The sequence below is a fragment of the Ambystoma mexicanum genome, chromosome 14 (assembly GCF_040938575.1).
Source record: "Ambystoma mexicanum isolate Mex_15411 chromosome 14, UKY_AmexF1_1, whole genome shotgun sequence".
Taxonomy (NCBI): Eukaryota; Metazoa; Chordata; class Amphibia; order Caudata; family Ambystomatidae; genus Ambystoma; species Ambystoma mexicanum.
Window position 1 is genome coordinate 589,173,547 of NC_090940.1, and position 144,179 is coordinate 589,317,725.

The window sequence follows — 144,179 nt, forward strand, 5'->3', positions numbered from 1 at the left end:
AGCTAATTCAAAGCATTTGGAATCTTCATTGTCTTTTATTTTGTATGTTATGTCTATAGTTTTTGTGTTCCTTTTGTAAATTGTTCTGCGGCAACACACACACACATGGTTTAGTACGTCAGCCGATGTACTTTTAAATTTTAGTATTTCTTTTTTGTATGTGTGTAATAGAAGGATCCTATGTGCAGAATTGTTGCTAGTCTGTTCTAAAACTTTTGCATTTTGTAAGTGGCTTTCACTTCCAAAATATTTTCTCTGGATACGGTCGATTTCCTCTTGTAAGTATTTGGGTGTACCATGTAGAAGAGTGCTATTTAAATTGGCCAATTCTAAAGTTGGACTTTTAGCATAGTACAGTGTGTACACTAGATATCTTTTACAGTTGAATGATGTATTGATATTCCTTTGATATCATGGAAGGTTCTTTTGCAAATAGGTCCTGAAATGCAGGCTAATGAATGTCCTTATAGTTCTGTGTATTTACGCACTGGACGTATATCCATATTTTGCAGCACTTTAATTTTGATTTTGTCTTTACCTTTCACATACTGATTGAGGAACTGACGTAAAGATTTGAAAGATTTGTTAGGAATGTTACACATTGACATGCACGGCCATTTGTATACTGCACGGTCTGGTTCTGTTGAATGGAGAGGTAATTCTGAGTTTTCAGGGGATACTTTTGTAAGCAGTGTTTCTTGTTCCATGATGGTATTGTTGATTTTTTCATACCCTCGTCCACTGCTATGGATGGTAATTGTGTTTGTTTGATTTTGTTTGTATGCTTCTTCATTAAAATATGGTTCTGTGGTCTTTGTGTGACTCCATTCACCTCCACAAATAGTTAAGAAGTTATTTTTGTTGACATTCCGTTTGTTGAGAAGTTTCTTTTGTAGTTTAGTACTTAGTTTTGTTAGTGGTCTTATCCTATTTAACATTAAAATAAATAACTTCCTTTTGAGAAGGATTGCACTGTCTACGAGAGCTTGTAAGATTCATTTTCTACGGTAGGTCTTAAGGGTTGAGGATGATTTCACTCCTCTTATTAGATTCTGAAGGACTTTGGGGTGAAACATTTTTGCTAAAATACGTTTTTTTACTATGGGTTCTTGTTACCATATCAGGATTCATAGGAGCATTGTTAGCAGTACTTGTAGCCGATTTTTTTAAAAGCGTTTTCTGTTTTGTGCCACATTTTGATAGAAGAGCCAAAGTTTCGGTAGTTGAAGCTTCCTTTGTTTCGTTCAATGACTGTATGAGCTGTTTTGTTCCAACTTTCTCTACAAACTCTGCTAGAGAAGGATGCTTACTTTGAACACTTTTATTTTCATTTGCTCTATTTCTGCATTCCTTTCTACGGACTTTCTTTTTGGTTGGCATTCTTTGAGGTCTGTTGCAAAAAAAGAAGGCATGGTTTGGTCTGTTGTACAATGTATGTGTGCTGTGTACATGCGTGCATGAGTTTGATTGGGAAGCTGTTTGTGGTGGTGTGTGAATGTGCATTGGGTAGTTACAATGAGTTGGGAAGGCTATTTTTCTAGATAGTTGAAAGTGAGCTAGTGGTGAGGAGAAGCATTAATAGTAAACGTTATGGTATAACATTAAAACAGCTATTTCTTTTGTAGTACTAACATTATAAGGCTTCTGTATTTTATTTATGTTCTAAAAACACAGGGATTTGTGTGGCATTCCGCCTGTTATTCTTTGTTTAATAAATGGGGATTTGTGGGTAGAATGGTTCAGAAATGGTTCAGAAATCAATCTTTTTTTGGTGCGCAAATTACATAAATAACCCACATAAATAACCCACACAGTCTCTTTGAGGAACAGTAAGAATATAAAGGTAGTACTTGCGGAATTACCAGGTTTCTTGGGATATGTTGTTTGCAGTGTAGATGCTGTTGATTTTCAGGAGAGTAGTCTTCACTGCAATTGTAAAAGGAAGAAGTTAGTAACTTTGTGTGTTGAAAGCAGTGATATTAATGTACACGTTCATTTTGCATTTTTCGTCGGAGTATTCTCCTTTGATATCTCTACACAGTGCATGTGTGCATTTTATTTCACTATGTGCGGCCTTTATATGTTATTTGCAGTATGTTAGTTGAACCTTCTTCGCAAATGAGGACAGTTTTCAGTTCATGAAATCCCCTTGTTTTTTTTTAAGCTGTGTTGTCTATAGCAGAGAGGTTTGTAAGTGATAGGTCATTATAGTAGATGGGAAACATTTGACTACTTTCATATTATAAGTACGAATACGAAAAATCGGGAGAACCTCAGAGGAAGATGTCAGCACAGCAATCGGGAAAGTTTTTTTTTCTCATACGATCGCATTGGAAGTAGCATTAATTTAGGCAGTAGACAGTAAAAAATGGTGACATTTTCTAATGGAAAATCGAGTTTCGCGCCTAAATCGGGAGGGTTGTTACATATGTATAGGTTATGTGGGAGACAGTAAGAAGTAGTTCACTCTGCTGGGTCATACTCAGGCAACTAATCATTCAGAAGGGCATTCGGGCAGTCAGGCATCCAATCAGGCGTGCAATGCATTCAGGTCATTCTTCTCTATCCAGGCATTCACAACACAGAATGTGGATTCGGAAATGTACTCTGCCATTCAGCACTACACACTGCATTCATACCAGTTTCTGGCAGGACTGTCTCAGTCATTGTGTCAAACACCAGATCTTAAACACCCATAACAATGAATGCGTATTTGTCACACACTCCATTCACCCAGGTGCCACCCCACGTGCGTACCCACAACATACAGTCATTGATTAGGCTCCAGCCAGTCTGGCCTGGACTTCCCCACACTACCATATATGGAATTTCCACCCAACAGCCAGTCAGGGAGAAAGGACAGAGTCAGGGCTTTCCAGGACTTTGGGAAAAGTAAGGTAACAGGCAATAGAAAGCAAGAGGCCACAGGTGCCCTCTTGTTTCCTATCAGGAACCCACTGATTCCAATGACAGGGCCTGGGCATCCCAAAATGGAGGATGCGTAGGGCACTTGTCAATTCAGCACGGAGCTGCCACCAGCCCGTACCCTGCTCTGTGGGCCACACACAGGTGCCTGAAAACATACACTAGGATTTCACGGTCGTACTCCCACCCATAGGTCCCATAAGGATATCCCAAGGGTCTGTTCACCAAACCAAATACAGGAAGAGCTGCACCGCCAAGAGCCCCACATGAACTCCTGCGCAGAAAACAAGACAGAACACATGATAAAAAGCAATAAAAGACAAGGATTTGGAGGTCCTGTCCCTCCAATGCATTTTCAGAATCACAACCCCTATATGGAAAAGCCACTTAAAACACCACGAAGAAGCTTGTGTTTGAATTGCAAAGAACTGTTATATGATTTGAAGTCAAGGAACTGAACTACATATGTGAATTGGTGGAAGGAAACCACACCAGAAGAGATGGGAAGTGTCCCAAGGAATTGTGTTGTTTTGGAAAAGCTGAAAGAACTGAACTCCCTGTGACTTGTGAAATATCTTAAACTTGGGCAAGGAAAAGCTGGTTACAAGCCAGAAGCTGGAAGAAGCTCTGAACATTTGTTTGAACACTACTTATTTTGATGCTGATATCCCTACCCATTGTATACAGTTGGACATGAGGGCAAGTATAGATTTTGGACACAGACAGACATTTGTTTTGGACTTCCTGACACAGACTATGCAGAGTTTTCTTTAGGTAGGGAAATCCCACCTTAACATAAAACTGGTTAGGCCTTACTCCATCCTACAATTTTAGTTAATGAAAGTTTATGGGCCATACTTGTATCTGTTGTCTGTGTCTGCTTCGTGATGCCTTCACAGTGCTTATGGGCTTTGCAATGGGAACAGCCATGGAGAAACTGGTATTCATTTCCTACATCCGCTTAATTTCAAGGGTTTGGCTGTGTTAAATCTACACAACTTAACTGCACCTTAACAAACGTGTTTTCAATGAATTTCAAAGGTTGTGTTAAACCTTCAGCCATGGCTAGTGGCCACGGAAATATGGTTCTTTTGGACCCACTAGGATGCCATGCCCTTTGGCCATGGCCCCTCTACATGTCTTTCTGGCTCACAAGCCAGGGCCTTCGACCCTGGCCAGTGATCATGGGCGTCGGCTGTGCCAACTTTATCTTTTAAACCACTACATTTCTTTGCAGCTCACTAGCCATGGCCTTTGTTCATGACCATTGACCTTGGACTTTTGACGTGGCCCCATTGCATGTTGCCCCAATAGGTTTCTGAAACGGGCCCACTAGCCATGGCCAGTGGCCCCGACCGTTGGCTGCGGCCACACCGCTAGGTTTCTTTTGGGCACTGTAGTCATGGCATTTGGCCACAGTCTTTTGATGTGGTGCCTTGACATGTTGCCCCAATAGGTTTCATTGGGAGCCACTAGCCATGATCTTTGGCCATAGCCAGTGGCCATGGCCTTCAGCTGTGCCCACTTTCCATATTGCAAGATTTGGTTCCTTAAGGTAACCCAGTAGCCATAGTCTTCAGCCACACCCATTACCCCCTACGTAACTGTTGCTGTAACATTCTACCTTTGTTTTGTTTTAATCACATTTTGTCTTGGGAGCATAGCTCAGGGGCAACGTGTTCGTCTTGGAAGCAAGACAGCGGGAGGAACACAGGTTTGATCCCCAGGACCGCGCTGAGAAACCTCTGGGTATTAAGGGTGTTATAACTAACCCATTACATTACTTTTACTTTTTTAACAAACGTTTTCCCATAACCACAGTTAGTATGCCCCTGATTGTCCCGGGAGGATAGCAAAATGGCAAAGTGCTCGCCTTGGAAGCAAGACGACACGAAGCAACAGAGGTTCGATCCCTGGGTCCGCGCTTGGCAACCTCTGGGTATTTAAGCACGTTATAAATATGCAACTAAGACAAAACAAGCTCTTGTAACAGTGCCTCGATGCCCCCGGGCTGTGTGAGCGCTTTAAAAATGCAAAATAATAATAATAATGTACTACAATAACCCTGGTTATTTATAAAATAAGCTTGGTTATTCTTGTGATGCACTTTCATTCTAGATCTCGTTTTCTCCTATAACCCCGTTTATGAAAAATTAACCTTTCTTATGAAAAACATTTTTAAGCTCTGAACTTGGTCCTGTGATGAATCAGTGATGACTATCCCAAAGACCCTGGCCTGGGATCCTTCTCATGTGGCAAGGGAAAGGCAGACGCTTCCTGGTCCGGACCCCGGGGTGTGGTGATCTGTGGGAGGATCACGTAGGAAGGGACTAAGAGAATTGGGAAAACACTCTAACCAACTTCCTTAATGATCCCACAGTCTTAATAGTCTATTGTAAAATTGAAGCATTTCATAAAAATGGAACAAGAACATTGGGGACTGTAGTGTGCAGTCTATGGTATGCTATGTTATGTTATCGACATTTCTAATGCCCACCATCACCCAGGGGCATCATGGGGTGAGGATAGCGCAGGGAGGGACTAATGAGTAACAGAAGTCTAAAAGAGACGGGTTTTGGGCAGGTGACGAAACTGAAGGTGACTCTTAATACATCTCAGGTTGACAGACAGTTCACTCCATGGTTTATCTGCTGCGCAGAAAAAGCCTGGCCACCTATCCTAGAAAAACTGAACTTCGAAACCATCACCAGAAGAACATTACCAGGAGCGAAGGATGCGGCCCAGGGCATAGGGTAAGAATTTGTCACAGAGATAGTCAGCTCCCTGCCAATAAAGTGCTCTGTGACCAGACAGAGGGCTTGAAACTCAACCCTCTTGATCAAAGGGAGCCAATGAAGAGCAGAGAGGACTGGGCATGATAGGGGGTAGATGTAGCCCCCATAGACGCAAGATTCTGAAGGAGCTGCAATCTATGAACCAGCCCCATAGGTTCGGCCAGAAACAAGGCATTACAATAGTCAATACAACTAAGTACAGGAGAGGCTACATCCAACAGACGCAGGTGAACAGGGAGAAAAGGTAAGATCCCTCGAAGTACCCATAGAAGCAAATGGCCCGTTTTGCAAACAGCACTAATTTGAGCCGACATTGACAGTGAGGCAGACAGATGTACTCGAAGAGTTTTTAGCAGGGACACAGGAGTGGGGACAACTCCCAAAGCAGTGGGCCATAGAGAGGCAGACCAATGAGCAGGGTCAGTCGAAGACCCCACCACCAGAACCTCCATCTTGCCTGAGTTGAGCTTCAGATAGTTCTGCCATCCATTCCCCCATTGCCGCCAGGCAATCACACAGCCGTCCTGACACCTCCGAATAGTCCATGTCTAAACGCACTAAAATCTCTGTGTCGTCGGCATAGGAATGGCACCAGAGATCATGGAAGTGGATGAGGCCCATCAGCGGCTGAACACAGATGTTAAACAACATCGGAGAAAAAGGCGGTGCCTTGTGGAACACCACAGAACAGTGCACGAGAAGAGTAATTAAATGGGGGAAGTGAAAGAGATTGAAACCTATCAGCAAGAAAGGAAGTGAACCAGGCCAGGACAGAAACAGAGAGGCTGGCAGACTCCATGCATGACAACAGGGTGGCGTGGTCTACAGTAGCAAAAGCTGCAGAAAGGTCAAGCAACATCAGGGCTCCAACTCCACCCTGATCAACCAGCATGGTAAGGTTGTCAACTACGGACACCAGGACACTCTTGGTCCCCTGGCCTGGCAGGAAGACAGACTGAAAAGGATTAAAGAATTCAACAGAATCAAATAATGAAGACACAAGTGGATAAATTAGAGATTCTAATACTTTCATTAGGAACGGAAGAAGTGAGACAGGACAATAGTTAGCCAAAGTAGGAGCATAAAGTGAGGGCTTTTTCAAAAGCAGGATAACAGTAGCCTGTTTAAGTGCCTTAAGAATAAAACCCTCCTGGGAGACGTGATTAACTGCTGTCATAAGCCAAGGGAGGATGTCAGGTAAAATATCCTTAAGAACAGTAAGGGGGATTAGATCAGAAGGAGACACCGACTTCAGTCTACAGGTACAAAGCGGCTAGCCGAAGAGGACTTAACGACTGAAATTACATCTTTGGACTGATTAAGTGCAGATTCTACCTTATGGTTCAAAAAAGCCTTTTTTGCAGTCCAAATTGCTGTATGATATTGACGGGTGAGGTGTTGAAACACCATCCTCTCCCCAGGGGTATAAGTCATACGCCATTCACGATCAGCCTGTCTGACCTTCAAACGGGCGAGTTTCAGCTCCTCAGAAAACCAAGGAGCAGACGGACGCTTCCTCATCTGGCTAGACTTTAAAGGGGCAACTCGATCAGCGGTCTCATGCAAAATTGTAGAATGTGCATGTAGGTCTAAAATGGTGGTTCTAATGACCCACAACTGAGCAAAACCCTTGAATATTTAAGGCCCCTTCAGGTGCAGGTCATAAGAAGACAGCAGCAGTGGGAGCAGCAGGAGCAGAAAAAAGACGCCAGGGCCACTGCTGTGTTTCCAGAGAGTTAGTGCCAAGAGAGTTGTAGGAGTTGGGAATTGGAAGTGCAGAGATTGTGCAGCAGGAAGTGCTGCGGATACTGGCAGTCCTGTGGAAGAGAGGAGCTCTCCTAATTCTATACCATGCTCTGATGGTTGGCGAGCACTGGAACATGGGAGGAGTGAAGCAGGCTCCCTTTACAGAAGGCACACTCACTGGCAGTGTGACTGGAGCTGTCAGGCACCCAAGTCCCGATGAGAGAAGAAGAAGCTGAAGCAGCAGAACGGGTCGAACAAAAGAGCTGGGAAAGACGGATGAGTTGGCCAATACCCGGTAATCCAACGGCACTCCGTAATAGACCGTTGACTAGAAATAAACATTTGAATACCGAACTAATGAATTTAAGCATTTTTGGAATAACACTTACATTGAGAGAGACCGAATGAAGAAAGATCATTACCCTCATTGCCAAAGTAAAGAAGGGTCAATATTTGAACAAGATTGTAACCAAAATCGTCAAAGTAAATATGGGGGGCAACATTTGAACAAGATGATAACCAGCATTGCCTATGCCAAAGAAGGGTAATTATAAATGAAAAGGAAACCAGCTTCCATAAAGAGAGAAGCTTGAGCAAGAGACATTACTAGCATTTAAATGATGTAACAGAAGGATTTCAAAGTTGGCAGGAGGGAAGCCCTCCTTGCAGCAATCATCAAGTGGGAGAGGAATATAATCGGCATTGCATGTGGCAAACAAATCAGTGGAACAAACAGTGTTGATGTGTATTATACCCCTTTGAAAGAAGATGTGAACCTCACTGTTTTCCTAAGGTTTTAAAGCAGACTTATCAACAGAGTACGTGTAGTAGTGGTAGGAGTTTTATCCTGGCAAGTGAGTATACCAGGAAGAGGACGTTGAAGTACTAAATTCTGGTGGAAGTTTGTGGTGGAAATACAGTGCCAAATCCACTATTTCATGATTTGAACTGTGGTGAACCCATTCTGGCAAAACATTGTTGTTTGTAAGAAGAAATGTGAAATTTTCTTCAAAGAGGATATGTTATATTGAAAACTGACTGAAAGTGTGAAGACAGTCTTTTTGGTTTATTGAGCAAGAACTTGTGGAAACTTTGAACAATTATATTTTGAAGAGTGATAAATCTTGTTTGGAAAATCAAAATGCCAAGTTAAAGACTTATGAAGTGAAGAGAACTTTGTATTCTTTGCATTTAGATTAGAATTTGAATATTGAAAAGAACGTTGTTGATTGTAACTTTGGTCTGGAAAATCCTGCATTAATCCTGTGGTAGGGAAGCAAACTAGGGTTACAAGGATGCATGTTAACAAAGTTAATGTTTTAACATAGCTGTTATTTTGACTGGCCATTTGATACCTGTATGATTTTGTTATATGTATAAGTGTGAGGGGCAGAAACCTTTTATTTGAGTGTTTTCTTTAGTCTTAGTTTAACAGGTAGGGAAATCCCCATTAGGATAGGCAGAGTAAGGCATTTTTCTAATCCTAATTGTTTAATAAAATACCAACTTGTAAGAAAAGTCTATCTACTTGTCCGCCTTGCATTCCTGACTGCTCACAGTCCCCAGCCCTCACACCCAACCCCCCAGTTTCACCTGGCAACTTCGTTCCCCTACCCCACCACTAGCCTGGTGCCATTTCATCCTTTTTCCTCCTCCAAATGGCATTTTTTCCACTTTTTCGTTTGTCAGGTAACCCTGGTTTTTTCGTAAATAACCTTAGTTATCTATTGCATCGAACAAAAAGAAAAAAAGGCTTTTTCGTTTCTGCAAAAGCATCTCTGCTGCAAAGCAACATGGGAGATATAGCTATAATTTTGGAAGAAGGGGTTAACAACTACTGGTCGAAATAACCTCAGACCTATCCTGGAAATCGAGTCAATGCTTTGTCCCAAAGTATTTTTGTACCTGGTCCAAATCCGTCCAGAGATTTCTGCTGTGCGATGTCAAGAATTTGGTCTTTCTAAATTCGCCATGCGTGTCCAAGGTTATTAGTAATTAAATTTTTGGGTTTCCTATGGAACTTGAAATATATATGTATATATAAGCGAAAACACATGTGAGACAATATGAGATAACAGTTATGGCGATGGATATAGAGGGTTCCAAACAAAGAGGAAAAGAGAAAAATCAGAGTGAGTCATTGAATCAAGATATGATCTAACGTAAAAGCATGATAATAGGTTCGCCCGGGATTGGAATATAATTAACTTTATCCTGTGACTGAATGCATTGGATGAACATTAATTTGGAAGTTGCGAAATATTTAATGGCAAATGAACTACATTCAAAGGCATCATGCGCTTTTACTGTAGAAGGCATCTCAATTACCCAAAGGAACAGGGTTATATGGACTGAAGTGCCATATTTCCACTTTGAAAATGCACGATGCACTTTTGCCCTAAGGAAATAAATGGCAACAATGGTTATCAAATGTAATTGTTTGCACGGTGCACTTTGCAAGCAGAAGGCAGTTTTAAGCACCTAAATAAATGGGGAAAAACGCAAAGAATTGATACTTGCACTTTCTACATGCACTATGCACTTTATCTGATACAAGCTAACAAAGCCCAACAGTGCCAATCGAAAGCAATCATGCATTTCAAAGGAGCGAGAAGCCAATTTTGAATGAATAAAGCCATCTGAATTAAATACCAGAGAGAGAGAGAGAGAGAGAGAGAGAGAGAGAGAGAGAGAGAGAGAGAGAGAGAGAGAGAGAGAGAAATTGCTAAATCATTGCATTGGTCAGCATCTCTGCTCCACTCTCGCCAAAATGACTCTATTGAGTTAACACTTTCTCATTGGTCTGCTTGCCAAGCTGATACCTCCCTAATATCCACAACCTTGAGTACCCCTCTCTTGCTTATACTACCTCATACCATTCAAAGCCCACTTGCCCTATCACTCACCCTCCCCGTGTTCTCCAGCAGTCCCTCATTGCGACTCCTTTTGATGAATCAGATGTTTGATAAAGTCCAGAATCTTAGTATTCTGCTGTTTCATTGTACATCATCAGAAGGAGAAAGGTGTACTTCAAATACAGAAACGTCCTTATCAATATACTATTTAGAAGTGATAAACAAATACAAAAGAATAATAATGTTAAACTTTGCAACAAAGGTAAATCATAATGCTTCCAGTTCCATAAAAAAATATTTGTCTGAATTTGGGCTAGTGATGTCAGCCATTATTTCTTCCTGCATTCCTCTGACAATAGTCAATTAATCTTTTTATTTCCATGAATATTATTTCATGTATGATCCCCTCAAAGGAGGCTGTCTGGATCATTTCCTGCAACCAGTCCTTCAACATTTTTACAGCCTGGGGACCCATAGCTTATACTGATATTTCACTTGGCCTCCTTAAATACTGTGACAAGTCATCATCGCCAGTGCTGCATGAGCCCAGCAAAGTCACACACGTGATAGTATAGGATTGTATGTGTTTAGCTGCACATCTGTTTTCCCAGCAAATATTTCCTCCCCTTATGTATGTACCTTAGTAAAGGACCATAATTTGTACGAAACAATAGTGGTGTTACTATGAAAACTCCAACCGAGATCAATGTGGAGAGGTCAGGCTTGTACGGTCTAGGGCTTGATTACCTCTCCAGGTGTTGTGAACTACAACTCCCAAGGACTGATGGGAGTTGAGATCCAAAAAATCTGGACAGCCAGGTGCTGAGTAAATGTAGTCCAGGGGGTGTAAAATTCTATGCCGGGAAATTTCAACCTCACTTCTCTGAGACTTGACTTAGCTTACCCGAATGATGTCTCTTTGCTTCTCAGAGAATTGGCAATTTAGTTCAGCTCCATTTAGAGTGCTGCTAGCTAGAAAATGTCTCCTGGTACCGCCTTCAAATGAGCATGCAGCAGCATGCTCCCGTTATGCCCCTGTCATCACCCCAATTAAAAAGAGCCCAGCTCTGGGAGATGGGTGCTCCGCATCTCTTAACATATTCTTCCAAGCTGCACACAAATTGATTGCAAGAACTGCCATGCATGTTTCATTCCCAGATTAAATTGTAATGCCACAGTTTTTAAAAAAAGTAGATTAGCTCCTTCTCTAAATGACCTCTTAGTTTAATGCTGTGAGAATACCTGTCATCCCACAGGAAGGTCGGTCCTGCATTAAATATCTTCTAAATGTCCCTTAAAGGAGCCCCTAGAGTACCTTTTCCAGCAATTTCAGCCAATCCGATTGGCTACTTTGAGAAACCTGAGGGTATTCTCACTCCTAGTCCCCTTGGATACTCTATGCAGGTGGCGAGGGAAAGGCCATCTCTATTGGATCCTGTCCCTGGGGTTGGACAAGCGAGGGAGGATCCCCTGGCTAGAGGGTCCTTGGGGAGTGGGCGTGAGATACCTTTTGGTGAGACATGGCATCCCCTTTTCCCTCTTGACAATCATCTTAAACCTGTGCCAACCTTTATGGGTTATAAGGCAGTTCCCCCATTTTTCCCCTCTTGGGGTGCATAAGAGTACTGAGACGAGGAACAGACAAGTGAGAGTAGTAGACAACAGGTCATCTCACCACTTTGGTACTGAGACGAAGAAGATGAGAGGGCAGACACGTCCCTGTAATTAGAGCCAGGCAGCCTTTAATGAAGAACACTTGCTGCCCATCACCGGACCACATAAGAGGTGGAATGCTGCCGCAGCAAGGGAAAGCCGGGAACGAGAAAGACACAGCAGCAGCATCCATGGAGGAGTGAGGGAGGCTGGGACACTGGAATGCCGACAGATATCCTGGGAGTCCTGCTAGAGTGACGGTGCAGGACGGAAATCCCATGGAAGGAAAGGCGGCAGCAGGCGCTGACGAAGAGCAAGGGCCATGCTGCCCACGATAGCCGGAGTGGGCATTTTGGAACACTCTGCAATCAGGCTTTCATGCAGAATCTGGGTAAGTGTCTGCGACACTTAAACACGCCAGGGCACTCCAAAAGACTATACACATAGCTGTTGTCTATGAAAAGAAGCCACGTTTCCTATATTGAATACTGGAATCAATGAAAGAAACAAAGTTACATCCATTGAATACCAAACTGAATGAAAAGAGCAAAGTTGCTTATATTGAATATTGAACTGAACCAAAGAAGCAAAGTTGCTTATAACGAATACTGAGCTGAATGAAAGAAGCAAAGTTGTGATTATTGAATACTGAATTGAAAGAAACAAGCAAAGTGGTGTGTCAAGGCATGAGGGAATGGTATCGACATCCACTCCTGAACCACAGAAGCCAAATGAGCTTGACTCTTCCACCGTGGTTGGCACAGGTTCCTGATAGTAGAACTTACAGGTGACCACATGGCAGCCAATGGGGGCAGGATGGATTAGGGAGAGGTTGTGGACAGGAAGGGGGAAATTAGGGAAACCAGAAAGGCAATTAGGGTAACAAGATTGGATAGGTAGGGGAGTTTTATAAAAAAAAAAAAAAACACCATAATACAGTTGATACCCCGTGGAACATCCTAGGACACCTGACATTACTTACTTTCAACTGCTTAATACCTCCTACAACTTCCTAACATAATAGCTCCCATGCCTTTCCCCATAGAAATTCTATCTCAGACACTCTCGCAGACATCAAGCATGAGAAGCACATGGCTGTGGACTGGGTGACTACATGAACATAGGGAACAATGAAACACACAACTGTGGGGACATTCCCCAGCAAGTAGGGAAGATGAATCATGAAGGACATGTAACACAAAACATGAAACGAGAAACAATGACTGTCCTCAGACACTCCTTCCATGATCCTGATAGCGTGTTACAGTCACACGCTCATAATGAAACCTGTGTTCCCCTCCACACCTGGTGCACCACAAGTTGGTAGCCCCTGAGCGCTCAAAGTGCTGTTCGTTATATTCAAACTACAGTTTTCAGAGCGTCTTTCATGGGCAATGAAAAACCTGTGTTTCCCTCCAGTTTTCAGAGCGTCTTTTATTAAGCGCCGTCCTAATTGTACATGTTTCCATTTGAAAAGACAGTACTGATATCATAAAAGCAGCAATATAACTTAACTGAGGTTAAGTCTGCCCGGAAGGCTGCCCGGACTGTGTTGAGAATGCAAGCAAAATGCTTGGAGTTGAACACTGTCACCGCCACATGGCCCGGTTTGCTCTTTCCAGCTCTCCTGTTGCCTGTTTCCTACGCCACACACGCCGCGTCCACCGTGCCATAATCACCATCAATAAGCCGCACCTTGCACGAGCGGGTGGCCGTCTTTATGTGGGCAGTAGCCTTGCAGTGTGCGCACCGTCACACCCATCCCAGGATACCTGGGAACTGAAGTCCTTTGTACACCCTCTTGTACAAACCACTGATACATACTTAAAGAACACCACAGACTTTCTTAAGAAATTTACAAGCTTTGGGACAATCTCTACAGGCCATATTTTTTTTGCACATGACGTAGGAAGTCTATATACTTCCATTCCCCACCAGGATGGCTTAGAAGTAGTAGAATGGCTTTTATTGAGAGAAGAAAGAGTAAGGTGTGACAAAAAATTAATAATTTAACTGCTTTAAATTATCCTGAACAATAACTATTTCAGATACGACAACAAATACTATGCCCAAATCTCTGGCACCGTGGTAGGTTCAGCTATGGATTCAGCGTATGCCAATATTATTATGTACCACCTCGAAAAACAACACATTCTTGAAAATGAAGTCTAGAATAAACATCTGATCATTTGGAATTGATACATAGACGTCATTTTCGGTATATGGTCAGGCACCGGAGCACAATTAACTAATTTTCATGACTTCCGCAATAGTATACACCCCAGGATTCAATTTTCCCTAGAAGTAGGTGAACCACACCTACATTTCCTTGACATTGAACTCCACCAACACTGGACTAGAGACCAATGTGTACCATAAACCAACGAATGTTAATAATCTACTACATTATGTGAGTTTCCATACGAGACAAACAGAGGTCGAAGTGGACGAGAGCGGTCAGGAGCGGTGCTCCCATCATTTTTATTTTTAAGTTTCCTATACTTTTATTTTAAAAAGAAACTTTTGGAATGGTTTTGTTTTAAATTAAAAGTGTAGGAAGAAGTTGAATCTTGCACTCTTTTCATACACTTCGACCGCTGGAGACAAATGATACAGGGCCTCATTACACGGACGGCGGTAAGGGTTAACGGTCACCGTTAATGGTACCGGTGACCGTTAACCCTTACCGCCTTACTACGAGGTCCCTTTGCGGGTTGGAGAATTTAACGCCTGCTTTTTGCAGGCGTTAAAAACCAACCGGCAAAGGGACCAGGGAGCTAATTACGGTACCGCAATTTGCGGTGCCGTAATTAACACCTTCCCCATTCCCATTATGCCCTATGGGGCAAAAATGGGAATGGGGAAGGGCAATGGGGGAAGGGGGAATTACCGCCCCACCAACCTTGGAATAGGGCCGTAATTCCCCTTTCCACCAAGGCGGTGCCGGTATTTTACCAGCATGGATCAAGGTGCTAATAGCACCTTGGTCCACCGCCATCCGTGTAATGAGGCCCACAGAGTTTACCTTACAGTCAATTATTATGAATCAGAAGAATTACAACCAGCAATGCTGTGCTAAAGAAAGAATACTCTGATCAAAAAACAAATTTGTGAGCAGAGGATAGCCAATCGAGATAGTGGAACAAGTGTAAGAAAAGGCTGATGCCATCAATGGAGAGAACTTACTACACCTATCTCCTAAGGACAAAGAAATACCACTTCTGCGTATCTCAGAGTTCCTCAGACAGAGTTTACACTTAAGGAGGATCATTACTAACAATTGGAAATACCTACACCATGATTCAAAACTCTTCCCTAAACCCACTATGATGTAGGAAAGGTAGAAACCTTAGGGGCAGATTAGTAAAAGCTGAAAAACGCCCCCCCAGACAAACAAAAAACATTGATCTCACATAAGAAAGGAACATATCTATGGGGGTCATTACGACCCTGGCGCTAAGGGGTTAACGGCGCCGCAAAAGGCGGTGGCGCCGTTAACCACTTAGCGCCTAATTACGAGGTCCCTTTGCAGCTCCCGACCTTAATGGCTGGTCTGGACCAGCCGTTAAAGTAGGGACCCGCAAAGGGACCTTGAAGGTAATTACGGTACCGCAATTTGCAGTACCGTAATTACCACCTTCCCCATTCCCAATGAGCCATATGGGGCAAAAATGGGAATGGGGTAGGGCCAATGGTGCAATGGGGAATTACCACCGCACCAACCTTGGAATGGGGTGGTAATTCCCCATTGCACCATGGCAGACTCGTTACAATACCGGCAGCAACCATGGTGCTAATAGCGCCATTGGTTACCGCCGGTGTTGTAATGAGGGCCTATGTCTCCAATGCAGTATCTGCAGTCATGTTATTAAAGGTAACACCATTCAACACCCGCATACTGGACCGAAAATAGCACTTAGTGCCTTCACCACTTGCAATGGCACTGGAGTAATTTATGCCATCAAATGCCCATGTGGTCTACTATATGTAGGACAAACCAATAGATCAGCTCAAGAAAGATGGCTAGAACATAAATTGAACATTCAGACCCAAAATCCCAAGTCTCCAGTGGCTAGACATTTTAAGGAACACAGACATAACCTAGCCCAGCTCAGATTCATTATACTGGAAGTGGTACATACCCCTCACACAGGAGGAAATAAATCTAAGAAACTTGCCCATAGAGAAATGCACTGGATCCATCTTTTAGACACAGTGCATCCAAGAGGGATGAACGAAGAGTTCAATCTACACTGCTTCCTATGATTAACAGATTATTTACCTGCAACACTGCATTGCACAAGAAATATATGTTACGATCTATTTTAGATTAGTAATGGGCTGTGGACCTGCCGAGAGTTTTTTTTATTCATGCTGTCAAATGCTGTTTGATTTAATGTATTTGCCAGGGAACTGACTTTGTGATTTTGACTCATAACACTCTTGTTTAGAGTGTTTTACAAATCATTAGTACCGTTTGATTTGAACTACACTGTTTATTGTAATTTATCTCCAGGGATATTTTGATGTACAGAACATACATTGGAGTTATATCAGACTATCATATGCCTTATGTTCAAAGAGATGATTCTGGAATGTAATGCACATAGCTATTCATTTGTTTGGTTTTCCATTTATAAATCCTGTAGGATACAGTTACATTCACTATATGCTTAGGCACAAAATTCTAACAATGACTATCCAATGATACTTGTTCACTACACAATATAATTTGAGTCATGAAATGCTCAACATTGACTTTTTATATAAAGCCATTTGCCACCATAGTATATTCTTCACTCTATACATACCTTAATATGACGTCAGAGTCATAGTTATTCCAATATTAAACATACTATTTGAACATCTCTATTAACTCCTTCATGCAAACCTCCACATGCATGTTGTTAAGGATTTCAATCAGGCGACGCATACCTTAGTCTCGGCCCGGTATGCAGCGTGCAATTGAAATGCTTATGTTAGATTAGATTTAATATTGAGATTATACACCGCTCATATCACATACCCTTTTCAAATACCCCAGGTCACAATGGACCAGTAGCCAGGCTGGTTGGTAAATGTAATATTTATTTATTTATTTATAAATTCAAAAGAAATCATACAATTTTTATTATGGGGCAGCAATCATCAATGGGGTGATAAGAACAAAAGCAATGTAAGCAATGCACTTAGTTTAACCTTCTATTGACACAACTACAAAACACCAGGAAATAGGAGCACTTTTGATTTTAGGTTAGATAGCTCTTGAGTTAGAATTTCCCCCTGCAAGGTTCCCTCAACCCATACGTAATCAATTGTAAGTGGATAAACAGAAGCAGCAGGTAATCAGGAATGGTAAATAGAAAACAACATTCAAATCTGACCTTTCTTCCCCAAACAAGAGAGAAAGACGGATTTTAAACCCTGGCAATGCTAAAAATGACACCTGGAAATGGATGAATTACACAATGAATGTGTATAAAACTCTTGAAACAAAAACAATTCTTTACTGGAGCAACAGTGGAAAGATACTAGCAATCACAAGCAATGGATCAAGCAGAAGCATACAATTCGAAATTGAATGGAAGATTTAAAACAGTTTATAATCAAGATGACACGTTGGAAATTTACCAAACTTTTGCAAATCCTGCTTAAATTTACCAAAACGTTTTTTAATAAAAATGGGTGAAATACTATCAATCAGGATGTTTTTTTTGGGTTGGGGTGTAGCTATGGATCATAGGTACAATATAAAAGTGAAATGAGGTATCTATCTGTTAAATTGAGTGAGTTCTGCAAGATCTAGTGAGGTGCATTTTTGAGAAAATGAAGGAGCGAAATAGGCAAAGAAATCAGCTTGGACAAGGAACAGTTTTACTCTACACTAGGGCATTCAGGCTATGTTACCAGATTGAGACACAGTAAGCCCCGGGGTTGACTCGCAAGTTCAAACCTAGTACCTCCGCGCTCGCCTTGGCGGACCCAGTCTGGATCACTCCAAATAGGATTCATAGATTAGGATTTTACAAGACAAAATTATTAAAGATGTTGGCGCTAGCACAAGGAATCAAAGGCAGGGTTTCAAGAATTACTTTGACAATATTACAATTATCAGGATAAGGATAGGAGGACTTAGAGAGTGGAACTAAGGACAAGGCAAAGCAAGGTATACTATGATTTTCTATGGTTCCAATTGATACTCACAGTCCACTTTAGTTAGGATTTTGGATTTTAGACAGTCAGCAGTTCTGGTTGCCACGCGAATCTGGTATAACACAGGCCAGCCGGACAGAGTCAGCGGGCATGGACTGGATACCAGGTAGCTGGTTACTGGATATGATAGGGCATCAGGAGAGCAGGATGGCAGCAGCATGCAGTGAGTGGCAAGTCAGGTTAGTTCAGGATGCTTCCCAACACCATAGCGTTTCCCTTTGTTATGGGGATTATTTTAGAATTGAAACCTAGCTGAAGCTGAATCAGCAATACTTGGCCTTGTGGTTGGGATCTGGAGTCTAGATGGGTAAATGCAAGATGAAGACACGAACAGGAGAGGACGCTGGGCAGGAAATCAGGAATCGGTCAGGAATCAATGTCTGTGTGTTGTCAGGGGCTCTTATTTATAATGCCAAGTGACATCATCACAGTATATGACAGGGCAGGCTTTACTACACACGCCCCTAACAATAGGATTGGGCGAGGGTAGTAATCTCTGCCTTGCTCTCTGCTGGTTGGATTTCTAAAGGGATGATGTCAGGTTTATGAGGTGAAGTTTACAATGTCCCAACCCTCCCACATTGACTTTACATATCTGATTTTGCCAAAAACCTACATTTCTTTACTTGCAATCTCTTGGCAAATTATACACACAGGTTACATATGATGTGCGCACAGATTAGTCCAAACTTCCAGTCTGTGCAACCTTGTTTCGCCTTCCTAACACATTTTGGTAATTTTACACATAAAAGATTTGGCCTAAAATTCCACAATTTTATACACAAATGCGAATTTTCCCCAGGGATGTATGTACAAAATCTTATGTTTGCCACTTTAATACTTTCCTGGGAATCTGTCATATTTTGTAACTTCTGTTCCTCATGCGGCAATGAGTTCTACTACATTTTAAAAGATGGCCCAAGAAATTAGATTTAACACTGCAAACTTTTAATTTCTGCTAATTCTTGCTACAGAAATAAGAGTCTTTAAAGTTTCTTTATAATATAGTCTCTGGCACCAAAAGGCAGTCCCTTTGTTACTTGATCCTAGTTTTTTTTTCTTCCTTTAACTGCAAGCAGTTGTCATTTCCTTCCAGGCAAGGGGGTTTCCAGTCTTAATTGAAGGTTTTATTGCCCCTTCACACTTGACAGGTGAGTGTCCCGGACTGCTATTGTCCCAGCCTGGATTACAGACGAATGTCTGACGAGCTTATGAACTCTCATTGTCCTGTTCCATACAAAGTTGTTCAAGCTGGCACTTAACACCTGGATTTAGGGTGTATATCCCTTCCTTTGGAAAGTTACATGGCTAGCAACTGGAATCACAGGTTTTTCTGAGATCTTGCAACTCCAGCCTATGGGCCTCATTATAAGGCTGGCGCTCCCGTAACGAAGGGGGCCGGTACGGTAACACCAGGCATGCTTTCTGGGTCCCGCGAGGGGAAGAGGGAGGCAATAACAGGCCAGATGTAATATGCCCATTATTACCTCCCTCCCCATTCCCATTGAGCCCTATGAGGGCTCAGATGGGAATGGGGTTGAGTTCCTGCAAGGAGGAATTACCGGGTCCTCCTATGTCAGAGTAACCCGGTAAATCCCCATTGCAGGAACCTGGTAATGGAGCACGGAACGGAGGCAGCCATGGAGCTAATAGCTACTATGTGTTTTAACTGTTTAATTTCTTATATTGAGTCTGGAATTAAACAAACCTGTGACAGAAGATAAAATCTGTGTGTATTATCACCACTAACATAATCCCTTTATATTGCTAATTAAACAGATTTTCATTAACAATTGAGTTTTAAACAGGCCATTTTTTTCTCTTCAGTTAGCACAGCCCATTTTTCCACATGTGTTAAAAACTGCTAGCATTCTTTCTTAAATTCGGTTTGCAGCTCCTCAGATTGCGACTGTCGTGGCAGATGTAGTCATTTTCCTTGCAGCAGGACACTTATCTAAAGTATAGATACATTTATCCTTGACCTGGCTCAGAGAGTAAAAAGTCTCTTCGAACTGCTGCACCTGGATACATTTTGTCAAGCAATAAACATGTATTCCTGTGTGAGGGAAAAATGAAATTGCTTTTGATTTCTCTGAGAGTTGGTTTGACAGGGCCTTTTTACTCACAGTGGTTTCAGAATGACAGGTGGAATGGGCACCGCAGCAGCATTTTGAAAGGGTGAAAATGTTTCATTCTGAAGGGGAATTTTTGGCTTTTGCAGCAATGCAGTGCTGCCGGTTCACTTGATTCCATATATATGTCTCAGAACACACTGGCATGCTCCTGCAGTGTGTCCCCTGTTCCACCCCCACCTGAAATGTGGGTGGCATGATGATGCAGCCATTTTTCTGTTGCTGCCAAAATGCAGTTTTTAGGTCCTGGTGCACACAGGAGACAGGGCAGCCAGGTTGCTGTTTCTAGTGCAAATGCAGCTCAGTGATATGGGGAAATGCATTGAGTGGGTCACTATATCCCACAATTTGTCTTTTATTCTATCCTATTTGGTTCCTCTCAAGAATCAGACACGTTTGAGTCCCATTTCTTTGTCTACACCACCCCTCTTAATCCTTCCTCTAGTCATTTTCCATGTATCCATGGTTACTTCACATGCAACAGTCTTGATCGCGTCCCGATCACGTACCTGACTGCAGAAATGGCATGACCTTCCTCTGATACAGACCAGGCATTTTTTTCCCTTCTGTGCAGCGCTAATCTCAATCTAAATTGTCAGCTTGAATACCTTAGCCTGTACGCTATCAACAACTGTTGATTTTCATTACAGCCTCTATACCGCTTGATGCTATATTAGTGTCCTGCAGACACATGATTACAGCACCTTTACCGGACGTGAATAGGCTTGTTCTGAGCACACTCAAACTAAAGAACAAATTCACTTTGGACTTCAACATAAGTTGTCTCAAAAGGTAACTGTCACTTTCGTCCCAGTCTAATGATGTTTAAATAAAGATGAAAGTCAAATACAAACAAAGGTGATCTCTAGCGTTATGCCATGGACATCATCATAATGTTACACAATCAAAAACAGCTGGTCTCCAAAAATAAAATAAAACTGCCTGAATCAATCTTACTATTGTTCACTCAACATCACTCATTTCCATAACCAATTCAATAAGTTATGTTTTCATATACATCAAAATCCAGCTTTTAGTGTCCCCAATGGTATTCACCATTTACAGAATCGGGAAACTGTTATGAAATTCACACCTTTTCAAATAAATATGGGGTAGGGGCTTCCAAACATGTGCTTGCAATTTACAATATGCTTACAATAACTTGAATCTTAAGGTTTTATATCCGAAAAGTAATTTTCTCATTTCCAAAATCTACACAATTTTAGATCCCCCTATCCAACCTGGGAGAGTGTTCAGATTATTTGTAATAGATTTTAGAACCTCAGGCCTTCCACTTCACACAGGAATCCACCTGTGCATTTCCTAATAAGGGGTTGCATGGAATTCACCCATTGCACTATTTTCTGTGAATTGAATAAATCCTCTAAGCTACTTTCAGTTCCAGATATCAGTTTAATTAGTATAGCCCTATCTGCAGCAATTATAAATAATATTCTGTAAGGCGTTGGAGATTTATGACTGCACCATGGCCCGAGTCAAGGACCACACAGATTATTTTATTAATTTCTCTCAATTTTACAAAAAATAAACTGTGTTTAATTTTCACCAAATGCTGTCAGTTTTAAATTACACCCTCAATAGAAAAATGCAATATGTTTAATAAAAAAATAAAAATGTAAATTTACAACTAAAATGGAAAAACACAGTTCATTTGTATCTTGCCATGTGCCGGTGTCCCTTCAAAACTAGCATCCTTTTTTTATTCCTAGGCCACCCTAACCACCGAGGACTTGCCACAGGACTATAATGCAATCTGGATTTACATTGGGGCTTAGTACTTGCTTTCTCTTTTTGGGAATCAGCCTGGATGTTTTCAGTTAGGATTTTCTCAATCTGGGGGATAATCTTTTCTGCCACCTCTATGGAATCCAAGCTCTCCAAGTTGGTGTGTTTTATCACTCCGTATTCCATATATGCAAGGTATTTTATGATCAAAGTTAACCTCCCTTTCAATATTCACCAGTAATTTCCATTGGGTGCTGTGAGAAACCTGAAGGTGTCTCACCCGCTAGTCCCTGGAGATCTGTCATCCAGGTGGGTAGGACATGGCCATCACTATTGGTTCCAGTTCCTGGGGGTGGACCAGTGGGGGAGGATCACCTGGACGTGGGGTCTTCGATGAGTGCAAGTGGGACACTGACTGGTGAGACACGGTACCCCCTTCCTTATAACACCTTTTCCCCATCCTACCCCATAGGATACTTAGAAGCTCTACCTCCCCCCCACTTTCCCGACACAAACACTTTCTGACACTGTGAAAGACAACAGACTAACACCAGAGCCATTTACCTGACATGTCCCAAGATAAGGGTCAGGCAGAGTCAGGCAATTCACAATAACTACACACACCTGGTAGCCCTTTCCCTTCCCCACAGAGATGAAAGGTGGAGCACAAGAGAACACTTTGAGCAAGAACAAACGCACAAGGAAGCAGCTATTCCAGTACGGCAGTTCAAACGGAGAAGAAAGGCGGTGAGTCTGGAAAGGACAACAAGGAGGGAACTGCCCTTGCCCTTTTCGACCCAGACCCGCAAAGCCTCTGTGAAAGGAATCATAAGAACAAGAACTACAGCTGACAAGTGGTGTAACAGATGTCCACGGTGCACGGGACCCTCGAGCACTGATAACCGAAGTGGGGAGATGCGCTTGCTACTATGCTACTGTCTTTGACTCCAGAGACAATAAACGACAAGGAGTTCAGCACAGCCAGTGAGTCGGAGGGAGAAATAATAGAAAACCTGACAGTGTTGAGTGAAGGTTGCAAACGGCAACATGATATGAACAAAGAACTTGTGTGCACTGAACTTTTAAAGCCCAGGGAAAGACCAGCTTCAGAGTGGTCCAGCACCACGTGGGGGCTCATTCGAAAGACTCTGGCTGGTCCCCTTTTCTTGTGAACAGTATAGAACCAACAGGCCATAGCAAAGGCCGGCATAGAGAGTTAAGGTGGTCATACAAGGGTTGAGCCAAAATCCCTTGTACAATCGAAAGTCCTTAACCCATTATCAAAGTCTTGACATTGTGAAACAGGTGTGTGCATCTAGCCGAGGAAAACGCTGTGTGAAGCCTGACTGGGGGCTTAAAAGAAAGCCTGCCTGGGGCTCGAAAAAGCTAAGGGAAGTGAATCCTGCAGGGTGTTACCAGTTACAACTAAGTGAACTGTGGTAAACTGGCAAATGTGAACCCAACTGAGGGAGGCCCACATTGCAAAAAAGATCGGAGCCTAGTTGAGGGGGATCCACGGGTGAAGGGAAATCACCCAACAGGAAGATTGCTGAAAGGAACTTTTGTTTTGTTCGTTATGTCATATCAGGCCCTCTGAGGCAAGAGACTTGGTGTAAAAAGGGTCTTGGCCACAGAAGTCCCTGATATTTCAGAAACAAACTCTAAGCTTGTGCTAGAGAAGCCCAGGAGTGTGCTGTGTTTGAGAGCCCCACCTTGTCCCATGCTAAAAACATCGCGAAGAGAGACCCCCCAGTTATACCATCCTGATTTATCATTTTGTGAGCACTTCTTTCTTTTCTGGTCAGCATTATCCCACACTATTTTGTAACTTGGTTGTAAGGATTGGCAATAGTAGTTTTTTAGTATAGACCCTTTTTATTTGACAAGATACCACTAGAACTGCCTTATTTAATTTGATGGTTGTAACTTGCTCCCATCTTAAATTTCAGTTTAGATGAGGTGTTTTTTCTCACCCATGTATACAGTTTAATAAACATTCTTGAACTGTGATCAATTGTGTCTGTTTTTACTGTTGCCACCATGAGTTCCCTACAGTGCTTAAAGATCTTAGTCTTGTGACTTGACCAAATGTGGGGGATTCACTCCTGATGCACAATTGCAGGTTTGTTTTTACCTTTCAATTTATGAAAGAAATGTTGTAACTTAACAAACAGAGAGACTATTAGAACCTATGTATGATAATTTCAAACCATGCAAATTTGATATTTGCGGAACAAATATTTTTTATATCTATAAAACACAATTGGTTCCAGTTTCCTAGCATTTTTCAACTCTAAAGTTATGGATTTTTAATTTATTCTATCATTTAGGACAAAGAGCAAACATGTTACGTTTTGTTAATTTTTACATGACTGCATCTAAATAAAGTACTCTTTCTGGGGTCTTGATGTCCCCATGTTTCCATTTCAAAATAAATTCACTTTGATAACTGATACAAGGGAGCTTGGACATGTGATTTTCAGGGGAAACCAACTCATGACCGGGACAGCTTGCAACGTGCATTAGCCTTGATGACTGGTTTAAACAAGCTCAGCCATAGTATTATTACTGTGGTAAAACAACTCCTGATTTGGAGTATGGAGTCTGATGACATATATCATGACTTTGAGAGTTCAGGTGGTGGAGGCTATGACGTCTCCAAGCTGAATCCAAGTTCACATATATTCAGAACCTTTTCAAGCAACGCAGAATACAATGGTATGCAAACAAGTAGAACTTGAAATGGTTTTTCTTTTCATCATTTATGATTATATCGTTTTTCTTTTGACATTATTTCACATGAAAGAATAAATGCATTGCACAATGCAATCCACTTATCATTTTATACACACACATAGAAAATAGGGAGTAACCAAGGAGGAGTGTGCTAGTCCACCAACCTCAATCTCTCTGTCCAGTGCCGCAGCCACAACACACAAGGCCCCCCAAAAGGCCAAGAAATCTTAACTAGTACTCCATGTGTTGCGTTGTATAGCCGTGCAAGGACTCCAAATTAGTATCTGGCTCCCTTCCAAAGTTCAAATAGCTTTTGCCCAAAATTGGTCTTATTTCAAACAAATCCACTTTATTGAACCAGCCTATCGGTCCTTTTCAAGGTGATAAATTGTCTGTGATCCAAGTCCTTAGTAGGAGAAAGGATTCTCCTGATCCTGTTTGTGTATGATGCCAAATACTCCTCCTGAATGGACGAAATACGGTAATCTCTCCTGCACATATGTCACGTAAAACCAGATAATCTCTAATTCTGCAAAGTAAACGAATCCTTTAATGCCGTCATGTCCACCAATATATATGCAGTGTTGGTCAGTAATGGACTCTGTTCAATGTCCATGTACAATACGTGCCCAAAATTAAGTTTCACTCTATGGGCCTCATTCCGAGTTTTGCGGTAAGTATGGGTTTTTACCGGCATGGTGGAAAGACCGAGTCCGGTCTGGTACGACGCCGCAATTTACAGGCCATTCCGACTTCGCGGGCACGAGCTTTCCACCATGCCGGTAAATCCCCTAGCGGCATACCGCTAAAGGGCCCGTAAAACCCCTTAGCGGCATGAAGCGAGACGGTCATTACAACACCGCCACCGAAGCCTCGCTGTCCGTTATTAGCGGTGACCGTAATTTACGGTATCCGTAAATTACGGTCACCGCTAATTAACGGATACGGAAATTATGTCATCGCACAGGAACGGCAAGGAGCGCGGCAGCCATCTTTAAAAACACAATCCACTGCCATCCTCTTAATACAGTACCCGGAGGTATATTTCGACCCTCAAAAAAGCCATCAGTGACCAGTATCATGCCGAAAGCACTGAAGAAAGGTGCCTCCCGCATCAGGAAGGAGCGTTTCACGCAGGACGAGCTCCAGCTCCTGGTGGACACCCTGCGCGCAAATGCTGAGACAGTATTCAGCAGTGACATGCGTAGGCCGACCATTGCCAGGAAGAAGGAGATCTGGGACTTGGTGGCACAGAGGGTGAGCGCCGTAGGGAACAACCCCCGTACGACGAGGGACTGCAGGAAACGGTGGGATGACCTCCGTCTCAGGGTGTGGGCCATCCTATCGGCCAACCAAACACAGGCCCTGGAAACAGGAGGAGGCCCAGCTTCTCCAATCAAGATGATGCCCTGGGAGCAAACGTGTGCGGACATGATGGGCACTGAAGCCATAGAGGGGGTCTGCGAGATGGAGTGCGGTGCCCCGTCATCCGTAGATGGAGGTGAGTGTCATGAGTGAAGATAGTAAATGCATTCCCAATGTAAGGCACCACCAAGGGCTGGGCAAGCAGTCACATCACGCATGGGAACCCCCCCACCCCCATCAAATCATGCCGTCACAAGTAAGACCCAGGCTGATGCCAGGTGCAAGGCTCCAACCCATATTGGCCAGAGCACACAAAGAGGCAGTCAATGTGAGTCAGCACAGTACTCCACCAACATGAGTGTCCCAGACACCTGCATGCATTTACCGTCCAAGCCCAGATCACTGTCCCACTCCCAACCCAAATGTCAACAAAACGCTGCAATCCCATTGTCATACCATAGGCTTGAAGAAATGCTGACCCCCAAATCATAGCTCATGCCATCTCTCTCTTCCCCCCCACAGGCAGCGGGCATGAAAGTGAGGGCCAGGAAGCCACACAGCCCTGTACCTCCAGGGGCACAGCCAGGGGACAGTGTAAACCTGCAGGAAGGAAGAAGGCACAGGCAACACCACCTGCACCAGCAACCCCCATGGAGGCTGCACAACCCACACCCACACCCCTACCCATGCCTGCACTGCCGACGGGGACATGCCCCACGGTGCACTCAGAGGAGTCCAGTGTGGCAGGGGAGAATGCTGCCATGTGCCTCCCCGAGGAGCCAGATAGCCCGACATCTGTTCCCGTATCCGACATGGAGGAGCCCCATGACATCGTGCACAGCCCAGACACCCCATCCTACAGTCAAGTCGCACACAGCGACTCCGGGGCGAGTGACACCCCAGGCCTCACAGGCCAAGGAGCACCACCTGCCAGTCCTGGATCCACCTCCCCTGCAGAAAGCCCTGAAAGGGCTGCAGGCTCAACACCACGGCTGCCTAGCACATCTGCCACACCGGCCATGGATGGATTGCACTCCCAGCACCTCACGGGCCTGATTGAGGACTTCATCCGGGACAACCGTGAATCCAGGTCGGAGTGGCACAATGACCTGCAGGCCCTGGGCGAAGTCATCACTGCCAACACAAACCGGCTCTGTGAGGTGCTGGGCCGGATCGCTGATGCCCTGGAGGCAGCACCCCCCAGACCACAGCCCCAGTGGGAGTGCCCACCCTCACAGTGCTCCTCCATGCAGACCAGCCCTGTCCGTCGGTCAATGCGCACACTCAGCCGCCAGAACATGGATACCCCTGGCTCTGGAAGCACACAATGACCATACTGCCACACACAAGTGGCCTATGTTGCACTGATGGGACTATTGTGGGGTTGTTGTGGGGGGAGGAGGAGGGGGGTGAGGGTGTGTGTGGGAGTTGGGGGGGAGGGGGAGGGGGGTGAGGGTGGTGGTTTTGTTGTACACGTTCCTACATAAATGTTGAATACACTGGTTGTTCATTCCCAAAAAACAGAGTGGACATTGCTCATTTTGCTTGTGTCTTTTGATGTTGCACATTGCATGGTGTACATGTATCCCCACACCCAGTGCCCAATGTCCTCTCACCCTCACACCCTCAGCTGACTTGTGAGTCAGAAATATTGTCCAATCAATGATTGACGCACTGAACGTCCCTCCTGTGCATCGGCACCGTGCTGCTGTCCTGCCATTCCTTCCTCCTCCCCCTCATCATCATCTGGTGGTAGCAGTTCCACGTCAGGGGGCAGTGGCACGTTCCGACGGATGCACATGTTGTGTAGCATTACACATGCCATGGTGATCTTGGACACCTTCTTGTGGCTGTAGATGAGTGCCCCACCAGACCGGCTGAGGCAACGAAATCGTGCCTTCAACAGGCCGAAGGTCTGCTCTATCACCACCCGTGTACGGGTATGGGATCTATTGTAGTCCTCCTCGTGCCTGTTCTGTGGGTTGCGGACCGGGGTCATGAGCCACGGCTTTAGAGGGTAGCCAGCATCACCTGCATGGAAGTGGAAAGGAGGTAATTGTGTGTGCATTCATGGTGGAGAATTGTACTAGTCTTGCATGGCCGCAGATGATTACTGGGATGATTGTGCATCCCCCCCTTTCCCACCCAGGTGGGGTATGCATCCCCCCTTTCCCACCCAGGTGGAGTATGCATCCCCCCCCTTTCCCACCCAGGTGGGGTGTGCATCCCCCCCTTTCCCACCTAGGTGGGGTTTGCATCACCCCCTTTCCCACCCAGGTGGGGTATGCATCCCCCCCCCCTTTCCCACCCAGGTGGAGTATGCAGGCGACCTACTCACAGCCCCAATGCACTGCCATGGCCCATTCATGTTACTCACCAAGCAGCCAGGCACGTCGTCCGGCATGTCGCTCCATGTAGCGTGGTAGTGTTGAGTTCCGCAGGACCAAGGAGTCATGAGTTGATCCGGGGTATCGGGCATTGCAATGTGTGATGGCTTTACTGTCATTACACACCATCTGGACGTTGATGGAGTGGTATTGCTTGCGGTTGCGATACAGCACCTCCATGGCATGCGGGACCACTAATTCCACGTGGGTGCAGTCGATGGCACCTATGCAATTTGGCATGCCTGCCAGTGCATGGAAGGCAGCTTTGGTGTCCTATATCTCCTGGGGAGTACGGGGTAGGGATATGTATTCCCTTGTGTGGGTGAGGAGGGTATCCAGCACTTGTTTGAGTATCCGTGAAAATATGGGCTGTGAAATGCCATGCATGTGCCCCACTTTATGCTGGTAGCTGCCTGTGGCGAGGAAGTGGAGCACAGACACTACCTTCAGTAGAGGGGGGATGGCAGTGCGGATTTCTATGCGGCTCACTGTGTCATCATGTATCATGTCCACTATGCTGCTAATGGTGTCCCAGTCAAGCCAGTACAGGGTGTGGATCTGCTCCGGTGTGAGGTTGAAGGGGGTGGCTCTGATGCGGGGGATTCGGGGCTGCCGGCATGGTAATGGTGGCTGCACCGGTAGGGCATGCTGGGCCTGTCTCACCCTCCTTCTCCTCCTGTGTATCCTCTGTGGTGGGGGTTGTGGTTGTTGTAGTTGCTGTTGTTGTAGTTGCTGCCTTGCAAGCAGGGCCTCCAGCTCCAGGAATGCTGCTACAATTGGTATCATCTTGGTGTGGGAGGGGGTGTGGTGTGTGGGTGTGCTCCTTTTGTGCTGTGCCAGACTCCATTGCTTCCACTTGTGCTGATTGAGTGCACCTGTTCCTCTTGGAAACACTGCTCAGGGTCCTTAACAGCTTCTCAGCGATGCCGGTATTTACTCCATGGCGGTAAGGTACTTTGCGGTCTTGTGGAGGCCGTTTTTTCCATGTCCGCTTTACTTGGGATCAGCTGTGGTTTACGCCATGCCGCTAATTACGGCATGGCGTGTCGGGCGCGCGCCACTAAACCGCTATTTACGGCATCGTACTTTACGACGCCGTAAATAACGGTCTGGTGGGTCAGAATGGGCCGTAACGGGAAACGATGCCGGTAGTCCTTTACCGGCATCATTTTTCCCTTACCACCCAACTCGGAATGAGGCCCTATATGTAGGTATGGATACCTGTGCCCCCACCCCTTGCTCTGCAGGGATGAAAACCAAACTGCTAATAATCGCATGTGTTCCCTAATTTGGAGTCTTTGCGTGGCTATACAACACAACACATGCATGCCACTTATCATTTTAGTTCTGTTTCAGTATAAAGCAAATTATATACCATTAAATATTTCAGTTCACATATGGGTTTTGTTCTTAACATTGCTTCTGAAAGCATGGCAACTTCCAATTAAATCACACCATGATCTATCTCATTCTTCTTACTTTTCCAGTTAATTTATTGGCGTACATGCTCGTGAATGTTTTTCTCACCCATTCAGGCCTTGTTTCATTTGACTGCAAAAGGGGCATTCTTTTCTGTTGTAGCAATTAAAGTTGATTACAAACGCATTCCTTTTGGGTTTGTTTGCATGAATGTTCAAGGTGAGTGTAAACAATCAAACAGTTTGTTGGGTATCTCCAGATCCCTTGTTGAGTGATGTTATAAGGCAACACCTGCTTTTTTATATTCAAACAACATTTTCCCATTTAGTTTCCAATGTATGCCACATTAAAAAGCAGCACAGTTTTTCAGTATCAGTTATGGATATTGTCTATGATTCCATTTACCCCATGGGGTAAATGTAACTTATCCTTAGGTTCATGCAGGGTCATCTTTCCTTCTCCTCCCACATCTCTGAGGTCTCTAAAATGTCAAACTTCCTACTGCACCTCCTCAGAGGTACTCTCCCTTTTCTCTCCTTCCCCCAGAAGCTCATGGTATCCCAAGCTCTGGTTCTCTCTAGTTTGGACAATTGTAACAGCCTCTTTCTAAATGTACCTGCCTCTACTCTCTGCCCTCTGCAACTAATCCAGAACATGACTGCAAGACTTGTCCTTGGCCTCAAGCCCTAGGATCTTATCTCTCCAGCTCTGAAATCTCTCCATTGGCACCCAGTGGATGCAAGGATTACATTCAAAACCCTCTGCATTGTCCACAAGGCTTTCTGGGGCCTGGGTCCAAAATGCCTTCAGCTATCCCTCCACAAATACCTCCCGTCTTGAGCTCTTGGCTCCTCTACCTCTAACTTCCTCAGGGTCAGCCGCTATTCAAAGAAACAAGCTGGGGGTAGATCTCTGTCTTCAGTTGGGGACTCCCTCTGGAACAGCCTCCCTGCCACTCTAAAACTTGAGCAGAACCATCTCCGGTTCCGGAAGCACCTCAAGACCTTCCTCTTTTCTTCTGCCTTCGCTCTTGATCTCCCCTGCTGATCTGTTCTCTCTTGGCACTCTGCACCTGGCCACCCTCTGTCCTCTGGGCCCAGGTACCTGCTCACCGTGCCACCCTCCTGCACTGCCTCCGGCCACCCCTTGCACTGGGGTCTGTATCTGTACCCATACAGACCCCCCTTTTTCTTCTGGCACTTATCAGACCTACCTTGTCTGCTGCCTTAAACCTAGCACTTGCAAATTGCTGGCTGCACTACCACTGTTTTTTGCCTTTATTATTTATTTATTGATTATTATTTATCTGTTTCTCCTCTGCTTCGCACTTTCCACTCCTCCCCCCTTCCATGTACTTGTCCCCTCCCCGTGCCCCATGCACTTGCACGTTCTCAATGTCGCTGGGCCATAGCGCGATCGCTGTTTTGTTCTCCCCTGTTCCCCTCCCTTGCCTTGTTGCGCTCTGAAACACTTGTGTATGAGCGCGATAGAAATAAAATATCAATATCAATATCAATGTATAAACTAGTGTAAACCCTTCTTCCTCAATGAAAGGTCAACTTATTCCATCTGGAACCATCTAGCAAAGGTTTTCTCCAGAGTGAATGCAATTATCTAATAGCATATTCTGCAATCATGGATTGAGATATATTCCCAAATAGTTCATGCTTTAGAGGATTAAGTGAAAGTGGTAGCCATTAGATCTTCCTTGGTGGTGATCTACATCAAGGCAATTTTTGCTAATTAATTTGAAAGTTCAGCTAAATGATTGATAAAAATCCATTTGTTCTTTTAAAGAAAGAAAAGCACCCTGTAAAGTAACACAGATATCTGCAGCATGCAGCATGGATTTAACCCTCTCTACTGCTGTATAGTCTACACCAATTGTCTTGCTCTTTTGTATTGATACTGACCAAGGTGCTAACGCTAATAAAAGCAGCAAGAGGGAGAGTGGTAACCTTGGCTGGTCAATCTGCTGATGTCAAAAGCATAGATATATGAATGTTACATTGGACTCTAGCCACTGGATGGGCATATAAGCATATATTTCTGGCATTAAAATGTGCCCATATATTAGTATCCACATTTATAAGGAGTATCTTGCATAAATTGCTGCATTGAGCGTGATCTATTTTACATTTTTGTAGAGTCATGATACGTGCTCTGGGAAACCCTACCCATAGACAGAATCCACGCTCAGGTTTAGCATAAACTCCTGCAAGCAAATGGGGATAATTGTGAACTGAATATGTTATAAGAATGAGGGGAAACTATCTGCCTATGGTGCCTTCCTTGACGCCCTTTGCTTAACTTCCTGTGAAATGTCTTTGACTCATAGGAGAACTGAAACATTCTCTATTTCTTTTATCCAATTTGTGAAAGTTAGGAGGGTCTTGCCTCACATTGTTAGCCATACTAATAAAGGTTCTTAAGGAAAGACAGCCACTCTTCATTGGATGCCTGGAGACATAGTGGCATTTTCACTCATACTAATCTAGTAAACTAATAAGCTTCTTAACACAAACCGAAGTAACTTGAATTAACTTTGCCCATATAGAGGTATTCAATGTCAAAAACCTTAGTTAAGGTGCAGTTAAGTTGTGCATATTTAACACAACAAAACCCTTGAAATTCAGCAGATGTGGAAAGTCATGACCAGCTTAACCCGGTGTGTTGCTGTTGCAAAGCCCATGAGCAGATACATATTATAAGAGAAGTAATTCACAATGACATACAAAATGGCATTATGAGGGGCTTGGTGTTATGGGGAACATCAAAGGGAGCATGCCGAATTAAGCTGGTCATGACTTCCCATATCTGCTGAAATTATATATTTTGAAGACATCATGAAGTAGACACAGACAAGAGGTTCAAGAATGGTTCCCAAGAGTTTTATTAACTTAAAAGGCAGGCTGGAGTAACTTGCCCTACCTAAAGAAAACTAAGTCTAGTCTGTGTCAGGAAGTCCAAATTAAATTCCTGTCAGTGTCCAAAAACCTATACTTGCCCTCACATCTAATTTCATACAATGTGTAGGGATGTCAGCATCAAAATGAAGAGTGTTCAAAATAAAGTTCAGATCTTCTTCCAACTCTTGGCTTGTAACCAGCTTCCCCTTGCCCAAGAATTCAAAACTGTTCACAAGGTATGGGGCGCCCTAAGAGTTCAAATCTTCCAGCTTTTGAAAACAACACAATTCATTGGGACACTTCCCAGCTCTTTGACATCTGTACTTTTCACTTGTTCACATTAGCAGTTCTGTTTCTTGACTACAAAATTGTAATGCTCACCTGACTCCCACGGAGGCGCTGGCCTGGTTTGCGCTGCTGTGACCTCTTCTAAGGTGATGCGCAGGGTTCGGAAGACGGTCTGGACCGGGCCCCCAAATCTGGCTTGTCTAGCTCGCAGAAGTATCCTTCTGTAGGCGAAAATAGGGGATTAACTGTCTGCGGGGTAATGCAATCGGCCTCCCACTTTCCCCTCTCACCCGCCTCGAAACCCTTCTGTGATTCCCCCTAGCGTCTCACCTTAGGGTCTGGAAGGACGAGCTCTCCATCCTGCTTCTGATGCAGGGGCGCGATGGCTTCCAGTTACTTCACTGGATTTTCAGATTGGTGAGAACCAAACTTGCTTGGCTTCCAGGTAAGTTTTTTGATAAGAGGTTCCCCTTGTGTCCATGCATTAATGTACTGCTAGTTTGTTTGTTTGTTTGTTTGTTTATTTATTTGGTAATGCGCTCCAAGCCCGTGGGCATCTGGGCGCAACAATACAAGAAGACTCGAGACTTGGTTACAATGCCTGACACAGGCTATTACAGAAAAAACAGTGGTCGCTTATAATGGGTGGTACAAGGTGATACAATACATATAGAATAACAAGGGTTAAGCGCATAAGAATAACATCTTAACAGGTTATAATGTTTCCGCTAGGATGAGGATCGTTGTAAGTCGTTGTTGTGCAGCCATTTGAGGATCTGAATCTAGTGTAAGGTAAAGGGCGTCTAAGGTCAGATGGGAGTGTGTTCCATGATTGTGCAGCTCTAACTGGGAAGCTCGCTCCGCCCGCCGTGGTAAGTTTGAATCTAGGGACTTCCAGTAGGAAGGTGTTGGTAGATCTTGTCAGCCGGTTAGAGGGTCTCCAATTGATTCTTTCCGCTAGGTAGGGGGGTGCTTGATTGTTGAGGCATTTAGAAGTGAGGGAAATAGTTTTAAGGAGGATTCTGTCCTTTATCTTTAGCCAGTGGGCTTCTGTACGGTGTTTGGAGATATGCTCTCTGTGTGGGATGTTCAGAGCTGCTCTAAGAGCGTTATTTTGTAATCTCTGGAGTTTGTCAGTGACCGACTTATTTGCACCTGAGTATAAGGCGTTGCAATAGTCCAGTCTGGACATGACAAGGGCATTGGCCAGGGTGAGGCAGCTGGCACTGGACAGGAAGGGTCTGGCGGCACGGATGAGTTTACACGTGTAAGTGGTTGAGGAGGCGAGGGAGTTCACTTGCTTTTTAAGGGTGAGAGCTGAGTCGAGGTAAAGTCGAGGTAGTGTCTTTTTCCCCATAGGGGCCGGGGTACGGAATGCCGGGGAACAGGCACCGACCCGAGATGAGAGGTGAAATCCTTGTAGAAATCAGGTAAGTCTTTAATGAGCGTTTTTTGGTAATGTCTTTTCATTCGTTCATTAACGCTGATTTCCTTTTTCCCCTTAGGGGCCGGGGTCCGGAAATGCCAGGATGCGGCGCGGACCCGAAATGAAGAGGGAATGAATCAACAGGTAAGTCTTAACATGGAGATTTAGCTTTCCTTATTCCCTTCTCTCTCTCACCTTTTGTTCTTGCCTTTTTCTCCCTAGGTGCTGGGGCGTGACTGCGAATCCGGATGATCGCTGCTGAACATGGAGGCGCCCTGTAAAGGTGAGTGGAATGCGGCGCTGCAGCGGTCGACGCGATTAGCTTTTAAATAAAAGTCTTCCTTTTCAGGATTGTCGGCGAGATGTCTCTGGGATGCAGATTTAGCAGGTAAGGACTTTTCCTTCTTCTGTTCTCTTCTTCTCTTCCTTTGCAGGTGATCCAGGATGCTGGCAGGCGTGGCAGAAGTCAGGATGCAGGAGCAGACATGGTGAGCGTCCAGCTGCTAGATGCAGAACAACGCGAAGCACGTGTGGCTGTTCGGGTGGGGTTTAAATAGCCTTGGAAGAAGTTCCAGGTATGTATCCTTCCTCCAATCAGGCATGTATCCTTCCCCGACCATGCCCGGATAGTAAATTAGTCCCACAGGTAAAGTAGTTCCCTTCAGGCCTCAAGGAGGCCGGGATCCTGCAGCATGGTCTGCATCAGGTAAGTGCACCCAAGCACTCCCATAATGAGCCTGGCGCCTATGGCGCCAGGACTGATGTCTTTTATGATCCTGGCGCCATAGGCACCAGGACACTGTCCAAAGGGCCCCTACATGGGGTTGCTGGGTCTTTCCTTGGGGACTGGATGTCCGCTTTCGGGGACGCAGGGCTTGAACCGGCTCCCCGGGAGCGGGCATCATGACAAAAATTCCATAAGAGGTTGTTGCATAACACAAGCTTCTTTATGGATACTTTCAATGGCTTTTCCATACGGGGGGCACTCGGTCTAGGCACAGTTTTCGGACCACATGTTCTACCCATTACATGCCACGTAACCGATACCCCTTCTTGACTGCTTTCCATCAACAATTGCCTCCTGCTTTCCTTTTACAGTGAGGCTTAGTTCATTCACCAGTGTTACACTCCTCTGACACTGTACTGTGGCTTGGTTGGCCACCATGTGCTTTGTTACACTTTTCTGTATTCTTCTGGCTCTTTCCAATACAGGTTTCCTTTTAACCTGCAGGTCCTTGAACTCTTTTAGCTTTGGTTAATACTTGGTTCCTCATCTCATACCCTCGTTGGCATTCTCTTGACTTTGCCAATACTTGTGTCTCATACAATGTTTCCTGTGGTATCTGCTGCATGCACCACATTTCTTTCCCTCCACTCACGAAATTTGATTTTACTCTGTGCATCATTCAAAAATGCTTATAATGACTTTCAGTTCTTTCGGTATACATAAAAGTACTTGTTTGGCAATTTCCAATGTTAGCATTATTTTCTACACATAACATTTTACAGGTTTTCATTTAAACCAGTGATTAGATATTACAGAACCAAAATGGTTCCTAAACTCCTCTACAGTATCAAGACCTACCCATTTGCCCTTCTGAATCATCTATTGTGGAGGGGAGAATGTGGACATGTATATTAAATCTACCAATGAGCTTCCGAAGTGGGTGTGCAATATGATCTGTGCTTCATCTCATTAAAATCACGAGCACACTGGAGAATACTATCGCTCTTGCATAAGAACTTATTCCCAGTGGAAGATTCTATATTTGTAGATTTTAATTATTTTTACACTAAACAGTCTTGTACCAGAAAGAGAGCATCAAAAGACTTAAGTGGCATGATACTACAAAATATAAGCTGTTCCACACAGGACCTGATGGGACATGGTCAAACTACTTCTATACCGGCAAGATTGGATGTGTGAAAATGTATTTTCTATAATACCGCCTGATAGTAAATGTTGACCTAAGCACATTTGCATCACACTGTAATATTGCATTGAATGAACCTGAAAGAGGCTGACTATGCCGCCATTTTTCAGTTGTCCACCAGTTCTCCACCATTTTGATCGCCTCCTGCTTTCTGTTCCATGTTCAGAACTTATGTTTTCAGCTTCAACAGAGCAAGATGAACTTTGTGCTGCTTTACAATTTTAACATAGATAAGAATATTGAAGCTGCTAAGATGGATTGTTTATCCTCCACTGAAGAACCTTGAAGCTAAACAAAAGCTGTACTAATCAGTGATTTAGATGCCACCCGTACCAACAGTGCCTTCCCTGTTCAAACAGTAAAGTAGAATAAGAATAGCAGAATGTGCTTTTCTGCAGAAATCCTTGTTTTCTCTCCTTGGAACTAACTGACTTTAAGCTCAAGAACAAATGATAGACACATTAACGCCAGTAAATTGAGGAATGTTACCTTGTGTCTTGTATTTGGAAAACGTGAATTTTTGATGGGAAACGGCAAACTATGCAAAGATGTTTGAGTGTGAATTAGTTATGTAGTTAGGTCACTAACCCTAGGTTATGTATTACATGAAGAGGGGTTGGAAGATGTGTCCAAGGCTGTGAAGAATCTGTAAAAATATGTGTACTTTTGGAATGTTCACTAGTCTCTCATCTCACGCTGTTTGCTTGCACACATTGTGGGGTCCTGAGAACCAAGTGGCCACTTGCTAATAAATACAAATGTAACTTTGACCTCGTGACTGGTGTATTTCTATTATGTGGTAGTCAGCCTTGATATTTTTTATCTTTCAGATGGCGCCCAAATAGGGACCCTCAGGATTGATGTCACACCGCTTGGACGAAGACGAGGCCACCGGACCAGGATTGAAAAGTGACGGAGCACCCTGCAAAGTGAGACGCGATTCCTCCGCAGTACTGCACGTCCGATCCCTGGATGGTGGGCAGCATTTAGAGGGCATCACAACGAGGGTCCCGTATCGAAGCTTGTTTGACAAAAGTGCCAGCCATGATGATTGATGTCTGTTTGAACCTTTGTTGGTTGAAATCAGGTGATTTGTGCCCCGATTGGTAGATGTCCTGATATTTTTTTGGTTGCAAGTGTTGTGTTTGCAAATACAAACGCTGCCAGGTAAGATTGTGATTTAATTTTGCCTGGGAAATTGTCATCCTGCTTCGCAGTATTTTTCCGCAGGGAAAGACATTCTTTGAAACATGGCCAACCGGCACCACCCGGAGAATCGCCGGCTTATCAAATGTATTGTAAGTACGGCCTGGGAGTTATCGTATTTAATGCTATTTGGCACAGACAGACCGGACATGTTCCCGAGCTTCAGTGGCCAGGTTATGGTAGTTTTGAAATTGCCCTCTTAGAGTATTTCGTATCTGTATTGTTGAGAAAAAGGCTATGCCTGCAGCATTTGACGCCATTAGAGATTGGAGAAAGGAAGCTATGCAGCGACTCAAAAGTAGAAAAAAGCATACGCGTAGACACATGACGAATGCTGAGAAAACATGGTTGCATGATTGGCAGAAACAGTCAGAATCCATTAGAGGTATGGATAGGGCTTTCCAACTAGAAATTCAAAAAATATATCCCTCTCAGGATTTGCGTGCATCAGATGAGGAACTGATTCAACTGCACTGCTTCCTTATGTGCCTCCTCCCATTCTTGTTCCTCTTCCTGCACCTGCTCCAGTACCAACAGTTGCCATTCCCATATTTCCGTCTGCACTGGCAGCGGTATTTCCTCTGCCAGCTACTGAACAAGAGTTGCATGAGCTCTATTTGCCAGGTGGTTCTGCTCCACCTGTAGTGCTTGAATGGGCAGGAGCTGATTCAAGAATAGTGACTCGTAGTACGATAACTAAAGAGAGGAAGTAAGAATTGTATACGTGGGCTGAAAAGAACATAGAAGAAGGTGATGAACGGCTACTTTGGTTGTGATTTCTGAGCAAGGGGGGATTCCTGAACAGCATATTTTGATAGAACGGATGGGAACGCATTTAGTTGATATAAGGAGTGATTTGGCAGACATGAATGTCTCACAGGGCTTGTGGGATTTGAATGTCCTTGCCCACTCAAGGGACACTGTGGCGAAAGTATATGAGCATGTAGCAAAGGTATTTGAGTTTAAAAGGGAGCTAGATTGGTTACAGAAAGATGAGATGGATGAAAATGGATGGCAGGCTTCATATGTGCAGAAGCGATTTCTTCCGCCATTGAAACCAATGAGTGAAGAAATGCGCATTTGCACAAGAGATGCTCTTAGATGGATGTTTCGATTACTCCCATTGAAGTGCATGACACGTTTAGTCAGTATGCTCCAGCAATGCAAAGGAAAGTGTTACAGGTGATGGATGAGTATTTACAGGATGAATGTATGAAGAAAAATGTATGTTGTCCCGCAGATTTGATGGTTATTTATAAAAGAGCATTCTCACCCGATACTGCATTGACTTCCTTGTCACTTGACTTTGCCTTACTGCTTAATAGATGTTCAGATTTGCCTTTTTATAATCGCCAATGAGGGAGGTTCCTCTGACATTTGTTGCAAAAGTAGAGATTCCTGCTGATGCCGGAGCAGGAGCACCTGCCTCCACAATTCCAGCACATTATATCTCACAGATTGTACATGTCCCATTTTCTAGACAGGAAGTGAATACCATTAAGCAATCAATTCCAGATATTAGGGAGAATCCAACAGGATTTTACAAGGAAATAGAATCTGTTTTGCACTCGTCAGTTTTCACGTGGAGTGACATAGATTTGTTGTTTCCTGTGATCTTCCAGCTGATTTATGGAAGCAGATTAGAACTAGATAATCAGGCAGGGATGTGTGGTACATGGGATGCCTTAGTACAAGCAGATGGGGAAAGGAAAGCCGTTGAGAAACCGCCACAGGTGATACCGATGTTGCCAGATAGAATAGTGACTAAATTAAAAACTCTGGTACCTGAAAAGAGAATTATATGGGATAAGCTTACAGCTTGCATGCAAAGGAAGTCAGAGGGTGAAACAGAGTATTTTAACAGATTTGAGCAAGTATTTTCGGATTTCAGTGGTCAAGATTTAAGCACAGAGCCAGGAAAGTGGTTGTTTCTTGACAAGTTTGTGTGTGGATTGTTGCCTGAAATCCAGGTCGGAATACACAGTCTAGAGGACAATTTATGCCACAGGGTGGCATACAACTGGGTCCCGTGCATGTACACCAATGTGCATACTGTAGACAAGAGGGTCATTGGTGAGCACAATGCCCGTTCCTTCAGCAGAGATAGAATGGTGTGTATGGCACCATGAGTAGGAGTTCCAGAGGCCATCCTGGGATATTGCATCCTGGTAGAAATCAGTTTGCACAGAACCAACAGGTACCACCAAAAGATAATCAGCAACAGACTGTTAATAGTCAGAATATTTTTTATAATCCTTTGAATGCCTATTTTTCTGAAAATTTTACATCTGACGATATACTGTTCCATTAGGACAGCCCAACACAGGGTCTGGAAACAATACCTATTCCCGTCGATCAAAAAGGGCTGTATGTTGAAATGAAGGTGGGGAATAGGGAGCATCTCTTCTTGATAGATACAGGAGCACATAAGTGTTCTATTGATCATGCACCGGTTCCAGATATTCCACTGTCAGGGCATGGCAACATTTCTGTAGGGTTCTCTGGTATGCCAGTGGTTAGTTCGGTCTCTCCGGCGGTACCAATTTCACAGGGAACATTAACTGATCCTTGTCCATTTCTGTTGATACAAATTGTGGCGAAAACTTGCTGGGATTGAATTTATTGAAGAAATGGAATGCTGTGATTTACTGTTCTCCAGATGGAGTGTACTTAATGATTTTGCCCCAACAAACCTCTGTTCCAAAATGTTTGCCTATGCCTTTACCACCTGAATTGAATAAGGTTCCCTCATGTTTATGGGCAGTTAATGACAATGACAATGACGTTGGAATTTTACAGGTTGAGCCAGTTAAGATTGTTTTGAAACCAGGTGTTAAATTACCACGTATCCCGCAGTATAAGATTTCGGTGGAAGGTGAACAGGCCTTGAAAAGTATTATTTCAGATTTCATAAACCGGGTGCGATTGATGAAATTGCGGGGAGCGTGTGTAATAGCCCGATTTTACCAGTCTACAGGAAAGGGCATAATGTGATTGCTTTCCGTTTTATTATTGATGTGCCCGCAATTAATAAGGTGGTTGCTCCACAGTTTCCGATTGTGCCCGATGTCACCACTATTCTGCCTATGATTCCAGCCACGGCTACACATTTTAGTGTTGTGGATTTGAAAAACGCTTCTTTTAGTATTCCAGTGCATGTTGACAGCAGATATTTGTTTGAGTTCACCCTATGGGGATGCATGTTGATGTTCACTCTTGTGCCGCAAGGGTACACTGAGAGTCCAAGTATTTACAGTAGAGCAAAGAAAGAACAGCTTGATATGCTTGAATCGCCTTTCACATGCACGTTGTTGCAATACGTAGACACTCTACTTCTAGCTGCTGATTCTGAAGATGCTTGCAAGGAGGGCACCATTTTTCAGCTCATTCATTTAGCAGAGCATGGGCATAAGGCTTCGTTGAAGAAATGTCAGTATTGTCGCCAGGAGGTTGCCTATCTGGGCTTTCTCCTGTCGAAGGAGGGAAGAAAGCTGACACCTGAACAGATACAAAGCATCTCTGATATGTCTGTTCCAAATACACAGAAGGAGGTCAGAGCTTTCATTGGCATGGCTTCATATTGTAGACGGTGGATTCCAAATGTTTCATTGTTGATAAAAACTATGTTGTAACCTTCTTCTGACAGAGAAGGACATTTCTTTGCCTTTACTGTGGAACATGGATTGCCAGAATGCTTTACATTTGCTCAAGGCTGTGTTGTGTGCAGTGACAGTTTTGGGCACACCAAATTACGAAGAGGGCTCAGTTTTGTATATGAATGAGCATGATGGATGTGTGCTGGCTGTTTTAACACAGGAACATGGTGGCAAGTATAGGTCATGAGGCTATTTTTCCTCCACGTTAGACGTTGTTGCATGCACTTTGCCAAGATGTCTGAGAGATGTAGCTGCTGCTGCTGCATCTGTAAAACAAAGTGAGGATATGGTTTTAGGTCACTCTTTAACCGTGATGGTACCCCACTCTGTAGACGTTCTATTAAACAGAATGCCGACTCAATATCTCACATCAGCCCGACTAACAAGGTACGAGCTGATTCTATTTGCTCCGCATATCCAAATTAAAAGATGTTGTTCATTGAATCCAGCTGAACTATTGCCTTCTCCACAAGAGACATGTCACATGTCATGTCACATGATTGCCTTTATGTTACAGAACAAGAAACCAGGTGCAAAATTGATTTAATGTTTACACCCTTAAAGAGTCCGCAAGGGGAGCTATTTTGTGATGGCTCCTGTTTTAAGCTACTAGATGGTACATCCACTGTCGCTTATGCGATAACCATGCTAAACACTGTTGTAGAGAGCAAACAAATTCTGCACAATTCTGCGGAAGCTGCAGAGATTATTGCATTAACTAGTGCTTGTGAAATTTCTGAAGGCCCTAGTGTAAACATATATACAGATAGGCAGTATGCATTCGGGGTGGTTCATAATTTTGGCCGACTGTGGGCTGAGAGGGGATTCTTGACATCACATGGAACAAAAATTCAAAATGGCACTCTGATAGTCTGGTTGCTATCAGCACTTGCGCTTCCTACGCAACTAGCAATAATGAAGTGCGCCGCACACCGGAAATTGACGAACGATGTAGGAAAAGGATATGCTTTTGCTGACAGAATTGCCAAACAGACTGCTACTTATCTGCACTCGAAAATATATATGCTCAATTCAGCAAGATGGGTTACTGATACTTGCATGATGGAGGAAGGGATTAGCAGTTTAAAAGAGATTCAGGCTGAAGCTACTCCAGAAGAAATCAAACAGTGGGCTGAGGGTCCTGCGGTTCTAGATGATGAGGGTTGTTGGGTGGACAATGAGAAACAGATATGGATGCTGCCCAACACCTATGTACCTGCTATAGTCATCTTGGCTCATGGCCCAACACACATATGTGCTAAAAAGATTTGTCAACAGTTATGTACAGTCTGGCATAATGCAAATATCCAGAAAGCTGCTGAACGCTTGGTTCAGATTTGCATGATATGTTTACACCATAACATCGGAAAGGGAACACCAACACCAAAGGGTAGTTATTATGAAGAATAAACTTGCTAAAGTATGTGCACACAGCAATCTGAAATGGCCTGATGCTTTACCAATAGCCTTCCTATCGATGCGGACGACCACACAGTCAAAGATAGGGCTCTACCCCTATGAGATTGTCATGGGGAGACAAGCCAATGTATGGAATGCACCGAGACCAAAATGATTAAGGGATATTATGTATCCACTTTTTCTGATTATTAAGATCAGTTGACTCAAAACTTGTGTTTGATTAACCAACAGGTAGGAGCAGCCCTCCCTGTAAAATATGAGGGTCCAGGTCTCCGACTCCGACCCAGCAAGTGGGTTTTGGTGAAGAATTTTGAGAGGGACACATGTCTTGCACCTTGCTGGAAGGTGACCTACCACATCCTTTTGGCTACGTAAACAGCAGTATGAGTGAACGGCAAGTGACACTGGATTAACGCAATATATGTGAAAAGAGTTCCTCTTCTTTTGCTGTATGATAAAGGGATGAGAACGAAATTGATGATCCCAACGCTCCAAGTGAGCCAGCTCTGATTAATACCAAGGAGATCGAGTGTGCTACGAAATTGCTTCCAGAGCCCGTGCGGCCTGGGGAGACTGCATCTTCTTCATTTTCTTCTTCACCATCGACCGACGTTGCTTGTTAATCCTTTTCAGAGAGTGACTGCGGTTGTTTGCTGACCATTCTGTACCTGCTGTTTCAAGGTACAATATACGACCACGAAACAGGATTTAGATTTAGTGCTTGACATTATATTAATCTAATAGAATAGGAAAGTGTGGCTAGGATTCTGCACCCACAAGAAACCAACATTGAGCCAGTCCCTCGTCATTCTTCTTCTGCAAACGATAAGAGGCAGGGACCGGCAAAGTTACCTTCAAGCAAGATTGGTCATGTGGTGAAGTGCCACCAACGGATGAACTGAAAAGAAAAAGCCTAACAGTGAGGCTTCTTGAGGGACACTGAGAAACTATGCCTGTGTTTGGGGCCGCTTGTACTAATGATAACATTGACGGTTTTGCTGACAATAGGCCTGTCCATCAAAGGCCATGGTCCCCTAGGACCAAATTGATACTAATCACAATAACAGCTTGTATTGTAATTACATTAACACTCATATATTGGCATTTGGAAAGTATGCATCCACTTGATACTCTACTGCCAACTGCAAGTTTGTCTACCATGTCTCCACCATATGTGCATACGCATACTCTTGGTCCTAGGGACCTCCGACATAGAGGGGGTTATCATAATAGCATCCTCTTGATGATTATGAACGCCAAACATGTCATTTTGAATAAGACAGACTGCTGGGTTGGCACATGGTTTTGGGAACTGTTACGAACTTGGGGCTGGAAAATATTTGCAGTTCTGATGGTGATCCTTGGCATTTTACTGTTTTGTTGTTGTTGCATACAGTGTATTCCTGTCATTTGTTCCATGATAGGGGCTCGCTGTGCACAACCGGTTAGTAAACTAGAACCTAAGACACATATGCCGAGAAAAGTTACTAATGCCTCAGTAATGCAGGCTGTCACCATGAAGGAATTCATGGCGATCAATGGTTATAAGGATAGCGATTCAGGATGTTCTGCTGATTATACGTGCTCTTCGGGTGATGCTAATGTTTGAATAATGCTCTTGGCTTAGGCCAAAAGGAGGGTTTGTGAAAATGTATTTTCTAAAATACCGCCTGATAGTAAATGTTGGGCTAAGCACATTCACATCACACTTTAATATTGCATTGAATTAACCTGAACGAGACTGACTACGCCACCATTTTGAATTGTCCACCATTTTGTTCCCCTCCTGCTTTCAGTTCCATGTTCAGAACTTGTGGTTTCGGCTTCAACAGAGCAAGATGAACTTTGTGCTTCTTTACGATGTAAACAAAGATAATAATGTTGAAGCTGCTAAGGTGGATTGTTTATGCTGCACTGAAGAACCTTGAACTAAACAAAAGCTGTGCTAATCAGTGATTTAGATGCCATCTGTCCCAACAGGGCCTTCCCTGTTCAAACAGTAAAGAACAATGATGAATAGCTGAAAATGCTGTTCTGCAGAAATCCTTGTTTTCTCTCCTTGGAACTAACTAAATTTAAGCTCAGGAACAAATGGCAGACAAACATAAGCGAGTAAAATGAGGAATGTTACCTTGTGTTTTGTATTTGGAAAACATGTGAATTTTTGATGGAAAACAGCAAACTATGCAAAGATGTTTGAGTGTGAATTAGTTATATTGTTAGGTCACGAATGCTAGGTTATGTATTACATGAAGAGGGGTTGGACAATGTGTCCAAGGCTGTGAAGAATTTGTATAGATATGTGTACTTTTGGAATGTTCAGTAGTCTCTCATCTCACGGTGTCTGCTTGCACACATTGTGGGGTGGTGAGAACCAAGTGGCCACTTGCTAATAAATACCATTGTAACTTTGACCTTGTGACTGGTGTATTTCTATTATGTGGTAGTAAACCTTGACATTTTTAATCTTTCAAATAGACCATTTCCAGTCATATCCTACCTTGGTAGATTTGAGGGAATATTACAAAAGCAGGGGAGTGCTAGCTCTGTTTTTAAGTATATACCCAGATAAAGTGACCCGTGCAGTCTTTATCTGCTTTTGCTGGAACGTGCTTATATCCAAGCAAATTATGACAAGATATCACACAATTCCAATGAACCTTGCTGTATGTAGATTCTGTAAAAAAACAGGGATGGTAGAAACAACCAAACACTAGATAATGGACTGCCCTGCACTGAATAACTTGCGCAGGGTCTATCTGTCCCTAGATGGTGACTCGAAAGGGTTTTGGCATAGATGTCTGGTGGGTAGGACCACCTCTACAGTAATAGGAATCACCAGCTTCATTAGAGCATTGCATTTAGAAGAGTTTTAGGATGTGTAACAGCACTCATTTTAATGAAGTTTAATGTATCCATTTGATTTGTACCGAATGAGAAACAAAATATTATGTACCTTTGTTTGTAATTGTTTGTAGTGCTGGTTTTAACAATTGTTTAATTGGAAAATGAAATGTTTTATTTGCTATATTTTGATGGAATGTATTTGAATGTTTTATTAAAGGTTGAGTTCTCTCAACCATAAAAAATATAATAATAATAAAAATAAAATGATTTTCAACACCACGATTTCACAGGTACTTGCTGTTACTCTCCAGCTTTACAGATTCCCTTGATTGTGGGCAGAGCTTTTCAATATCTTACATTTGTGTACAAAAGTCTCTTTTTCTTAATACAAAGCTTTGTATTCAAAAAGTAACTCTCTTGCGTCCCGGTATCAGTTTTACTCTGGTTTTCACTCACCATTTGTACACAGAAGCTCCTTTCTGTTTGCTATCCTTCTCAATGGGATTCTTAATGCCCTTGTTCTACATTCCTGCATCCACGAGCTTTGCCTTACATTATACGGCCACCACTGAGAGCACTGCTCACTCTCCTGGTTTCCCCCCAGTGGCTGGGGTTCTTGGGCATGCCACAGCTCCTGCTCCAGCTCCTCCAATAAGGAGGGTAGCAGGACTTCCAGACCCTCTCATGGACAGCCTCGGCGTATCTCCCTCCTAAATGACACGGCTCCCTCCTATGTCTCCAGCTCCCTTCTCTCCAGCCTGTTCTTCCCTCCTCCATGCGGCAAGGTCTGTTATAGCCATTAGGAGTGTTAAGTGACCTCGGGCGTGGGTCATTAATTCCAATTGCCTGACTTAGGCACACTCCATTAGGTGGACTTCCTGGTTGTTCCACTGTATACCCCCACAGCCCTCTTCTTCATCTCAGTACCAAAGCAGTGTTTCTGGGGAACATTGAATGAGGCTTCGTGGCCTGCATTTGCGGAGTTCACCCTTCGTGTCCAGGTGACTCCATTACCCAACACGAGGAGGAAGGTACCTCCAAGATGGCTGCCCGCCGAGAGGCATAGCCACATCCTGCCACATCCTGCCTATTTGCTCCCGAGCAGCCCACTGATTGGCTCCCTGGCTTCCCTTAAAAGCCTATCCCATGAGCCGGCAGGAGGAAGCCAGCCACGTCAGCAAGGCCCAAGGAGGCAAGGCTAGTGCCTGTCCGCAGCCTGTCACCAGCCGTCTGCCTCTGCCAGAATCCCTGTGTGACCCATTCCAGTACCCGTGAGCCGTTAAGGTAACACTGTAGCCCTAGTGGCTATTAAGCCTGTGACTGTCTCCATAACTTTCATGACGGGCCTGCATTTCTCTCGTGCTCCGTGGGCTGTACACCCATCCAATCCACTCCTACCTGTAGCTGAGTGTGCACCGTGATGTGTTCACTCTATTGCTGCACTGTACTATAACTTATTCCTGTACACCTACTCTTAATCCTGAGTATCCCACACCACCTACCTACTGGCTTTATACTATGCCATGGGACACTTGCTCCTTTGATACACCCACCACATTTGCCGTATATGCACTGTCTCACCTTTGTTGTTTAAACTACGTAGTGTAATATATGTACCGCCAACTCTAGTTGACTAACTACTATCTTGCCCTGCTGCCTCACATGTATTACCATATTGGTCTTGCTCATATTGCTAAATGCTAGTTGTAATTTTGCCCAGATTTATAACCAGCACTGCCATATTTCTGCTGCACGGCAGTGAACCTGCCTAGGTGCCTAACTCATCCTGCTTCACTTGTCTATGACTGCTGCTCATGTTGTGATTTAGCCTAGGTGCCTCACTAGCATTGACTCACTATGTTTACCACTGTTGCACAACTGTGTTCTGACCTAAACGTCTAGTTGCCCCCTACACTGGCGTACCTGTGCTGCCTAATTGTTAATTGTTAATAGTAATCTTTCTCAGATGCCCCATGTACCTATGGGCAACGGGCCTATGTACCGAACGAGTATTGCCCTCTTTTGCTTACTACTGTTGCCCACACTGTGATTCGGTCCAGGTGCCCAACTGAACTGAACCATTTTGTTGCTACTGGCCAGGCGCCTAGTTGCATTACATGCTCTATCGTATGTGTGCTGTTTAAGTGGCTATTGCTAATTGCACCATCGCCCAGATGCCTCACTGGCACTGCTTTATTTTTGCTGTTTAATTGTGCTCAGGCCCAGGTGACTAGTTGCCTCATAGGTACTGCCATTTTTATTCTGTTTAGTTGTGACCCTGCCCAGGTGCCTCTACACGTAGTGCCATACTCCTGACACTTAACTGGGAAAGATGTTAATTATAACAATACTGCCCTTTACAATGGCCACCACCATACACGCTGGAACTAGAAGCCAAGAATACCTCGCTCAGTTCCCGCTAGCACCTATTTTAGATCCTAGCCTGCCTACATTGACAAATACAGATACAAATAATGCCACTACTATACAACTTATACACGACAGTGCTTCAGAGACAGTAACCTATGCTTCTCTACCATGTGCCACGTCTAACAGAAACTTTAGACTCTGTGCCAGATTAACTAAAGTACATGAACCACTGAGAAGGTCACAACCACCTACCAACCTGAAAACAAACTATAAGCTTAATTTGAAACCTAGTCATATCAATCGGTTTCCTCCACTACTGGCTATTTCTAATATAAATGCCCCCCAGAATAATAATCACAAGTGCAAGCTAATTGATGACAATACAGCCAAACCCATCCAAGTCAAAGCTGCAACTGAGGCCTCCCCCCACAAAGGAGCACTTCTCAATGCAAGAACGCTCGTCGCCCATGCCACTGACATTGCTGACCTAATCACAGAAGGTAATCTGGATTTCCTTGCAATTATGGAAACATGGAAACATAATGTGGCAGGACAATCACTCATGTTAGCTATTCCAGATGGTTACACAATAGCTAGACAAGACCGAGATGGTGCCCGAGGAGGTGATATCGCCATCATCTCTAAAACATGTCTTTCCCTAAGACTAGCCCCCACCCAACTGACACAATCATGTGAAATTCTGTCTACTAAATTCCAGATAAACAATTCACAATCACTCCCATTCACCTAATATATAGACCGCCTGGTCCTCTTGGCACCTTCGAGGAGGATCTCCACAACATACTCACCAACAACCTTAAACCTTCCTCTCAATTACTCTTATTAGGGGACTTCAACATAGGCTTTAATGACCTAAGGGATAAAAACACCACACATATAGCTAATACAATCAACTCACTAGGTCTCTCTGAAAAAGTTAATAAACGCACCCACTTAAAAGGGAGAATACTGTATTGGATAGCGGACTATAACTGCACAGCTACTATCTCATATATCCTGCCTCTATCCTGGACAGACCACTCACTGGTGCCCCACTACTTATCCACCGCCAGACCCACTCCAACGGCTTCTCCATTAGTGCCACCATGTCTAACCAGAAATAAAAAAAAAATCACAGTAGATAAAGTAATCCCTGCGATCCTCCCCACTCTAAACGCATTGCCAGAAAATCTTGATCCCAGCATTCTAGTTTATGAATTCAACAATATTATGCTCACCACATTGGATAAAATTGCCTCTCTCAAACCAATAGCCCATTTAAATAATGGTTTACACCACAACTTAAAGAAAAAGTGAAACCAATTGGAGATTCTGACTCAATATCTCACATCAGCCCGACTAACAAGGTACGAGCTGATTCTATTTGCTCCGCATATCCAAATTAAAAGATGTTGTTCATTGAATCCAGCTGAACTATTGCCTTCTCCACAAGAGACATGTCACTTGTCATGTCACATGATTGCCTTAATGTTAAAGAACAAGAAACCAGGGGCAAAATTGATTTAATTTTTACACCCTTAAAGAGTCCGCAAGGGGAACTATTTTGTGATGGCTCCTGTTTTAAGCTACTTGATGGTACATCCACTGTCGCTTATGCGATAACCATGCTAAACACTGTTGTAGAGAGCAAACAAATTCTGCACAATTCTGCGGAAGCTGCAGAGATTATTGCATTAACTAGTGCTTGTGAAATTTCTGAAGGCCCTAGTGTAAACATATATACAGATAGCCAGTATGCATTCGGAGTAGTTCATAATTTTGGCCGACTGTGGGCTGAGAGGGGATTCTTGACATCACATGGAACAAAAATTCAAAATGGTACTCTGATAGTCTGTTTGCTATCAGCACTTGTGCTTCCTACACAACTAGCAATAATGAAGTGCGCCGCACACCAACAAATTGACGAACGATGTAGGAAAAGGAAATGCTTTTGCTGACAGAATTGCCAAACAGACTGCTACTTATCTGCACTCGAAAATATATATGCTCAATTCAGCAAGATGGGTTACTGATACTTGCATGATGGAGGAAGGGATTAGCAGTTTAAAAGAGATTCAGGCTGAAGCTACTCCAGAAGAAATCAAACAGTGGGCTGAGGGTCCTGCGGTTCTAGATGATGAGGGTTGTTGGGTGGACAATGAGAAACAGATATGGATGCTGCCCAACACCTATGTACCTGCTATAGTCACCATGGCTCATGGCCCAACACACATATGTGCTAAAAAGATTTGTCAACAGTTATGTACAGTCTGGCATAATGCAAATATCCAGAAAGCTGCTGAATGCTTGGTTCAGATTTGCATGATATGTTTACACCATAACATCGGAAAGGGAACACCAACACAAAAGGGTAGTTATTTTGAAGAATAAACTTGCTAAAGTATGTGCACACAGCAATCTGAAATGGCCTGATGCTTTACCAATAGCCTTGCTATCGATGCGGACGACCACACAGTCAAAGACAGGGCTCTCCCCCTATGAGATTGTCATGGGGAGACCAGCCAATGTATGGAATGCACCGAGACCAAAATGATTAAGGGATATTATGTATCCACTTTTTCTGATTATTCAGATCAGTTGACTCAAAACTTGTGTTTGATTAACCAACAGGTAGGAGCAGCCCTCCCTGTAAAATATGAGGGTCCAGGTCTCCGACTCCGACCCGGCGAGTGGGTTTTGGTGAAGAATTTTGAGAGGGACACATGTCTTGCACCTTGCTGGAAGGTGACCTACCACATCCTTTTGGCTACGCAAACAGCAGTATGAGTGAACGGCAAGTGACACTGGATTAACGCAATATATGTGAAAAGAGTTCCTCTTCCTTTGCTGTATGATAAAGGGGATGAGAACGAAACTGATGATCCCAACGCTCCAAGTGAGCCAGCTCTGATTAATACCAAGGAGATCGAGTGTGCTACAAAATTGCTTCCAGAGCCCCTGGGGCCTGGGGAGACTGCATCTTCTTCTTCATTTTCTTCTTCACCATCGACCGACGTTGCTTGTTAATCCTTTTAGGAGAGTGACTGCGGCTGTTTGCTGACCATTCTGTACCTGCTGTTTCAAGGTACAATATGCGACCACGTAACAGGATTTAGATTTAGGGCTTGACATTATATTAATCTAATAGAATAGGAAAGTGTGGCTAGGATTCTGCACCCACAAGAAACCAACATTGAGCCAGTCCCTCGTCATTCTTCTTCTGCAAACGATAAGAGGCAGGGACCGGCAAAGTTACCTTCAAGCAAGATTGGTCATGTGGTGAAGTGCCACCAACGGATGAACTGAAAAGAAAAAGCCTAACAGTGAGGCTTCTTGAGGGACACTGAGAAACTATGCCTGTGTTTGGGGCCGCTTGTGCTAATGATAACATTGACGGTTTTGCTGACAATAGGCCTGTCCATCAAAGGCCATGGTCCCCTAGGACCAAATTGATACTAATCACAATAACAGCTTGTATTGTAATTACATTAACACTCATATATTGGCATTTGGAAAGTATGCATCCACTTGATACTCTACTGCCAACTGCAAGTTTATCTACCATGTCTCCACCATATGTGCATACGCATACTCTTGGTCCTAGGGACCTCCGACATAAAGGGGGTTATCATAATAGCACCCTCTTGATGATTATGAACGCCAAACATGTCATTTTGAATAAGACAGACTGCTGGGTTGGCACATGGTTTTGGGAACTGTTACGAACTTGGGGCTGGAAAATATTTGCAGTTCTGATGGTGATCCTTGGCATTGTACTGTTATGTTGTTGTTGTATACAGTGTATTCCTGTCATTTGTTCCATGACAGGGGCTCGCTGTGCACAACCGGTTAGTAAACTAGAACCTAAGACACATATGCTGAGAAAAGTTACTAATGCCTCAGTAATCCAGGATGTCACCATGAAGGAATTCATGGCGATCAATGGTTATAAGGATTGCGATTCAGGATGTTCTGCTGATGATACGTGTTCTTCGGGTGATGCTAATGTTTGAATAATGCTCTTGGCTTAGGCCAAAAGGAGGGTTTGTGAAAATGTATTTTCTATAATACCGCCTGATAGTAAATGTTGGGCTAAGCACATTCGCATCACACTTTAATATTGCATTGAATTAACCTGAACGAGACTGACTACGCCACCATTTTGAATTGTCCACCATGTTGTTCCCCTCCTGCTTTCAGTTCCATGTTCAGAACTTGTGGTTTCGGCTTCCACAGAGCAAGATGAACTTTGTGCTTCTTTACAATGTAAACAAAGATAATAATGTTGAAGCTGCTAAGGTGGATTGTTTATGCTGCACTGAAGAACCTTCAACTAAACAAAAGCTGTACTAATCAGTGATTTAGATGCCATCTGTCCCAACAGGGCCTTCCCTGTTCAAACAGTAAAGAAGAATGATGAATAGCTGAAAATGCTGTTCTGCAGAAATCCTTGTTTTCTCTCCTTGGAACTAACTAAATTTAAGCTCAGGAACAAATGGCAGACAAACATAAGCGAGTAAAAAGAGGAATGTTACCTTGTGTTTTGTATTTGGAAAACATGTGAATTTTTGATGGAAAACAGCAAACTATGCAAAGATGTTTGAGTGTCAATTAGTTATATTGTTAGGTCACGAACGCTAGGTTATGTATTACATGAAGAGGGGTTGGACGATGTGTCCAAGGCTGTGAAGAATTTGTATAGATATGTGTACTTTTGGAATGTTCAGTAGTCTCTCATCTCACGGTGTCTGCTTGCACACATTGTGGGGTGGTGAGAACCAAGTGGCCACTTGCTAATAAATACAATTGTAACTTTTACCTTGTGACTGGTGTATTTCTATTATGTGGTAGTAAACCTTGACATTTTTAATCTTTCAAATAGACCATTTCCATTCATATCCTACCTTGGTAGATTTGAGGGAATATTACAAAAGCAGGGGAGTGCTAGCTCTGTTTTTAAGTATATACACAGATAAAGTGACCTGTGCAGTCTTTATCTGCTTTTGCTGGAACGTGCTTATATCCAAGCAAATTATGACAAGATATCACACGATTCCAATGAACCTTGCTGTATGTAGATTCTGTAAAAAAACAGGGATGGTAGAAACAACCAAACACTAGATAATGGACTGCCCTGCACTGAATAACTTGCGCAGGGTCTATCTGTCCCTAGATAGTGACTCAAAAGGGTTTTGGCATGGATGTCTGGTGGGTAGGACCACCTCTACAGTAATAGGAATCACCAGCTTCATTAGAGCATTGCATTTAGAAGAGTTTTAGGATGTGTAACAGCACTCATTTTAATGAAGTTTAATGTATCCATTTGATTTGTACCGAATGAGAAACAAAATATTATGTAACTTTGTTTGTAATTGTTTGTAGTGCTGGTTTTAACAATTGTTTAATTGGAAAATGAAATGTTTTATTTGCTATATTTTAATGGAATGTATTTGAATGTTTTATTAAAGGTTGAGTTCTCTCAACCATAAAAAATATAATAATAATAAAAATAAAATGATTTTCAACACCACGATTTCACAGGTACTTGCTGTTACTCTCCAGCTTTACAGATTCCCTTGATTGTGGGCAGGGCTTTTCAATATCTTACATTTGTGTACAAAAGTCTCTTTTTCTTAATACAAAGCTTTGTATTCAAAAAGTAACTCTCTTGCAAGTTCCCGGTGCGTCCCGGTATCAGTTTTACTCTGGTTTTCGCTCACCATTTGTACACAGAAGCTCCTTTCTGTTTGCTATCCTTCTCAATGGGATTCTTAATGCCCTTGTTCTACGTACCTGCATCCACAAGCTTTGCCTTCCATTATACGGCAACCACTGAGAGCACTGCTCACTCTCCTGGTTTCCCCCCAGTGGCTGGGGTTCTTGGGCATGCCACAGCTCCTGCTCCAGCTCCTCCAATAAGGAGGGTAGCAGGACTTCCAGACCCTCTCATGGCCAGCCTCGGCGTATCTCCCTCCTAAATGACACGGCTCCCTCCTGTGTCTCCAGCTCCCTTCTCTCCAGCCTGTTCTTCCCTCCTCCATGCGGCAAGGTCTTTTATAGCCATTAGGAGGGTTAAGTGACCTCGGGCGTGGGTCATTAATTCCAATTGCCTGACTTAGGCACACTCCATTAGGTGGACTTCCTGGTTGTTCCACTGTATACCCCCACAGCCCTCTTCTTCATCTCAGTACCAAAGCAGTGTTTCTGGGGAACATTGATTGAGGCTTCGTGGCCTGCATTTGCGGAGTTCACCCTTTGTGTCCAGGTGACTCCATTACCCAACACGAGGAGGAAGGTATCTCCAAGATGGCTGCCCGCCGAGAGGCATAGCCACATCCTGCCACATCCTGCCTATTTGCTCCCGAGCAGCCCACTGATTGGCTCCCTGGCTTCCCTTAAAAGCATATCCCATGAGCCGGCAGGCGGAAGCCAGCCACGTCAGCAAGGCCCAAGGAGGCAAGGCTAGTGCCTGTCCGCAGCCTGTCACCAGCCGTCTGCCTCTGCCAGAATCCCTGTGTGACCCATTCCAGTACCCGTGAGCCGTTAAGGTAACACTGTAGCCCTAGTGGCTATTAAGCCTGTGACTGTCTCCATAACTTTCATGACGGGCCTGCATTTCTCTCGTGCTCCGTGGGCTGCACACCCATCCAATCCACTCCTACCTGTAGCTGAGTGTGCACCGTGATGTGTTCACTCTATTGCTGCACTGTACTATAACTTATTCCTGTACACCTACTCTTAATCCTGAGTACCCCACACCACCTACCTACTGGCTTTATACTATGCCATGGGACACTTGCTCCTTTGATACACCCACCACATTTGCCGTATATGCACTGTCTCACCTTTGTTGTTTAAACTACGTAGTGTAATATATGTACCGCCAACTCTAGTTGACTAACTACTATCTTGCCCTGCTGCCTCACATGTATTACCATATTGGTCTTGCTCATATTGCTAAATGCTAGTTGTAATTTTGCCCAGATTTATAACCAGCACTGCCATATTTCTGCTGCACGGCAGTGAACCTGCCTAGGTGCCTAACTCATCCTGCTTCACTTGTCTATGACTGCTGCTCATGTTGTGATTTAGCCTAGGTGCCTCACTAGCATTGACTCACTATGTTTACCACTGTTGCACAACTGTGTTCTGACCTAAACGTCTAGTTGCCCCCTACACTGGCGTACCCGTGCTGCCTAATTGTTAATTGTTAATAGTAATCTTTCCCAGATGCCCCATGTACCTATGTGCAACGGGCCTATGTACCGAACGCGTATTGCCCTCTTTTGCTTACTACTGTTGCCCACACTGTGATTCGGTCCAGGTGCCCAACTGAACTGAACCATTTTGTTGCTACTGGCCAGGCGCCTAGTTGCATTACATGCTCTATCGTATTTGTGCTGTTTAAGTGGCTATTGCTAATTGCACCATCGCCCAGATGCCTCACTGGCACTGCCTTATTTTTGCTGTTTAATTGTGCTCAGGCCCAGGTGACTAGTTGCCTCATAGGTACTGCCATTTTTATTCTGTTTAGTTGTGACCCTGCCCAGGTGCCTCTACACGTAGCGCCATACTCCTGACACTTAACTGGGAAAGATGTTAATTATAACAATACTGCCCTTTACAATGGCCACCACCATACACGCTGGAACTAGAAGCCAAGAATACCTCGCTCAGGTCCCGCTAGCACCTATTTTAGATCCTAGCCTGCCTACATTGACAAATACAGATACAAATAATGCCACTACTATACAACTTATACACGACAGTGCTTCAGAGACAGTAACCTATGCTTCTCTACCATGTGCCACGTCTAACAGAAACTTTAGACTCTGTGCCAGATTAACTAAAGTACATGAACCACTGAGAAGGTCACAACCACCTACCAACCTGAAAACAAACTATAAGCTTAATTTGAAACCTAGTCATATCAATCGGTTTCCTCCACTACTGGCTATTTCTAATATAAATGCCTCCCAGAATAATAATCACAAGTGCAAGCTAATTGATGACAATACAGCCAAACCCATCCAAGTCAAAGCTGCAACTGAGGCCTCCCCCCACAAAGGAGCACTTCTCAATGCAAGAACGCTCGTCGCCCATGCCACTGACATTGCTGACCTAATCACAGAAGGTAATCTGGATTTCCTTGCAATTACGGAAACATGGAAACATAATGTGGCAGGACAATCACTCATGTTAGCTATTCCAGATGGTTACACAATAGCTAGACAAGACTGAGATGGTGCCCGAGTAGGTGATATCGCCATCATCTCTAAAACATGTCTTTCCCTAAGACTAGCCCCCACCCAACTGACACAATCATGTGAAATTCTGTCTACTAAATTCCAGATAAACAATTCACAATCACTCCCATTCACCTAATATATAGACCGCCTGGTCCTCTTGGCACCTTCGAGGAGGATCTGCACAACATACTCACCAACAACCTTAAACCTTCCTCTCAATTACTCTTATTAGGGGACTTCAACATAGGCTTTAATGACCTAAGGGATAAAAACACCACACATATAGCTAATACAATCAACTCACTAGGTCTCTCTGAAAAAGTTAATAAACGCACCCACTTAAAAGGGAGAATACTGTATTGGATAGCGGACAATAACTGCACAGCTACTATCTCATATATCCTGCCTCTATCCTGGACAGACCACTCACTGGTGCCCTACTACTTATCCACCGCCAGACCCACTCCAACGGCTTCTCCATTAGCGCCACCATGTCTAACCAGAAATAAAAAAAAATATCACAGTAGATAAAGTAATCCCTGCGATCCTCCCCACTCTAAACGCATTGCCAGAAAATCTCGATCCCAGCATTCTAGTTTATGAATTCAACAATATTATGCTCACCACATTGGATAAAATTGCCTCTCTCAAACCAATAGCCCATTTAAATAATGGTTTACACCACAACTTAAAGAAAAAGTGAAACCAATTGGAGATTCTGCCCTTCCAATGAGAACAAAGTGAAACTAACTTCACGCTCCTCGCATTACAAGAATGAAGTCTGCCGGGCAAAACGCAACTCTTATGATGAGCGTATTGCCAAATTCAATTCTAGTATGAAAGAACTTTTCTCCATACTAAAAGAACTAGAGTCACCAATAGCTATACCTGATACCTGTACCAAAGACAAATCTTGGTGTGCAGACATCCAACATGCACTAGCCAACAAAATTAACATGCTTCACAATAAAATTCAGAAAAAAAAGAAGTGCTGAATCTACAGCATTCACCTAAAAACCCTCTGCCCAGTGTTTCACCTGCGGCATACAATAATATATTCAACTTTACCAAAATGTCTACTTTGGAAGTAGAAAAAATCATCCTGTCACTGAAGCCTTCTAATTGCAAAGGAGACATCTGCCCAGCGCAACTAATAAAAGTTGCTGCCAGAGAATTATCTCTATTCATCGCTAAATTGATGAATGCCTCCTTTGCCTCAGGCACCATCCGTGCTAACCTTAAACAGTCCTGGGTGCTTCCTTTCCTCAAGGATCAGACATTACATCCTCTCATCCCTACTAATTACCGTCCCATTACCACGGTTCCATTTTTACTCAAAATATTGGACCTACAATCAAATTCAAAAACACCTCAAACTGCATAAACTCCTAGGAGACAGTCAATCCGGCTTCCGCACATTACACGGAACGGAAACAGCCTTAATTGATTTAAAATCCCAAATTGACGAGCTGAGAGACAAAGGGAAGACAGTACTTCTGCTCCTACTTGATCTCTCAGCCTCATTTGATCTGGTCGACCATAAGGTCCTCTGCAGACACCTTGACTCGGCCGCTTACTTCTCCCTGGAGGCCATCAGATGGATTGAATCCTTCCTGAGCGAGAGAACCATGAGAGTTTTCTCTCCATCGGCAGCTGCAGACCCGACACCTATCCTGTGCAGTGTTCTTCAGGGTTCCTGTGTCTCGCCAACTCTCTACAATATCTTCACCAAACCCATGTTCGATGATCTGGACCATCTGGGTATCACCTACATTAATTACGCAGATGATACTCAGATTCTCCTCCCACTTTTCTGGGGATCATAGTAAGGACACAGAGTTGGTGACCAAGGTATATCTTATCCAAGCATGGATGGCCACACATGGCCTATTCTTGAAAGATGATAAGACATGGGCTCACAGGCCAACATCAAAAAACTAGGCCAAGAATTTTCTTCATTCAATATCGACGGGAATACCATGAAAGTCTCCAAGGAAGTAAAAACCCTTGGTTTCTACTTGGATTCCACACTGTCTTTTGATAAACAGATAAAATCCTTGGCCTCCTCCACAGACTACACGTGTAAGCTGTTAAGAGCTGGCATGCCATTCCTCTCTGATGAAAGCTGCTTGATCCTGACCAGAGCCTTCATACTCTCTAGAATTGACTATTGTAATGCCCTATATAGTGGTGCTAATAAAACTACCATCCGGAAGCTCCAAACATTACACAATAATGCCTTGAGAGCAGCACTTGGCATAAACAAAATAACTCATATCTCCGCACTTAGACGCCAACATAAATGGCTGTCTACTGCAAATAAAATACAGCTAAAGACGTTGTCACTGACTCAGAAAGCTCTAAATAACGCTGCCCCTAGCTACCTTACAGACAAACCTCAGAGAAGAATCTCTCTCAGACCAACTAGAGCTGGCAATGTTAACTGCCTGGATATACCCAGATACAGGCTTACCAGTAATGGTGGTAACAGCTTCCCAGTGAAAGCTGCTAAATTATGGAACCTACTGCCACAAGACTTGAGAGCTGACCAACCCTATCTACAATTCAGAAAAAATGTTATAGAACACATCACCTCTACTGACCCTTAGCCTCCTACCCTTTAGGCTGTGTCAATAGCTGGATCAACCTACTCCTACTCACCCAATATTCTCATCTAACTCTGCGTTACTGCTTTGAAGTTCATGTGTAATCTATTCTACTTGTGAGTTTCAGTGTTATACGGAGTGCAACACTCTGTAATTTGTATATTTGTACATTGTATACTGTTGTAACCATATAAGCCTCTATATTTGTGCATTGTATATTGCTGTAACCACATAAACCTTTATATTATATGTGTATATATTTGTATATTGTGTAACTATGTAAGCCTTGCATTGTCGTACTACTGCGCCCTTTTACCTACCGGTCTGGTGCGCATAAAAAGTGAATAAACAAACAAACAGTTTGGAGGGAAGCAAGGGGAAAGCGCTGACAGTAGCCTACAAAGGATTTATGGATAGAGGGTTAGTTATGAAAAGGGAATAGGTGATAACATGCCTCACTTAAGGACATCCTCTCCTCATTCCCGAAAGTTCCCTCCACCCAGGTGACCCTCCCTCACATATCCACCACCAGAGCCAGGATCCAAAAGCCATGACCTTTCCTTGGCCACCTGAGATGAGGAAACAGGGGTAAAAGAAGTGAGGATGCCCTCAGGTTCCCAACAATATATAGATGATTCCCTATTTGTCATCCCTTCTCCCCAAGGAGGAGTATTTTCCCATGAGACAAGCGGCGGTTGGTATAATGAGGGAGGATCTCATGGGGTGGGACTCCTTCAGCCCGCCAGCGAATGGGTTGGAGAACCCCACAGCATATGAGAAACCCTGAAAGGGACACCCCTCATTAGAGTGGCAGACAAATGCCCACTGACTACCAGGGAAGGGTTGAGGACCCAGATCAAGAGAGTCATACAAGTCATCTTCCTCATTGCAGTACTTAGCAGGGAAGTGAGCCAAGTGGCCCAAACCAAAGTAGAAGAGAATCAAGGGTTGAGGACCCAAATCAAGAGAGTCATATGAGTCATATTCCTTGTGACAGAACTTGGCAGGGAAGTTAACCAAGTGGGCCAAACCATAGAAGAAGAGAAACAATTGTCGTGTACCCACATCAAGAGAGTCATACGAGTCATCTTCCTCGTGGCAGTAGTTGGCAGAGAAGTGGACTAAAAAAAAAAGAAGAAGAAGAGAAACAAGTGTCGGGGACCCAAATTAAGAGAGCAATACGAGCAGTAATGTGCTTTGTAGAGACTGCAACATTGAGCTGATAATTAACTGTTCATTGACACGAAGTGGGGTGGAAAGAAGTAACCAGAAATTATTCTGAATGTTTGCGATAGTGGAAGGTGAAGGTGGCCACATAGAACTGTGCTCATTCTATTTGTTAAAATGATAGCTGTTGTTGAATTGGAAGAGCAGACATAGGTGCAATGTGCCCTTTGGACAGAGAGGGCAACCTAACACTGATAAATTGCATCAGCTGAGTACGGGAACATACCTAAGCATGTTATATATATAGATATATACTAGCAAAAAGTAGTTCTCTAAACAGGTTCTGTAGACCGACATGACAACACTCTCATCAATTGTTGAAGTTCAATGATCCTGTAGGTCACTGTTCCGATTTGCTTATCGCTTGATGTGCTTTGAACGTTGAAGTAAACTGCACTGAGAATGGGCATGTGTGGCTGGCTGACATACCCCGGAGCAGATGTTTGGGGGAGGCAAGAATTGGTGTGCTGCTGCATACTGGGGCCTTCTGTGCTCTCTCCCCACCTGTCACCTCACCCTGGTGTGGTGCAGTTTGTTGAGGTGCATTTCAGTGCAAATATCTCAGAATCTGTGCATTCTAGAGCCTTGAAACATGATTATCGAGTTTTGTGCCTCGTGTTTAGACTGGTTCTTTTATGACCACAACAATGTTTTGCCGATTCCTGGCAAACGTTTATGTGTGAAGGTGCTGAAATCCAGGGAAAGGGGTGGGGTGACCAATTGTCATGTAGCCAGTAATGTCCAGAGGGTCTTAACAGGTAACTATGCAAAATCTGGTGCAGATTGGTGAAACAGTGTGGAATTGTATAAGCGACAATGCTTCGCCAAGCCATAAACAAATTTAGAGTTTTAGATAGATAGATAGATAGATAGATAGATAGATAGATAGATAGATAGATAGATAGATAGATATTATTAGTACCTAAGGTTGGTCCTGAAGAATAGGCCTGAAACTATTGATCATACAAAGGTCAGATACCTCGATTCAAAGGGATCAGGATTTGAGCATGGGGAATCGGTGGGGGGAACATCCGCCAAGTTTACAGCATCCCGGAACTGATGTTAGTTTCTTATTATGCTTGTTCCACATGTAACTACCTGCTGGCATTTAAAAATACTAGATTCCATGATTGTGAAGCAACGATCTTTGGAAGGTCTCTTATCAAGTGGATTGGCCATCCACAGCAGGTACTATTCTATACATGTGGTTAACAGGCTGTAGGGGAAAACACAGGTCCTAATTCTTACCATTGTCACCTCTCTCCCTTCCAGTGTAGATTCCGGTTCTTCAAAGCTGATCCGATCGAATTCCACACCAGTTCATATTGAAAGGTCAACACCTGTATATGTACTGGCACCAGCGCAATGCCAAGTCCATGGTCGATCAACCGGGTGTCACAAAACCAAGTAGTATGCTTTGCGTAATGTGACGAATGGAGGGAATGTGTCTCTAGGGGAGCCCCCACCCTGTGATATTAGTGGGGTGAGCCTGCTCCGCAACACCCTGCCTATTTGTCGAGGCAAGTGGAACCTCATTGGGAGAGACTCCCTCGCAGGGGACAAGGACTTCTGGTAAAAAGAAACATAAAGGAATATATGAGAATGTTCAATCTATAAAATCACGTTAAGTGCCAAGACTGGGCTGAAGAAGGAGCTAATAGATGCTAATACAACCAGAAGAAAGAGAATATGTCTCTTTACACAAAACTAACAATTTCACTGTGACGAGTGGATTAAAAGACCAGCACTCGTCAGGTAAAAAGAGAGAAGAGGGATGAGAGGAAAGAGAGGATGAGAGCAGGAGAGGAACTTGAACCTGGGAGGAGACAGAGCTGCAGCAGGATGTGGAGCACGCCAGATCCGAAGTTGCTGGGAATCAGCATATGGAATGCTGAGAGGCCGGTATAGCGGAGAGCTGGAGAGAAGCCGAGCCAAGTGGCATGACCTGAGAGAGTCGTGGTACGGAGCCTACCCTCACAACAGTGCTGACACCACAGTAGGGAAACTGCATCAAGCAGTGTGGCTCCCCTTTAAAATCCAGAGAAGCCAAGAGGTAGAGCGAAGACTGCCTAACAAGGAAGCCAAGGTGAACAGTTTAGAAGAGGAATGGAACAGAGTTAAGGGCTATGAAACCCCCAGAGACATTACCTTATAATAAGGAACATGATGGGGTACATTGGAGGTTTGGGAAGCCAACTGACGATCATTCTATGAACCAGAAAACTCATCTCAGTACAAATGAGGAGAACGTCAAAGAAACTTGATAAATCTGAACTGTGATAACGTGAGAAAGAGAATAATAACGTTCCCTAGAAGGGAGGTGAATGGAAGTGAAATATCAATCAAGAATGATCTCATTGAAAGCAAGAAGAGATTACACCCAACATTAACGAACCTGAATACTTGCCATGAAAGAAAGCAAATAATAGATACACCTAAAAGTCTGAATTATAAAGTGGGTATATCTGTGCCCTGTGCAGATGGTAAATTAAATTCTTTGTTAGAAGCAGAAGAGTTGGAGATAACAAAGAAAGAGTATGAGGAACTGAAGGACGAGGTAGCCTTTATGATAAATCAATCTGAGTCAAGGAGAGACACTCCTAAAGTGGAAAGTCAACACACCAACCTGAGGAAAGAGTTACACAAAGTTATCAACAGAGCCTAGATGCAGTGTTTGCGGCTTGGTTCTGCAAGGATATGCATGTAATCAATCCTCAATATCAATATGATAAGAAGAGTCGCCAAAGACTATTGAAAAATCAAATATTAAGAAGAAGTTCTTTGCAAATAAAAAGACTGGTGTGGAAAGCACTCAGCAGGAGCAAGGAGTCATTCCCCTGCCCTTACGTCTGTTTCTATGTGATAGGGTCGGATAGTATTTGTTTTTGGACGGTGGACTTATTTTCTTGGGACATTCAAAGACGACTGACAAGCACCTTAGTTAGTAAAGTAAGTAGGGAACACCGCACAGTGCTAGGGAAAGAGAGGCCTTTTTCTTATTTCTTCAATGAAGACAATGTAAAATGTATTCAAAGAGTCTGGTCCTTCTTCTTCTGACCTTCCACAGTAAACAAAGAAAATACTACATTGAGGATGTTCTAGTCACAAACATGAAATATTCAATAATAAAAAAACAAAGTGAACTTGTTTTGCTTACAAAATCAGAAATTGGGTTAAATACATGAAAATGTTCACCACCGTAAACTCAATTGCGATTTGGCACCAGCTCAGTGTTTCCAGTTTTGTGCCATTTCTGTTTTCCACCAGAGCAATTATTCATGATGACAAGGCTATTCAGACCATATACTGTTAAATGTGTCACAAAATCTGTGAATTACGTGAAAATAACACAGGCGAAGGGATGCTAATGTGATCAGCCCATTCTTGAGTGCACTGTACTAATGAAAGCGAACTAGGGTTTAACTCGATTAAGCAGCTCTGCACTGCAACCGAAATGTGTATTGATGTCTAAGCTAACATGGTTTGTCTCAATCAATTTCCTTATTCCCTAGAGGCCATGTTACACCGCCCCAGTTTTAGGTCTGCAGAATATAGTCTAAGAAGCAACCACTATTTCACAGGCCACAAAACATTTGAAAGAAAACATTGGTTGAGTCACAAAGAGACCCACGTTCGGATATAGGTTATGACTGGCGAAATCGACGCTGAGGCCTGACCTTAACTCCATCTGAAAAGGAGACTGGCAAAGGCCGGATGGGAATCTGGGCGTGGTTTATACCAGGGGAAAATAAAAATACATGTACACGGTGCCAGACTCCCAAACTGGGACCACCTTCCAGCGATACCCATGATAAGTTCTAAAAAAAAAATGTTGACCAATTAAATAATGTTTTGCCACCCTGCTAAATATTTTCTAAATTAATACATATTTTTTTGCTGATATAATCCCTCATTCTCCATTATTTCCAATACATTGTAAGTGAACATTTCTACTTTAATATTTCTCACACTATAATTACACCCCAGAGAAATAAAGCTACAGTTTATAGGTGTGTGCTGTTATTAGTAAGGTTTTGTAAATATTTTGAGAGCTACATTTTTATGGATAATGTGAGGCTGTGGTGTTAGGAGACAGACACTGAATTGTTGATATAGTTAATTTACTTGTATTCAAAGTAATAAAAAGAGGGAATTGGGTAAATGCCTTGCTAGCCCTAACACTAAGAGGGATTTACCTGCCTCAACAAAACTAATGTCTTTGCCAGAACGTCCAAAATAAAGTTCTCCGTCCTGTATCCAAAACTTAATCTGTCCCTCACAATCTCAACTCAACAAAATGTAAAATGGGGAAAAATACCTCTTGGCTTGTCTCCTACAGCCTTCCCTTTTGCCCCAAAAGAAAGTTCCTATGAAAAGCAGGGTATTCCAAAGGACGAATTCCTATAACACAGGTCTGGTGAGGGCCAGAACTCAGTTCCGGGTACTTTTCATCACTCAACAATGTTGCCTGGAACTTATGCCCTCCTACCTAAAGGAACGGCTGGCTACAAAACACAATGCAAGAGCCTTAAGATCAAACAACACCAATCAACTAAGGATCCCCCGCTGGAAAACTCACAAAACCCTCATGGTGGTCCCCAAGAGCCTGGAATGCCCTTACAGCAGATCTTAGGGACCTGACGTCCGTTGAAATCTTTAAAAAGAAACTGAAAACATTTATCTTTTATTAAATCTGACCTCTCGGTGATGCCTCAAAATGCATTGTGTATATAATCTGCTTTGATGGCGTTAGAGCTGCTTTCAGTTTTTGTTTGTTTTTGTCGGCACCAGTAAGCCCTCTGGTTGTTGGGGCGCAGTACAAATCTATATACAATACAATACAATACACAATGTGTTCCAACATTAAAGGCCCATGCAGTTTGAAGCGGTTGCTCCCCTTCCCTTTTATAGGCACGTTTCCCTTAGGTAATGGCTTTTCCCTTAGTGCAGCTTTAGTTTGATTCTACAGCATTGATTTACTCTCATGACAAGATCTGGGTGTACCTATTATTTCCATAGGTTCTTTTATCAGCCTGGCTTCCTTGCCAGGCCCCACACTGACACACAGTCTTGGTGTACTCTCCTGCCAAGGTCTGTGTGTTTTTTTCAACAGTCAATTACACTTGGGTTACTTGCCTGCCAAATGTTACCTGTGTTCTCCCAAACTACAGGGATGAGAAGGAATAAGCTTTATATTTATTCTTTTCAGATAGGCACTGTTGTACACATTTGGCTATTTAATTATGGTTTTCCTTTTCTGCTAAAGTGGGTTTACTCTCCTGCCCACTTTAGCAATCAATTCCCAATTGTGATGCTTAAGTGGTTTTATGAATACCACTTTCTCTTTCTCTCATTGTTTATTCGACCCATGCAGCACTACTACTTTCTTCGATCCCCAGAGCCTCTTTTCCCTGTTAGGTACCTTTCTTGTAGTTTAGCTGAGTCTCCCCTCTGCTCTCCGATTATTGTTGGGACTCTGGGACCTGTGGAGCTTTGTCACGCTTCTTTGTCTTGGTGCCGATCTTCTGCGTCTTCTCGTAGGTCTTTGGTCCGGCTGCTGTTTCGCTCTGGGTGAAGTGACCAGGGTGTCCCATTTGCATCTCACTAAGGCATCCACATGCCAAATCCGCTAAGCCTTTCTTGGGACCGCCTCTTGGTTCTTAAAATGGTCTCTTTGGGTGGACTTTGTTTCTGTTCACACACCCTCCACAGATCTTTCCCCCCGACCTTCTGCCTCTGTTGTTGCTCCCAGATCAGTCGGACACTTTAAAGTTTCCTCCCAATGTAATTTCATTTTCTCAGTTCTTTCTGCTCCATCCACTATTCCCAACCTTGTTTCCTCCCTCTTCCCTTTTTATTAGTTGAATATCTTCAACCACTGAGAAACAACTAGAACTTTGGTTGTGCTTCTCTCGCATCAGTGCAATTTTTCTCTATTGCTCCCCTTTTATGTTGTTTTGTCACATTGCTAATTGTGCTTGTTACAGGGTTTGCTCTACGGAAATACATTGGTTGATGTGACAGATGAGGATTTAACATAGGAGAGGTCATGGGAATGTTTAAAAAACACCTTGATTTGGGTATGGGAGCGGGATTTCCCCTTTTAAGAAAAGGGACGAGACCCTCTGACTCTTCACAATAAGTACTGATTTTGAAGTGACACACCTCTTGGCACAACCGCACAATCGCCGACATACCCTTTGACATGCTCCTTCCACATGATTGACGTTTTGACTTTGTCAGATACATGTTAATAATTAACCTACCCAAACACCTATAAAAGAGTCAATCTATTGTTAACAAAGTATAACATAGTTAACGGCTCCACAGTACTGCCACACTGCTACCAGAAACACGGACGCAAGCCTACCTCTTGACCCTCTATTCAGGTCTATGCTGAACTTGCCTACATCTTATATATACATATGCCCGGTGGATCCTTGCTCAACATGCACACGCTCACCATTAATATCAGCCTTACTAGTTTTCTATTCCTGCTCAACTTACTAGGGTCATACATTAGCTTGAGAATACAAGCTCCATTGACCATGTCTTATATGCCATGTAAAAGCTCTCACCACACTGTACATCCAAGCGACCTAAGACTTAGCCCTTTCTCCAGCACTCCTTGCATTTTAGAGGCTAGAAATGTTAGACTCCGCTCACGTCTCAGTAAACTCTACGAACCACTCGCTAGATTCCTACCATTGGCTAACATCAGAACCATCCAACACACTGTCCACAAGACTATAAATGATATACCTAACAACAGAAACTACGTCTATCAGGCCACTTCCAAACTACACATCTTTAACAATTCAAAAAAACTAGACCATTCGCCCTCGCCCTCTACCACTACAACACCCACCCTCCCACTTAATGCAGCATTAATAAATGCAAGGTCCCTAGTGGCACAAGTGACAGACATTGCCGACCTAATATTGGCTAACAACCTTGATTTCTTAGCCATTACTGAGTTTTGGCTGCATGAAGCAGTAGGACCCTTGCTTTATCTAGCTGTCCCAGACAGTTATACTATAATCAGACAAGACAGAGACAATGCACTAGGTGGAGGAATTGCCATCATCTTTAAATCTAGCCTCTCTATGAGACTAGCTCCCGCCCAAAGTACACTCTCCTGTGAAACCCTCACAGCAAAACTCCCTCTAGTTAATTCCCAGACATTAAACATTCACATTATCTATAGGCCCCCTGGCCCCATTGGTACATTAGAGGAGGACATGCACACTCTTCTGTCCAATAACCTTAAAACCACATCTCAATTATTAGTCTTGGGAGACTTCAACTTGGGCTTCAATGACCCTCTAGACAAGCATACCATTGCCATTGCTAATACTTTATCCAAACTAGGCCTATCCCAAAAAATCACCGTACCCACCCACATCAAAGGGAGAACCCTCGACTGGGTGGCGGAACATAATTGTACAGCCAATATCATCTCCATCACTTCCTATCCCTGCACAGACCATTTTCTCTTGTCTTTCTCACTTCTTACCACCAGACCACTCACGTTAACCACACTTATGGCCCCACCCTTTCCAACAAGAAACAAAAAAAATATAACAAGGGATAAAGTGACCCCGGTGATCCTCCCTACCCTCAATTTGCTCGAAGACATTTTGACCCAGGCACAGTTGTCAAGGAGTAACTTGTCAAGGAGTATAACAAAATTATGCTAACCCCACTTGATAGCATTGCACCCTTAAAACTTAGACCTAGCAAGCCTGAAGTGCATCTGAACAAATGGTTCACGCCTCAACTCTAAGACCTCAGGCATCTAAAGAGGAGCTGTGAAACTACATGGAGATTTGTCCCATCTACAGCTAATAAAACTAAACTTACTGAAATCTCACCCCATTACAAAAAGGTAATCTTCCTAGCCAAACGTAATTCCTACAACAAACACATCTCTAGTGCTAACTCTAGCACTAAAGAAATGTTCTCCATCCTTAAGGAACTTGAATCCCCTATCATTACCCCAGATATCTGTACCAAGGACAAAACATGGTGCTCTGACATACAACAGGGCCTCTCTAATAAAGTGACCACCCTTCAAAATAAAATATCCCCCAAAATAATCCCTTAACCACCCTCCTAACCACATTACTCCGAACAGCCCCTCGAAGGAAATACTGGCTAACGCGAACCCCTGATTCAATTTCATCAAAATTTCTATCCTCGAGGCAGAGAAAGTAATTCTTTCACTCAAGCCTTTTAACGGCCAGGGAAACCTTTGCCCTGCTCAGCTCATAAAAGACTCTGCAAGAGACCTGCCCCCTTCTTAGCCAAATTTATGAATGCCTCATTTGCACCTGGCACCGTCCCATCCAATCTCAAACAATCATGGGTGCTCCCCCTACTAAAAACCAAATGTTAGATCCACTCATACCCACTAACTAGCGCCCCATTACAACGGTACCCTTCCTGCTTAAGATCCTAGATAAAGTTGCATATCTCCAAATTCAAAAATATCTGGAACATCATAAACTCCTAGGAGCCCGTCAATCAGGCTTCCGCCACCAACACAGGACTGAGACTGCCCTCATCGATTTGAAGGCACAGGTCGACGAGCTGAGAGACAAGGGGAAAACAGCCCTCCTTCTACTTCTAGACCTCTCAGCTGCGTTTGACCTTGTGGATCACAAGGTCCTATGCCGACACCTGGACTCTGCTGCCCACTTTTCGAAAGATGCTATAACATGGATTGAGACCTTCTTAAGCGACAGAACCATGAGGGTTTTTTCTCCCTCAGCAGCAGCAGACCCCATTCCTATCACTTGTCGTGTGCCCCAAGGGTCTTGTGTCTCCCCCATTCTATACAACATATTTACCAAGCCCTTACTTATCTTTCATTATTGATGGCAATCTTATTAAGGTGGCTAAGGAGGTAAAAACTTGCGGTTTCTACCTGGACTCTACCCTCTCCCTAGCTAAACAAGTAAATGGCATGGCTTCTGCCACAGCCTACACATGTTAGCTGATTAGATCTGGCAAATACTTTTTCTCGGTTGACAATTGCATCATCCTGGCACGTGCCCTGATCCTACCTAGGCTTGACTATTGCAATGCACTATACATTGGTGCCAATAAATATATCATCCAAAAGATCCAAATACTTAAAAATAATGCCCTAAGAGTTGGTCTTGGCATGCCTAAAAGATCACATATCTCAGTGATAAGTAGCCAAAATAAGTCTCTCTACCCTTAACAAGATTCAATTAAAATCAGCCTCCCCCCTGACACACAAGGCATTGAACAATGCTGCCCCCAGCTATCTGATGAAAAGATTTCAAAGAAGAACTTCCACTAGACCTTCAACACTCATCAATACCAACAGCATCACCATCCCCAGATTCAAGCTCTCTAAGGTTGGTGGAAACAGCTTCCATGTCAAAGCTGCCCAATTATGGAACTCCTTACCACACCACATCAGAGAAGATCAATCCTATACATAGTTCAGACTAAGCTACATCAACTGGCTTAAGTCGAACGAAATCTAAATGTCTGTATTTACGTACCATTTAGTATGGACTATACTCCTGCACCATTGCACCCTTCCTGTATATTTGCCAGTACTGTAATTATTTGTATATATTTATTCCACTTTGTTCTTTCTTTTGTTTTCCACTTCTGCATTACCATGCCTACACTATATTGCCAATTATGTAACCTGTTAATTAAGCTTCACATTATTTGTAATCGCTGCGCCCTGATACCCCTGGGTCTGGTGTGCATTATAAATGAATGAACTAAACTAAACACCACAAAAGTGTCTCTAAGCAGTGAGAAGGAAGCATCTGCGAGCCCATCTGGATGTACTGGTGTTTTCTCTCCCTGATGTTGACCATTGTAGCATGAGAATCATTCCCAACCCCAGCGAATGGCAAGAACAGCTAGCGGATCACCTGTTCTGTTATGTAGGCACTCATTGGCTGCACTGCTAAGCATTGTTCAACGGTAGAAGCCGGAGGACAATGCAATACCCTGGAGGCTCATCTTAATGCCAGTCTACCAAACATCCTCCAAGAAGTTGAGGACATGAGAGAAAGACTGACAGTGTGTCTATAAGACAATGGGAAGAGATATTTGTGGTTTCAGCTATTTCATAGCAGGCTGTCTTAGAGGAACGAAATGCTGGTGATGCCATTGCATAGCCCGGAGACACATATACACAGTCTTGTTTGCAGCTCCTTTTCAGAATGGAGGTTCAAAGGATTTTTTCAGCTATGTTGAAGCCAGGAGACACAAATCAGTATTTGTTGCAGTTATTGCAAAGCAGGCAGCCCAAAAAAAAGTATATGCTGAGGTTGAAGCTTATGCATAGCCGGGAGCACCTGATTAATATTTGGATTTGCAACTATTGCTTCACTAAGTATTTCATGTTTGAGGATTTCATGCATCAGAGAGGCCAAGAGGAATACTTATGGTAGCAGCTATTGTGTAGAAGTGAGACCCACAAACAGGGAGTTGCGGTATATCTCATATTAATTCGATTCCTTTGGTGAACATTGAAAATGCTGTGTTATAATAAGAGGCCGCAAAGCGACATCTCATTGCCATGCCTAGAACACAAAAATAAATAAGCTATGAAATTGGACATTTTGCATGGTCTTATGCATATTGGTGTGGGTTGGAAGGGGGAGTCAGACACAACATGGACATTTTGAGGTTATTTTATTTAAATAATAAAGAAAAGGCCCATCTCACCCTATCTCTATAGGGGAATTCCCTACCTAACTAAATTAACTAAAAGTGCTTGTTCGTCGTCAGGAAGTCAAAAACCAAAATGGCCTCAGTCCAAACCTAAATCTACCTGACCCTAGCACTAATAACTAAGCTGAGACAAAAGAATACCTTTTCTCTTCTGGTGTCCTCCCCTTTGCCTTTTATCTTGAGGCACTATCCTTCAGGGTTTTCTTATTTAGTACATTTTGTCAATGTACAAATGTCTGTGTTTGGAAAAACAGCTCCATATGGTGACCTTTTCTGATATGATTTTAGGGTTTTGTTTGTTAGCTCATGTAGCTCTTCCCAACTGTTCACAGATCTTGCCTTCCAGACCATATGACTCTTATCTTGGTTCTCCTTTGGATAGTCTCTCAAACAACTTCCTTTCACTTTATCAGTAGGGCAAGTTCCCAGCTCTGGGGCCTCCTTGAGGAACTATTTTCCTCATTGTCTATCTCACTCGGTATCCTTAATTCACAAAATGTTTTTTAACTTCTCCTTGCTAACTTGATCTAGCAAATCTCTTTGATCTGCTAGATCATCAGAGGCTCCGAGAGGCCCTTGACATTTCTGGGAATTGCTCACAAGAGGCTATAGACTGGGTGTCCTCCTTCTTACAAGACAGACAATCTAAGATTATCTGGGGCAAACACTCCTCACAACCAAAACCAGTGGATTGTGGAGTCCCACAGGGCGATAGTTTCTCCCCCTACTATTCAACCTATACATGTGTTGCCTATGCACACTGTTGACCCAACTCAGTATATTTTTTACCAACTTTGCCGACGAAACCCAATTGGTGTTTGAACCTACGGGGGACTATGAACAGGACAGCAAAAAACTTTCAATAATATACAACACCATCGAAAGTTGGATGAAGACAAATTGGATGTGCCTGAATGCTACCAAAACAGAGCTTATGATCTTTGGATCACCCCATGCTAGAAAAAAAACTAAGCTCATCATACACCACATTCAAAATTAAAGAAACACAGATTAAAATATCAGAAAAAGTTAAAACACTAGGAATATATCTACAGGCATCCCTGGGAGCTGAAGCACACACAGCCTACCTTAAAAGGAACTGTCAATACCATCAGAAATTACTGAAAAAAATCAGACCCCTGCTAAGTAAACAAAATAGTACAACCATAGCTGGAGCAACTATCCTCTCCCGGTTGGACTATGGTAATTGTAACGCTCACCTGATTACCGCAGAAGCGCCGGTCTTGACTGGGTGAATGCCGTATCTTCAAAGGTGATGTGTAGCACACGGTTGGCTCTTTGGGCTGGACCTCTGTGCGCCGTATGTCTGACTCGAAGAGTAAGATGTCTGCAGATAGAAAATATGGGATTAATGAACTGGGGTTATTGGGTGCCTCTCTCCTCTTCCCTTTCTCTTCTCCTGTAGAACCCCAAAGGTTAACGCCCTCACCTTAGGTAAGTGAACGCCGAGCTCTCCATCTGCCTCGGGGCAGGGTGCCATAACCAGTTTCTTCACTGGATAAGGGTGCAGGCCTCTTGACCTCAGAGGACTGCTGTCCGTCGTTAACTGCACGAACGGTAAGTTCTGGGCACTTCAAATGTCTTAAAAGTCTTTTGTAATGATATCTCTTGTTTTGCAGGGTTCCGGCGATGGCGGATGGCGGGCTGATGAGAGTTGAGGATCGAACCCGCGTGAGGAATAGAAGCGCCTGGAAGCACGTAAGTAAGCGCTTGTAGCCTGCTTCACGATGCGCACTAACTGTCCCTTTTATCTTGCAGGTACAAGTTCGGAGCTTTAGAGAAGCTGAAGGGTGCTGGAATACCCACTGGATTCGGCGTGGGAAGGAGTAATGGCACGTGAGTAATAAAGTTGCTGAATGTCTTAAACGCACCTTCTTTTGTCTTTCAGATGCGGGATGCAGCGCCGAAGGCCTCTGGAGCGTGCGAAGAGCTGGTAAGCTTTTGTCTTTCAGATGCCGGAATGCAGCGCGAGGCGTTGGTGACAGCCGATGGACCAGGTAAGAGATGCGCTGCCACTGAAGACCGTAGTGCTAACCTGTTCTTTCTTTGTCTTTACAGGTGCTGCTGAAGACTGGATTCCAGGATGGTAAGCCTTTGTTCCCTTAGGCCCAGGATCAGGAAGACTCGATGAGCGTTCTGCTGCAGAGAATGCAGAATAACGCAAAGCAAGATTCCTCCATCGGGTTTGGTTTAAATAGCCTCCTGTAGTGCTTAGGTCCCTCCTTCCACAGCCACGCCTAGGTAAGAAAAGAGTTCCTGCTTTCCAGAAGAGTTCCAGTGTTCTGAACCTAGGGAGTGGCTCCTGCCCCACCCAACAGGAAAAGTAGTCCCAAACAGAAGAGGATCAGGGGTTCAACTGGCAGGTAAGTAAGCAGCATGGTCTGCTGCAGGTAAGTCCACCCAAGCATTATGAGCCCGGCGCTTCCAGCGCTGGGACTGGGCATCTTTATGAGCCTGGTGCCACTGGCGCCAGGACAGGGTCCAAAAGGTCCCAATTGGGACTGGCTGGCACTCGGAACCGGGGTTATGGGTCTGCTTCCAAGGGAGTCGGGCAACTCCTGATCTTTTGGAAGCAGAGATCATGACAGTAATTCCCTACTACTGGGTGCTAGCAGCAAATGCCTCAAACAATGCCAAGTGATCCAGAACAACGCCATAAGAACTATTACCGGCAAACCAAAAAGAGAGCCTGTCACAAATGACAGGAAGGGTCTACACTGGCTAGCTATCGTGGAACACATCCCATTTAAAGCCATTACCCTGGTACATCGATATTTATTCGGTAAAGCGCCGATATACCTGAAAAAACAATTCAAGTGGCATGAACCATGTCGTAACCTAAGATCAAACAACACAGGCCTACTCCAAGTAAAACCAACAAAAAAAGCTAAGGGTTTAGGCAGGGCCTTCACAACAAAAGCAGTCCTAAAATGGAATGAACTACCCCCCGCACTGAGACTGGAAACTAATCACCTATGTTTCAGAAAAAAACTAAAGACACTCCTGTTCAAATAAGACACCATCTCCTAGATACACCAATATTCCTATTGTAGCACTAGTAAACTGATATGTTGTCTGTGGCTTATGCCGTTGTCCCGTTTACCTGCATAACCCTGTCTGTCTTTATGTAATGTGCTCTGATGCCCACTGGCTGCAGCGCTATACAAATACATAAATAAAAAAAAAGTGGTCTCCCCTCTCTTCAGCATTTATCTTTCTTTGAGTTATCTCCTGGGATTATTTCTCTCTCCCCCAGGATCGTTGTCTCCACTTTCCTAATGCTTCACAGTTATTCTTATTGTTTACGTTTCTAAACAGTTCCTTAGTTATCTCTTTATTCTGGTTCTCTATTCCATTATTGCCTTTATACCAGTTACAATCTATGTTCTTTTTTTAACTGCTCATTAAATGGTCACCCCACTCTTTAGCACTTATCTCTCTTCTGGGTTATCTCCTGGGATTCTTTCTCTCTCCCCCAGATCTTTTTAATGCTTCACAGTTATTCTTATTGTTTAGGTTTGCAAACAATTCCTTCGTTATCTCGTTATGCTGGTTCCCTATACCGTTACTGCTCGTATGGTTATAACAGTCTCTGTTCTTTATTACAGACTCTCACGCTACTCTAGTCCACTCCAGTACCTGTGTTTGTTGTGGGTAACCTTGCAGGGCTTGCCTCACTCTCAGACAGTTAAGTCTGCTTTCTTGCTTCAACTTTTCATACTTTTCGTTGCTTCCGATCTCAGTTTCCTTGCACCCTGCTGTGTCTTTCTGCGTTCTGCAAACAACACCGGATGGGAGCTTTCCACTCTCCCGGTCTTCCAGGTTTTGACACCGTAATGTGGGGGCCAGGCCCACCATGAAACCTCTGTGGTTGTGCCAACTTGTTGGACGGTCCCTCGCTCCCCGTCCTGACAATGGCTCCCCCGCTATCCGTCTTCACTTGGTGCCATCTGCTCAGAGATCAGCAGATTCCACAGTCACACTTTGCTCTGCCTCCCATGGCGTTGTGACGTAAGGGAGCTTCCGCTGCATACCTTTCTCTCTCCTCCGCTCGGTCCCTCTCATCCCATTTTTATACAAACTATTTCTTAAAGGGGTATTCCCTTTTTGAGTAGACGCCATGCTTAATTTAACACTGCCTATAGCCAAACAGAAGGAGACACAGCGTTTTGGGCGAGAGATGTCCCATATATGGGAATAAAGTGTCCTGCATGGGGAGTTCCCTTTGGGAATGTGAGTGTGTGTCCCGTAAGTGGGAATCCCTCCCAGTGAGGTCCCACTTGCCCAGACCTCGAGGAACGGTCTTGTGGAGCTGACTCACCTCCCCTGTCTCAATTGGGGGGCTACCCTTTCGGGGGAAAGGACGAATACTCCTGAATTGTCACATTCAGCAAACCTGTATTATACTCATGTTTACAGATTTCATGCAGCATTTCGAAACCACCAATTTATCAGGTTTGTTTTGCTGTAACAGGAAGAACTAGAAAATGATGGATGTTTTTCAAGAAAAGAACAGTTATAGTACACACATACTAACCGTATCTCGTAACATTACATTCACCAGCAGTCGGTCACTAGAGCGATTGGTTTCACAACCAAAAGTACAGGTAAACAATCCTCTCCACTACTCTTTGAGTTACACGAAGCAGACACGTCTTCATCAAAGTAGCTGGTGTGTTGGCTATGGCTAGTTGTCTTGCCATTGTCCACTCCATGGTAGTGCATGTTCATTTTTATGAATGTCAAAGTGTGGTACAGTGTGGTACTGCATCTCCTGCATTTAGACACAAAGCCACAGTGCTACTAAAAACCTGCTCAGATTGAACACTCTCAGGATGATAGTTTTGGGATTCTATAGCTGCTCTTACAAGTTCGGCTGGCCAAACCGATGACTAGGGCAGTATTGTAGTGGATCATCCACAGTTTATTAAATGAAGAAATTAATAACTTTACCTCTACTAAGGGTGTTCCCTACCCAACCAAACTAACTACACTCGCCAGTCGTCAGTCATATTCCAAAAGAAAGATCTGTCCACTGTCCAAGAATGACCTTATGCTAGCCCTACAACTTTATACAATAACAGAAAGCACAGGAGAATGACTCCCATCTCCTATAAATTAGTTCTTCACCACCAGTATTGAATCTTCAAGTAGTTCTTAGTAACTGCTCTTATCAAGTTCCATAGTTCTGATTCTGGATTTGTATTTGCTTCACTTGCCCTTTCTCTTGGTTCCTTTTCTCCATTTTACCTTCCTCTTGTTTGTTTTCTTGGTTCTCTATACCTTTCTTACTACTCGGTTTCAAGGGTTTGGTTGTATTCAAAGTCCATTCCTTTTCTTGATTCTTTATATTCCAACAACAACTCACAAGCCCTTTGTTTATTCCCGACACTGTCATTGGGACATGTATGAATACACAAATAATGATTTCCAGTTTCTTCACTCAATGCTTGGTCTCCACTGAGATGTGTATGAGCACTGAAATAATGATTTTCACTGTCTTCACTATTCATGATCCTTGGCCCCCACTAAGATGAGTCTGAGCATTACAATACTGGTCTCCACTTGCTTCACTTATTCTTGATACATGTTCTTTACTGGGATGGGTTTCAGCATCCCAGTTATGACCTCTTCCATCTCACAAACTGGCTATCTGATAGGTACTGGGAAGAGTATGAGCGTTACAATCATTGTTATTCACAGTCCCCCTCCTGGGTCTCCCACTTTCCCTGTTACCTGTGTTACTCAGGGATAACGCTGCTGGGTCGTAGGCACATGGAGGACCTTCTAGATCAATTGTCAGGTTGGCTCTCTAGACTCTCTGTGGTTTCTTACACAGGCTCTCTCCCATTTCCTCCATTAGCTTGGCTCATTTCTCCTTCGTCAAAACATTGTCGGCGTAGTTTATGAACTGCTTAGTCCACCACATCTTGTTCATGGTCACCGACCGTGTGTTCTTGTTTCTGGGCGGGGATGCCTTATGTCCCTCTGAGTACTTGGTTTCTCTTTCTCGCTCTGATTCCAAGCATACACGGCTGTGTCTGGCCTGTCGCTCAGTCTTAGACGCAGCGTGTCCAAGCTTCCTTCATTGCATTTTTTGAGTCTGTTTGAAACTAGCTACCATTCTCCTCTCTCCTCACATCTCCACCATGTCTCTTTATAAGACTGTTGTGGGACTTCCCCAGTGGATTGTGGAAGTCCTTCTTTTCTGTCTGATTCATGATCATTAGTTTCCACTGTTTTTCATTGTCTCTGTGCATTTCAAGTTTCCATTCAGAGGTAGAAATACAGTACTTGGTTGAAAATAACAAACGTAAAATGTTTTTTCCTTCTATTCTTCACAGCATGTCAAATAATGTGGAGGAGGGGATGTGGCTTAGGGAGTTCTTCCACAGAACGGAAGTCCTTGTCCTCAAGGGTGGAGTCTCTCCTCGTGAGGTCCTGCTTGCCTCTACCCTAGTGAGGGTATTGCATAGCAGGCCCAACTCCCTAGCCTCACAGGGAAAGGCTCCCCCTTCAGAGAAGTGACAGAATCTCACGACTAGTCACAGTATACATCAAGTGGTTAAGCATCTGCCGCAGAGGTACGGAATGTCTCTCTGCATATTCTTTCACAGTTGTCTGCATTGAGGGTCAGTGACTCAGTGAAGAGCAGCAGAGCTCACAGAAAATGGTTGAGGTGGGGTAGGTGACTAAAGATGGTACTGTTATTGACATCTCTTGTGTTTCCAGCTGCCACATCAAAGCATCTCTGCACGTTTTAACTGTGTCTTGTTCCGCTGGGTTCAACCACCAAATGGGGCTCACAAGGGCCACTTAAGCTTGCAACTTGGGACAAGAAAAAACTCAAGGAGGTACTAACGCTTGTGTTTCATTGCGACTATGCATACATCCCCACTACAGCTTAAGATAACACCCCTCGCCACCCGGTTTGCAGGTCAAATCATGGCCCTATATGCAAATTGGTGGCTAAAGTAGATAAGAGCTGCCATACAAATGAAATGTTAATAGTTAAGGTTCCCATTGCAAATATCACTTCTTTGTAACTCTGAAACATAAAAATGTATTTTCTTTATAAAATTATATTGGATTTTCCAGTGGAATGATTATCCAAAGTAAGTATTTCGTAAACCCCAGAATAGGGTTTTAAAATGCAGAGCAAGCAGAACAGACTGTTTCGTCACTATATTTTATTTGGATAAATTCCTTAACACAATACCATTACAAATAAAGATATAGTTCTATTGAAAAAATGCAATGACACTTTGGCTCTGAAATGTAGCAATAGCACCATTGACAAATGATATTGTCCAAGTCCCCATCGCCATCACCTTGCACTGTAACCCATATGGGTTAATTCAAAAGAAAAGCTGGACCCCGAAATCCAGAAGCATAGTGTTTGTCACATGATGCCTAATGCATGCCTTGCACACAGCTCCCCCCCAAACCACCGGACCTCTCAGCACGAATGGGTGCAAATCCTGGGATGCTATTCCTTCTCCACGAGGGGGAGCCCCTTCCCATGGGGCTAGGGCACTACTCGAAGGTCCCCCTGTGGGTGGTACTCAGCGGGCAGATCTCATGGAGAGGGATAACCCCTATGTGACATGGAATTACTATATGGGGAGAACGCAGTTTGTCCACATTACACCACTATCTTCCTCATCCTCATGCTCTTTTTAAAGGGTGCACTGGTTCCCCACAATTCCATATATTTGTGTATGGTAATAACCTATCCCTCAGGAGAGACACTGAAATGAGGAAGAGCAAAGACTACGTACCTGGAGTGTGCTGGAAGACACGGATGAGGAAGACTTCAGCTGATCTAGGAGAGATTGACTATGTCCGTGCTGTGACGAAGAAGAAGTGCAGAGCCATGCGAATCGCCCTGCGGAACCAAAGTAAACATTCCAGTCAATGTGGACACTGTGTGAGCATACAAAGTGAGAAGGTACTCGACAGGCTGTTCGACCCTCACTAGAGGAACGCAGAGAGAGTTCATCCCTGAAAGAGCTTGGAGCATGAGAGTGGTGGAGCAGAGGAGTTCGAAGACAGCGTCTGGGACCCTTTCGGACCTGCTACAAAGCTCACTTACTCTTCGCTGAGGTCCGACAGCCCGGGAGGCTATGCAAGCCAACCTCCAGAAGACAAAGACTGCTGGTTGTCGCAATCGAAGGCAGACATGTTGCTGGCGAGGAGCAGGGTGCAGCAGATGAGCCGCAGTGCATCGAAAGGCGAACAGACACTGCAGAGACAGTGCAACGAGAGGCACGACAAAGCCGCACACCACTCAGAGAGCGTAGGCAAGGCCCTCACAGGTACAAGGGTTACCGGAACACTTGGTGGGGCTTTAGAAGACTTCAAAGGGTGCTAGAGTCTGGTCTGAGACTTGCATCTTTTTAAAAAGAGCCTCAAGAATCCTCTTCTCCAGCACAGTACCTGGCAAAGGGGTGAGCCAGGCCGAGCACAGCAATCGGTGAGAGACGTACGTGTCTCAGACCAGCACTCAGTTGAGATGGGCTTCACAAATCCTCTTCTTTGGCACAACACCTGGGTGGAGAGTGAACCAGGTCTGCCAAATGAGCTCGGCAGCATCCCAGGGGTGTGGGAACCACAATTACAATCAAGTAAATCAATGTGGAAGGAAGAAAGGGGGAAGAGACACATACCCCTTTGGTGGAGTAGAACTGTGAGAATACAGTACCAAGAGAACGGAGACATTTTCTTGATACACCAAAGCCAGGGGAAGGGAGTCATTCTCCCCGGTGGAGCAAACTGCCTCAGAAAGCTTGAGGAGGGCCTGGGGAAGAGAGTCAATCCCCCAACCTCCTTGAACTTTGATAAAGAGCCTGATAAGGGAGTCAGTCCTTCGGCCTTTGTGGCAAAGAGTCCAAAAGAGACCAGAGGGTAGGAAGCCATTCCCCTGATCGTGTGGACCATGAAGCAAAGCCAAGGAAGGCCCAGGGAAGAGAGTCATTTCCTGGACACTGTGAAAGCATCAAGAGCAAGAAAGCTGCAAAATGGAGGCATTCTCCAGGAACCCAATAGTGGAGTTAACTGTGGGTAATTAGGAATAACGTTTCCGTTGGAACTTTACCTTTTGATTTGAACTGAGAACTTTACAACACCGCAAGCTGGCACTTTTGATTCATATAGTGGAAGGAACCGAGACTTGTAGAAGGGAGTCATTCTCGCGGGCAAAGTTCCCACCTGCAATTGGACATTGCCCAGAAGAAGGGAGTCATTTCTCTGAACCAAGAAGACCCTTTACCTTTTTAGCCTTAATTACAAGTGTGAGGGACAGAAGAAGGAATTTTGACCGGACAGTGGACTCTTTTATTTAGACGGACATTGTGACAGAATCCCTAGTGTTGAGGCAGGGAAACGCCTCTTAGAGTTAGAGAGATATGTTTCCTCTTTACTGCATGAAAATGTATGCCAACAAGCATGCCACCTCCTTCTGCACCCTTACTAATTCCATGTGGCCAGCCCATGCTCCGCCCCAATTTGAGCATTATCACTGTACCAATATTCCTGCCGGACATTCATTGCTAGTGATGGGACTTGCATTGCCTTGCAGTGGCTACGAGTATTGTACCCCTCGTCCTGATGGACAGGGAATGACAGGCTGAGGGTCTGTAAAGGTCCCACTACATTGCATGCCCTCCGTGGCTGGTTGTGAGACAGCAGGACAGATATAGGGAAAAGAGTCGCAGAGCAAATCACTTCCTGGTGATTCTCCCTTCCTGGCACCCCATCAATCATTTGCACGTGCACTGAAACGGTCTGCTCACATGCATTGGAGAGGTTTCAGTTTTAGCACTGGCTAGGTTGTGCTTTGCTCGCAGAAATATCTCATGAAGATGCATGTTCGAGAGAGGACCTCATGTCGAATTATCTGTACTGTCACACATAATGAGTGTATTGTATATTTTGGAGAACATCTCACCAATTGAGAACCTTAATACTCTCTCTGTCCCCATCTCCCCTATCGTGCCAGCCTTTCTGCTGTGCCCACACCCTTAATCATAATCCACTGGGTTAAGCAGCTATGTACAGTGCTACCCAGCATGGCGCGTGCTTTATGAATCCATCCTAGAAGCATACGTGTATACATTGAATGCTATAAACATTATGTTGGGAGGGCTATTGTTTTGAAAAATTAAATGAACACAAAACCATCAGAGGCTGGCGGTAGGCAGCCGTGTCTGTAGTAGAGGCACGTCTGCCGCCGGTATTAATTTTTTTTCCGGCGCCCAGGAAAAGGCAATTACCGGGTCATTACGAACTTGCCTGACCCGGTTACTGCCCTTTTCTGGGCGCCAGAAAAAATTCTTCCGCATTCCCATTTGAGCCCCATAGGGCTCAATGGGAATGGGGAAGGTGATAGCACCTGTACCGTTAATAACGGTACCAGTGCTACTGTCATGGGGCCTCATTACGAGGTTTGCCGTTAAGGCAAAAACGATGCCGCTATGGTAATACCGCCATCGTTTACCGTCCCGTTGCATTCCGACCCGCAAACCCGGTATTAGTGGCACCCTAAATAACGGTGCCGCTAATAGCGGCATAGGCGCGTACACGCACCCCTTCAGGGAGCAAATACCAGCATGCCGGTAATAGGGGGAAATCCCAACCTACGCAGACATGCAAATACCGGCATCGCGAAGCCGGTAATCACGGGCTGCACGATGCCGGCCATACAGGCATCACGGACCACCCGCAAACAGCAATCAGGATACAAGGTAGCTGCCATAGGTGCACACAATCCCCACATGTGGAGTCAATGGAGGCTGTGCGTGTATAAACTGAGCACACCCACACACCACCCCCCCCACACAGGTGGAGGCAATGTAGACTTGACCAGTACAAAAGGAGCACACATAAACACCACACCCCTTCCTACACCAAAATGCTACCACTAGCAGTTGCAATCATGGCGTTGGAGGACATGCCTATACTGCTACAACTACAGCAACAACAGCAACAACAACAACAACTACAGCAGCAACAACAGGCAGCACAGAGGAGATGCAGGAGGAGAAGGAGGGTGAGACAGGCCCAGCAATTACCACCAGCGCAGCCACCAGTGCCTCGTAGGCAGCCACCAATCCCTCGCACCAGAACCAGCCCATTCAACCTAAGCCCTGAGCAGATCCACACCCTGTACCGGTTGGACCGTGACACCATCACCACCATAGTGGACATGATACAGAACGACATTGCCAGCCACATAGAAATACGCACTGCCATCCCCCCACTACTAAAGGTGGTGTCTGTGCTACACTTCCTGGCCACAGGCACCTACCAACACACAGTGGGCCAGCTGCATGGCATTTCACAACCACTATTTTCATGCATGCTGAACCAAGAGCTGGATGCCCTCCTGAAGCACGCAGGCACCCACATATCCCTACCACGGACTGCCCAGGAGATAGCCGAAACCAAAGTAGGCTTCCATGCACTGGCAGGCATGCCCAATTGTGTTGGTGCCATCGACTGCACCCATGTGGAATTGGTAGTCCCCCATGCCATTGAGGCGGTGTACCGCAATCGCAAGCAATACCACTCCATCAATGTGCAAATGGTATGTGACTCCAGCAAGATCATCACCCATTGCTGCGCCAGATTTCCTGGATCCACACATGATGCCATGGTACTGCGCAACTCCACGCTACCCCATCACATGGAGCGACATGCTGGACCACGTGCCTGGCTGCTTGGTGAGTTGCACAACTGTCCCATGGCCGTGCTGTGGGGTACTAATGTGTGCGGATGCAGAAGGGGGGGGCCTACTGCACCTGGGTAGGAAAGTGGGGGGGATAGTTCACCAGGGTGGGAAAGGGGGGGGGAATAGTGCACCTGGGTGGCAATATCCAGTGAGCGGAGAATGCATGCAGAGCTAAACACTCCTCACCTGAACCAGACAAACGGAACATGACACATCACTGGGCCACATTTCACAAATAATGCATATGGATGACAACAAGTAAGAGGTACAACCAGGCCACCATGGTGATGGCAAGCAATGCATGACTGAATAGGATGGCAACTGTGGCAATGCGTCTAGTGTGACCATGCATAGTAAAGAATATACAGCATTAATTGGAGGCTAAACATTGTCGCACTACCACAGCACATCTGCCTCAGCATGCATGATTACACCCTGCATCATCTATTAAACACCATCCAGTGTACCACACCTCATTACAGTATACATTGCATCTAGGTGACTATTTTGTACAGGTACAGAGACATGTGCATGCCCACAATAAATAGCTGCTGCCATGACTGTGCTCCCTGAAGGTGGCAGTTCAGAGTGACACACACCTATTTGTATCTGCTTGCATGTGATGGAGGATATCCCTTGAGGCCGTGGCTACTTACCCCTGTGCGGAACCCGCAGAACAGCCATGAAGAGGAGTACAATCGTGTGCACACTCATACCCGTGTTGTGATTGAGCCTGTTGAAGGCGCGGTTCCGCTGCCTAAGCAGGTCTGGTGGGGCACTCCTCTATAGGCCTGAGAAGGTGGCAAAGATCACCATGGCCTGTGTCATGCTGCACAACATGTGCGTCCGGAGGAATGTACCACTGCCACCTGACATTGACATGCATGGGCCGGGTGAGGATGAAGGGGATGGAGACGGAGGCGAAGGAGCCCCCCTGCCAGTACATGATGCACGGGATGGCCATGCTGTACGCCAAGCACTAATTGACGAATACTTTTGAAATGCAGGGACCATGAAAGTAATGTGCCAGTGACACACTGGCTGCATGTGGACATGCACACTTGTTTTGTTAGAAGTTCCCCACTGTACACCATCACACATTAAATGTACATGCACAAAAAGGAGTATGTCCAGCCAATGATTTTCTTGCTCACAACGGTTGTATTTTCCAGGCACGTGATAATGTAAACATATTCCCCTCACAATCCCCAGTGAACTCCCTCACCCACCCTACAAACCCCAAAAATACCCCAGTGAACTCCCTCACCCACCCTACAAACCCCAAATGTCCCCATATGTACAACAAACACTGTTCCCTTGACCAATGTCCATTTGTCCAATGGCATTGTCTGCCCACTCTACTTCTTTGGTATTTTGGGATCCGGGGGTGCCATGTCCAAGCGCCGTGCACTCCTCCGCGTCATCCGCACGGGCCTCGATTGGGATGAGGTCGAAGGGCTTGTGGCAGTGGAGGTGTCGGTGGCCGGTCCCATGCCTGCCCCAAGGTGTGGGCGCTGCATTTGAGGCGGGTTTGCAAGCAGGACTTGCGTAAGTGCCCCAGACACTCCCTCATGGCACTTGTGGATGCCTCAACAGCAGCAGTGTTGGCAGCGATGGCTGTGGCAATGGCCCTCATGGAGTCATTACCATCGGCTATTTGTTGCTGCATTAGTTCAAGCATCGACTCCTGTCGTGCCTCAACCCTTGACAGGCGAGCCTCAAAGGAGTCGTTGGCTGCAGGAGTGCTGGTGGCCGGGGTGGTGGTATGCACGGTGGTGGTAGGCAGGGTGGTGGTATGCAGGGTGGTGGTAGGCAGGGTGGTGGATGGCACTTGTGTGGGGCCCACGTCCAGGGCACAGTCCTCCTCAAAGAGGCATATATCTGACTCTCCAAGGTCTGAGTCTTGGAGGCAGGGATCGTTGATGCTCTCGGGAGGCTGTTAATGGGGTTTGGGGTGGGTGTGGCGGACATGACTGTGTCACTCTCATTCTCCACCTCAGCATCCACAATGTCCGCGGTGGTTGGTGGAGCGGGAATGAAAACGCCTCCCACTGTTGTGAGTGGCTGCTGCTGGACTGTGGCTGCAGGTGTTTCCTGCTGGGTTACTGCCCGGTGTGGCACACTGCCTGTTGCTCTGGGCAGTTTCTGTGGCTGGGGGGTGGCGGTGCCCTGGTCCCTTGCCGTGAAGTGGATGCTCTTGCACCCCTGTCCTGCCTGCCATCTTCCTCATTGGTGCTTCTTCCTCAGAAGAGATGCAGGTCATCAGTGACGGTGTCACATGGCAGCGATAATCTATTGTGCTGTGATATGTTCATACATTCATGCATTAAATTATTACAGGGGTGAGGCATTTGGTGTTCTGAGGGGGCATGTGGGCAATCAATGCATGGCTGGTGGCATGGGATTGGTATGGTGTCTGTGTGGTGAGTTACATGGGCATGGTTGAGTCATGTTGCACTTGTGTTGGGATTGGGATTGGCACCCAGCATGCATTTGTATGTAGCAGGGTGTGGCACACATTCTTGACTGGATATGTTGATGTGGGCCTGGGACATGCATTGCCTTGCCTAGTCTCATTTCCACGTCACTTGTGCCACATCATGGTTTAGCCTACAGGGATGTGATGGGTCACTCACCTTCTTCTGTGGATGATGCGGCGCCCACCTCCTGGTCTACAATTCCCTCTATGGACTCAGGATCTAGAAAGGTACTGGCTGTCTCCTCCCATGGTGTCAACTTCGCTGGGGAGTGTGGGTCCCCGCCTGTCGCCATGGCGCCCTCCTGTTCTCTGCCAGGATCTTCCTCACCCTGAGGCGGAGGTCATCCCACCGCTTGCGACAGTTGCGCACACTCTTTGGGGTGGTTCCCACTGCCGACACTCTCTGTGCGACCTCCTGCCGGGCTTCCTTCTTTTTGGTCTGGGCCGCATGCTTCATGTCGGTGCTCCTGATGGTGTCCGCATGCTGGGCCAGGATGTCAGCGAGCATACTTAGCTCAGCGTCTGAAAAACGCTGTTTGCACTTCCTGCGGGTCGCCTTCCTGGTAGCCTTGGACATCCTGGTTCTTTTCTGCCACTGCACAACACAAAAGGACTGGTGGTTGGGGAGGATGGCAATGGATTGTGTTTTTAAAGATGGCCGCCGGCCCATTTCCCATTCCTGCGCGATGATGTAATTTCCGGGTTCGTTTTTTGCGAACACGGGATTACCATGCCGGTATTACCGTGCCGGTATTTAGGGGTTGTTATGAGGCGGTAACGCTATGGGCGGGTCCCGCAATGCCGATATAGGGGAGTTGGAGGCCCTTTAGCGGCATGGCGATATTGCCACTACCGGCATGGGGGAACGCGCATGCTCGCGCACTCGTAATCACCCGCTATTAGCGGGTTCATACGAGCACGGACCCGCTCATTTCGGCATGCCGGTAATGAACCCGCTTTTACCGGGCTACTCGTAATGAGGCCCGTGTTCTGCTCGCGGGTGCCAGTACGGCCACCAGGTCAGACCTGGTGGCTGCAAAGGCACCCGTAAGCAGAACTCGTAGTTTGCCAGTATGGTAACAACGGTACCGGCAAGTTTACCAGCACCGTTGTTACTGTACCGGCAAACTCGTAATGAGGCCCAATTGTGTGTTAAGTGCATAGTGGTCCAAGCATACTACCCTTTTATCATATATTTGTTAAAAATACAAATCTGTGGTCATCCTTAGGCTCTTTGATTTAATGCAAAGCAAGCTGCAACCCCCACTGGTATTGTTGGGCCCCTCCCCGCTCCCACAGAAGTATTTCAAACACGTGCAGTAGTAACATACTACACTGGAATGATAACCTTTACCAGAAAATATGGTCCTTCTAGTTTTTGATAATGTGCCTTCCTTAGCAAGACAAGTGTAACATTATTATTATGAGCATACGGGAGTGGAATATTTTTAGGTTTTAAAATGAGGTAGTTTATCAATTTAGTACAAAGGCATTATTTTCTTCTTTGAAACAAAATATGACAGCACCTCCAAAAGATATATGTTTTCCCCCTCCATGGTCAATGAGCTGTCAACAATGGGTTGAGCGGCTGCGCCTGCACACCTGAAAACGAGGCTCCCTCCCACAGAGAGAGTAGCAGAGATAGAAATGAGGCAGTGAAATAGTAACAGAGAGAGAGTGAAAAGGAGAGAGAGAGAGAGAGTAGAGAGAGGTACAGGGAGAGAGAGAGAGAAAGTGAGGGAGGAAGGGAGGAAGAGAGAGTGAGGGAGGCAGAGAGAGAGAGAGAAAGAGAGAGGGAGGGAGAGAGAGAGAGGGAGAGGAAGAGAGAGAGGTAGGATGGGAGGCAACTAGGGATGGGGAAGTATAGAGAAAGAGAGAGGGAAGGAGGGAGGGAGAGTAGGGAGAGAGAGAGGGGGGAGGAGGGAGGCAGAGAGAGAGGGAGGGCGAGAGAGGGAGAGAGCGAGAGAAAGAGAGAGGGAAGGAGGGAGGGAGAGCGAGAGAGGAGAGAGGAGAGAGAGAGATAGAGAGAAAAGGAGAGAGAGAGAGAAGAGAAGGAGAGAGACAGAGAGCACTGGATGGATGATAAGCTGGACACATATACTGTCAGTGTATTTATTTTGCCTCTTGTTTTTTCGCTGTAGTTATTCCTAGTTCTCAAAGCGAATCTATTTTTAGCTCCCTGTTCTGTCACCCTACTGCCTTTTTATCCGGCACATTGCACTGGGGCTTATCGCAAAGCAATGCTGATAGGAAATAGGCACGCGTCAGGCGGTAATTGAATATTGTGGTAAAAGACATCCGCATGAGCCTTCCTAATGTGTTTATCTACAGCTTTGAGCTTCTATCCAGATATGTTCATGGGGACGATCTCTGCAAGGTTTACTTGAACCGTCTGCTACCTCTCAGGGTATATTCAATTTCCGCCTCATCCTGATATGTTTACAAGTCTCATCTGAGACAGTGTGGGGAGTGGAGGGGGGACTGAAGGATTCTAAAACATAAAGTAGCCTAGTCAATGTTTTATAATCCTGTCCTGAGCTCACACCCATATACAGGCACTTCTTATAAATGGGGGTAGGAAGGTTTCATCGCAGGAGATTTGGTCGAAGCCAAATCCATCGAACATTTTCAGCCGACTTTGGCCCCTGCATATATTTGCAGCCAACTTGGTAATTTACAATGTGCCGACTGCCACAGTGCAGCGGTCCCAGAGGATAGCTCAGAGGCAACGTGCTCACCTTGCGACGCAACGCAACACAGTTTCGATCCTGCGATATAAATAACCTATTATATCATAAGAGAGTTGGGCAAGGACCTCATTAAGATCAGTTAAGTGCAAAACATAGGAAGTCCTGCAAAAGAACAATGGACCAGTGCTAAAAGCAGGCCAATCAAAAAGTTTTGATGAGCACTGGTGTTTCTATGTGTTTTTACCACAGTATGTTTCATTGTTTTTTTTTTTAATGGCAATCTTTTACAGAATCCTTTGGGTTCCTAAGGCCAGGTGAGTGTAGATGTCCCGGGACCGCTTTGGGCCCGTTTTGCTAATATATTAGCAACTTCAGCTGCCCGAGTGCAGCCTGGTCCCCTCTCCCCATCACGAGCAGTCCCCGTGATTTCCTCAACTCCTCCCACCTCCCAACCCGCCAACCCCCCCCGTGATTGGCTACTGCCGCACAGCAAGTGTAGGCCTAGTCACCGGCCGCCCCGCCACCTCGCCACTTTGGGTTCCTAAGGCCAGGTGAGTGTAGATGCCCCGGGACCGCTTTGGGCCCGTTTTGCTAATACATTAGCAACTTCAGCTGCCCAAGTGCAGCCTGGTCCCCTCTCCCCCTCCCGAGCAGTCCCTGTGATTTCCCCACCTCCTCCCCCCTCGCAACCCACCAACCCCTCCCCCCCGTGAATGGCCACCTGACAGACAAACCTTACCTCCCCAGGGCAGCCCTCTGCCCGGCAACCCCTGAGGCTAAGGGTCCCAAGGCAAAGGGCGGCTCCAACAGAGGCGGCTCCAAAAGATGTGTCTGCAGGTGTCAGCAGATGAAGCCAACAAACACCAACAACACTGTAAGTGTGGTATGGGTGGGGTGTAGAGCAATCACTCTACTCCAGAAAGTCCTTACCACTCTACCTTACCTTTCCATCACATAGATTGCTATAGAACTACAACATGAAAACTTAGAGAGATTTTGATCACCAATCTAAAGCTATCCCATACTGGAATGTAAATGTTGCATTGAATGACACACTAACACACTAGCCAATGTTAACATGTACCACACTTAACCCCTTAAGTGCCAGGCTATTATTGAAGTCTATTTAAAAAGGACGAGCATACTCGTCCTGTAATTCTTAACCTTAGCTTGCGTCGCATCTAGATAGAAATGTGAATGTTAGTATGTACCACACTTAGATGGAATTTTTAACCATAGTTGGTGCCGCATCTAGACAGTTTTTTTAATCTTAGCATGTACCACACTTAGATGGAATACTTAACCTTAGCTTGAGTCACATCTAGATAGAGATGTGAATGTTAGCATGTACCACATTTAAATGGAATACTTAACCTTAGCTTGAGTCGCATCTAGATAGAAATGTGAATGTTAGCATGTACCACACTTAGATGGAATTCTTAACCTTAGCTTGTGTCATATCTAGACAGAAATGTGAATGCTGGCATGTGCCACACTTAGATGGAACTCTTTACCTTAGTTGGCGCCGCATCTAGACAGATATTTTGAATCTTAGCATGTACCACACTTAGATGGTATTCTTAACCTGGGCTTGCGTCGCATCTAGATAGAAATGTGAATGTTGGCGTGTACCGCACTTAGATGTAATTCTTAACCTTAGCTTGCGCCGCATCTAGACAGATATTTTGAATCTTAGCATGTATCGCACTTAGATGGAATTCTTTGGGCATCTAGATAGAAATGCGAATGTTAGCATGTACCACACTTGGACGGAATTCTTAACCTTGGCTTGCGCCATATGTAGATAGAAATGTGAGTGTTGGCGTGTGCCACACTTAGATGAAACTGTGAATGGTGACAAGTGCAACAATTGAAAGGAGTCGCGATCACTGACCTGCCTCACATCTAGACAGAATCCTGGAATTAGCAGGCGCCACACTCCGATGGTATGGTGAATGATAGCAAGCATCACACCTAGACATAATTTGCAAGGACAGCAATGCCAACTAACCAATCCACTAACAATTTCATCCCTCTACATACACCTCTCAAACACTAACCAAAAACAACCACAAGCCTAAAATGCAGCAATCCGCACAAACTTCACTACACTGCAACAACAAAACAAATCGTACATAGACCTACTTGATATCCTTTAAGGCCTTTCATCAGCTCTCTTTATTTGCCTTCCTATTAATCTCCTGAACATTTATTAGGCATAACAGCTTCAGCCTCTTCACTTTTCTTGGGTCATTCCAAGTAGAGTTATTCAGTCTAGGCACAGTTGTCAGACCACACGGTCCACCCATCACAGGTCACGCAACTGATAACGTATGGCACTTTGCAATGTTCAGCGACTTTCTTGGGTGTTCATTGCCAACACAGATTCCCTTCTGCAACTGTGTCATCAGTCCACATACACTTTTGGATTACACTGGCAGTCTTTTGACTCTGCCAACGTGTGACTTTTACATACTTCGCTTTGTGGTGTTTTTCCTTGTCACCACCTTGCTTACACACTATTCCATAGTGCTTTTCAAATGCTGTTCACTCGCCTCCCAGGTTTTCATTAATAGTGTAATGTTCATTTGCACTTTCAGTCAATTGAAAGGGCTACTTTCTTGGTTCCAATGCGTTTGGAACTTTTCATCACTTTCTTTTCACTCGTGCGGTATTTCATATACATTGTATATTTCTTTCATTAGTTTGGCATTCAATAATTTGGTAAATACTTAGCTGTTCATTCGTGTTTCAATATATCACATTTGGTCTCCAGGCCCACTTGTCACATACCTTTACTTGACCGACATCAGCCGTTACACACACCATGCCCCAGGACTGCATTGGTCGGAGTGGTCTTCCCCTGTCAGTTACCGGTGTGCAGCCACTCCTCCGGGCGCTTTGGTTTTCCTTTGTGGTTCTCTCCTCTCTCTCTCTCAGGGAAATTCGGCAAGTAGCGCTTGTTTCCTCCAGACTTTCCTGAAGCTGTCTCTGGCGTATGGGAGACTTTTGGGTTCCCCACTCCCAACGGGGAACCCACAGCACAGGGCTCTACAAAGCTTTTGACACTCTTGCAGCTCGCTCTGGCCTCATTGTCTTTCTGGCTTCCTTGCAGTAATCAGCTTTCTTGTCACCGGCCCATATTCTGCCTGCTCCACCTTGGATTGCTGATCTCTACTGCCCAGCTGTATCTCCCTGTGTTTCTCAGTGGCCTCTCTTTATATGCACCTGTGAACCATTAAGTGGTTGAAGTTTCAAGTCCTTTGCCTGACCATGATTACTTCTGGCACTGGGACATACCTGACCATCATAGTAGTGTTCTAAAGTCCTCTTTCTCATCCCAGCACCAAAGTGGTGTGCACAGAGGGTAGTGTGCATCACTCCTAGTTGCCTCTTCTTCATCACAGTCTTAAAGGGATATGCATAGGAAGCAGTTGGAGTGTATGACGATGGGAAAGACTGATATTAACCTACAAAGGTAGTGGGAGGGTAGGTTGTATTCTGATACAATTACTCACCTAAAAGCACCTTTCCTCCACTCCCCAAGGACCCTCCACCCAGAGGGTCCTTTCTTGCATATCCACCCCCAGGGTCGGGATCCAAAAGTGATGGCCTTCCCTGGACACCTGAGAAGTGTAGATAGGAGGATGCCGTCAGGTTCCTCACGCATCCATATTACTTTGTGGTGTTTTGATTTTAAATTAATGTATAACTTAGTGATTGATCATGCCCATTCCTGATGTTCTTGATAGTGTTCCTGCATCTTTCAAAACTTGTCTGCTTGATGTTCCTTATGCATGGCTCGTACTGGTGGCCATGTTCTGGGTTTGTAGCAAAGATAATTATTTTGGTGTGTAACTCTGTTGTACGTGGTCATGCAAGTTACATTTTAGCTATGGAAACAAAAAATGGCTATGAAAAACTGAGGTGAAGAAATGCACCATAGTTGCTTCGCTTATTTCTTTATCTATTGACTAATGCATCAAAAATGTTTCTTCTCTGTTTCACAAATGGATGTGGCTGTTTCTATTTTAAACATTTACTGATGGTGCATTTTATTGTGCTATCATATGTATTAATCACCAATTGTTACCATAGTCAATACAAGTAAATTATTTGGCAACGTTCTGTGGCATATTCATTTCAAACCTCGAATTGTATTTTATTGTAAGCTGTTAAAAATCATAAGAAACAACAACACTTGAACAAAGCAATCATTCTGGTATTATTATTGTTGTTCCAAGCATTTGTAAATTTCAATTTATAGTGCATTCAATCTACAAGTAATATTTCATAAAACAATGTATGATTTTTTCTTTGCATCAACGAAAAATTATCAAAAAGATATTTATGGGAGATAATTCTTCAAACAATTGCTTTTTGAAACAATCCCATTCTTTTATGGGCGAGTACTTTTTAGATAGTGCCATTATCAAAGAATAGCATTAGTAGGAATCTATTATCCTAGTAGTGATCCCATTGTACCGTATTCACGAAATGGGTTGATATCTGCATCCTTCTCCCATTCCACCTATGATGATATAAGTCACACTTTACACTATCAGTTTTTGTTGAAGCCAAACATTTCTAATAGATATAATTTTAGCAATCATTAGCAAACAAAAGTGTCCATTGTGATATTCTTCTCAAGGCAGTTTGTCCACGCATGAAAAAGTCTCAGACATTTAATTGGCTGTCACTGTTGAGTTCATCTTCAACAGCTCTCGGATGAAATACTAGCATAGCGTCAATGCATCTCATTTGTTTCTTCTGATTACCTTGTCCTAAAAATCTTATTAGATCCATATTTGTGCCTAGTATAAATGGCCGTGAGGATAGGTCAGGGGCACTCGACTTGTCTTGGAAGCAAGGCAATGCTAAACAGCATGGTTTTGATACCCAGTCTTGCACTTAGAGGGTGGACTCCCCATTAAGCACTATATAAAATCCCAATTTTTTTATTTAAATGCTCTCTTATTCCCGTCCTTAATCAACACTTGGTACTGGCAATATGGATGTGCTTTTACTCATCATTTTAATAACAATGTCTTTCTATTACATGTTACGAAATCCATTGCTTTATCTAAAACATATCTACACATTGAGCAGGTGCCAAACTTAAAAAAAACTACAGTTCTTACAGGCAACCATGTCATAGTTGGAGAATATGTTCAAGTAAGATTGATTGAACACTAACGTTCTGGATAGTTTACAAAACAAACCCATTTAAAGATGGCTACCTTTTTCAGTGAGTGTGGTGTGCTGGGTTGAAGTGAACCTGAGTGATCAAGTAAACTACTAATGCAATCCTATTCTAAACAGAAATCAGGAGCAAACTACTCATCAAAAAGATATTATTGACAAGGGGTTTAATATAGTTCAGATAGCAAATACCTCACTGATGTCTATCAATTGAAGATTCTCGAAAGCAACTTTGCAATTTCTTTTATGATGATTGATACTTTTATGGAAATATCCCTGCTTGTTTAGGCCTATATTATATTTGGAGATAACTCTGTGCCCTGTGCAGGTAAGCATACAAAGGGCTGAATGACATAAATTGGACACGTAACAGACATATTTCTAACAGCTTGTACTTTTCTAAGGATTAGCACCATTCACACAGCATTTTTGCCAGTACAGAAATATGGGCAGTGCTGATTTTCAATACAAGCACAAGGACTGATTAATTAGTGTACAAGTATTGTAATTGTTTAGTTTTGGTTCATAGCTTTCGCTTTAATAAACATCTATGACACAAAACTAATGGCATGAAATAGTGTATAATTGGGTGGTACTTTGGATAACATTTAAGGAGGGATACAATGCAATGATCTCTTCAACCTATGTTATGCCAATCACTTGTGAAATGTATTGATGTGTTTTATTTGGGCACTTCTAAGCAGGCTTTGATGTCTGTCCAGTGTGACAATTCACAAGGTATCATCAGTGTTCCCCAAGGTGGGAGCCATATCCCATGAGGCTAGGGAGGTGAGGCCGTGACCCAGTAGTCTCCATAGGGGTGGTTTAATGAGGGAGAAGCTCATGGTGAGGGACGCTCCCTCTGGGGATAAGGACGATCACTTAAGGTACAGCAGGTTGGCCAACATCACACCACAACCTTCTGTAACCGCCCATTCATTCCGAACAACTTCCTTGAGAGTAGGCCCATGTATTTCCGTAGTGTATGAGAAAGAGCCACAACAGAAAGTACCAGGATGGAGAAGAGCACAGAGGAAATGAAGATGACGAGGTGGCCGTAAGGATGCATGAAGATGAATCCATCAAGGACAACAAAGGACTTTGGGAATCCGCCACAGTGGGACTGGCAACATTATATAAGAAGAGAAGAAGGACTGAAGACTTGGTCAAACCAAGCCGGGAGAGACAGCAGGTGTGGACACCATCCAGAGCAGGAGTTTCAAATCCTGATGGCTGACAGGTGGTGATGAAGAGCGGAGGACACCAGTGAGTCACTAAGGGAGTTCTCCATGATCTCTGCTGGAGCGCACCCGAATGCAAAGTAGGAAGAGAGAGACAAGCAAAGTAGTTGAGAGCAGAGCCGCCGCAGTGCTGCAGAAGCAGAGGAGGGAAGCCAGAGGAGCCAGAGAGGATCACTCCAGTCAGCCCTAGTGGCATACTGAAGGCCCAAAGAAGATAACAGGACCTACGAGAGACCTGGAGGGGACACAAGGGTGGAAGACAGGCAGGTTTGAGAGGCACTCCTCTAGTCTAGTAGTAACAGTCAAAGTATTGTGAAGGGTGGATCATCAGAGGAGAACTTCCTCATTGTAGTGGCAGCAATAAGCCCACTGACCACAGCAGAAGGGTCTGGGACCCCAACACAAGCAAACTGAGCATCTGAGGAGGACCTCCTCAGGGCAGTGTCAACAATAAGCCCAGTGACTACCAGAGAAGGGTCTGAGACCCTAACACAAGTGAATCGAGCATTGGAGGAGAACTTCCTCGTCACTGTGGCAGCAACAAGCCCACTGACCACCAGAGAAGGGTCTGGGACCCTGACAGAAGTGTAGTAAGCATTTGAGGAAAGCATCCTCGTTACAATGGCAGATGTGAGGAATCTTGTGGTATTTTCGCTGCTTTAGATGGGGAGCCACTTCCCATGAGGCCAGGGAGCTGAGGCTTCTACCCTGGAATGGTGGTCAGAGGGAAGATTTCATGGGGAGGGCAGACCCCATTGAGAGTACTGACCATTCTGGGAAAATGCAGAACCCCTTTGACCCTCCCATCTTCCATTTAAAACCCTCCATGCTGCCTAATGACCACATGTGTTTTTGCAGTACATCTTAAGTAGGAACTACTGGTATGAAGAAGAGGCCTGCAGTAATGAAGATCACAGACCAGAACAAACACAACGCTCTTGTCTTTTGAATGATCCTATTGGTCAGCTGTTATTCAAAATCAGAGAGGGAAGAGAATGATGGCATCTTCGTTTTTGGCTCAGCACGGGTCGAGAGCTTGGCAAGATACATGCCGACTAGCAGAGCAGGGAAGCAGACAGTGTCCAGGGATGAGGTGCATTCACAGAAGTCCCGCTAAGCAGAAGACAGACCGGAGAGGAGGAGAAGTACCCAATGGTGACCGCTATCCTGACCATTAAAAAACACAGAGACAATTTGGATAATGCTTATAAAGACTCAAGTGAATGGGAATCAACCCGTTGAGTCTTCTGGAACTTTTGTTTACGTTTCTACATCATTCTGGAATTATTATTTGGAACTACAATGCTGGGCTGCAAGTTGACAGCCAAGAGACATTTCCTTTTTTAACTTTATGTTGACTTTAGCATGTGAGGGATAGATTAGGATTTGGACACAGGACAGTGAACTTTACTTTGAACATTAGGTCACAGACAGTTTCATTAGTTAGTTCTGTTGAGGCAGGGAAACCCCTCGTAAAGGTTGGGTTAGTTAGGAATTCCCCCAAGCCCCACTTTTCTGTTATTAATAAAAGTATTTGCCAATTAACATGCCACCCTTGGGTCTGAGTCTTACTCCTACACCGTGACATGCAGTGTCAGGAGTGGGATTACATGTGATTGCCACAAATCTGGGACCTTAAAATATACAGAACCCTCAACTAAACCCTCCGCCCCAACTGTGGCTACCCGAGATTATATTGGTTTTGACCCTGTAGTATACAAAAATTGAGCATCAAGCGGGGGAGAGACACATAATTCCCACTGGCCTAATACTAACTCCAACAGAGGGGACATACATCAGACTAACATCTAAATCTGGGTTAGCATGAATGCATGGGTTAGATGTATTAGCATGAGTAGTAGACCCTAACTATAGGGGAGTTGTAAACATTTTAATGCAAAACAACAGGAAGCTCTCTTATTGAATGAAGGTAGGGGACAGCGTGGCCCAAGGTATCCGTGAGGGAGCAGTGTTCCCCAGCATAGAGGAAGTTCTTGACCAAGATCAAACAGTCAGAGGTAAAAAAGAGTTTGGGTAGGCAGCTCTACTACCTTCTATCAGCACCAGTGCACCCAAACCCCAAATTCAGCATGAGGAAATTGAAATCATGCCAGGCCTTCCTCAAAGTACTATCAGAAGCAGAGGGAAGAAGAAAAGAGAATCAGTTTTGATCACAAAGCATGGACTGCTGTATAGGGGGGATATTACCAGTGAGGGGGTGTCATGGTCCCAAATAGCAGTCCCCAGAGTCATCGGAGGGTGCTTCTTCAGTTTGCCCATGCCCATCTCACCACTGGTCATCTTGGAACATTTAAGACCCAAAGTCAAGTGGTTGGCAGGTTCTATTGGCTGGGTATTTTTGCTGACATCCAAAGCTATGTCGCGGTATGCCCGTTGTGCCAAAAGACTAATCCACAAAAACTTTCTCGAGTTCCCTTACAACCCTTGCCCATTATAGATGTGAATACTGCAGGTTATTGAAGGATAAGAAAAGGGGTGGTAAGAGGACTCTTGGAAGGCACTCCTGGAAGCAATAGAAAGAGGGGACTCAAAGGGATTCTTGAGGCTAATGGGGGACGGCTCGAGATATGGCCTAAGCCTCTTGCATGGCTCCATCCAAGAACAAATGTGGGTAGAGTATTATGGTAGTCTTTACTGTATTGAGGGTGCTGAGCTCGAGGGGTTTAACTCAAAGCCATTGAGTGGAATAGATGGGGGAGAGTCCCGACTGGCTCTGTTGATTCTCTTTAACATAGCGGTGGAGGCACTAGTGAACCAAAAGGTTGGCATGGTGCCTGGTCACGATAGGGTTCCAGTTGATTTCTACAAAAACAAGGTTGTAGTCTGGGCGCCCTATTTGACAACGCTTTTTAATGCCATCCTGAGTAAGGACCTAGTACCGGAGTATGGACATCTGCAAAAACTGTCCCGCTATATAAAAAGGGAGTGCAAGTTGACCCTGTTAACTACAGACCCATTTCACTTTTGGATGCTGAGGGAAAACATGTGCATGGGTGTTGCATTTCCATCTGGATGCCTGATTAAGGACATCTAGATAATCGATCACTGCCAGGCTGGCTTCTGTGAAGGCCTAAGTACGGTTGACCATAGCTTTTGCCTGAGGCTGGTGTGCAACAAATACGCTGTCCTCAGAAAGACCAGCATATATGCCGTTTTTGTAGACCTGCAAACTGGATTCAACACCATGCCCAAACTCCGACTGTGGGAGGTGTTGAAAGATCCCGGTTTTCTGAGTGTGCTTTTGTCTGCCATCCATTGCCTTTACACGTGTAACACCACAGACGTTCGCTGGGGAACGGATGGAAGCACCACTGGCAGTATTAACATCAAGAAAGGTGTTTGCCATGGATGTGTCCTGGCTCCCATGTTGTTCTGCAATTTTATTAACGCAGTTTTGAGGGAGCTGATGAAAGAACAAACTGACGCACCATCCCTGGCGGCCGACAAGTTGCCAGCCCTATTTTTCGCAGATGATGCAGGTAACTGGACATTTTTGTTGCCTTTTGCAAAGGGAATGGGCTCTCTTTGAATATCACAAAAACAAAGGCAAAGATCTTCAACACTAACACCAGGAAGAAGCTGAAAAATGTTAGGCACACACTAGAGGAAGGAGCAATTGAGCAAGTCTCAACCTATGATTATTTAGGGGTGAGAGTCGAGGCGTTGTGTGGTTGGTCTCTCCATTTGGAGACGGCAAAGTTCACGCTAGCTAAGCATAGAGGTGCAATCCTCAGGTTTACAAACAAACACGGGAAAGGGGCAGTTTGTGTCTCTTCGGAGGCCTATTAGGCCCAGGTGCGACAAGCTGCTTTGTATGGGGCTGAATCAAGGGGTCGGGTAAACACTAGCCCCCTTGGCAGTGGTAGAAAATAAATGTCAATTTGTGCGCCAAGTATTACAGTACTTTTTGAAATTGGGATGCAAGGGTTCGAGTCGATCTCACAGCTCCGACCAGTATTCTATTGGGTTCGACTGTGGACCAACACAAGCTTCTGCAAATATAATGAGGCACTGTTGGACGTCCTGTCCCAGAAAAGGAGTGCTTCTTTGCAATGAGTGCCGCATGTAAAAAATAAGTTGGGGAGTCTGAGACTTGGGCAGTACTGGATTAATCCATCTGTAATGATGCCTGCTTCTAAGGCAGAGGTAAAACAAGCTGCGAAGATCAAAGAAGAGGGCAACCTACAGCTGAAAGCTCAGGACTCTGCTTCCTTGGCCCGGTATCTTTGTCTTTCCACTAAGAAGCAACCTTGTGTTACCTGCCGGCAGGAAAGAGCTTCCTATCCAAAGTTTCGCCTTGGAATACTCCCCACACCCGTTGTTTTGCACAGGTGGAATATCGAACTTTCCCTAACCTGTAATGACTCTAAGGAAGACCTGTAGCACAATCTCTTTTGCTTTGCCCTAGGACTGGACTGTTGAGAAAGCATTTCCAGAAGCCAGTTTTTTTAAACCGCAGGTGTAGGACTACTGGGGATGCCATGGCTAAGTGCCTGGACTCCATGGACGTCCAGGCTGTGTTTTCAATTTGTAGTTATTTGGGCATGGAGAGTCCACCAAAGGATCAGTAAGGAGGTTGCAGGCGCCATTATGGGCATCTCTAATTAATATTGTAGGCTTAGGAAACTGTGCAATCACTGTGTTGACCCTCGGATGGATAGTTGGGTTATTGGCTTTGTGTCCCTTTATGGGTTGTGTACTGAGGTTAAATTCATGCCGCAATTATGAGATGTTTTTAATGTATTATGTGATTCACTAAGAGATGTTGTTGTTATATGGCCATGATGTATTTGCAAGCTTTCATGATGTATCTATGAGGTGTGGTTTTATGTGATCTTGCTTTTATGATCTTGAGGTCGAAATAAAGCTAAGAAAGAAAAAGAATGTGCCATTTTGGAGAATAGGGATGGACATAACAGGTCCCTTGGAGCCTTTCAAATAGGGAAATTGCTATATACTGATCATCTTAGATGATGCCGTCTGCTATCCTGAGGCTTTCCCTATGTGAAGCAATACCACCCAACAAATATCAAAACATCTATAATCTCTTTTTTATCATGGGTTGGCTTCCCTAACGAAATCCTTACCGATCACAGCATGACGTTAATAAGTAAGGTCATGGCTGAGGTGAAGGAAATCCTCGTTCAAATTTAAACCCTCAGAATATCTGTTTACTACCCAAGACTGATGACCTGGTTGAATGATTTAACCAAACCCTAAAAAGGGTCTTAAAGAAATTGATTGAGGCAGACAAATGGAATTGGGACATGAGTGTACCCTGGGTTTTATAAAGAAAGGCCCTCAAAGCTCTCTGTGATTTTCATCCTGCGAACTGCTATATAGAGAGATCGCAAAAATATACTAAACATGCTAAGAGAAATGTGGGAGGAGACTTAGGAAGCTATCTTGCCATTATCTCAAACCGTGCAACAAATCAAAGAGCACATGGCGCTGGTAAGAGATATAGTAAACTCCAAGTCGGACATCTCTGATACTACCTCACAGGGAGAAGATTTACATTAGCAAGTGACCATTCCTTGGAATTATGTCGCAGCCTTAGAAAAGACTCCCCAGATCATATGATGGTTCCTTTACTTACAACCATACTGTGTTAGTGAGGAACATTGCAGGAGTAAAGAACAAGGGAATGTATACTTCTTCTGCTTCCCTTTAGGGGAAGAAGTAACTGAAAACATACAGGGAAGGGTATGTGAAGAATCCTGTGGTATTGTCACTGCTTTATATGGGGAAGCCCCTTCCCATGAGGCCAAGGAGGTGAGGCTGCTACCCGATAGTCCCCCTGGGGGTGGTGCTCAGCTGGAGGATAACATGGGAAGGGAGGCCCCCATTGAGAGTAGTGACCATTCCAGGAAAATGCTGTACCCCTTTGACCCACCCGTCATCCCTTTAAAACCCTCCACACTGCCTAATGACACCATGAGTTTTTGCAGTATACCCCAAGTAAGAACTACTGGGACAAGGAAGAGGCCAGGAGTAATGAAGATCACGGGTAAGAATAAACACACACGCTCTAGTCTTTTGAATGATCCTATTGGTCAACAGTCATTCAAAAACAGAGAGTGAAGAGAACAATGGAATCTTGTTTTTGGCTCGGCGCATGCCGAAAGCTTGGCAAGGTACACACCGACCAGTAGAGCAGATAACCAGATGGTGTCTGGGAAGAGGTGCACCCCCGGAAGGCCCGCGAAGCATAAGACAGCCCAGATTGGATGAGAAGTACCCGGCGGTGACCGGGGCACAGCAGTGCACAGAAACCACTGCGGAACTGCAGAGGAGAAGCATAGAAGACCGGGGAAGGCCCCGGTGAGCCAGATAAGCACCTGAGAGACCCACAAACTACTGGAGGGTCAACATCTGGGCATATTTGCTGGTATTTTACCAGCACAAACCCTTATTTGACTGTTCATAATTAAAATGTGTGCAATCTGATCCTGTGGGAATGAAGCTTCATATGCATGTGATTCAGGGACGTCATTTAGGGGTCGCCAGAGGTCGCAACTGCGACCTCTGTGGTCTCTCTTGCGACCTCTAAAATTATTATTTTTTTAAATAAAATTTTTTTGTATTTTTTTATTTATTTTTTAATGCAAGCTCCTGGTTTGGCCCTTTACTTCTGGAGTGGCTGGCTTTATTGTGCAGGCCCCTTAAAAAAAAGAAGAAACATAAGAACAGGAGTGCCACAAGTCTAACACTTTCAGCACTGACCCTAAATGAGAAAGAATAGGAATACCAAATCATGTGTCTTCCTGGAATTCTCTACAATAATTGCTAGATTCATTAAAGTTTTATTTCAGGCAAACTTCAGGGGCTGAGTCACTGATTTAGTCTGTTCTTAAATGCGTCTACTCAGCCTTTCATCCTTCTGAGGTCGATAAATGAGTACCAACACAGGTTGGGTGATTTTGGGTGTATATTTTTTCTATATAAATTGAATAAGCGTAAGTGCTATATAATAACACATCATTGTCATTCACAGTAATTTGGTAATATGGGCCTATAGACACTGATCTTAACGATCCAAATGCTATGTGATGCCACTTCCTGTTTTGTCAACTGGTGAAAGGTCGTGTTCCATCCCTTCCCACGATATCACTTCGGGTGGGGTCAAATTACATCATTTCCTGTGATGTCATCCGGGGCCAAGGGTCGTGTAATGTCACCAGCTACCCCCGACATTTTGGTGAAATGACGCCCCTGATGTGATTATGGATACATTGCGTTTTTATAAGGCTTGATTTTTAACTGAGAGGACTAAACAAGAAGGCGACACAGAAATATGATTCAATTTAGATTCAATTACAAGGACCAAATATTAAGGGGACAGTTAGAAATCCACAGAAAATAACGAATTCTGCTTTTTACCCTAATTCATCCCACTAACATTGCCTGTTACCATGCTAACCAAACATCCTTCTTCTTTGCACCCCTTTTTCAGTTAGCAATGTTTCGGACATGTAGGTGGCAGTAACACCATCAAACGTGCCAAAATAAAAATACCAAAAATAGGAAAAAGTCTTAAAAAGGTCAAAAGGGGTCTGTGAAACGCAGCAAGCCGAATATGGCCCATCCCTTTCTGCTCTGTAGCCCCCACCACTAACTACAAACACAATGAGGATCAAGAATTATGTGACTAACCCCTTAAGGATGGGGAGTTAGGCCCGCTAAACTGCACATCTCCTCGGGGTAAGTGCGAGTGGGATCCCAATGGGGGTGTGCCTCCCTCCCCTGAGGAGACAGGCATATCACAGGAAACCAATGTCTTCATTGGTCATTTGGGGGCTGCACCAAATCACTTTGAGAGTGCTTCCCTTAGCTTGGTTTCTGTCCCAGTGGTGTTGCCATCACAAAACCATAATTTCTATTCAGAGATGGATATACAAGCCGCAAAACACCAACACGAAGAAGGAGAGCCAGCCTGCGGAGCCAAGATGCAGAGGAGGGCCCATCCCCCTTCGAGGCAGAGACAGAAAGACGTACCACAGAGAGGGCATAGAGAGCCAGTGGAGCGCTACTCCCTACTACCAGGCCTGTAATTCAAGAAGCTCAGCAACGCCATACGAAGAAGTGATGCAACTGGCGGAGAGGTGGTCAACTGGGGCCCACAGTAACCGGTGTGAAGAACTAAAGCCTGCACAAGGGCACGGAAGACCAAAGAGAAGAAAGTGCACTCTGGCTCCCCCAAGGAACACCCCCACAATGAGATGGGTATGTGGCACGATCAGGGAGCTGGGAAGAGGGCAGGCTATTCTGGAAAGGCTGAGGTGAGAGAACGTAAGGTCCAAGAGGGAATGTGCCACCAGACAGTCCAAGTTGCGATGAGAGACCACACACCCCCAGCCATGGTTAGCGAATGAGGGAATGAAAGGACTGAGAGGGGCTCAGCCACCATAAAGGCCAAGATGGAGCAAGAGTCTACATACCCCAAGCAGAGTTAGAGAACAAAAGGACTGAGCGGGGCCAAGTCGCCACACACCCCCAGATGGGGTGAGAACCTGAAAACCTCGGTTCCATGTTCCATGTGTCACCAGAAAAAAGACACTAGGTAGGTGACATTTTTTTCCCAACCCTTGCAATTCTTTCCCTGAATATTCTAGGAGGGTTATAATTATATATGATTACCTCCAATCCTAGAATATATGGGGAAAGTGTTTGATTTTCTGGAGGGTGAATTTTTATGGAAAAAGTCGCCAGATGGAGGCCATTCTCCCCAGTGACATGATTGCTGGATATGAACACCCCATGAGCTTGTGAACTTGTGAGGAAGTAGAAACTGTGAAAGCAGTTGAGAGCTTGAAGAGTCTGAAAGAGAGAGATAGAGAGAGAGAGAGAGAGAGAGAGAGAGAGAGAGAGAGAGAGAGAGAGAGAGAGAGAAAGAGAGATGATCCCAAAAGGGTCTGTAAATCATGGGACCCAAGGGAAGGGCAGACCCAAATGGGGTAGCACACCATACCGCGATAGACCTGGTCACTGACTTTGTTTGCGACAGAACTGAAATTGAGGGCCAATTGGCTAGAGACTTTTGTTTTCCTCTGCGCCATGGGCAGCAGCCTTGGGACTATGATTGACCTGTGAGAGCCATCTAGACTCTACCGGAAAATAAATTGGGACAATCCAGTGTGATTCAGAAGCCAGCCAACCGGACAGGAAGCCCATAACCATTTCAGTCAAAGCTTTGTTACTTTGAAGTGGTAGGATTGGGAACAGGCTAGATAGGATTCAAGACAAAGGACAACTTCACTTTTTGTACACCGTTCTGACGGGAACCCGACCAGACTGTAGTCTTTCTTTTAGTCGGAGGGACTAGACCGTTCGGATTAGAGCAGTGTTTGGCACTGAAAAAAAAGTATTGAGTTATCTGTCTCCTGATTCTGACTTACCACAATAAGCACAAAGCAAAAAGAAATTTGCTGATCCCTAGCTGACAATCTGATGCAGTAATGTTTTTTTTTTTCGAATCCTGAAAGCTCAATATAATATGAACTGTGGCAGCTTTATTTGAAGGAGAATGCGGTTGCCACAAGCTTTTCAGTACGAAATGGCAAAAGGTTTAATAATATTTTCTGTTGCTTAGCTGCAACATGCACTGAAAGAGGGAGGGAAAAACACTGGCAATCCATGCTCCAAACACAAACAAAACTTTGACGCAGTTGATTAGCTATAGATACAACATCCATTCTTTTGTTATTGCACCTCTATACTTAAAGAGCCCTTGCAGCAGAGAGTGTAGCTATGGATATGGACCCAGATGTATTCTTGGGTATTCTCAGCCTCGGTAATCTTCCAGGCTGGAAATGATGGATATTTTCCTTTTATGATGGATAGGGAGTATCTGAAACATTCTGCTTTCACAGCCAAACACTTGCATGCATGGGCCTTCTAAACGTCACCCATCTGCATAAAGCATTATGTATAAGCTGTTCCATATGCTAGATTGGTCGCAGGGAGAAAATTAAGTGGCGTGGCTAGATCTTTATGATTTAATAGCCTATAACTAATGATTATTGAGGGGAAAAATCATTGTGCTTTTCAACTCATTTTACGAGTCTGCTAACGATTCTCCCTGACTTATAGTGATGCCCAAAGTGTGTTTCTGCCTGCTTAATGGTGGCATGTGACAAGCAAGTGAATACCTCTCCGACAATTCACTTGTTGTCTTTCGGAGGGCGACTCATGTATTATCCATGAGGGGTAATACATGTATAATACATCGTATCCATGTATTACACTTTTCCCAAACATTTTCTTTTTTTTTAGTGAAATCCTTGCAGTGATGAATACCTGCGATGGTGATTTGGATGAATGCTGCATTGAAATGATTTCTACTTAAAAGCATTTTGCAAGTTCCATTTCTTAGGCCTCACAGTGTGAAATCTGACAAACTGAAAACCATGGTGTATGTTAAATATTTATTAGTTCAATAATACCTCTTGGATTATGATTAAGCATTGCATGACATATATACTGCATGGGTTATATAAAGTTCAGGATAGGGGAAATACCTGATACTACCTTGTTTCATCAAAGTAATTTACTCTGAAATTACATTGTGGGATTTTTCAATGTTTTTATTTTCTTTTTGTAACTTTTTTTTATAATGGGGTCTCCCCATACCTCCCTACCCCACACCCACCTGTGCCCCGGACCTACTCTCCTTTACCTCTTCAAATGTCTTACCTCTTAACATATATATAAATATGGCATGGCCGTTTTCCTGGCATTGGCAAGAGCAGGCAGGGAAAACCCACCAAAAAGCCCTCCAAAGTCAGTCCTTCCCTGAGGGGGAAAACAACTGGGGGAAGCTAACCTTTATCACTTCCCTCTGTGACTGCTTGCAAGTTTGCAGTGGGCTGTTACCTCATGCCACGCCTTGTAGGCATGATTGTGTGGAGTTGACATCTGGCAATGGTGAAAGCTCTGTTTATTAGATTTTTGGTATCTAAAATAATGTCAGGGATTTCTTCTGCAAAGTGGTAATCACTAACCATATTCCCCTTTGTCGCAACTCCATGTCAAAAGAAAAGTACACGTGTGCCGTGCGGCATCAGTATCCTGATCCGCTGCATTCGCTCTGCTCCTGGCAGGTTCAAAGGTCACAAGATGACCACTCCACCATGTCTCTGACAGCAACATCACTGTAAAACGGCGGTGGCATTTAAGATATGCACCCTGTACCCAAACTATGACGACCAACAATACCCATACTGGTGGCAGGGCAATCTCTAAGAATAAGCTATACCTGAGTTTAGGCATAGAAAGGGGCAATACATATGATTGTGGCCTCCACAAAAAAATTGATATTGCACATGTGTCAAATCCTGTGAGTCAGCTCTGCTGTGGAAGGGCATGTGTATTAGGGTCAGGCGGGCCGATACTGATACCCGACAGGACAGAAACCCAAAGGACCCAGCCTCTCTTTGATTATCTTTGTGAGGGCCAGTAACGCCCTCTCCCAGAGACCGTCGAACAGCAGACAGAGTCCCTGGGCACAGGAATCAAAGAAGCACGCCCATTGACTACGAGTAACCTCACACCAGAGTGCTGCATGTCCAAAGGTCTTTTGTTGTCAGTAGGAGGTAACGGGGCAGGAGTAAGATACGGAGGAGGGCGCTGGACAATGGAAGAAGTCCACTACTTTGTTTCTCACTGTCTCCCTTTCCCTTCCCTGTCTACTCCGCTTCACCTGTAGCAAAGCACTTTAAGTGCAAGATCAAGAGGGCAAAGACCACTCCAACCAGGAAATGGAATTAGTCCCACTAAAGCAGGCTAGCTTTAGACCAATCACCTAAGGACTTATGCCCTTAAAAGATGGAGTCTCACATTCCATCAACAGAATACCTTCAGTTCCTCAAAGATCCTTTAAGGCCAAAGAGATGTTCTGGAGCCTCTCACCTGGACTTGATTTGGGACAGTTGCTTTGTCCAAAGCACCCTGCCAGAGTTAAAGAAGGAGCTGTTCAAGACAGAAAGAAGAACTTTCTCCCAGTGAATCCTAGGGACCATCAGGAGCGGCCAGTACTGTGGATCAGGACCCGACACACTAATCAGAAGCAGATCTTCGGTGCCAGAAGAACAGACCCTGAAGTGGAGTATCCTGTCCTCAAGCCCTTTGCGAAGGCCTCACAGTAACCCAGAGGGCCAGACCAACCGAAACCCCCTGTTCACTGGCACTGAGTCGGTCGCTCTGTGTTTCCCGCATCTGGAACAAGACAGAAGGCGTTGGAGCTGGTATCTGCGTTCCTCAAACCAGCCGAACGATTGCACTGCATCTCATAAGCTCGACACAAAAATTGCGTCTTAGCAGAGCCGAACAACTGCCAGGCTTGAAGCATCTGCTCAACGCCGGAAACTGAAGCAAATCTCTGGAGGGTCACTTGCTGACCGTACCTTGAGGTTACCTCATGCCTCGGCCCAGCAAGCTCAAAAACTGCCACCTCATTGCTTGCACCATGACTGCCCCTTTGATGCCCACAACACGACTGCCGACTTGACCCGCTGGAGAGTCACTCGCCGACCTCTGCCAGCGGCTAAAGCCCGACTAGGCCAGGCCAACATTGGCCGCTGATCGACCACACCAAGCACCTGCATTTGTCCCAGCTCAACGCCCACTTGCTGCCCGGGCTCCCGTGATACTACGTGCCTGACTCAGCCTAATCAGCTCTCATCAATGTTCAACGCAGGTCTGATGCATCAGCCCAGAAGAACTGAATTCAGGTACTGTGAGACTGAACTGCCCCTCCCCCCCCTGGTCCACCTGGGTCCTACAGACCTGTTAGGTCATGATACTCTCTGTCTTCACCAATATATGCTTTTTGGTAGTACTTTACCTACCATCACTGGAACTAAGCTTGAAGAGCAACTTTCTCCAGTCTGTCACATCTTATCTGTCTTTCCTTTGGGGTGGGTTTTTGTACAGAAATCTTGTTTTGTTATACTTGCAGATCGTGGGTTTCATTAAAGTGTTTATATTTTTATAGAACATTGATTGGAAATTCCTTTTATTTTGGACTGTGATGCTGTTTTGTTTGGGGCACTACTCGGTTACCTTCATACCCCTCTTAAGAATATAGCCTTCCCTCGGCCCGTGTTACCATAAAAGGCAAAGGGGGTATATATATATTAACTGTCCCTGTTTTACCTTTATTATTGCGTTGTGTTTTGGTTTGTAGAAGTGTGAGGGCTGAGCAAGCAATTTTGTTCCGCTCTCCCTTGTACTGCTGCGAGGCAGAATCCAGTTTTTCACAGCAATACTGGCCTATTTGGTCTCATCTCGCCAACTATTATTCTGCCACGCGAGGGGAAGAGTTTGACACCCAACCATCAAAAGACAGCCCGAAGCAGAGAAACACTATTTGGACACGAGACAGAAACCAACAGAGAGAGAGAGAGAGAGAAGTTGTCTTCTGGGCACTTTGCTATGTTCCTGCACTAACATCTTCAACTGCTGCATACGCAAACCAGCCATTACACATGCACACAGAAAATTAAAGATTCCACCCATCAGAATTCGAACAACATAATACTGCACCTCTACAACCAACTTACATACCGCACCCTTGTGCATGCATCTGAGCACCACCGGAAGACAAGGCTCCCTGCTGGTGATGAAATGCCCCCAGTGGAGGAGCGAAGGTGAAGGGGGGTCATTTTCCAACACTGGGCCCCAGGGAAGCCCCTCTTGGCTAGCTCAGGGCTGAAGCTCCATGGGCCAATTCTTATTTGTTTCAATTTAGTTAAACAAATATTAATAATGGGCATGTGCCAACATGTGCGGCACAAAGCTCCACTTATCTGATATCACTTAGCAACAAATTTCATAATGATGCAGCACCAGTATACTAGGGTGTTCTGGTCCTATTAGGGTGCCTGTATTTGTTTCCAGCAGGCTGGTAGCTAGTGGTGTGCCACTACCACTGCCCTCTGTACCTCTGATGCCTGAAGGGAGAAGAAACAACTCAATATTATGTCTATGTGTGCTTGTATATGTGCTTGAATGTAATGCATAAAGTATGTGCATGTGTGCAAGACTAGTTGATTGAGTTGGCAGATGTGCATGTATGTTAGCGTCACAGTGCCTGCATGTGTGTGTGTCTTTTGCATGAGTGTGCGTGCATGTGCTTGTATGGTGTGGAGCAGAGAAATGCTGATTACTGTTGGTATTCATGCTAATAATTGATTGCAGACTCAAGCTAAAGCAAGTGATTTACAGTGATTATTACTGCCATTGATACGTTGTGGTGGCAGCAGCTTCAATCATGCATGTGATTCCTAATGGCCATTGCTGGCAAACTGAGATTGTGACCGCAGCTTCATGCCAGGAATGTGCAGCGACCATTACTGGCAAATAAAGACTGTGGCCATAGCTTCATGCATGTGACTTACAGTGATCATTACTGGCCAACAGAGATTGTAGCAACAGCCTCTCGTAAGAGATTTACAGTGGCCATTACCAACATAGATAGGTTGTGGTTGCAGTCTCAATACAATGGTGCATGGCGCTCCTATGTAGTGTACTGTTTGTGACATGGCGTTTACAGGATTTCATGTGTTGCTCTAGAGAACAACTTCAAATTGTATGGCTTCTTAACTGCATTGTTCTTACATTTTGATGTAAAATTCATCATTTTAAAAGATGAATTAAAATGTTTTCCCAGGGTATACACCCTGCAAACCCTCCTTTGATTTTTTTGGGCTTCGTTGATGCGGTCGGTTGTGCGTGATTATTTGAGTAGATTGTTAGGCCCTTCCAGTGAAAACATTCACCACACGGTGAGTACTCACCCGTGAATCAATTAGAATCATGCTATTCCCTTGAAAGGGATCCTCCCACCCTGACACAAAAGGTGCCTCAACCAGTGATGCCCATTTGCTCAGGACCAATAACACCTAAAAATAGACTTGCACACAGAGTTGATGGTACTTTGCCTCAGGATATATAACCACAACTGCAACGCTCTCTCACATTTCCCTCCCCTGCCTTTAACATAACCCGCAATCTTCTGCCTCATGTCCACCAGAGTGCCTGGAGACCATGCAGTGGGAGCAGTGTGCAATATAATGACTGGAATAACACAACATAAACATTATATAGTTTACATATCTCCTATTGTTATTAGACTTATTCATCAGATGGTGTTCCATCTCTATATAGTATTTTCAGTTAGTCCAATAAAAGGTATCAAGCCTGATTCTTCTGTGAAGATCGGTTCTGAATAAAAAAATAACATGCTACACATATTGGTGATCAGGGTAATCATTTGGTCTTGCAACCTTGGCAACCTTCTCCACATTGCCACTCTTAACTCTCGCTCTGCTGTCAAAATTCCACTGATAGCTGCCGCCTTCTTGAAGAACTTGACCTTGATGTCCTTTGTCTCACTGAGACATGGTTCAAGGCCAGCTCTGTCACCAGCTTTGACATGCTCCTGACGGCTACAAGATCAACTCCGCGCCCAGGCCCAACTGCTGGTGGGGGTGTTGTCCTTATCTTCCCTGAGTGGATTCCTGCCTCTGTCACTCCAACGCAGACTACTCCTCTTTTGAATGCTTCATTTGCAGGCTCTCTCTCTCCCCTAGCCATTCCCTTACTGTGGCTACTATCTATCGGCCACCTGGTCAGATTTCTTCCTTCCTATCTGAGTGGGTGGACTTCTCCTCCTCACTCCTGGCCTCAACCACTCAACTCCTCCTTCTTGGATACTTCAACATCCACCTGAATGCCTCTTGTCCCCCCTCTGGACTCTTTTGGGACCTCTGTGACTCTCTCTTACTTACCATTCTCCCCTCTGGCCCGACTCATTCTGTGGGCAGACTCTCGATGTTCTGATCTCCTCAGACCTTACCCTCTCTGTACCCCTCTCCACTCCTCTCTCCTAAAGTGATCACTTTCTCCTATCCTCCCACCTCACACTAGCTACCCCTCAGGCCAAGCCACCTCCTGCACTGCCACCCACCTTCTCAGTCATCCGACGCATGAAGCGCGTGTCAGTTGAGGCTTTCGCTGCCACCTACTCACCCCCTCTTCCCCCCTGTAGCTGACTCTCATCCTGACACAGCCCTCTCCTCACTCCACTCTTCTATATCTGATACTCTTGATATCTTTGCCCCTGTCATGAGAATCCGCCTGAAGCCCAAAGCCAAGTGTAACTCCTGGTATGACTCAGACCTCGTCACCCTAAAACGAAAGTGCAGGGTAGCCGAGAGGAAATGGCATGCTTCATGTTCATCCTCTGACAAACTGGCCTGCCGCCTGATGCAAAGGAAATACCGGCTCTCCATCCTCACCAAGAAGAGAGCTCATATCCAAGCCTGCATCTCTGCGGCATCTAACAACTCGGCTGAACTCTTTAAAATCTGCAAGGAACTGGCCAATACTGCCGCAGTCTCTACCTCTCCTGTCGCCTCCCAGGCCCTCTGCACAGCACTTGCTTCTCACTTCATTTAAAAAACTCAGGACATCCTGTCCTCACTCTCCTCCTATCGCCTCCCTCCCTCCATTCCCTGCTCTTCTTCTGGCCCTTCTGCAGCCACCCCCTCCCTCCTTCTCTGCCTTTCCCCTTTTCTCTGCAGACGAGGTTTCTAGACAAGTCCGATTTATGAAAGTCTCGTTGAAACAGGTTCACCCCTGCTCCTCCAAAACTATCAAGGACCACATCAACTCCCTGGCTTCTGCCCTGGCTGACTTCTGCAATCACTCCTTCACCACTGGAGTCTTCCCATCCCCCCTAAAGCACTCCCTTGTGCACCCTCTTCTCAAGAAACCCTCTGCCGACCCCTCCTGCCCAGCTAACTATCTCCCAATCTCCATCATTCCCTTCCTGGGAAAACTCCTGAAGAAACTGGCCATTTCCCAGCTTAATCTCCACACTGAATCTGTTGGTTGTCTTCATGAACATCAGTCTGGCTTCAGAGCTGCCAGAAGCCTGGAAACTGCTCTCCTGAACATCCGTGAAGACCTGCTCTCCAACCTTGACTCTAACACCCCATGTGTCCTCATCTTGCTTGATCTCTCTTCTGCCTTTGACACTGTCAACCATGCCATCCTGCTCAACCGTCTCCATGATAACCTGGGTATCACTGGTCAGGCTCTGGCGTGGCTGACTTCTTTCCTCTTTGACCGACCCTCCCAGGTCCAACTTGGGTCCTTCCTCTCTGATATCTTTTTCTCTACTTGTGGTGTCCCCCAGGGATCTAACCTCTCTCCCTGGCTGTTCAACCAATACCTGGCACTCCTTGCCCACCGCATCGCCATTCTCGGCCCCAATTTTCAGTGCTATGTACATTTTCAGGCTACCCTCGGCCGCCTCCTCTCCTGCCCTCATCCCTGACTGTCTGTCTGCTATCCAGGAGTGGTGTGCCGCCAATGACCTCTGCCTTAATGCCAGTAAGACTGAGATTCTACTCATCGGCACAGCCACTCCCTCCTTCCCTGCAGCTCTCTGGCCGGCCTCTCTTGGCCCTCTTCATGCTCCCACCTACAAAGCTAAAAACCTCTGGGTCATCTTCGACTCCACACTCTCCTTCTCCCCTCACATTTCTGACGTCTCTAAGAAGTCACACTACCAGCTGCACCTCCTCACAGATATTCTTCCTTTCCTCTCCTTCCCCCAGAAGCTCACTGTCTCCAGAGCCCTGGTTCTCTCTAGGCTGGACTACTGCAACAGCCTCTTTCTAAATCTTCCTACCTCTACTCTCCGCCCTCTGCATCTTATCCAGAACAGGACTGAGAGACTTGTCCTTGGCCTCAAGCTCAGGGATCGTATCTCTCCAGGACTGAAATCTCTGCACTGGATCCCTGTGGCTGCGAGGATTAAGTTCAAAACCCTCTGCATTGCCCACAAGGCCTTCTGGGGCCTTGGGCCGCATTACCTTCAACTCTCCCTTCCTAAATATCTTCCTTCTCGAGCTCTTCGCTCATCCGCCTCCAACTCCCTCAGAGTCAGTCGCTTCTCCAAGCAACGAGTTGGTGGTAGATCTCTCTCTTCGGCTCAAAACCTTCCTCTTTGCTTCTGCTCTCATTTCCCCTCTCCACTGCTGAATTCCTGGCTGAAACTGCACTGGATACCTGGCCACCGTTTCCGATCTCGGGCCCAGGCCTCGCCCGTTGCACACCTGGACTGCATCCCTGGCAACCCCTGCGCCTGGGGACTGTTTTCTGTATCCCTACAGTCCCCGTACCAGCACCTATGTCTGCACTTAACTTGCACTTGCCACCAGCTGGCCGCTTTTTATTTATTTTTATCTTAATATTCTACTATCCCATGTACTGCACTTCCCCTCTCCCTTCCCCCACGCACTTTTCCCTTTGCCCCCTCTCTTGCACTTGCACAATCTGAATGACACCTGGCCTAGTAGGATTGTTATCTGTCTTCCCTTTATTCCCCCTCCCTTGCCTCGTCGCACCTTGAATCACTTGTGTATAGGCGCATTACAAATGCCATATCATATCATATCATAACATATCATATCATATCATATCAATGCAGCTCCTGTCACTCCTGAACCATTGTGATATCCTACTGCCAGGACTTTCTGTCTCTTCCTCTGCCTAATAAAGCAAATGTGCCTTGTTTTGCATGCACACTGTATGCTCATTTTATGACTCAAAGTTTTCTGTACACGCAATGTACATGAATATTAATAAGCCCACAAGCAAACCGATAGAGTTGGATTATGTTACTTTTTTTGTACTCAGTTACTGCACTTTGCAAACATTTCCACATCTCTTTCAGAATCAGGCCTTCAAGTTGAATTAATTCTCGAGTTAAAGTAGAGGGCGAGGAAAGCCCGCAATATCTGCCTCTCACCCATTCCACTTTCCTCAAGTCTTTACTGTAGAATCATTCAATCCAAAATTTAGAAGTACATTTAATCACTGGAAAATGTCCCGGAAAAGGGATGTTGATCATGCGCCAAACAAATATCAGTTGTCATTACCCCTCACCTGCATTTCTCTTCACCGTCTTTATGTACGCGAGTCGCGGGGTCCAAAGACATACTCCACCAACTGCAAAACTTTATAAAAAAGCACCTTGGAATAAACCGAGTCCCTTATCTCTGTGCATGTGTTAAATTGTGTTACTTTCAAAAAAGCTATGAAAACCATTCTCTTCTCATAAATGCTATGGGCCTCATTATAGGTTTGGCGGTAGACTTGCTGGGAAAACCGGCAGGCTGCCTGCAAACTTGCGAAATTTTCCAGCACCCATGAATGGGCAATTATCGGGTCATTAGGGCACAGCCGGACCCGGTATTTGCCCATTTGCGGGCGTCAGAAAAAAATGCTCCCCATTCCCATTGAGCCCAACAGGGCTCAATGGGAATGGGGAGGTCAGATGTACCGGCACCATTCAGAATGGTGCTGATGCATCCGACATGTTCTGCTAGCGGGTTCCGGTATGGTCGCCAGGCCAGTCCTTGCAGGCGGGAAGTCACCCGCGAGCAGAGCTCGTAGTTTGCTGGTCCCGTAACAACGGTACCGGCAAGCTTAGCAGTACTGTTGTTAGTGGACCAGCAAACTTAATCTGAGGCCCTATGTCTCTTGGGTTTCCGTGTCTGTCTGCCTTGTAATTTGCTTTCAAGAGCTGTACTCTGCGCCCTGATGCCCACGGGCTTAGGCGCATTAGAAATAGATAAATAAATAAATATGTCATACAAATTTTGTTTGCATCTCCAATACCAAAAGGCCCTCAGTAACATCTCTTCTAGAGCCACTGGCCGGTGACCAGTAAGGCTTAATAATAAGAACATACAGTATGGGGAGCAGGTGCAAGTGGATCTAGGTCACCTGGCCTAAGCCCAGCCCACCTGGTGCCTTCCTGCCTGCCGCTCTTTATCACCACTTAGCAAGCCCGCCCACCTGGTGCCTTCCTGCTTCCCGCTCTTTTTTACCACTTAGCAAGCCCCGCCCACCTGGTGCCTTCCTGCCTGCTGCTCTTTTTCACCACTTAGCAAGCCCCGCCCACCTGGTGCCTTCCTGCTTTCTGCTCTTTTTCACCACTAAGCAAGCCCCGCCCACCTGGTGCCTTCCTGCTTTCCGCTCTTTTTCACCACTTACCAAGCCACGCCCACCTGGTGCCTTCCTGCTTTGTGCTCTGTTTCCCTACTTAAGGAGCCCTCCAGCTTCTTTTCCTTTGCAGATGGGGAGCAGGTGCAAGTGGATCTAGGTCACCTGGCCTAAGCCCCGCACACCTGGTGCCTTCCTGCCTGCTGCTCTTTTTCACCACTTAGCAAGCCCCGCCCAACTGTGCCTTCCTGCTTTCCGGTCTTTTTCACCACTTAGCAAGCCCTGCCCACCTGGTGCCTTCCTGCTTCCCGCTCTTTTTCACCACTTAGCAAGCCACGCCCACCTGGTGCCTTCCTGCTTGCCGCTCTGTTTCTCTACTTAAGGAGCCCTCCAGCTTCTTTTCCTTTGCAGATGGGGAGCAGGTGTAAGTGGATCTAGGTCACGTGGCCTAAGCCCCGCCCACCTGGTACCTTCCTGCCTGCTGCTCTTTTTCTCCACTTAGAATGCCCCGCCCACCTGGTGCCTTCCTTCACCATCACTGTCTTGTGGCCAATGCTGGATTTGACTTTTATGGACTTCATTCATTCACTGTGCGTCGCTCTTTCTCAACTCTCAAGCTGGACTTCCTTTGCATCTTGTACTCATGGTGGCCCTGAATCATGCTGTTCCCATCTTCATCTTGTATCCTGGCTTGCAACATTATGTGTTACTACTGACTTCTGCAATTGTATTCGCTCTCCACTATTGCTTCTCCACTCTTTTTGACTGCTTTCTACTCTCTTTTCTCTCCTCCTTTTCCTTCTCCCTTTTCCTATCTCCTCCCCTTACTTTCTTCTATCCACTTACTCTATCAGAATTTTCCCTGGACCTAATATGATAGCAACCTCGTCTGTTTCCTCCACCCTCTCATTACTGTTTTTTTCCTCCCCATCACGCCTCCAGCACTATCTGAAATGTCGTCAAGCCGAGTATGATAGTCGCTTGTTTTGTTCCTCCCCTATCTTTCTGCACCCCTCTCCCTCACCTTTTGTTTTTCTCCGGCTCTACCAGAAATATCGTCAGGCCTAGTACGGTAGTCGCCTGTCTGTTTCCATTTCCTTCCCACTCTCCCCCTCCCTTCCTTATCTATGTCTAAGCTCTTGCACTATCTGAAATGTCGTCAGGCCGAGTACAATAGTTAATTTCACATCCTTGCTGTTCATGGCCTGTAAGAATGTGGTTGTATTTTCCCTTGTTCCCTCCCTTGCCTTGAAGCGCTTTGAAACACATTGTATAGAGGCGCTATATAAATAAACAATCATATCATAAACGATCATATTACAGAGAATCTGAAATGTCATCCTTGCAACGTACCTGATCGTATTGCTTGTCAGGCATTTTGTAATCAAGGTCAGGCCTAAAATGAGTGAAATGAGAAAAGGTGTTCCTGACAAGAGCGAGAGAAATAGGATTTACCAGCTTTGGTGCTGGTAAGCGATTTCTGCCCCTTGCTTGATGTCACATCATAAAGGGGTACCCTTTTTAACGTGGCACAGCGGAGTGTGCCCAAATGTTGGGACATTACAGTTGAAGTCATTTATTTCAAAGCCAGACTTCATAATACCAATGTCAAATGATAAATTGTCTTCCTCCCGTCATGCGAATCGCAGAAATTACAGGACATGGGGTCGAAGTATTAAGCAAAGAAAATAAATGTTTGAACTGAACTGGCTTTTGATTTCCATGAATGAACCAGGCTACTTGTGAAATGCAGGCCCATATTTTGCAGGGAATACAAGTCATTTAATCAAAAGCTTATAGCTGAATTTCTTCCTATGTCTTTCAAATGTGTATAGCATATGTTAAGATGATGTTGCTGTGGTAAAAGTTGTATTCCAGTCCATGTGACAATTAGTACATAATGTATTCACTTATTCTGCCATTTCAGAAATTCATTCAAACTATATATTGTTTGCAACTCAATGGCAGGAATGGAAATGCTATTGAATTTTGTTTTGCTCTGTGATGTATGTTGAAAAGACAGGTCTGCATTTATAATTGAAGAAATTAAACCCAAAAGAGCTGGAATAAAAGAACAGGATCAAATTGCATTTTAAGTTTTTATTCCCACGTATAGGCACGGGGAAGAGAACAATGGTCTGCAGCTAGTGGGAACCGAATGGAAAATAATCACAGATTATGGTCAGACCTGACGGCTTTTAAGATTAAGATGGGCCTCCATTGTATTCAACAGAGGCTTTCACAGCATGTACACATCATACTTTTTCATAATGCAATCACTCATAACACCAGGCATTGCCTTCAAAGACTAATACATGGAATTACTTAGCAATGGGAGGTGTGACGGCATCATGAAGTAAGACACAGACGACAGATTCACTTTCTACTAAAAGTTGTATTTACTTCAAATGTCAGGATGGAGTAAGGCCTAACTTGCCTTATTGCCAAGGTGGGATTTCCTTGCCTAAAGAAATCTACGGATAGTCAATGTCAGTGAGTTCAAATAAAAAATCTGTCTGTGTCCAAAACCGATACTTGCCCTGAAAACTAAATCTATACAATGTGTAGGGATGTTAGCAACAAAAGAATAGTGTTCAACATTTACGTTCTGAGCTTCTTCCTGCTCTTTTGGCATTCTCTCAGCTTCCCATTTCTTAAGTTCAAAATAGTTTCACAAAGACCTCAGGGTTCCTTTCCCCAAGTGTTCAACACAGTTTAAAGGTTCCTCAAAGGTCTTGGGTTCTCCCTTCCCAAGGGTTTACCACAGTTCATAAACACTTGGGGGATCCTTCCCCAAGACGGCGACTTCTCCAGCTTACAAAACACAAAAGTCCAAAATAATATCAGTTCAAATTCTGGTTCACTCCCATTGAGGCCACTCAGTCTAGGCATAGTTATCAGACCACCCGGTCCACCTATTACAGCTCATGCAACTGACAGCTCTGCATTTCTTGGCTTTTCTCAAGGTGGGGTTACTTGGTCTAGGCAAGGTTTTTGGATCACACGGTCCACCCATTACAGTTCACGCAACCGACAACCCTGTGCACTTTGCTGTACTTCTATATTCTTCAAGCTCTGTCCAACACAGGTTGTTCTCTCTAAACCTGTAGTCCAGTGGACTCTTGTACCTTGAATAAATACTGATTTCACCTACTTCTTGGCAGTCTTTTTGGCTTTGCCACAATTTATGCTTCATGCAATTTGCTCAGTGGTATTTAAGCCCTTCTCACCACTGTGCTTTCACTTCATCTTGCTTTCACCCCAGCTGATAAATGCTCATAATGGTTTAGCACTTGTTTGGCTTGGTTGCCATATTCAAACACACTCTCAATATATACTTTACTTAGTTCAGTATTCAATAGAGCGTAATGCACTATTTACAAATATTTGTTATACTTGGTAGCTTGTTCGGTATTCGCATTCATCTCATCTGCCCTTCGGTGGCATTTGTAATAAGTGTAACTTAGTTTGGCATTCAGGTACATCAGTTTCACAAACCCGGAGTGCCGTGGTATGAGTGCTCCCATTTCTGAACTCACCGGTAAGCGTTCATTCCTCCAGGTTTCTTTTATCTGCCTCTCTGCAGGATCCCAAGGGAGCAGTGCTCTCTATTTTCTGCAGTTCAGGAGCCTCAACCAACTCATGGCCAGTTTTGGCCTTGGCATCTCCTTTCTGCTCCTGCTTACCCCGGCTTCCCTCCAGCTGGATCCTTTCCAGCCTGCTCTGACTCCTCATGCCAGCTCCTTCTCTTTCTGCCATCTCTGCCTCTCACCTTTAGAGACCCGTGGCTTGTTAACAGGCTACAGGTGCAAGTCCTCCACATTAATTTCCTGACCTTGGTGAAGCTGATTAGTGTGGCATGCCTGGCTATTGTAGTTGAACTCTTCAAAAGCTTTCTTCTTCATCTCAGTACTAATGTGGTGTGAATTCTGGGTAGTGTGTATAACGTGTAGTTGTTTCCTCCTCATCCCAGTCTTTAGATAGCAGGACTGTGGGACATTTTGGTCAGAATAAAAAGTTCTGGGCTGACAATAGCCTGCAAAAGTAGGGGGAATATTGCATTCACTTTGACAAGGGAAAGGGGGATACCACATCTCATGCAAAAACGTTCTATCCCCATTCTCCAAGTTCCCTCCAGCCAGGTTATCCTCCGTCGCATATCCACCCACAAAGTTGGGATACAAAAGTGATGGCCTTTCATGGCCACCTGAGCAAAGGATGCTGGAAGAAAAGAGGTGAGGACGCCCTATAGTTCCCCACAATGGTCAACATAAGGGGTAGTCACATTTAGATGTACGGCTCTAGCCATCTGCCTGGATTAGTTAAGTTGAACGGTTATTGAGCATCTGCACAGCTAAAGACAAAAGGCTGAAAAAATATGGAAAAATGGAGAGGTAATATTTAGGAGCAATATTGTCTCTGCCCTCTTGTTGATAACTACTGCAATAGCACATCAAAGAGATCTCAATGGGCCTCATTACAAGTTTGCCGGTCCGGGAACTACGGTACTGGTAAGCTTGCTGGTACTGTAGTTCCCAGACCGGCAAACTACGAGTTCTGCTAGTGGGTGCCGTTATGGCCACCAGGTATGACCTGGCGGCCATAATGGCACCTGCAAGCAGGGCATGTCGGATGCACCGGCACCATTCTAAATGGTGCCAGTACATCCAACCTCCCCATTCCCATTGAGCCCTATAGGGCTCAATGGGAATGGGGAGCATTCCATTCCGGCGCCCGCAACTGGGCAATTTCCAGGTCCAGCAGGGCTGTAATTGGCCATTCACGGGCACCAGAAAAAAATTACAAGTTTGGAGGCAGCCTGCCGGTTTTACCAGCAAGGCTACTGCCAAACTTGCAATGAAGCCCAATTTCTTGTAAATCTCACTTTAAATGTGTAAAAACAAAATTAAGCCTTGCATCCCCATGAAAGCTGTAGTTGATATGCTTTTGATAAGGAGATAAACGCCACCACTATCAGTATCTTCAAACAGAATTATATGTCATTTTGGAAATATAAATCCGTCATGTAATATATCAAAATGTTTGCCTCAGTGTTCAAAAACTGGAAATATAAGTTGTATCTAGTTAGCAGCAATGAGTCCAAAGATTGAACACAAAAAATAAATTAGCTTCTCTTCAGAAAGAGTAAGCAACCCTCCCACTGTTTGATCATGTGGAAAACAAACCACTCCTCTGTGACAAATCAGGAGGACAGAAGGGTTGTGATTATGTGTGAGCTTAGGGCCCTTTAGGAACGTTCATGCAATGGATGGGATCCCATAGAATAACTCTAAAATCAAATAACCGAACCAACTCAGAAAGATGGCAAAGTACTGTTTTATGAACAATTATCTAAAACAGGGAGCTTACAACGTACATCAACAGACGGACACTCAGGTTCTAACAGCGATCTTCACACAAATCATATCGTATATATCACAAAATACGTCAGAGGTGACGTCATACTACGTGGCAAAGAATGAAAAACCTACTAGGGTCGGGATTGGCTTAAAGGGGACATCTATGTACACATTCTATTGGAACTAGGATTGTGATTGGCTGTCCACTATCAGGTGGACAAGATATGCCTACCTCTAAAACATTTAATCTGGAGAAACCTTAGATACACAGTTTCCATTGGTCTTCAAACTATAAGGTTCTTCATTATATGGACCTCTACAATTAGTTGGAACACTTGTGACATATGTACAACATTTGGTTCACTTAGCAGCACGTAAGACCAGAGACAGGTGCAAGGAGATGGGGCATGACTCTATCTCCCCACCCTATTAGCCCAGCATCTCTCAGCGCCCACACCTTCTGCAATGAAGATTGTCTTTGAACTTGGCCTTGCAAAAGTATCCTTGTCTTTAGAATACATGGGAGTGTGAGCACTCACTATCGTGTTCTGGGACTCCAAGTCTGAACTCTATTTTCATCCTTGGCCCACCTGACAGAAGACAATGATTTGGTCCATTTTGCAGGTTTTAAATGCTTCAAATGAATAAACCTTGACACTCATGGTTGTTCTTTCTTTGCACCTTAACAAGGGATGATTCATCCTTGAAAAGGTTTGCTCCTTTCCAGAATAGATAGCTGACTTTATGTTATGCAGTCTTAGGAAACACTCTAGTTTTAAGGTTAACTGTTTCACAGTCACAATTTCAGAGCTCAGAATAACAACAAAAAGGGCACTAACCTGTTCTCTTGACTTTCGTATTAGAAGAATATAAGGCTCACCTATCCTCCTCTCAACTTGCCTGAAACTTGGCACAATGAGAAGGAGACAGGGAAACCCTCTTGCGGAATAAAACCCTGTTGTGCCGAGGAGTGGAGTTCAGCTGTGTGGAAGGCTTCGGTTCCAGGTGATTAGTCCGATGTCAGAAACCTTAGGAGTGACGAACTTGCCATCTCAGACTATCCTAAACAAGGAAAACAGATTGGTTAACCGAGATTAAGAGTAAGGGGATACTTTTTATAAGCTGTTGTATACCTTTAAATCTGTAGGTCTGAGATCTGTGTGGAAAAGGAAACCGCTGATTCCAAAGGTATCTGCTAGTTTGGAAAATGAAGTATTGTAAAGTTAATAGTTGAAAAGGAGGAGTTGGAAATTGTAGTCCCGAAACAGTGCTGGTGAATCTGGCAGGGTACTGGAAATGTTTAGGAGGGTTGCGTTTGGAAAAAGTGTGTGCGGAAGATGAGAAAATAAGTTCTATACGTACTGGACTTTGAAGAACTAATGTTCCCTGTTGCCGGGTGTTGAGGGAGGACACGGATAGTGTTCAGGATAGGAGAGGAGTCTCGCTACAGAAATGTGAAACAAGATTTAAGAGGAGTGATAAAGAAAGCCTTTCCAAATCGTAGTAGAGCAACTCTGGGGTCACAGACTTACTTAGCGTGGCCTCTGAAAACAGTAGCAATGCCCTGCGTCGAGGCAGCGACCGAAGGAAATCCATTCTCCGTGGCTGGGGGCAGAGCCCCCTGGGAGTTCCTGGTTTGGACAACTAGAGAGCTGCTCTTCCTCACGACCTCCATGTTAGTGGGACTAGGAGAAAGGGAGGAAATGCGTCGCCATCGTTGCCATAATGACCATGCCCGTGGTCCCCTGCCGGGAGCTGTCATGACCGTATTCCCCTTCCGGAGGGAGGCAAACCCGCGTTTACCAGGGTGTGGATGGAGAAACCTGCGGATCAAGTGAGGAGCATGTACTGCAGAGGCGGGTTCCCACGAACGTTCCGCCTGGGAGAAACCTTTCCAGTCTACAAGATACTGAAGCACTCTTCTCCGATATCGGGAATCGTAGATAGATGAAACTTCATACTCTGATCCCTCCTCTGTCAATACGGAGGGGGAGTCCTCCTTGTCGGAGGATGAAATCGAGAATGCACATCCTGCTTTAACTCGGAGATATGGAAGGTAGGATGAATATGTCTCCACGTAAAAGGGAGCTGTAGTTTAAATGCAGCCGCTCCATTTTTTGCCAAGACGGAAAAGGGTCCAAAATATCTTGGAGACAACTTGGAAGGAATCAGTCTTCTAGGGAAGTATTTGCTAGCTATCCAGACTTTGTCTCCCACTTGGATGGGAGCCATAGGACTCCGGTGTTTGTCTGCCTGTACTTTACTGCGTGCTTGGGCATCCTTCAGGGCTTCCTGAGCATTACGATGACCTTGTTGAATGGAATCTATCAATCCATCTATATCTGGGTATGGATTGGCAGTTGGAACAGTGGATGGGAACACTGAAGGATGAAAGCCATAAGTACAGAGAAATGGGCTAACCCGAATGGCAGAATGGATAGCATTATTGTACGCAAATTCCGCTATTGGTAAAAGGCCCTTCCAATTGTCTTGTGTGGCAGAAACATAACATCTCAGATAGGCTTCCAAAGTTTGGTTCAGACGCTCTGTTCGGCCATTCGTCTGAGGGTGATATCTGAATTTAGGGCCTTGAGATCCCTAAGATGTGACAAATATGTTTCCAATAATTGGACGTATATTGTGGTCCACGATCATATATAATGACTTCCGGTAGACCGTGGAATGAAAAAATGTGATCCACAAAATTTCTTGCCATGAGAGGTGCAGATGGGACTGAGGATAAAGGCACGAAATGTGCTATTTTAGTCAAGGAATCTATTGTGACCATTATGGTACTAGATCCCTCCGATCTTGGTAGATTTACTATAAAGTCTGTTGATATTATTTGCCAAAGTTTAGTAGGTTTTTGTGTCAAAACTAGTTTTCCTACAGGTGGAATCCTTGGTGTCTTGGTTTGTAAACAGACAGGACATGAAGTGACATAGTCCTGTACATCTTTTCGAAGTGTCGGCCACCAGCAGTATCTTTGTATCTGTTCTGAGGTATTGAAAATCCCTTGATGTCCCAGTGCCTTTGAATCATGACACATCCGAAGCAACTAAATATATGTTACTGGAGGATAGTACTTCTCCAGCCCATACATCTAAAAAGATTGAAAGCATCTCATGCCAGCCCCTTTAAAATAGTAGATGTATTTAAATTGAAAATAAATATCTAGTACTAGCAAAGACAAGACACACAGGTGCATTAATATTATGCAGTCATATACACTTTGATAGATATGCACACCATCCGATGTAAAACACACACACACACAAACACACACACACGTTAATATCATGCAGTAAATGCCACCAGCAGAGATCAGAGTATAGACTGGATATTTGTGCAGCAAAATGCATGCTGAAGAATACATTCTGTTAATTAGGAATCATGGGAAGTGCAAATCATCTGCATTCCCTTGTATGTAAATGCATAAGCAGTGTCAAGTGTAATGTGGGAGAGAGAAGAGATTGTTCAACTAAATATATGTTACTGGAGGATAGTACTTCTCCAGCCCATACATCTAAAAAGATTGAAAGCATCTCATTCCAGCCCCTTTAAAATAGTAGATGTATTTAAATTGAAAATAAATATCTAGGTCTAGCAAAGCCAAGACACACAGGTGCATTAATATTATGCAGGCATATACACTTTGATAGATGTGCACACCATCAGGTGTAAAACACACACACACACACACACACACACGTTAAAGTGCAAATGCACACATTCAGGAAAAACAGTTTATATGTGGGCCCGGAATAGAACCTATAGATTCCTAAGAACAACATCTGTCAATTCAAACTTACATGCGCCAAAGCAAAATAATTGCCTTTTTGTTTGTCAATGGCCTACCACCTATCTTCATTTAAGTCAGTTATATATACAGGGGAATTGGTGCATACATATTTTTGAATGAATTTGATGTGAATTTCTCCAGCACCATGTCAAATGCCTTAACCATATTTGCTTTATGTGAAATGTTCCATTGAAAAGCTAGTAATGCTCATAGAGAAATCCATGCTTAGTAGAATGTTAGCATGTTTTGCATTTATTAGAATATAGCATATTAACGTGTGATTGAAAGTAGAGGACTATATTGACAAGCTGGGGAAGCCCCAGCAATGTGTGATAAATGAGGGAGGAGCTGGAGAACCAGTGAAAGAGACTCAGGAGTTTCAAACCGGTGGTCTGAGGAGAGCTGTTGACTCAGGGCACACGTTGTATTGCATGGCTTCAAACAAGTCGAGAGAAGCAGAGTCAGAGGTGCACTGTGCTGCGAGCAGCAGACCTCAAGAATGTCATGAGGCTACTAATACCAGGAGGGACTTTCGTCTAAGGCTGATGCATAGCCCCAACTTTGACATGCTGAGGGAGAAGCACGCTAATAGCAGACCCCAACTGCTTGGTCAGACTGAAGCAGGATGTGGTGGCAGAGAGGGAATGGAGCTGAAGAACCCTTATGGAGCTGATACTGCACTGGGACGCCAAGGAGGGTGTCCGGAGAGAATGAAAGAAAAGTTAGAAATCATCCTGAACAGTAGCGAGTGTGGAAGAAGGAGGAACGTCGAACCGGTGATGCAGCCCCACTACAACCCATGTAAAGGGGGAAATGGGAGACCTGGCATAATAACAAAGGGGGACAGTGATACCTACAAATGTTACAATGCCGAACATGAAGAGTGGAGTAATCATACTTGTCCCAGTGTGTGTCAAACCTATAAGAGCAGCGAGAATAATAACAGGGCTGATCGTACTCTTGCCAGTGTGTCCCAAACGTATAAGAACATTAAAAATAATAATGGAACTAACCAAACTCATCCCAGTGAATGACAAATTGACAAGCAGAGTAAGAATCAAAAGGAGATTGACTATACTTGTCCCAGTGTGTGGCAAATCTAGCAGAAGAGTGAGAATCCTAACAAGTCTAATCATACATGTCCCAGAGACTGGCAAATTGACAAGGAGAGTAAGCATCATAAAGAGATTGATCATACTTGTCCTACTGTGTGGCAAATCTAGCAGAAGAGTGAGAATCCTAATGGGACTAATCAGACTCGCCCCAGTGAATGGCAAATTGACAAGGAGTGTGAGAATCACTACGACATCGATCACACTTGTCCCAGTGAGTGCCAAACTTGTAAGGAGGAGTGAGAATTCTACAAATAAGGAGAGCGAGGGTCTAACAAGTGCTCATCCTGAGTTGGCTAGTCTGAAGAGGAATAAAGAAAGAAGCGAGAGCCCTGACAAATGTATTTGTTCAAGAGAAAGATATTGAGATACTGCGGCGTCAAATGCACAATTTCAGTCCATCATTTAATGCATTTTCCATGGGGGAAGAACAGCCCTGAACACCCTATATTGATGTCCTGGGTGTTAGTGTTAGCAGTGCACTGTGGCGCGAGTTATGGTTGCTTATCTTACATAACTGCCGAATTTCAGGGGTTTTTCGGTTTTACTTTGAACCATAATATCCCTTTAACAAAGTTTTTTTACTGAATTTGATAGGTTTTTAGTAGCGCAACTTAACCATAACGTCCCTTTTAACAACTTTTTTTCACTGAATTTCATAGGTTTTTAGTAGCACAACTTAACCATAACGTCCCTTTAACAAAGTTTTTTTTACTGAATTTCATATGTTTTTAGTAGCACAACTTAACCATAATATCCCTGACTTTATATACATGTAACATACAACATACTGAACCCCTAGCTAGTGATTTCGATGTCCGCGGACTACCGCCATATCCGCAGACATATCGAAAATCTGAGCGTGGTGAATGTAAATTTAAATAGTGTGCCCCATTTTCCCTTTGAGGTTGGCTCTGAAAAGAGCGGGATTTTTTGGGGTTTTTTGCAGATGCTTGACAGACACCTGTTATTTTGTATTTTTTATTTTTTATTTTTCTTACTTTACTCCTAAAATCTTCACATAATCTTCTCCAAAGCAATCCTTACATTCCAAAACAGAATGGCATTTCCCATAAAAGATAAGGAAATGCCATCTTCTTTAAAATAAACAGCATTACTGGAATCAATATTCTCATTATTACAGAAAAACATACCAGCTCTAAGCATGAAGGCACACATGCCTCGGTTGATTACACACCTAGCATTGTTTTGCTGAGGAAAAAAACTGAACTATTGTCCCATATTGCCCTAGGTACTAATCCAGAAAAAAATACTTTGGCATTTGGAAGGATGCTCGTTACTGCTTGAACCAAGTGTTCCAAATCTGCCAACAAAGAAGGGGCACTGACATAGCCCAAATGGAAAGCACCATAGTGCAAAACTACCACATGGGGACTGTTGATCCTGCCCATATCTTCACAAACTTGTACAATTCCCTCTACATTGCTATCAGGCACAGTGCTCCACACCATCTCCACTCCTTTAACATCAACATTCTTTGCAACATGCCTGCATTGAGCATACTGTTGTAAACCATACAGAAACATATCTCCAAGCACCAACACCCTGACTTTCTCCACTTCTGACATGTTCACTACACACAGTCTCTTTGAACACAAATCCACAACCTCAACATCTGATTGGCTGATCCCTACAGTCTTCTTTCCATGCTAGATTTGCTGGAAAACCCCGGATGTAGCACGCCCTGTCCGCAGACCGCATAACTCTTAGACAGCCCTTCTACCATTTCTACTTCATTCTCTGTGCCATTCCCTCATTGGATACAGTTAAGCAGGCGCACAATACGGAGAACGTCCTCAGAACACCCCCATTTTGTTTATTTCCGAACATTTCAGGACACCACAAGTGTTCTTAGAGCACATTCAACTTGCCAGCGAACAATACGGACAATGTCCTCAGAACACCCCCATTTTCTTTATGTACGAACATTTCAGGACACCACGAGTGTTCTTAGAACACTTTCAGCTTGATAACTAACAATACAGACAACGTCTTCAGGACACCCCCTGCGAACATTCCAGGAAACCACGAGTCTTCTTAGAACACTTTCAACTTGACACCGAATCCATTCTGTTTATTTACGAACATTTCAGAACAGCCGTGTTGTCCGCAGAAAAATCGAACACAACAAAAGTGTCTAGCACATAAAAAAAACAGAACATTGAACCTATCTCATACTCCCCCACCCTCCCCAAACACTCTTACACACCAACACCCTCCACTAAATACAATTTTTAATCCAAGTTTCACCGCGCTGTCCGCGGTCGTCCGCGAATGCAAGATGGCGGGCGCCACAGAAAATCTGACGCACTTCACGCACAGCGCCGTCCAATCAGCGAACACGTCGCATGTCCACGGACATCACGCAAGCCGCTCGGCCAATCAGAGCACTGTCCGCGGAGAGAACCGGGAAGTCCATCCGCAGAGCGAACGGAGATATCACAAATTTTTTTGCCTTACATTTTGGTCATATAAAAAAAACTACTGGACGGATTTACACCAAATTTGCAAAAGCACGCTTTCAGACCAAGCCCCCGCTCCTGCCACAAATTTGGTGTAAATCCGTCCAGCGGTTTGGGCTGTAGGCGTGTGCAAAGTTTTTTCCCATTATGTCTATGGGAAAAAACAAAAGTTTTGGGACCCCCCCTATAACTTTGCCCCCCCTGGACCAAACCTCTCCAAACTTTGCAAAAAAATTCAGAGTGGGCCATATACTTTTTTGCAAAGTTTGGTGAGGATTCGTCCAGAGAGAGCGAAGATATAAGCCACCCAAAAAATGCTCTTCCTATGGAAACACCAACTTAACCATTATATATATCAACAGCATTGCTCTTTCCATTCGCTACCCTTACCTCCCCTTATTCCGGAAAAAAGGGCAGATGGAGACATGTGTTCCTTTGTTGGCATAAAAAGGCCGCAGATTTATTATCACAACATACTAAACACTACATGTTTGTCATCACTGCAAAACCAAACGTAGTAAAATTGTCCTCCAGGTGCGGCGACCAGCCGACTGCTCCTTCTCAACATTGCTTCACCCATTTCCCAACCAGGTCCACTCTAGGCCAAAGCTCCCCCAACCTGCCATGCCTCTGATGGGTCCACGCCCATCAGTGCCCCCCCCCCATCCTTGGCTCATAGCTCCAGCAGCTTTGTGAACAAGTTCCAGAAAAACAAACCCATGCCCGCCATAGACAGATGCACTCCATCCTTCTCATAATACTCCAGGGACTTTATGTTGATCAAACCGTGCCTGACCTGGGAGAAACCTCTGCTCCTGCAGAACTTGGCCATTGCCCCAATTAACTTCCTTCTTGATTTTTCCATGGCTGAATGACATACAGCTCATCCCCACTTTTGCCTCGGTATAACCTCACACCAAATAATCTCTGTGTGTCCCAACGAGCAGGCCAATTTCAGAAGGGTGTCCATCATTTCCCTTATTAGAGCCCCTCTGCCCAGGCTTATGAGGTTGTGTCCACCCGGATGAATCATTAGCACATTGGGCCTGGGATGTTCACTGAACAGCCTTTGCACATGCCCTTCCAGCTGTCCTCATCTCATCCCTAGCACTCCATGCCACCAGATATGAAACTCACTAGCTGTCATCCTCTCCCTCTCTGGGGTCCATTTATCCTTGGCCCTTGTCATGAAGGAATGACCCACAACCCACACAGACCGCTTCCTCCTTACGGCTGCTGTTTTTTTAGAGGAGATGAGAACGTGTCATATTAACATCACATGTTGTCCAGTCTTCAATATCTCTTGAAACAGCTAGACTTCAATCCCCCTATTTACATAATTGCTTCTGGCCTCATGCCCAGCCCTGCTGCTGATGTGGCTTTCCCAATTCTGAACGGGTGGGTCCTGAAAACCCTGTCTGTTACTCCCATGTCCTACAATGCCATATCCATCACGCACTTGAAGTGATACCTGCAATGGGCCGTCCTGTCCCTGTGCAAAAAGAAAGGCGCACCTGCTTCTGCAGGAGGTCTTACTTTTAGGTATGCCGCTAGACCAGCTACTGGACAGCATGGGCTTTCTGTAATGCAGTAGAGTGTGATTGTTCTCCCATTCCCTTTTTGGTCTGTTTTAGTCTTTTTTAGATGTATCTGTGCCCGATCCCCTGCCGTCATGACATCTTCCAGCCTCAAAAAATCTGTACCCCGGCCCGCCTCATTCTCTGGGACCAACTCGCTGAGTCTGAACGCCCCAAAGAAGGTCAAGGTGAATGCTGCCGTGAACAGTTCTACTCCTCCTTCGCTCCGGCATATCTTTGGCAGTATTACTATCAACCTGTGGAGTTTCAAAATGTCTATGGGGCTCCCGGAATTGACTTTCTTCTCCATGTGTTTAGCCCAACCCTTCATAGCGATTGTGACATAGTGTTCCTTAGTGGGGTCAGGCTTCCCTCCCAGTTTGTAGTAGTTGGCTATTGCTGCCAGGTGGTAAGCTACCCAGGCTCTTCCAACCCCACCCGATAAAGGCCCGCACTGGAGATTCTCCCTGGTGCGCTGCCAGGAAACCTTCCTTGAAAGTCATAAATTGCTCCCAACACGCTTTCTATCACCTTCCTGTGCCTGGCACCAATGCTGTGCTGATAGGTGTGCTCAAACTTTCCAAATCGTGCCCCACCATTGGCCCTTGAATGTTGTCATCCTCTCGTTTGCCTCTGGTCTGCTCTCCCAAAACCTTCCCAACTGTAAACGAGAGAGAGAGTCAGCTGCTACGTTCCTTACCCCCGGTTTGTGTCTCGCTCTCACTTCCGAGTTTAAAGTGAGCAAGCTCGTTGCAAGCTCCCTGAGTAACCTCAAAACCCTTAAGTTGCTAGATGTCCCTTGATTTATGATCTGTACCACTGCTAGGTTATCTGACCACAGAATCACCCTTTTATTGGCCAGAGACGTCTCCCATAGCCGAAATGCCACCACGATGGGAAACAACTCCAGCAGTGTGATGTCTCGGGGTACGCCCTCTTCATGCCATGATGCCGGCCATGCGTGCGCACACGATATAGATATAGATATAGATGGTGTATAGATTCCGCATTCCTCCCTACTTGGTTAAAAGCATTAACATTCCCACACAACATTTACCCATTAACCCCATTGCCCCATGTTTGTAAGCACTGCATCACTATACCTTTCACTTGCTCCAAGGATGCAGGTCCATCTGGTGCCTCTGATGCTGTGATGGCTGCATGCATGATGGGTCCATGCTGACAGCGCTTGAATCTGCTATCGGGGGAGCTGCCAGAGTGGCAACAGGCCCCTGCTTCTCCCCTCTGCCTCTAACTCCCACAGTTGTTTTCCCTGCTTCTCTTCTTTTCTTGACGGCTTCCATATGCTGCCTGATTGCCTTTGCTTTCGCCATCAGTGTCCTCCTCCTCCCGGCCCCTGGCTCCTCTTCACACACTACAGTAAGCTCCTGCATTGCCATCTCCTCTGTAGAGACTGGAATTAACAATGAGGACTGTGACCTGTCTCTTGAAGGTCCAGCTACACCACCTTCCAGCTCTGTTCCTACTTTTTGTAACCAGTTGGCCCAGTGCCTGGCTGCTGCCACCCTTGTCATTTGAAAAAATTACTCAAGGTCTTTTTCTGCACTGCTCCCTCCTGGTGTGTCAGCCCCTTGTGCCTCCATCTTCTGCCTTTTGCCACAGCCTTTCCGAACTGCGTGTTCACTTCTATGCTTCTTTTAAAGTTCACTGCTGTGGCCAGTCAGCTGCTCACCCATTGTCTATTTGAAGTCTGCGGTCCCTCCTCAGGATCCTTTACAAACCTATTTTTTGGTAATTAATAATCACTTCCATGGCCAGTCAGCAGCTCTGCTCACGGCAAAGCCCCTGGACATGAGTCCCTTAACACTTCGTGCATTTCTGTACTCACTCCCATGTGTGCCGGCCCAAGTCTCCCTTGTCCCTCACTCACCGCAGGTCTCAGAGGGACGGCACTTCTCATGACAGTGACCGCATTGACCCACGTTCTGGCCGATAGGCACCCGGCCGCTCCCCCAACGACTCCTCGATTTCGGGAAACTCGTTGGATGTAATCTGCTGAAGCAGCGGCCTCCTGCCACACGCAGCGCCTGATTACCACAGTCGGTGATGACTTCTGTCCGGATGGCTCCCTTCCTAGCTGCAGCCTCCGTGCACACGCAACACCTGCAAAACAGCTCCAGGTCTCCTAAAAACAGCTCTTCCAGCGTCGATGCAACGAAAGATGATGCTGCCTGCGAGCCCCCTTATATTTCCTGGCTCGACCCTTCCCTTTGTTGCCCTTTTCGGCAGGCTTTTGCTCCTGTTTGGTGAGCATCCCGCCCCCTTTCTTCTTTGCAGGCTGCAACCCTGGTTTCGAGGGCTTTCGCCCACTCCCTGCCCCTTCTCCAGGAGGAAGGAATGAGGACGCTGCCAGGTTATCTGGGCGCCTCCTTCAGGTCCCCCCTCATCACCTCCATTGCTGCAATAATAGCAAAAATATATGCTTGCTGCCTGTTTATTAGGAATTCAGCAAAAAGCTTTTCAAGGTTTCAGATAAAAACGTGTGCGTGTCTATTTAAATGAAGACAAAACGCCCAAAAAAGAAAAATAGAGAGTAACTGGTAACTATCTGGGGGAAAAAAGGATGGACACATTAGAATTGTCTGCGCGCTTTGTGGCTGTATTAATTTTTAGAATGTATGCAGTGTTGCTGAATCCGTCCACCATGGGGAAATCTTCCATAGTGTTCCCCACAAATTAAATTGAAATGTAAAAATGCATTGTGGATACATGGCCCTGCCGTCTCCTGTAAACAAAGGTGTTACTGCGGATATAATATTCTACATAAAGATGGAACAGTGTTATCGCTATTTTGGCACATGAATCCTGCTTATTCATTCTCTAATATCAATAAACTGACCACAGCGTAATGTTTCAGCACCCTGGATTATCACTATTATTCTGTAGTTATCAGCTTATTGCATTCTTTCCTGTCTAGAAACAGACCTCAGCCTACACGTGTTTCAAGTAATCTACTATTCATCAGGGCCCCTCGGCGTGCTGTGTCGGAACAGTGACTAGGTCATTGGGGGGTCATTCCGAGTTTGTCAGTAAGCCGATGGTGGTACTGGCAGCTCACCTGCAAACTCGGCTTTCAATTTCCACTGCCTGATATTCCAGCATTACCGGGATTTTACAAGTGTATTATGAGTGGCAGAGTTATGGTAAATTCCCATTCCTATGGTGTCCCATAGGACTACATGGGATTGGAACCACTGAATCACTGGCACTGCTGTCAAAGGTGCCAGTTATTCAGTGCATTCTCTGCCGTTAGGGGCCTGAACTACTGGCAGGACAGGCCCGCTGGCAGTTCCCTGCCACTACCGGCAGACTCGAAGTATGCCAAACCAGAAAGATGCTGGTACATGTTTTACGGGCACCTTATTTCCAGACATGCATACACGTAATGACCCCCATGTCTTTGGGCATGCACCAGTCACTGTGGCCCTTGATGGAATGCCCGCAGATCATGATCTACCGCAGGATTGTTTAACTCCAGGTCACGAGGGTTGAATCCATGTCAGAGTTTCAGGATACCCCTCATTAATATTCATGAGATTATATTTGCATACAATGATTCTAAGTGTATGCACATTTGTCCTCATGAATATTAATGAGGGATATCCTGAAGCCCATAAGGTTTCCGGGCCTTGAGGCCTGCTCTGCATCACAGACATAGGGCCTCATTACGAGGCTGGTGGTAAGGCAACAACGGTGCCAGTATCGCTACCGACACTGTTGCTACCGTACCGCCAAACTAGGAGTTCTGCTTGCGGGTGCCCTTGCAGCCACCAGGTCTGACCTGTGGCTATACCGGCACCCGCAAGCAGAACAGGATATTAGCATCGGTATCGGTACCTATCGGGCTAAATGGGGATGGGGAGTCCCTAATTACCGGCACCCGCAAATGGGCAATTACCGGGTCCACCAAACTCGGCATGACCCAGTAATTGCCCATTCGCGGGTGCTGGAAGAAAATGGATACCGGCAGCAGCCATGCTTGTACTGCAGGCACGGCTACCGACAGCCTTGTAATGAGGCCCATAGTGTTCTTACTCACAGTGCCAGCATGGCCTGGGGGAACGATTTCCTGGACTGCGCTGGACACCGGGTCTGTAGATAGAAAGACCACCTGTTACAACCACTGGCCATCCCTGGGATCAACGCACCACTGGTGACCATGGTCAGGAGTCTTCACACCAGCCATCGATTTTGGGTGCCATCTTTGGATAGCTCTAGACTGCATGAGGTCTGTGCCGCTTATCAGAGGACGCACGCCTATTGGATTGTTGAACCGTTACAGTAGGATAACCTTGTCATGGGTGGGAGATGGAAGAGCACTGACAATATGTGATGTTATAACATGTTCCCCGACACCATATTTTCATCATGGTAATAAATCATTCATATTTGTAATTATATGGCACTATAATGTCTCTTTGCATGGAAGTGATTAGGACAGTGTAACCTTGTAGGGTTGTAATCTATTTCTTGCCACCGCGCTGCCAGAACAGATATTTCACACTCGCAGAGAGCACCAAATTGCCATATACAGTGTACTTAAGCTGGGGATGGCACGGCTATGTGGCATCCACTTTCATCCTGTAGTGATTTAAGCAGGTGCAAAATGGCTGATTTCAGCACGGCTTCACATTAATCATTGCTGGTAGAACCCGGTCTGCTCACCTTCTGCAGAAAATGTAAACATGTGAGGGACCAACTGGTGAGGTTCACCAATAATTCCATGTTTCAGGAGCAACATCTAGCTAGAATCCTGGCACTGAATGAAATTGCATCTATTTCCCACAGTATTGAGGGCACTCTGATGCACGTGCACCTAATGAAATCGAATAAGCAAGACTTTTGGGGAATGGTAACTAATTCTTGTACAGCGCTCCGCTGCTTCCCAAAGCTAGTCCTCCCTGGAATATCCAAAATAAACAATTAATACAAAAGAAGATAAATGTGCTTTTGGATAATGGGATGTGTAGGGTGCTGTGAGTATGGAGCTGGAGCAAGATGTTTCTGATGTAGCAGTCCCTGACATTTGACCAACAGGCCTTTATTTCAGGGGAAGAATATGGTTTGCCATAAGTACTAGAGGTTTGGACATTTGGAAGGCCTGTGTAGAAGCATGTAGTAAGAAAGAATGCTGAAATATGTTGAGGTCAAAAAGGAATTGCTCTTCAAAGTGTCTACTCAGCGATTTCGGGGCCCCACTCAAGTGTCCAAGTGAAGGAAAAGAGATTTAGGTCAGGTTTGCCACTGGATCACACCCACCATTATCTCATAGGAGAGTTATGAAAGAATCCTTTGCAAAGCATTTGGGGATCGTCTCGGGAGGATAGCACAGGGGCAACGTGCTCGCCTTGGAATAAAGATAACACGGAGTAACACAGGTTCAATCCCTGGGTCCGCGCTTCGAAACCTCTGGGTATTAAGCGCATTATAAATAACCTATCATATCATGGAGGGAAGAATTGACCATTGGGGGTAGAGGTTCGTGATTTATTTGGTAGGAGCGTTTTGCTGCACATTGACGGTCAGACGACAATGAGTTGATCTCTGTGGCTCAGAAGTGTTCTTCCTTGTTGGAGTGGGATGAGAAATTAAAGTGGTATAATTTAATCCCAATGCAAAGAATCTCTTTTGCATGTCAAAGCTGACAAATGTGGGTGGAGTGGGGAGTTGAAGGAAGTCATTCAAAGGGAAGGCCAACAAAAGAGTCTTGAGCTCAAGGTTAATTTAGTACCTAAAGTACTTAAGGAGGATGCTGTTCATTTAGTGCATCAAGGAGACCCAGTACCCCATATTAAGAGAGGAAGCCACAGGTAGGAACAGAATGCTATGTTTGGAGATAGGGGTAATAAATGAAATTTAAAGTTTTGAGTGGTTGGCCCTGAATATATTGGCTTCCAAGTTCCAAGTTCTAAGCTTCCGGTATTCAAATTGGAGTTCCGAGCTTCTGTTACATTAATGCTAGCAGTGCTCACTCACTGGATGCCTGCCTGGTCTGTGTAAAGGGCAATGGAGCACTCCGGGGTCAATACCAACCTGTGCACTCATTGGATAGGGCACGCACCTCTATTCCCTTCACGGCTCGCAGGACTTCTGCTTCGTTGGCTTCTCACTTCTCAGAAAACTGCTTCCTTCAGCCTGTCTTTTCCCACGCTAACAGTGTTTGGAGCTTCTCCTGCTCCGTAGATCTTCTGATTAACGCCAGCCACCAGAAATCTCCCTCAGGCCCTCGGGCGCATGCCAGGCATCTGTGTCGGCCTCTGGGGAAGGAAAGATTCCCTGCCTTTGCTTCCCTGTTGCGCAGCATCTGCAACGCAGTTCTACAATGAGCAAGCTTCTCTCCAGCATGCTTCCCGCTGTGTGGCCTCTGACCTGCCAATTCCAGGAGTCACAGACCCTCTCAGGACCAGCAGCTGCAATCTACCACACAGGGGTGCCTGCGTCCTCTCTCTCCTCCAGCTTCAGTACGGACTGTCTGCACATGTCATGCTGCTGCTTCCTACCACTACTGCTTCTCTCTTGCTCTTTCATGACCTGCACCTGAGTTTTTTTAAGCCTCTCAGTCTCCCTCAGGAGTGGGTCATTGGGATTAATGACACTACTCCTGCAACCTTGCACCTCTTCAGCCCTCTTCCTCGTCCCAGTACCTAGGGAACTATTGGACTTGAAGCGCCTAATGACAAAGTTTGTTTTCTCGGCTTGATTTTCACTGTTAAACACACTTTTGGTCCTTGCAATATTTGTTAAAAGAATTTCATAAGAATCAGTAACCAAGCTTGTTTGACAAGAGACAGGCAGTTCTTTTAAGTTGTTATTTCTCATAGACATCCGTTCACTGTACCTTTAGGTGTCAGAGAGGTCTTAAGCTTTCCAAGTTTGAAGATCTCTGTAAGGAGTTTTATTCCTCCCAAGGCCTGAGAGTTCATTATTGGTCTCATTCATCTTTACAGGCGGATCTTGTGGAATAGCTAAATGGTTATTGCAACACGCTATTATATACTTTGGCATTATGGAGTTAGCCTCCGCAAAAGAGGGCAAATACATTGTCTCATCCCACAGATTCCTCTCATTCCCCTGGACCTTTTCTCCTCCCAGGTGATCCTCCTGCAGAACACCACCCCCGAGGTCAGGATCAGAAAGGGTCTGCCTTTCCCTGGCCACCTGGGAGAAGAAATTAAAGAGGGAAATAGTGAGGGATCCGTAGGATTGATCACACCACACACATACCTACAATTCCTTTTCAATTACAGAGTATCTGCTTTAACAATCTGTCACCACCTTGAATGTAAGACATACAACTTTCTCCTTTTTGCCTGTACCTTTAATGAACACCGCCCCAATCCCTTTACTCTAGCATCACCTGTAATCACTGACACTTTGTCTACATTAAATCCTCCTAAATGTTTTTCCCTACATATTCCCTCTTTTATTTCTTCTATCGCCTCCTGGCACTCTACATTCCAATTAAACTCCACTCCCTTTCTTAGCAATTTCCTGATTAGTTGGCTTATCTGTGAAAAGTGTTTTATGAACTTATTGTTAAACTCTGTCATCCCTAAGAATTCCAAAGAATGCCTGTACTTCATTTTTATTCTTCAGAATGGGTGATTTCCTGATGGCATTCATCGTGTATTCCTTAGCCCTCTATAACCATTACCACTAATCGCATGTCCAAGATACTACACCTCTTTTACAATAAACTTGCATTTGCCTACTTCTATAGTCAAACCTTTACCTCTCAACCTACTCAACACTTCATGCAGTCGTTTACATTGTCCACTGTGCCCTTCCTATATACTAAGATGTCATATTCATATAATAATGTGCCCGGAATTCCTTTACGCATAAGGCCCTCTGAAAGACTGCTGTCACTAATTCAAATGTCATCCTGCAGTTGCAAAAAAGTCCAAATGTCATGCTAAGAATACTTCTTCTTGCTGCCTTTCAAAATGTTCTCGCTCCCTTTTCGAATGTTAATTTCCTTCACTGTCCAATAAAAGTATTCCCTTTACAAATGACTGCTTAGTTCCACTATCTTTCTGCGTGTCAAATGAGAAATAAAAAAAAAAGATGTCTGGCATGTTCACCACACGTAGAGGTCCTTTCCTCTAACCCATGAGTGTACACACAAAAAACAAATGGCGGCCATGTTTACCTCATGCGTCCTCCAACACCTGACTCATGCACCTTATTGCAACCGTAAACACTCTATCCAGCACCTTGATCTCAACTTGCATGTACCCCCATGGTCTCACCAGTCTCCCAATTCAACCAATTCACTGTCGGCTGAGGGTACGCATTGCTGAAGGGTCTCTAATATATCTCTTCTGTAGACACGCCCTGTCTGCTCCGATCCTTGCCTCGTTCTCGACACCAGTATCACTAATGGCCAAAAAGTTATTAAAGAAAAAAGACCTTGCAGCCTGTATGTTCCGCTCCTTCCCTCTTCCAACCGTCCTCCCAGACTTACAGGCTCCAAGCTCTGGAGCTTGGAACCTTACATCAGTGCATCCAAGATACCACACCCATTTTTTCTCTCCCTTTCTCGCTTTCCCTTTCTCCCCCTTTCCTTTTCTTTCTCTCCCCCTCTTTTTCTCTCTCTCTTCTTTCTCTGTCCTTTCGCCCCTCATTCTTTTTCCCTCTCACTCTTACACCTGCTTGCTCTTTCTCTCGCAAATGCCCTCTCTCTCTCGTGCTACTTCATTCTCTCAGACTCTTTCTTTCTCTTGTGCTTTCTCCCACGCTCTCCTTCTACCTTTCTCTGTCTCTTGTTCTATTGCTCTTTCTCGCTTACTCCTTTCTCTTTCTTTCCCCCTACCTCTTTTTTTCTTTCTTTTTCCTCTCTTTTCTCTTCCTTTCCCAGTCTACTCCTCTGTCTAGCCACTCTCTGTAGTAACTAGCACAATAGAAAACTGACATCATTTCTTGAAAAGTCAGAATCAGAGCTTATGTTTTGCTTTAACAATGCCTGTCCAGCCCTCGCTCATTAGAAATCTCACCACCCTTGAAATCCCACCTTTAATAGATTTAGAATTCTTCAAACATTATTATGAAAAATCCATCTCTTGGAGGCTATTTTTCGGTGTAAAGAGAGTGGCTGCACAAATGAAGGGAACGTGCCATAACTTTAGCAGTAGAATGGGAGGCCTCCCTGGGGAAATTTGGGAAACACAAAGCCAATATGAAGCATTTTGGTATGTCGCCTGAAAAGTATGCAATTAAAATCAAATTTACAAAAAATCAAGCTTCTGTGACAGGGCTGCCGAGCTGTCTCAGCTGAAGCAAGCTCATCCCTCCCGTGGCCACTCATGCATGCTTAAGCGAATTAAGCATAAAAAGAACAAAAAAATGATTTACTTAAAAAGAAAAAGAGCTCAGCATACAAAGGGCTAGACTTTTTTTCATATCAGACAAGGGTTTCTTTTGTACGGCGATCAGTCATTACTGCATGCAGTAATGTTTTTGTGTGGCGGAAACTCAATCTGTATGCAAGAAAATGAGGTCAAATTATTTATTTGACCTTATCACCAAGTTGAATGCAGCAGGGAACTTTTATTTCTGCCACATAACCATTAATGAATATTAGTACCCGGCGAGGGCGCAATCAGAATGAGAGAACCATTCTGATTGGCCCTCGCCAAGGCATTACCCAGGCGAGAATCCCTCAGGCGGGATTCCACGGCCACTGTTCCCAGCGGGGGGCGTGGCAGCCCCTCAGCCAATGAGGAGGCTTGAAGCAGGGCCATCCCCGCTCCGAGCCTCCACGGCTGAGAAGCTGCCTTCGCTCCCTGCCGGGGACTCGGGTCATTTTTTTTGTTTTGTTTCTCCTCCCCCTCCGCAACCCACTTACCTTTAGCCTGCTTTGTCACGGGTGGGGGTCGATGGCAGCCTCCAGCCATGTGGAGACACGGAGCGGGGCCAGCCCGGCTCTGGGCTACGGGCTCCGGGGACCCAGATACATATTATTTTTTTGTCATAATGTTTTTCTTCCCCCTTTCTCCTTTCCGCCCTCCCAACCCCACTTACATTCATTTTGTTTTCGGGAGCGGACGCGCTGGGCACACTTCTGTACCCAGCGCGTCCACTTCCGATGGCCGCCATGGAAAGGGAAAACGGACTCCGTTTTCCCTTTCCCGGCGGCCATTTTCTTGGTTGTTTTTTTTTTTTTCCCGAAATGGTGCAGAGTTTCAGGACAAAAAAAATGCTTTTAGTGCCCCGGTCACACAGATCTTAAGGGCTGAGGTATTAAAAGCAATATGCCCCTCACGGCAGTGGCATTACTGACTCAGGTAATGCCTGGGGCCTTTGTTAAGGCCCGGGCTTCGCTCGGGCCTATAACTATGGACCCAGGGTATTACCTGAGTTGGTAATGCCCCCACCGCTCGGGTATATTGTTTAATTAATGGCACTGCCATATTGTTCATTTATAACGCGCTTTATGCCAGTGAGTGGTTTCAAGCACAGGATCAGGATTCGTTTGCTTCCAAGACAAATGTGTTGCCCCTGAGCCATCCTTCCTTCCTCAGAAAAAATGAGGGATAATTGACCCTATGCCTCATGAGTGGCCTTGCTGGTGGGTTGGGTTGATCAATTATCTAGTAGTAGCACCCGGAGGAGAGGTGCCAGCCAATCAAGTGACTGGAAACACAAGCTTTACTATAATGTAAAGCCTGTTTTTCATACCGGCCACCTACTCCTTTCCCCACATGACGCCACAGTTGCACTTCTGCCTTGACCACCAACACTGGATGCCCAATTTCCCGTGCCCTCACACACTTCCTCACCCTCAGGGTACCACTTAGCTTGTCTACCAGAACTGTGCCCACCCCTGACCCCCCATCTTTGTCGCTGAGCACCAAGGCCATGGACATACACTGAGGCCACCTTTCTTGCTTGGTTGGTAATAACAGTCTACGCATAAGATGGGATCATTACCAGGTGGCAACGGCCCTGGACCTGCATTCAATGTCTCTAACTTGGGTCCAAAGGTCCTTACTAGCATGTAATACCCCCTCATCAGTGTGTATTGTTTAATTAGTGCACTTTAGAATATTTATTAATGTTATATACAGGACGATTATGTTGAAGGGGGCATGACTAAATAGTCCAATTATGTCTGAGTATGATCCAAGCGCTTTATTTTTATTCCCAACAATTGCTGCAATTTGTTTTATTTTGTAGCCCTTTCAGTGCATTCACTCAACGTCAAGCAAGACATGATAATGGAGAATGGATTGCCAGATCTTCCATTATATAATGAAAGGCAACATCTCTCTGTGTTGCCCTGTCTGGGTAGAACGTTTCAACATCACTTAAGCATCTACAGCCCTCCCCGTGGGCTACTGCATTGTGTTCAACCAATGTTCTCGCCAAGCATCATCCTGCCCTGGTGGTGACATTTAAAAATGAGAGCTCTATCTTACTGCTCAGTCACTTGCGAGTGACCACTGAAACTCCACCGCAAAAGCGCCTGGATCAATAGAAGACAATTGCCGCCATTTTGATTGAGTGTTCCATCTTGTTTTTTCCGGCGACGGCAAGAAGCCAGATGGCCGCACTGTGCAGGTCGCAATTGTTAGTGCCTGATTCACTCTGCGTTTAAAAATAGCGGGTCATCTATCAAGGATACAGGAGTGGGTGATGTCCGATTACAGAAATTCAAACATTAGCAGTGGTTCTCAATGTAACCTGGGCCATTTGTACGTTTTAAGAAAGGTCACGTGTTGTTGTTGCTATATGTATATTTCCATAATCTGTAGGCACTTATAGATAGATTGCAGTGTGATATTAAAACAACTATAACACAACCGTATATTTAATCTCTGGTCTCTAAATGAAATCTGGCAACAGGTGTACAACAACTCTATCATCCTGTAGCTGGAGGAGGGGGCGAGGTCAGAATTGATCAGACGCATGTGAAGTTAGTAGAGAAAAGTCTGGATATTTTTCACTACAATTCCCATGATGCCTCACCATTGGCTATGCTAGCTATGGCCCAATGGGAGTTGTATTCTTAATCATCTGGGGGAACCAAAGGTAAAAGACTGTAATGATACAGAATACACTTTTATTCACCTTCCTGTTAAAACTGATTAAACTATGAGAAGCATAATACTTCGCCTCTGTGTCTTTAATAGAATCATGACTTTCCAGAACATTAGTATGGCAATCTATATTTTTTCCCCTAAAAGCACCAACCATCTGTTTTTTCCTTCTTTTAATGGACACACACACCATAACAGTTCTTCGAATCAACAGGGTGTCCGGCTATTGCGATCAAACTTTAGACTTATTTACATATTTCAGAAGGACCACTGCGCGTCACTTCAACAAGAGGTGCTGCTAACGTCCCCACCACCATCACACCCACCATTTCTCCACCACGCTGAGAGAGTAAAGAGTGATCACGTCAGCAAACCAACTGAGCCAATTTAGAAATGCTAACACCCTGCCGCAGACTTATTCCCAGTCGAACGCATATGAATTTTCACTCACGTTTCTCCACCTTGCCCCAGGTCGATGGAGCAGCAAATAGGGAAAAAGAAAGACCTTCTCTAAACAGCATCAGACCAGTGGTGCGGGAAATGGGAAGCGGCTCCCCAAAGGAGCATATGCATTCCTTGCAAATCCTAACTCCATATGATGAGCTTTCCCGCTAATTATACTTAATTGCGGCGCGCATAAGAAACAATAAGGGACCGTACGGGAGTGTGCTGCCGTGGCGGGAGGATTATTATTTCGTTGTAGGAGAATGGAAAACAAGCAGGAAATGAACTAAAACACAAACAGTTCCACACGAGAAGAAAGTTAAGCTGATGGTTACACATGCGCACGGCACCTGCTGTGCCTGCTTAGGCTAGCGAGCCAATCTGATTGCGCAGGCCAGCAATACGCAAATGCTACGGGGGGCGGGGGGGTGTTGACTTGTTTAGCAAAAAAAGCTGCCATGGTCTCAAGTAAAAACGCTGTGTGATGATTGGACCCCTGGAGGACAGTATTTAGGATTGGCGGGCTGCCAAGATTTCTCACCACGGTGGGACTGCACCAAATGCACGTGACCACAGGCAGGCAGCCCTATAAACGAAGGGAGATGTGCTTATTGTCTATGCCTTTGGATTTGAACAGTCCCAAAGACCAGCCCGATCCTTTTGCTTCTTCGTTGTATTGTAAATAACAGATGTTGTTATTGCCGATCTATCTATTTAATTGACTATGTAAAATGTAAGGCAGAGTGAATGCAGTACAATGGTAACATGTCCATGCTGTTTGCACAACAATCTCTGGGTAGAAGTAGATACTATGTATATACTTGTATAAGAATGTCTGTCTATTGGGGTGGGGGCTTGCACACAGCCTAGCTCTCTCGCTCAGCCCCTCGTTTTCTAAAAATTAAGGTCTCAACTGCGGGCTATTGGTGACTCAGTGGAGTTACAGATGTCATAGCCATTTTATCATCAAATGTAAATTCTAAAGCTGTCCAAATTCATTTCATTTTTTATTTTATTGTTAATTTGTAAGGCGCTTATACAGCAAATAAATTGTGTTTCAAAGCGCCCACAGGGCAACAGGGAGGGAACATGGGATTGAAAACAATTAAAACACTGAGGAAAAAGACAGACCTACTAGGCCTTGTGAGCATTCAGAATGAGCAAGTGCAGAGAGAGAAGAGGGGAATAGGGAGTGGGGGGTAAATTCCAGGAGTGCCCGTGCTCGTGAGTGAGCAGCAGATGTAAGTGCCCAGTAGAGGAAGTGCTAGGGAGGGATCAGTTCACAATAAATAGTTAAGTGCAGGCCTACAATGACATAAACCAGTGGGTGCCAAAGCAAGTGCTGGGAGCCGGCCGAGGCTGAAGGTGATTGGGTGTGGGAGGCCAGGGCCTAGAAGGACACATAAGGGCCTGGTCACCAATCTCAGAAACCGTGGGATTACCAGAGGCAGGAGGAAGGAAAGAAGGAGGTGAAAAGGAAAGTCTTGCAGAGCTTCTGGAATTTGAGGAGATCCGGTTCAAGACAAAGAGGAGGCGGAGGCTGTTCCATAAGATGCAGCCAGCTGAGGAAAGAAATCAGCCACCAGCCCTCAGTTTAGCGAAGCGCTTGACATGCAGAGAGTTGGTGCCAGCGGAACGTAAAGAACTAAAGGGAGAATATTTATTAAGGGCAATTTGTAGATAGCGTGGTCCCCGGCCCCAGACAGCATTGTGGATGATGCAGAGGGATTTGAATTAGATCCTTGCAGCAACGGGGAGCCAGTGGACAGTTTTTAGGCCTGGGGAGATGTGGTCCATGGGCTTAAGGACAAGGATAATCTTGCAGCCCTATTCTGGATTAGCTGGAGGTGTAGTAGAGAGGAAGAGGGTAAATTCAGGAAAAGGCTATTGCAATAGTCCAGCCTAGAGAGAACCAGAGCTCTAGAGACATTGAGCTTCTGGGGAAAAGTGAGAAAAAGGAGAATTCCTTTGATAAGGAAGAGTTGAATGTGCGACTTCTTGGCAATTTCCTGAATGTGAGAGAGCGAGGAAAGAGCCGAGTCGAAGATAACGCCAAGGTTTCTGGCTTTGGATGAAGGGTGTGGGGGAGAGCCCATGGAGGATGCATATATATGGATCATGGTAAAAAACACTTTCATGTTAGGGTGAGTGTTGTGAAAAATCAAATCAGCACCAAGCCCAGGGAGTTCATATACAAAGATCTGCAGTAAATCTTATGTCCCCCAAAGTACTATTTGAATTTAGGCAAAGAAGCCAAGAACACTCTTGGTTCTATTTATGCCCTTCCTCATAGAGACATTTTGAGTACAACGTGAGGGTTTAATATACACAATCTTGAAATATGAACTTCCATAAAAAAAACTATTTTATAAGGTTATTCTAGGTTTTGGTAATGCTCTTTGCTCGTGAACCAAGGAATGTTTTTATTAAAATTAAAATATATACATGGTATCCTCGATCCTCCTAATGTGACTCATGGCAGTATACTCAGCTTTCCTATAGTTTATTGCAGCTGTCACGGCAGCTTCCATCGTGGCGTGGGTGACCACGTCCCCAACCAATCGTGACATCAACATGATTCATGTCAGGGTCACGTGATATGTGTGGAACCAAGTAATTACAGTCTACAGCCCACGGACTCCGTGCCTCCGTCCTGCTAGTGTGACTCTTAGCAGTGGACTCGGCTTTCCTAGAGGCTGGTGTGGCCGCTGCATGTGGGCCTACCGCCAGCCATTTGTGACATCAATATGAGACATGTGACGGTCACGTGATCAGTGTGGAGCCAAGTCCTGCAGTCTGCAGTCCATGGGCTCCTTACCTTCATCCTACTTCTGTGATTCTAGGCACTGGACTCGGGTTTGTTAGAGGCTGCTTCAGCTGCCGCAGGGCCCGCCGGTGGCCCTGCCCCCAGCCTATCATGATGTCAACATGAAACCTGTGACGGTCAGATGATCCGTGTGGAGACAAGTCCTGGAGTCTGCAGCCCGCTTGCTTCTTGCCTCCTTGCCTCCATCTTGCTAGTTTGATGCTTGGCAGCGGACTCAGCTTTCCTAGAGGCTGGTGCTTTGGCGCAGCCGATCGTGAGGTCA